The sequence below is a fragment of the Numida meleagris genome, chromosome 3, assembly GCF_002078875.1.
Source record: "Numida meleagris isolate 19003 breed g44 Domestic line chromosome 3, NumMel1.0, whole genome shotgun sequence".
Lineage (NCBI taxonomy): Eukaryota > Metazoa > Chordata > Aves > Galliformes > Numididae > Numida > Numida meleagris.
Window position 1 is genome coordinate 111,156,140 of NC_034411.1, and position 103,425 is coordinate 111,259,564.

The 103,425-nt window shown below is 45.9% G+C and overlaps 2 protein-coding genes across 5 annotated transcripts; both read left to right on the forward strand.

The window, feature by feature from the left end:
- Window positions 7,508–81,649, forward strand: CD2AP (CD2 associated protein). Of its 4 annotated transcripts, none has more exons than XM_021390287.1 (18): window positions 7,508–7,673; window positions 28,746–28,906; window positions 46,012–46,165; window positions 48,535–48,635; window positions 54,112–54,232; window positions 56,975–57,159; window positions 60,241–60,349; window positions 64,443–64,534; window positions 65,205–65,309; window positions 67,218–67,254; window positions 67,634–67,693; window positions 70,247–70,400; window positions 71,794–71,936; window positions 77,044–77,159; window positions 77,618–77,707; window positions 77,996–78,180; window positions 79,459–79,522; window positions 80,625–81,649. In XM_021390287.1, the coding sequence occupies exons 1-18, from the start codon at window positions 7,670–7,672 to the stop codon at window positions 80,664–80,666; spliced, it is 1,923 nt and encodes a 640-aa protein (XP_021245962.1). In that variant the 5' UTR covers window positions 7,508–7,669; the 3' UTR covers window positions 80,667–81,649. The 4 variants fall into 4 exon arrangements, with proteins under 4 accessions (XP_021245962.1, XP_021245965.1, XP_021245964.1 ...); XM_021390290.1 differs by lacking the exon at window positions 7,508–7,673 and adding an exon at window positions 7,811–7,915; XM_021390289.1 differs by lacking the exon at window positions 7,508–7,673 and adding an exon at window positions 7,958–8,046.
- On the forward strand, window positions 83,056–94,732 carry ADGRF4 (adhesion G protein-coupled receptor F4). Its single transcript, XM_021390291.1, has 8 exons — window positions 83,056–87,218; window positions 88,333–88,369; window positions 88,503–88,663; window positions 89,205–89,489; window positions 90,174–91,538; window positions 92,243–92,284; window positions 92,384–92,443; window positions 93,816–94,732. Exons 1-8 carry the CDS (start codon window positions 87,144–87,146, stop codon window positions 93,819–93,821), a joined length of 2,031 nt encoding a protein of 676 aa, XP_021245966.1. The 5' UTR covers window positions 83,056–87,143; the 3' UTR covers window positions 93,822–94,732.

Consider the following 103,425-nt stretch of genomic DNA (forward strand, 5'->3'; position numbering starts at 1 on the left):
ATTGTGCCTGACTCTGAGCAGTGCTGCTCTGTGAGCTTCGGTCCTTTCCTCTCCCTTAGATCTGCCAACAGATGCAGCTGCAGAGAGCAAATCCTTCTCTGTGACAGCCTCTCTTAGACAGCCCACACTCCAGCTTGGTTCAAAATGCTTCTGTTCCTATTCCAAGCTGAATATTACTTACTTGCATTCCTGTTTCAGCGTTAGGTCTCACCATCCAAATGGTGGCATTGTTATTTCCCTATGTAATGGAAACACGTCTTCTGATAAACTGAAGAAGCAGGTTTGTCACTCTTGGTGGCTCCATTCTATCAGTGGGTACCCCAATTATTCTCTCGGATTTTTCTGTCATGTCAGGTACTAGTGCATTCCCACCATTACTTACATGCAGGATTAGTGCAGGACCTTGCAATTTGAACTATTCTCTGTCACACTGTGAGGCTTAAAAATAGGAGGAGCATAATTGGGTTAGGCAAGTGCTGTATTACTTTCTTTTCACTTCAGGACTTCCTCTTTCAAGCAGCTGTGTCTAGGTCTTGTCTCACTTTTGGGTATATGAAGCAACCTCCAAAGCCACAAACCGAGTCTAAATCTAAATTACCCAAAATTCGGTATTGATTTTGTCTGCACAGAAAAAAAACCAACCACCACCGACTACTATTGGAACTTAAATAAAACAGAATCGATACAAGAGCAGTGTGTATCCAGCCACTCTAGCGTTCACTTTACCAAACTTTACCGGAGTCTGAGCAGGCTGTGTGGGCTCCCTGTGCAAACCCAGGGACGTGCTGGCACCTCCCTGGGCAATGCATCGCTCCTAACTCAGGCACTAACTGTAGGATCCAGCAGTGTTTCCTATCAGTGCCTGCTTCTTCCTTCACAGAGCACTGCACGGACCTGCCCAGTGTAGCTCAGCGTTCCAGCACAATGCGGCACGTCAGCGGGCAGGAACCAAAACCAGCGAGGCTTTGGCACTTGGATTTTTCACCCGGTGAGAAGAAAATGGGCCCCAGGTTGGTGATCTGGGGTGCTGTGAAACGGGTCAGGAAAGAGCCGCGCTCCCTAAGTCGGATCTTTGCTGGCGTGTCACGAGATACATCTAAGCACAGAAGGAGAAACACGGGATGTTTGAAATGTTTTTCCAGCAGCATGCATTTTCCAGAATGTTCAGTGCAATTTCCAATGGGAACAAGGGTAGGTTTGGGAGTTCTGATTTCCCATAAGAGGGAGATGTGATGAGCTGGTGTAGAAAATAACTCTCCGAGACAGGAAATGGGCTCTGACCGATCCCATGCTGCTGCCCGTCCTCGTGTCAGACCAGCCCCGTTTCGTAACACCTCGCTCAGAAAAGAGCACCGTCCTGTAGCAGAGCGCTGGGGCCAAAAAAGCTGACTGCTGGTGGTTTTCACACAAGGTCACGAAGAGTGACTAGGAGTTCCTGAGAACAGCAGGAGATCTGGAACGATCAGACATGGGGATTGCTGCAAAGGAAGGAATTTGCTGAGGACGGTCAAGTCATAAGGATGAATTAGGCTTCGGAAGGGACGCTGACTTTCAAGTAGCCTCGTCTGGAAATAAGACAGATGGAGAAGTGAGAAGGGACAGCAAGCACTGTGCCTGCAAACTGTTCTCTGAGTTGGTGGTGCTGGGAGGGTGCCAGCTAAAGGATTCAGCTCTTTGTAGGAAGGGCACGGATTATCCCCACGCCTACCTCGGGGTAATGAGCTCACAAATCAGCTCGTTAGTTAAATGGCTTTTTTTTTCCTTAGGGAATAAAAATCCAGGAGTGTAAGTGTATCTGGTGATAGACTTCTGGAGATGAGATACTACGCCTTGAGAACACTCCCTGTTTCTGCCACACATCCCCCCCTGCACCTTCCGATGAGCAAGTGCAGTCCCAAACCATTCAACAAACAGTTCCTTGTAATTCGGTTCTTTGTGATATTTTTCCATGATTGTATAAATAAAAGCTGCAGTTCTTTGCATTTTCATTGGGAAAAGGAGAAAAATCATTGGGTCATAGAATCACAGAATCACCAAGGTTGGAAAAGACCTCCAAGATCACCCAGTCCAACCATCCACCTACCACCAGTAGTCCTCGCTAGAACTAAAAAATCTCGGGCCACGGTCTCAACTAAAATGGAAACTGAAAAACCTTTTACTTGACGAGACAGAAAGCCAAACTTCTCCTTGCCTCTGTCACTTCACTGTCTCTGAGAGCCAAAGGGGAGCTGCTTTTCCTCCTTCTGGCCGAAATGCTGCTAACTGTTGGAGCAGAAATGAGTCAGAATCTTCCACTCGTAGCAAGCGAGTGAAGCAGCGAACCCATTTTCTGTTAAGGAGAACGCTCCCTTGTGCCTGTTGGGAGGGAAGATGCAGCACGACAGGATGCTACAGGAATGCTCAGCTGCCGTGGTGCTGGAACCAAAAATGCAGGAAGTTATTATATATAAGTATATATTTATTTTCTTTGTGTGTGTGTGTGAAATTTCATTCCATTCTGGAAACAGTCAGAGACTCTTACAAAAACATCTGCTGACTGTAACAGCACAACGGATAACTCAGGTGGTGTAACACAAGGCAAGGCTATGTAACTGTCAGGGGAAGGGGGGTTTTAGCATAGAATTTTCTAAACGCGGCGAATTTGGTCAATTTGGGTCATTCCGCAGCTGTCCCCCGGGAATGCTATTTATAAACTGCGGAGGCTGCACAGCACTCACAATAAGTCACTAATGTTAGTGATGATCTTATGTTGTTTGATGCTGAGAAGGGGCATGGCATTGAGCTTCAGTGCAAAGCAACAGACAAGTGTGCTGGCCCTGCTCTGCCTTGGCCTCTCTTAGCACAGATTGCATATTGATGAAAATGCGCTGCTCATTGCGTTGTCAGCTGAGAAAAATCAATAGGGAAAATGTAAGCATACAGAGAATTCCACACCCCTTCCTCCAAAAGTATCTCCAGAGTCCTCACTATGGAGAATGCTGTTTCCATGCCCCGGAACTCGCAGGGTGAGGCTTTTCCTCACTTGCACTAAAAAAGGGAAAAAGCAAACAAACAGCCCAGGACAATCATACTCAGATCATAATTTATTCCCTGAATGAAGTAATAAGTGCAGAGTTTCTGTAGCTGATCATAAAACATAGCTTACTGCAAGTCCAAACTGCTCTGAGGATGTAACAATTCACTGCCTGGAAGGTTTCCTGCTAGGTCTGCAAGCTGAACGGCACGAGGAAAACCAGAGAGCGCTGGAAGTAGCACGAAAGCAAGAGGCAGAAGTGCAGTGTCACAGAGTGGCCCTTCCCAGCAGCAGGAGCAGGGAGCTCAGCCCCTCTCAGCAGTGCAGTGACAGCACAACGGGGCTGCACAGCACCACTGCTGCCAGCTGGACACAAGAGCATCTTCAGTTGGCGCCGCTGCCTCACCTGTGGCAAAGACACGTGCTCTGATACACAGTGTATGTGCAACACAGCACTGTAAGAATCCCTTGTGATGTTTAACAAGCGTACTCCCCTTCTGAGTAAACTTTCTGTCTCCAGATGGCTGCAGCCAGGACTGCGGAGTGAAGGAAGAATCGTGTTTGCGAGACTGTGTGCTCTGTGTGAAGCCTCCTCTGCAGCAGGAGAGGCTCCTTTATCCCCATCCCAGTGCAGGCATGGGTTTTCAGCCACTCTCAGTTTGGTCAGACAACATGGCTGAAGCCACAGCTGTTGATGTACTCGGATGCCAAAGGAAGCCATTAGCCCGCTGGAGCCTGAAGATGAGATTTCTTTGTGCTAGATGTTAATATGAGGAAATGGTAAGCGGTGCCTGCCAAAGGAACTTAGTGTGAATGCAAAACACCAAGTGGACCCGAAAGGGAAGGGGGGAGGTGGCTGTTTGTTAGAGAAGAAGTATTCTTTTTTTTGGGCAGAGCTTCCCTCCACAATCCCTGCTGTTTGCAGCTTTGCGTTAAGTGGTTGCAAGAACCCACTATCAACAAATTAAACCCTCAAAAGAGATAAGGAACAGAAATGGAATGGAGTAACCAGTCTTTCAGTGCACTCTGATAACGGCCTTGGGGCAGAAGTATGATTAACTGTTGCTAATCCTTAGCCTGAATTTTGAATATCCCCCTTCCCCTGACCATTTTCCTTCAAATGTTCTGTGCAACAGAAATGGTATTTCTGATATTTCCTTCAGAACCGTCAAAGCGTTGAGTCCTGGACATAGTGCTTTAATCCATTCGAAGGCAGTACTTTTGTGCCAACAAAATGAGGCTACAGAAATGCAACCCGCTCGGGCTCCCCGGCTTGAGCTTCGTACACACACTCGCTGCTTCAGTGCGTGACCATGAGGGCGCAGGCAGCTCACAAAGCCAGCTCCCAGTATTTTGCAGACCAAACCTCTCCTAGATCACCAATGACCCCCAGCCCGTGCTTTGAAAAATATGGCACTGCCGAATGATTCTTTCAGGAGCTTGGAAACCTGAAATCCCTTCATATCACCAGCAATCCGCAGGAGCGCAGTATTTTTAATCTTTCTTTAGCAATGATCCACAAGGAAGACCGTGGCTAGTTGGTCTTTACCTGGATGGAGGGAGCTGCGCTGTGATTGTGAAGGTTTGAGCCTTCCTCAGTGCCCTGTGTGACCCTTAAGGTGCCATTGAAAGGAGTATCTGCTGGGGGGGAGGGAGAAGAAGAGAAAGATGAAGTCGGTTTTCTTCTTTAAATAACGAAAAAAAGAAAACAAACATACACACAAGAAAAACCCCTCTCAGCTAAGCATGAAATGAATAACAGTGAGTGCGTGCTGAATGAGTATTCCCCCCTACTTTGCAGTTTTGGAAATGAAACATATCTGCAGCTTCTTCAAACCAGCAGAGGGAGTTTTCTCATCTAAGTAATTTTTTTCACTTCTGGAACATAAACCTGGTTTTTTTCTTCTCTTTAAGTAATATTATGTTACCCCATAGGAACAATCTCTACAAAGAAAAGGTGAAATTCTGTAGTCAGGACTGTTCGGCTCCTTCATGCTACATGCTGCGTGCTTCCATGCCATTCTTACAAGACACGGCTGCACAAGAAGTAGCTGTCATGAAAAATGCAACACAGTGTTAAAAGCCTGAAAAACCGACCCACCTGTAATTTGAGGAGCAAACTATTTGGTTAAGGGGGAACATTCAATGATTCAATTATTGCTACCCACACGGGCGTGAAACCATAACTTGATAACAGCTGACACGTGACTTTTGTTCACAGAATTAATTCCTTTAATTCCTCGCCCTCTGGGGAGAAGCTTTGAAACCTCCATGCCCAGGTTTCTTAATCTGGAAGCAACAGGGTAATTTTAAGATTACCACAGAGGCAAATAAGTATTTTATTTAGAAGGTAATTATGGGTGAACAAACATTCAGCACATGACGTCAGGCACGGGGCGTATAGCAAAGAAGTAGTCATGCAGCTCGATGGTTGAGCCATAATAGTTACTAGTTCCTGGCCTGGCACAGGTGTCATTTCCTCATATGCACTGTCATTGCCCACTCATACAGGATCACTACATATAGGCCCCGATGATGCTCTCACTTGTACATGACTAGACTTGCATTTTTGCAAAAATTGGTGCGCAGACCGAGAATTGCTGCTTTGCCTTCCATTGAGCTCCAGACTGAAGAGAGGGGCAGGGCTGGCCTGGTGCCAGTGCGAGCACTCAGGGTGCGTCCAAAGCTGGAAATGATCCTTGCGTTAATTGGAAGGAGCTTCTGGAAAGAAGCCTGCACTGAGCCTCTCTGTAAATGTGTGCCATGAATATTTTATTTCCCACCTCTTGTAGTTCATCCTTAGCCTTAAGGCGGGTCTCAGAAACTTCAAGATTGCTACGCTGGGTCAGATTTACCCTTCATCTCGGCCGTTATCCTTCTTTTAGAGTGTGGTTCCTCAGAGGAAGTGGGAAAAGAAATACCTAAAGACAGGTGAGGAGAGTTCAGCCTCATCAAAGTTATTTGCTCAATTTTTGTTGGAAGTGACTTTAAACTCTAAAGACAGGGTTTCCCTTCAGTCCCAGACCTCTTACTATTGGCTGTTATAAATCCAACCGGGGGAAAGAGGGAGTTGTAATTAAAAGGCCTCTCCTTTAAAGGGAGTATCGTGGGACCACACATCAGATTTGAACCCTGTGTGCGCTTCAAGGGAATTCTCACAATGACTTGCACACTTCCAGTTAAAACACCGTGAAGGAGATAACATCATACTGCGATCCGGTGCAAGCTTGTTTACTCCCTTAGACTTCATGTCATGCCTCCAGTACTCATTATCTGACTCATTTTCTGTTTATATCTCATGAGAAAGACGCGAAGCAAAAGCTGGCTCCTGGAAATACTTGACATTCTTTTCAAGCTAATTTTGTCCTGGGCTGGGCTGAGATGGCTCATTTTGAGCCATTCACAACAGAGTGTCTGCAGCAGGAAGGCAGGATATTTCCATGGCAGAGAGCCCCGCTACACGCTATTCCCTGATGTGCACCAAAACCACACCGTGTTTATTTGCCCTTTTGGCCTCGAGGTCACTGCTTTTCTTTAAATCTGTTGAGTTCTAAGCAGTCGTTTTCACTCTTCCTGTGTTTCCCACAAAAACCTAAGCAGGGGCAGCCTGATATAGCTTCGAATGCTTCTTTTTTCCGTTCGAGAAATACATCTTGGCCACAAAAACCCAACCCACACAATGCTAGAAACTATCCCAAACCAACACACTAGCCCAGAAACAGCCTCATGAAGCATGGGAAGGGGAACTTTGCCCCAAAGCTGAGGAGCCTTGAATGGGGGCAATTGTTTAGGGGGGGAATGGTTTTAAACTAAGTCAGGGGAGATGTAGGTCAGATATTAGGAGGAAGTTTTTCACACAGAGGGTGGTGACGCACTGGAACAGGTTGCCCAAGGAGGTTGTGGATGTCCCATCCCTGGAGGCATTCAAGGCCAGGCTGGACGTGGCTCTGGGCAGCCTGGGCTGGTGGTTGGCGACCCTGCACTCAGCAGGGGGTTGAAACTCGATGATCTTGGAGGTCCTTTTCAACCCAGGCCATTCTGTGATTCTGTGAAAGCCCACGAGGGGAAGTGGGTCCATTTCAGCTGTGCCCAGCGCCAGCGCTAAGGATAACAGGCACAACCTGCCGCATGGAAGTTGCAAACACGAGGAAGAACTTCACTTCTGTGAGGGCTGCCCAGAGAGGCGGCATCCGGAGATACCAAGACCCCTCCCGTGCGATCTGCGTTGGCAGGGCTCAGGACGGGGCGGCCCTCAGCGCTCCCTCCCGTCTCCCTCAGCACCGCGACCCGGGAACGACGCTCCCAGCACGGCCCGCTCGGCGGGAGCGCCGCGGGGGCGGGCAATGGCGGTGACGTCATCCCGCCTGGCAACGGCGCGCGGCGTGGCGGCGGCGGCGCTCGACTCTCGCGGGATTTGGCGGCTGCGGCGGCCCCGTCGCGGGGGGGGGGGGCGGAGGTGCTGGCGGCGCGGGGCTCGGCGCGGCGGGGCGGGCAGCGAGCTGACGGGACGGCTGCGCGGCCGCCTCCGCCCCGGGCCGCCGGCGGCTCGGAGCACCTCTGACGCCCGGAGCGGCGCGGATGGAGCCGCCGTGCCCGGCTTGAGCGCCTCGGCGGGACCCGGAGCCGCTCCGCCGAGCCCGGGCGGGCGGGCGCAGCATGGGTGAGCGCGGCGGGCAGGGCTCCTCGCTGCGGGACGGCGGGGCCGCCTCCTCCTCCTCCTCCTCCTCCTCCTCCCCCACCTCTCCCCCCTCCCCGCGTCCCCTCCCCGGGGCCCTTTGTCTGGAAGCGGCCCCGAGCCCCGGGCGGGCGGTGAGTGGCGGTGCCTCCGCGCCCGTTGAGGGGCGGCCGGGGGCAGAACCACGCGCGGACGCGTCGCTGCGTGGGCCCGGCTCCGTGCGGCAGGTGTGCGGGGCGCCGCGGTACCTGCGGGCGGGGCGGCGCGGCCCGGGGGCGGCTGCGGGTGAGGGCTGCGCTGGGGACGCGCGGCCGCCGCCGGGAGCGCGCCCGGCCCCTCCGAGCCGATGGACTGCGGAGTGAGTGAGTCGGTTCGTTAGTTTCCCGCTTCGGGCGAAGGGAAGGGCCGTTTAAATGCCGCTCCTCGGAGCCCTGCCTCTGTTCGGATTGCCCCCGTTTCCATTGCCCGCTGTCTGTGTTTCGCTTATCGCCGCCTGCGCTGCGTTCCGGCTCGCTGTGCTGCCCTGCTAACGCCAGCTGCTGGGCTGCTGCCGGCGACAGTCCTGCCCCGTGCAGGCTGCGGTGCCGCGGGTGCATCCCAGGAGCACGATCGAAGCTTTCCACGTAGAAGCCAAGTTTGTTTTGGGGAGCTCTCCTCTTTCGTCTTTATGCATAGAAAGAAGGGGAGAAGCGCGTGGTGGGATGATGCGCGCTCCTCCCGACTTGCGGTCTTCGTGATTGTAGCGGCGTGATTTCATTGTTATTATTTTTATTAATGGAAGGCAGCCTTGTGCTCAAGGCACGCTTAGAACCAAGTCTGAAGGTATGAAGTGAAGTGGGCGTGCTGTGTTGCCGTGCTGCGACAGCCCTCGAGGGCCCGCTCCTTGGGCAGGCAGCTCAGAGCAGAGCGCTGCAGGTGCTTCCCTGCCTGCGGCTGAGCCGGGACACGGGCTGCGTGGCTGCTGGTGGCAGTGCCTGTCATGTAAAGCCTCGTGGTGCTCGTGGTTCAACGTCTTGACCTCTGTAGTACTGCGCTGTGAAGCAGCTGGGCGTTTCCGCGGAGTAAGTCTGAGTTCTTAAAGTATTACCGTGCTGTTTGGAATTCCGTGTGAGGCTTTTTGGTGTAGGACTCGTTCGGTTTTCAGGCTGTGATTGCTGTCTGGCACTGTTCCGTGTTGTTTCTTTCTCTTCACGTGAGCGTGGTTCCTTTCTCTGCGTTGTGATTCCAGCAGTGAAGGTGTTGTGCTGCTCTATAGGCGGCTGAGTGGAGCGGGCTGCGAAGCTGTGTTATTGTTATTGTGTGTGTTATTGTAACAGTAACCATCCCCGTGCCTCTGCAATTACACAGAAGAGTTTCTGCCAGAGCGCTGCTGGCTGCAAAGGATTGCAGAAGGATCTGAGAGCCTTTTAAATAGGTTTCCTAGAAGATCTCTCTCTCTGTCCCTGGAGGCATTCAAGGCCAGGCTGGACGTGGCTCTGGGCAGCCTGGTCTAATGGTTGGTGACCCTGCACTTGGCAGGGGGGTTGAGACTCGATGATCTTTGAGGTCCTTTTCAACCCAGGCCATATTATGATTCGATGATCTCATCCTTTTTTTTTCTTTATTCCCCAAATCTTCAGGCCTTACACTCTTACAACTGAAAAGCAAGGAGAAATATGCAATCAACCATCTCAAAAAATAAGGAGGAAAAAAGATCCAACTGTAGTTTGCGTTATGCTGGCTATATTTAGCGATGGCTTTGCTTTACCTTGAGAAGCCATTATTTAATTGCTTTATTACTGACGTCATGGTAGAGCTGGCTCTTGATAAGAGATTGTTTGTCTTTTACGTCTGCCTGTGAAAGAGGTGTTGTGTGTAAGAGAAGGCTTGGAGGAAACTGCTGAGGTACCTGATGATTTCAGCTTTCCAAGACTAACAGGGAAGTAACAAGGGGACAGCATGACTCTGGAGGAACTAGAAGTGGAAAGACAAAAGCAGAGTGCCTTGGAACAGGATCTTTTGTGTTCTTGCAATAGTTGGCGATTCATGTGGCAAGAGCACATGATTGATGGCAAGGAGGGTGCTGTCAGTGGGGCTGCGTAAAGCCATTGCCTTCTATACGACACGAATCATGGGGATTCAGTGCATGGTTCTACAAAGTGATGGAGAATTAGACTAACCAAAGGGGAAGCAGTGCATTGTGGTGCTCTGCGAAACATTTCTGTTTGGTTGAGTTATCCTTGTGCTGCCTTGGGTTGACAGCCGCGCAGAGGGAAGTGGAGTTCCCCGTGTCAGTGCAGTATGACAACTTTCCTGTCTGCTTCTGTGTGGGCAACGGATTGCTTCTCAGCTACAATGAGGAACATGATGTGAACGTTTAACTTCTGCGTTCTTGAGGAGGCCTAGCTAAATTTGTGGCGTACTTCTAAGAAGTTTTACATCGCTTTGTGACTGAGCATGAAATAATCCAGGGAACAGTTGATACCTGCTGTACTGATAGACTGAAACATCTGGATTCCTGTGGGCATCTTCTCAGGTACATGCAGTTTTCCCTCTTCTTCTTTTTAATCCTGCTTTATTTCCGAAAATCATACTTTGTAACTGTGAAATGCTTTAAGGAGTTGGACGTGCTTCTTTGTTGCTAACAGCATTTATGCAATATGAAAATATTTGGTCTGTAGAAGCTACATAGTAAGCTCATTGAGCGTTTGACTTTTGCCTTTTGCCTTCTTCACCTTCGTGTTGCAACAAAATAATCTAGAAGGCTTTTCTTCGGTGGACCAGCGCTTCTAACGTGCACTTTCACAGGGACAATTGAGTATTCAGCAAGAACTAATTAAACATTACCTCAAAGTTTGTTCTTGTAATTCATTCTTTTAAGCAAAGACAAAGGTACAGCCCTTCAGTGATCATTCCACCAGGGAATACGGAAGATGTGATGTACAGATGCACCATACACATCATTTGCATTGGACTACAGGAAAATGAGGTGACTTGATTGGAAGTACAAGATGCTGCTAACTGAAGCAGCTCTTCCATTTTAGGGTTCTCGCAGCAAGCAGTGGTGACAGGCTGACTGTATTTGTGTTGGTTGAGCAAAGGGCTTTCTTATGGTCCTTTTTGTTACTCTAGACAGGAGTGAAAGGGGAGATGATGGGAAGGTGATGAGCAGAGGGCTGGAGCACCTCCCCTATGAAGACAGGCTGAGGGAGCTGGGCTTGTTCAGAGAAGGCTGCGGGGTGACCTCATTGCAGCCTTCCAGTACCTAAAGGGAGCCTACAAACAGGAGGGGAGTCAACTCTTTACAAGGGTAGATAATGGCAGGACAAGGGGAAATGGCTTCAAGTTGAAGGAGGGAAGACTTAGGTTGGACATCAGGGGGAAGTTCTTTACTATGAGAGTGCTGAGGTGCTGGCACAGGCTGCCCAGAGGGGCTGTGGATGCCCCGTCCCTGGAGGTGTTCAAGGCCAGGTTGGATGGGGCCCTGTGCAGCCTGGTCTAGTATTAGATGTGGTGGTTGGCGGCCCTGCCTGTGGCAGGGTGCTTGGAGCTTGATGATCCTTGGGGTCCCTTCCAACCCAAGGCATTCTGTGATTCTATGAAGGTCACCTCTGGAAGAGAGGTGCCCAGAGCTACTGCAGTGTGCTCTCCTATGGCTGGGAGGAGAGAGTGGGTGCAGGGCTTGGGTCACATAGAGGAGAGATCTCACCACGGGGTGAACCAGCTTGGCTCCTGTTTGCTTCTCCCCCCAGATGAGAACAAAAGAGCTGATGCACTGAGCATAATGTAGGAAAACAATACGAAAACAAGATAGTCAGGCAACGTCTGTTTTCTATAATCACCCAATGCCAGGCAGTTAGTAACTTACGGACTTTTCCAAAGGTGTTTGCAGTTGGTCCGTGTCTTTGAATCAATGGTGAGGGCCCATCTGGGCCTTGTACAGACAGGGCTCGCCGCCCGACGCTTCCTGTGGCCCTGCGAGCCCTTCTCATGTGAGCGGGGCATGCGTGGGGAAGCGCTTCCTTTCTGTCTGGGGATTTTGCTTTCCTGTCCTCTCGAGCTGCTTTGCGCAGCCTGACGTCTTTGCATTTCTTAGAAGCCGTGTGCTGCTTGCCTGGCAGCCTCCTGGTAGCTGTTACCGTGCGGCTTCGTTTCTGCCCGCTGTCGTTGTTTGTCTTTCAGTCTTCATACGTGGCCTGTCCCCGTGCACGAGCTGTTTTGGGCAGAAACTTAATGGCCAGGAGGGGATGACTAATGCCCGTGTCCAATTGGTGTTTACAGCCTGGGTACTTAAAACATTGCTTGGACCGTTTCTTATTTTGTAATGTAGTTAAATTACATTCAGCTTTTCCTTTCCTGACTCTGTGCTTCTCTGTAACCATTGTTTTTTCCCTTCTACTCCAGATTCTCATACTGCTAGTGATCTAAAAAGTCCGTCCTGCCCCATGAAGGTGAAGTTTGTGCCTGTGCAGTCTCCCATCTGCTTCTGAGCAGCAGTTGCATGCAACTTTGCCACTGTGCTGCTGTGAGCATAAACCTGCTTGCTGCCCTCAGCTGGCTCGCTGCGATGACCTAGAGCAGGGCCCAGGTATTGAAATGAACCACTCAGCTGCGTGCTTTCCGGACTCGCTGCCGGTATGTGAAGTGACAGTGCAGCAAAGATTTCATTTGGTGGCTAGCTTGCTCTGAGCAGGATGTTCACCTGGGTGACCTCTCCAGCCTCAATTGTTCTGTGGTTCTTGGCACAAGCTAGATGAATAATGTTTCGATGCCAGCACAAACATTTGCTTTTTCTGACTAATAGCAACAACTATTTTTGGACTGGATGCTGTTCTATTGCTCCAGCCTATGCAGAATTGTTGCTTTTTCAGGGAAGTTAAATGAAAAAGCAAAGCATTCCTGCGGTGTTTTTGAAGGGTATCTCTGTATTTCCTGAAATATTTAGGGCTGCTACTGCCAGAATCTGAGCAAAGGGAAAGTGATGGGATGTGTCTGCCCAAGGAGCTCCACCGTTCCAATTGGGAATGATGTGCAGTGCAGAGAATATAACGCGAGGCCACACAGGACATTGTCTTTTCTTATAGGGATGTGTGTTACCTGTAACACGATCAGGGTGTGACAGCCAAGCTATTAGGCAGGATTGCTTTCTGTGGAATAACTTTGAATCTAATATTATGAATTATTAAAAAAAAATCCGAAAAATGATACATTTTAAAGTTTTCTGTTGGTTTTTGCTAAAAATACTTGAGTAGAGAATATTCCAAAACATGGAAGGAGGCATTTTCCTGTAACTCGAGTGACTTGGGCGTGCTGACCTGCTACAGGAGAAGCTGGCAGGGAACGAGGCAGGGATCTGTCCGTGTGCTCACGTGCCTCAGTGCTTCGAACTTCCAGGTTCCATTTGGCATTATTGCTTCAGACACTCACAGTTTTGATCACCTTTGCTGGTTCAACCGGATAGCGTATTATCAGAAGTTTCACTGGGATAGCTTAAGCTCGTGCTGCTTTTTGAACAGTCCCTCAATCACCATGACCTGATACTCATTGACGGTAGAGAAGTATGCAAATGGTTGGGAAATTAAGCAGCACTAAGCAATCTCTCTGCTCCTTTTGCTGTTCCTTCAGCAGCCGTACCTCAGTGGCTGTCACTAGGTTGTTGTGCATTGCAGTTGCTAATTATTTTGTTACTTTTTAAATTAAGAAACCAGTTTTTCCAGAGTTCCTGGAAATTTTCCTGACCGTTTGAAGACGACTCTAAGTCATCAGTTTTTACCTTTTGGATGATATTACTGAATGATCAGCTTTAGTCAAACGATTTTGGCTGTGTATGAAACTTGGTCTCAGCCTTAGCTCCGGCTCGTGATTACTGACCTCCTGGCTTGTTTGCACGAGCTGAATCATCTGGCACTTCCCTGCCTTCCTGAGCGGCTTTCAGCCGGGCTGGCCCTGCAGGAATGGAGAGGGAGCTCATGGCTGGGAGGAAGCGAGGTGAGGCTGCTCAGGGCAGGGCCGGCTGTGGCACGTCGGCAGCACTGCTTGGAAGGAAGGCTGATGGGAACGGTTCTTACAACTTGACTTCTGTGGGGTTGATTGGAAGTGTCCTGGCTTACCTGAATTTTGTGCAGGGCTTGCTTTCGAAGCTGCTTTTTAAAATTTTATTTATGTAGAAAAACGCAGAAGCAGAACAATAAGCTGACTTGTCAGAACGGTTTGAGTCATTCCCGTGCAATGTGTTTCTGGGACTGGGCAAGAAAAGTTCCCATGTTCGCTACGCTAAGAAATGAAACCACTTTAGTGTCATAATGTTCACCCTTTACTAAGGGAGAATCACGTCACTTAACTCAGAAGTGGTGTTTCCAGTTGTGAAAGGCTTTGTCTTGGGCTTGACTTCTGCATGGTCTGATTTGCTCTGAATTGCATCCTGCAAGCACGGTTTCATGCTGTGTTTTGTTAGAGATAACTCGAGGCTGCTGCTGCAAAGGGCCAGAGCTCTGTGGTTGCTTGCCCTGGCTGGTGCTGGCTGCCGTGGTTTTTTTGGTTGTGGTGCGGGCTGATAAGCTGCTTCATGTGGGGAAACTTCTCTGCCAGGTTTACCATCGTGTCAGCAAGCTGGCTAGCCTTACCATGACTGCATGACCATTGTCTCCTGTGCAGGAGTGGATGGGAATGCATCTTAGGGCCAGGGAATGAGCAGACTCTCACCTGTTTCATTTTAACCCGTAGTTGGTTTGCACTTGATTCAAGCTGACGCTTTAATTTCTTGTGTCTATCTTAATTGCTTTCAGTAGTGTCCATCATCCAGCAAACTGATTGTTTCACGCTCCTTTGTTCCTGATTTTAAAACGCTTCTTAAAAAAAACTTCTTGCCATCTTCCTCCATCCATTGCTGTGCAGTGCTTTTATTGACTTAACGATGACTCTAAAGGGAAAGCAGCTCGCGAGCAGCCGGCCCTCGTTATTCAGGTGCTTTCTGTATTTCTGTGGCTTTGTTTCTTCTTGTCCTCAGCAGCGTGTATGTTTTGTGTAGCAAAAATTCTTTAATCTTCCCTTCTGGCAGATGCAGTGGTCATGTGCCACTGGGTTGAAGACGCTGGCCAGAGTGGAATCCAACTGGAAGTGAACCAGCCCCGTGGCTGCGTAACTGGGAGCAGTGCAAGAGGCAGCACAGCGGGAATGTGGAGGGACAGAGAGCGGCAGGGCTGCTCCTCATCCTCCAGCTGCTGCTTGGAGTTGTAAGAAACTGTATTCTCTGTAAACGGCTGAACGATCTGTTCCTGAAAAGCAAACCTCATCTGGTTTTGTAAGTGGTTAAATAGTGTTATTTTTTGCAGAGATTCCGATGTGAATCTTCATGTATTTGGCCGTGTTTGTGAGCTGCATGGGAGTATCTGCAGAGCTTCAGATAATCATCCTGAGAGTGTGCCACGGGCTGTGTGCTGGGAACTTCAGTGTCCCGAGTTACTGCTCTTCTGAAGCCAGGGAAAATGAGATGCTGTTCTGAAATCAGGGCAGTGGAAGTGCTGAGGCTATTAAGTAGACATTAGGATGAAAATTAACGTGTTATTCCTATGCTGTTGCAGGTATGGATTGCAGATTAGGAGATGGTGGATCTTTTGGAAAAGCACTTGCAAAGAATAGCACCCGTCTTTTATTAAGCATAAATGATTATAAGCTGTTTTGCTCACGGAAAGCAAATGCAATACTTGGTATGCCTGACTCAAATTACACGTGGTTCTGAAAATACACTGTGTCCTTCAGCGCAGGGGAAGTGTGGATCTACAATGCGGAAGACAGAAGTTAATAAGAAAAATCATAGCTCTTGTGGAAAGCCGACAGGGTCTGCTTTTAAAGCATACCAGTATTTGTGTAAGATGTGATGGGGGGGAGCTGGGCCAGAAGAAGTCATCTTGGATGAAATCCTTCGTAGCTTGAGGAGGACTTGAAGGTGCATCTTGTGTATGCTGTAGGGCCGTGTGTCAGCTAACAGTGCTGTTGTTCTCAAGTGTGTTGAGAATAGCAGAGGCAATGGTTAGCTTTCAATGAGCTTGGGTTCAGTTGTTCTCTCTCCCGCCTGCGGTGACCACTGTCCTGTGCCCCAGATGTTTTTTCATAACCTTCTGTGATGTCTCTGCTCCCTTCCTGAATTCCTCAAATACCAAAGTTCTGTGTTACTCTCAATTAACCGTGCAAGGCGCAGTGCATGCTGTAGCTGTTTGCAGGCTGCGTATCTGATGATCAGCCAATCAGCAGGTTAAAGGCAGGAGTGTTATGGTAGGCGTGGATGGGGAAAAAAAAAGGACAGTACTTATTTTGAGACAGTATTCTGGCATGTTTTAACCACGTGGCTATGCAGGAGAAAATTACTGAGAGTGAGGAGACAGACTGACAGCGCACTTGTGTGCTGAACTTACTCATCTTTCCCTGAGCAGAGGTGAAGAGGAGGACCAGGGCGTACAGGTAGACAACATCGCCATACGCAGGCAAGACTTCTGATGTTGCTTGTGGTATTTTGGTTGCCAAGCTAAAGAGAGATGGGCTGGATGGGAAGACCGCAAGGTGGGAGGGAAGCTGGGATATGAGTAGTTCCTTGGGTCAATATAATGTCTGCTAACATCGTTAGCAGCCTTGGTGGTAGGGCAGAGCAGAACTCTGCCTGGAGGGGATTGCTGGTGTGCTGCGATAGCCCCGGGACAGCGAGCTGACAGGAATCTCCTGTAATGCCACAGAAGCACATGAGTAATCCAGCACTCGGATTACAATATAAAGAAAGTTCTTTATATTGCCTTTTATATCTGCCTTTCTTTATATTGGGTGACTTTAGCAGAGTAGCTAGCAGGTTGTGGGAGCGATTGTTCGCTGCGAATTGTGGCGGCACTAAAGGACATTGTTTAGTGATGGGGCTTGGTAGATCAAGTTGACAGTTGTACTTCATAATCTTTAAGGTCTTTTCCAGCCTGGATGATTCTGTGATTCTGTTATCTGCTGCTCACAAGGCTGTATCTGAAATACTGCATCCAGTTTTGCTCTCCTTTCCCCTCTAATGTCAACAAACTGGAGAGCCTTGAGCGCGGCAAGGAGGATAGCACGCGTCCTACATGAGAAGTTGGTCCAGCTTGGAGAAGAGAAGGCCAAGCTTGTCTTGGAAAGGCTGCCTGGGAGTGGTTGTGTTACCTCCATCCTTCGCAGACTGCCAGGATTGAGCTGGACAAAGCCTTGAGTGACTTGCTTTGACGCTGAGGTCATCCTTGCTTTGAATGGTTTGGAGTACATGACCTCCAGATCCAGAGGTCCTTTCAAACTACTTCTCCTCCCCACCACGAGTCAGTGTTGCAAACCTTGCTGGTTTAAATCATTGTCTTAGTAAGGTGTGGTTCAATCCCCTCTAAATTCACGTCATAAATGGATTTTTGTAAAGGACTTGATTTCTTACATTTTAGAACATAATTGAGCTAAAGAAGCAATTTAATCTCTTTTAAAAATATCTAATTGAAGCTTTAGGGTGCCCTTGAGCATTAGTGGTTTTGACTGGCTGTTGTAAAAATCCATTGCATAAGGATTTCTGTCAGTGCTTTTCAATCAACCGTTCAATTGTATTGACTAAAATGTCCATGCTATTAAGCGGATAAACTTCATTAATGCAAAAATTAGTATGGGCCATCTGACGGAATGAAGTCAGATAGGAACGCTTGCCACTATTTTAATGGTAAGCATATTTTGTGGTTCTTGAAAGATCCCAGTCTGGGAGCATTCAGACAATTGCATCAGTCCTGTTTTTGAACATGAAGGGAACACTTTGTGCATGATCCCAATGAAGCTTTTAAGTTTCCATAAATGTCTTTCAAAGCCAAATTCTTGCCATGTTGGCAGAAATGCTAATTGTCATTCTGAAGGGGGTACGTGCCAAGTTGTAGGCCATCTATCAAAGCATTTTGGCATTTTTTTTTTATACTGCGAGTGGAGTTTTTTGGTTTGAGACCAGTAGGCTTTCAGAGACCTTCTTATTTCTGTAATATATGAATTCAGAGCCTGGAGCTGTGATCACGCTGTCCTTTTTGGCTAGAGGAGAACAGTCTGTGTGAGTGACTGCAGCTCGCGTGATCATGTCCTGATGTTGAAGGAAGGAAACTTTGCTATGGTTTGAATACAGATACGTTTATTTTTTATAATTTGAATGCAGATTTTTTTTTCCTTCTGTAACTTAGTGAAAAGATTTCTAGCTAAGATAAGCAACAGACTCTTCACATGTAGTTTTGTGAGCAGGTTTGGGCGAGAACCGTGCTAATGAACCTGGAAGCACCATGTTGACCCTTCTGCTGCTTGTTTAGTGCTTTGGGGCTGAAGGATCTAAATGGGATGTGCTCATTTCCTTGGTCAGAGCTCCTTGGCATGGCAGCTGTTGTAAGCTGGTGTTTTCTGACTCACCTTGAATGTTTTGCCAAAATACATGTTATAAAATTAACTTAAGGGAAGAAACAGGAAGAGGCGTAAGCCTGTATATGGAACAGTACCTGAGTCATGGCTTGAGGAAACGCTGGGGTTTTTTTGGTTTTGGTTTTTGTTTTAAAGCAGGTTCCTCAGGGCCCTTTGTGGTCCGTGGTTTCTTCGCGTATTGGATTAGTGGCAATTCAGCTTTGCTTGAGAAGACACTTGCAGCTTTTCCTTCTGCTGTCACCTCTCTCATTTCCATACTGCTCTCTTGCACTGAGCTCTACTCGGACATAGTGAAAGAAACAGCAAGCAGCACAAAGCGTCACTTTCCGCTTAGTGGAATTTCCCAGACAAAACACTTTGACCTCTTCTGTTTTTACACAGTAGGCTTTAATACCTCCAGTTTGTACAGGTTTTCCTGTAATACTTCGCGTCTTCTCTTGCTACGTCCTTTCACTGAGGGGTGAGGGCAGCCTGGTGATTCTTGCTCGGAGAGCTTGGAGGATGCGGAGGAAACAAACGTGCAATTTCTGATTCTGTTGGATAAGGTACTCATAGAATATCCTGAGTTGGAAGGGGCCCATCACGTTTGGATCTTCTGGATCATTGATCGCTATGGCCAGCCCTGGTAAGTGGTGGCTTATCATCTAAAGGATAGTTTCTAGGATTATGAGGGCATTTGTGGAAACGATTTTCTTTAGGGAGATTAAAACTGACAAGGTTTTATTTCTTTAAACGTGTTCTATCCACTCATACAGAGTGGTAAACACTCCAGGAGGCACTCTAGAAAGCTAAGGGAGAGCAGAAAATGAGGCACGCATTGTTTGACATCCTGAGTGCTTCGGGGCAGGCTGCTAGGCAGGATTTCTGTTCTGTGCTTTTATCTAATTTCCTTCTCAGAGCTTATTGCTAATTGTCCTGGAGCCAGCTGGAGAAGCTGTCTTTCGAGATTTACTGTTAGGATGCAAGTGAATTTCTCACGACTTGAAATAGTTGATTTAGGAGTAAAAGCACACTTTTTTTCTTCCAATTTTCAGTTGTTCATTTTCCTAATTCAGCCATTCTGGTGTGTAAAATTTGATAGAGTCTATGCTTAGAAACATATGTTGCCTTTCTTGAAGAGTGCACCATTAATGCAAGGTGAATCCAGACTGGTATCCAGCTAGATTTATTCTGTAGTGGCAGAACCAAGGACCCCTGGTTTCAGCTGTCTCATGGATAGACTGCCATTTTCACTTTCCCTTTTTTTAAGGCAAGCTGTCCCAGCAGCAGGATTGCTGTTTGAAGCAGAAAATGTTTCTGGTAGAATGGGATGATGTGTCATAGAGCAATTTTCAGAGAGAGTAATGAAGAAGCACAGATGCTGGTGGAGCATGGAAAGAAGAAAACAGCAGAAATTGACACAAATTGTCCTACTGCAGTGCCTGAAGGTGTCTGGAAGTTGTGTTGCCTGCAGTTCTGGTTTGGGATGTCAGTCGCATAGCAATGGGAAGGTCCTTTGGTGAGAAACGCGCAGCGGCTGAAGCTGGTCTGCGTTCAGTTTGGCCAACTTTGGCAGAGTCACTCGTCAGTTGTAGAAGTGAGATCAGAAACATGAGATGCTTTATTAGGGGCTCTGGCAGAACTTGTGGATCACTCGTCAGTCACGGGACGTCTCTGAAATAGAACGTAATGAGGTCAGTGCTCATACGTATTTCTAAGTTACATCCTACATTTAGGTAAAATCGCATGACAAAATCTTAGTGTATTTAATAACCATTTCTGTGGTCTCTGCTTGGAAGGAGTTTGGTTTTTTTTTTGCTTCAATTCCTCTCTGAAAAGGGCTTATTTTAATCAGATGGAAGCGGGGTTGGATTTGGAAGCCCGAGCTGCCAAGGCACAGCGCTGCCTGAATGCGTCCCGGTGCTGAGCTCTTAACGCAAAGGACTGCGACAAAGAGGAAGATCTCGTGGGGCTCGTAGAGAATTTGGCTTGGCTCCGTGCTGCAGTGTCTGCGTGCCATTGCTCATCTAATGCTGCATCAGACCTAATTGGCCTTCCGAGCTGAGGGCTCTTGTGGAGCGAGTACAAAAGGCTCTTTCTCCAAAGGGAGCAAATCCCGTCAGGATCCAAAGTGAGTCCGTGTCGGATGGCAGCAGATGTTTGTGGTTTGTTTGGGCACAACTGAGTCAGTTTTCTGTAGAATCTACTTGGATCCAACAGCGTATTTCTTCCCATTGAAGGTACCTGTATTGCTGGAAAGCAGTAGTTGTTTGCCTAGCATTTGAGCCAATAAATCCTACAGGTTTAGGGCCTCTTTTAAGGAAATATTCCACAGCTGGAATAATCAGCTTACAGCTTATTAGGATTTAATTGCATATGCTTAAAATATATACAGAGGCACGAAAATCTTATAATTCCCTTGGTGTCGTGCTTTTTTAAAATTATAAATTAATGAAAGATTCCTCATTGCTGCGGTCATTTTGCTTGACACAAAACTTGAAGTCAGTATTTGGATTTGAGGCCAACGCCATTTTAAACTGCAAACTGCCTCCTCTGCCACATCCCCTCTTGATGGTGGAGGGTGGCTGGGTAGGCACACAGGTGCTGAAGGCTTCAGGAGCAGGAAGCAGCACGGTGCAGGACAGGCTGGCATGCCTGGTGCGGCTCCCTTGCGAGCAGGCATGGGTAGCAATGGCTCTGCTATGAGTCTCCGATGTTTCTGAGCCTGTGCACAAAGTGCCCGACTTCCTTTTGTGTTGTCATGAAGGCAGAACATCTCCTGATGCTTAATGCCTCACGTAATCCTTGCAAGGTAAGTTGCAGTGATGCAACTGTTTTGCAGATCCTCCATGCGAGGTGTTAGTGTGGTGGCTTTGGTGTGCTCATCTTGATGGGAACCTCTGCTATTCTGTACTCAGCCCTGGTGAGGCCCCACCTTGAGTACTGTGTCCAGTTTTGGGCTCCTCACTGCAAGAAAGACATTGAGGCCGTGGAGCGTGTTCAGAGGAGGGCGACGAAGCTGGTGAGGGGTCTGGAGCACAGGCCTTATGAGGAGCGGCTGAGGGAGCTGGGATTGTTCAGTCTGGAGAAGAGGAGGCTCAGGGGAGACCTCATCGCTCTCTATAACTACCTGAAGGGAGGTTGTAGTGAGCTGGGCGTCAGCCTCTTCTCTCTTGTAACTAGTGACAGGACGAGGGGGAATGGCCTCAAGTTGCGCCAGGGGAGATTTAGGCTGGACATTAGGAAATACTACTTTTCTGAAAGAGTGGTCAGGCGCTGGACTGGGCTGCCCAGGGAGGTGGTGGAGTCACCGTCCCTGGAGGTGTTCAAGAATCATAGAATCATAGAATTAGCTAGGTTGGAAAAGACCTACAAGATCACCTAGTCCAACCATCCACCTACCACCAATAACCCCACTAAACCATGTCTCCCAACGCTATATCTAAACATTTCTTGAACACCTCCAGGGACGGTGACTCAACCACCTTTCTGAAAGAAACATTTAGGTATAGCATTGAGAGACATGGTTTAGTGGGGTTATTGGTGGTAGGTGGATGGTTGGACTGGATGATCTTGTAGGTCTTTTCCAACCTAGCTAATTCTATGATTCTAGATGGCATGACCTGACCCTCACTGAAGGCTGTGATGAGCTGTATGTGTAGACTGCGTGATCCCGTAGTTAAATGCACTCTTTCCCCATTCAGTTTCTTTGTAGCTTGGTACTGCATCCCTAATTTAAGAGTTGACAGGAATCTGGTGGCTTTGCTTATTTCTGCATTGCGTTAGCTGAAAGCCACCATGAAACTGTGTCTTACGTGTGAAGCAGAGTGTGGGCAAGAAGAGTGGATCTGTAGGGTGCAACTACTGGTGTTAGGGATCTGGCATACGTATTGTGCACTTTGGGCACATTTGTATCATCCCAGTTCTAGTCTCAATCCATGGATGTACTGCGTGTTAGTGATCAGTGCACACTGGGGGTGCTCCTGAGACACCCGCCTTTGGTTTAGTGCCAGTGAAGAGACCCCCATCTTGCCGTGCCATTGATCCATACTGTGATCTGTAGTGTGATAAATGAGGATGGCTTGGGGTTTCACTGACAAACGTATTCCTGATCTGAATTGTAAGAATGATGTAGCTGTCGATCGAAGTTGGTTTTGATGCAGTCTTGATCCTCTGACCCTGCCACAAGTCATCTTATGGAGGTAAACGTGTGGGAAGGCGGCACTGAACAGGTTTTTCTGAGGCTGTTTTCTGTATCTGACTCCTCAGAAGTACTAACTTCAGCACAAAGCAGGATGAAGGGACCGTGAGCATGGACGAGAACGTGGGATCACAACATTAATGTCTTGGAAGTACAGCTTTGCAGGTTCCTTTCCCCTCTCTCTGGGCCTGATGCAGCTGTCTTGGGCCCTGTGAGAAGGAAAGAAGGCAATGCTGTGTTTCCATCTGTTCACTTCAGTCTGAGATTCTTCTCATGCTGCTGCTTATTGGAGGGTGAAAGGACCTGCTTCTTTGCACAAGGTTGGTGGTCAGAGTGGTGTCTCCAGTAGAAGGGAATGTGGGGTGCTTGCCTCCTCAGTGTGAGGAACACTGAACCCACAGCTGTACCCCAAGAGAACGCTTGTCCCTTTGGGGAGCTGGTTAGCGTGGTCAATCGTGTTCAGAGGAGGGCAACGAAGCTGGTGAGGGGTCTGGAGCACAGGCCTTATGAGGAGCGGCTGAGGGAGCTGGGATTGTTCAGTCTGGAGAAGAGGAGGCTCAGGGGAGACCTCATCGCTCTCTATAACTACCTGAAGGGAGGTTGTAGTGAGCTGGGGGTCAGCCTCTTCTCTCTTGTAACTAGTGACAGGACGAGGGGGAATGGCCTCAAGTTGTGCCAGGGGAGATTTAGGCTGGACATGAGGAAATACTGCTTTTCTGAAAGAGTGGTCAGACGCTGGAACAGGCTGCCCAGGGAGGTGGTTGAGTCGCCGTCCCTGGAGGTGTTCAAGAAACGTTTAGATATAGCGTTGAGAGACATGGTTTAGTGGGGTTATGTTGGTGGTAGGTGGATGGTTGGACTGGGTGATCTTGTAGGTCTTTTCCAACCTAGCTAATTCTATGATTCTATGATTCTATAAGAGGAGAGTGACTGAGGAGCAGGTGTGGAGCACAGAGGAGGGAGCCTGGCTGTGCAGCGGTGGGAGGGATTTGGCTGTCCAGAGCCAGATGCTCACCTCACTCTTGTCTTAACCAGGAGAGCTTCACTTGGCAGGGTTTTGAAAGCAGGGGCTAGAAAATCTACCAGCTTTCTGTATTTGAGCACATGAGTAATCATCAGCATCGCCGCTCAGTGAAACAGGATGCTGTGTACTGAAGTGGGGGAAGAACGCGCTCTTACAACCACTACTCATGGTTAGAGTTCATAGATGTGTGTTCATTGTTCCGCTTCTGAACTCCTTTTTAAAGCACCCACTTGTATCCTATCATATTGCTATTAAAACAGCTTGAACTCACTGTTGTCATCTTACAAATGGTAGGGATGTTTCTGGGGAAAAGCCCTTGTGAGGGAGCAGAGCTTTCTCCTTCAGTCTACTACCCAGTGTTGAGATAGCTGTGAAGAAATGCGTGATAGTAAAAGGATAGGGATTGCCTTCTGTTATCTTTTGTCTCTACTGTAAGTTTTGTCTGCTATAAAGCTGCATTCCTTTGAGCTCTGTGTGTACATTCATGCATACTGACCAAAGTGTCAGTTTTAGAAGAGACTAAACTTTGGTTTTTGTGATAGCGGTGTAAGTGAGGGGAAGGGTATTAACGAGGTTCATTTCAGGCATCTAGCAACTGTCTGTTTTGACTTAACTGCAGTTTTGCTGGCAAGATACTTCTGGAGGCCAGACAACTTTCCAGGGCTCGGCTTCCAATAAATGACTTTCCAGCTGGGCTGACCTGAAGCTTGCCTGAAGAGACCCCTCCAGAGCACGGCACGCAGCTCAGGCTCCTCCTGCAGCTTGATGCTGGTCTTGTCCCTCCAGCTCTGCCCCAGGCTTCCTGAGTAGCTTTGAGAGTGGATATGCAAGGTTTTCAGTGATCCCACCGACGACTTTGGTTTAGTTTTTTAATGTGTTTTGCAAGAGGTTTATTTTGTCTGGTTTCTGTCTTTTTATTTTTATTTTTTCTGGCTACTACAGAAGGGTCACCAAATTCTGACAGCGCTGTAATATCCTAAACGAAGTAGCAAGAATGTGAAAACGTGCTCTTTGCTGGGTCAGCATGTGACCCTTGGCTATTTCCACTCCAGATGCAGGCAGGCTAGAATTGCAGTGTATTTTCTGGTCTTTTCTGTTGCTTATTTATTTGTGTAGAGCTCCCAGAGGAACCTATGGCAAAGGCTTCTCTAATAGGTGACTTCAGGAAGGGTGTGTGTAGCTGAGGGCTTGCTTTGTTTAAAGCCGATGAAGATGGGTGCTGGGTGGCTGTGCTGATAAGGAGCCTTCCTGGAGCTGCTTGTGGAAGTTTTAGAGGAGTGGAGAGCTCACCTGTGCCAGCAGAAATGGAATGCCTTGTTTGGGTAACACGTTGGCTAACAGTGCTCTCTGTTTTATCAAAGAGGCAGTGTTGTTCAGTAGGACACTTTGTACTTCTGCCATGGGGATGCAATGACACAGCTGCCTGGTTTTGATATATTTGATCCATTTTATTAGCTTTACTATCTTACTGGAAACCAAGAGCGGAACGGACCACACCTGCTATGCCTCATATAACCCCACGTTTCCCTCAAAGATTTCCAATTGTGTGGTGGTGTTTTTTTTTTTTTTTTTTTTTGCTTAGCACTGTCAATTTAATCAGTGCCCCCCTGCCCCCAGCCTCACCGAAATGAGGTCAGAGCCCACCCTCTGGGAAGTTCTATGAGGACACCGAGTGCTCTGGCTGGAGGACAGAAAGCTGCCACCAGACATAGGACTTTGGCTTGAACCAGTCCTGGAATGGCTGCAGCTGGAAGGCACCTCTGCTCATCTAGGCCAGCTCGTCTGCTCGGACTGGGTCAGCTGCAGCAGGCCGTGTCCAGTTTGGATTTGAGCATTTGCCAGGAGGTTGCACAGCCCTCGCAGCGACTCCTGGGTGTACCACTGGTGAGCGGCCTGCACTTGGACTTTGTATCACTGAGGATAACCTTTTGATTCTGGCATTTGGGAAAGTTTTCAGGCCATTTCAGTGTGAGCTTCTCTAGCCTACACTCCTGTCAGTTTGTGTATGAGGATTTTACGGGAGGCTTTGTCCAAAGCCTTGTTAAAATTGGGTGAGAAATAGTGTCCCCTGCTTTCCCCTCACTCAGTGAACTAGTTTTGCACTGAAGACAGCTGTCGGTTTGGTCAGGCAAGATTTCTTCTTGATACATCTTTGCTGATTTCTGCTGCTCATCGCCCAGGGGCTCTTGAGCAGCCCAGGCTAAGCTAAGCTCCTCAAACAGAGCTTCCAGCCCTTTGCCTGCAGCCAGGACACTAAGCCTAGTCCTGCTTTACTCATTCTGTTCTCCCACTTTTTACATTCTCCATTATATATATAATTTTTTTTCCATAATACTCTAGTCAAGATGATTCTGATTTAGCTTGTCATTTTGTTTCCTTTCCTCTTTACTTAGTTTGAAGTGCGTGCCAGCTTACACATGTCTTTGAATCTTTTCCTAAACACGGCTGCTAATTAATCTGATAGAGACTTAGGATGAAGAATTTGTATTTGTGTGTGGAGTAGGAAGTGGTTTATGCCTGACCTGCAGTGCTTACTCCCTGACCTTAGCCAGGTCAGCAGAATGTCCTTGGTGAGCTTTGGTCCTGCTGGATGTGCAGGAAAGGCATGTTTAACCTCAGAGCATTCATTCTGAAGTTTTAAAAAACTATTTTTAATCTAACACTTGGTCACTATGAGCTTTTAAGCTATAGATCGTCAGCTGGAGTGGAGTTGGAAATTGAGAAAGCTGTGTTAAACAGCAAAAGGGAGGCAGGTGGGTATTCTTGGTGGTTTGTGTTGCTGACATATTGTGCTGCACCTTTTACTAGTTGGGACTTTGTTTTGCTTTTTTATTTTTCAAGTCCTGGCTAGCTTATATTCCTGCAGTCTAAGTTGTTGCGGATGTTTTTAGTAGCACGTCTGTTCTTCAGTAAAGGAGAACACGATGTTGGAAATATGTAGAAGCGTGATCCATGGATTAACATGGCTTCTAATTACTCTAAGGAGCTGTGATTACTTAAAAGCATTTGCTGTCACTGTTAAACAGTGTTTTGCTTGGGAAAAGATGGGTGGAAGAGCCTTCATTCAGCAGGTAACGTTATCTAGTGGCTGGACTTTTTGGGCAGTGGAAAGGTTCCTGCCCGTTGTGCTGCAGTCTGAATCACATGGACAGTTCACCTAGCACTGCTTGCTAATGAAAAGCAGAGCTGGCAGACATTTGTCATGAGGACTAAGCAGAAGGAAGATGTGCTGGTGTCATCACGTGAAAGCTTCCTGCAGTGTGCTTATCTCGGCTTTCCCCATGACTGCTCCCACTTCCCAGGCAAGCGAATGGAGTTTAGATCCTGTCTGTGTACGTATGAGAAGGAGGATGGTGTTAAGTGTCATTGACAAACACAAGAGGAAATTCAGCACCTAAATCTCAAAAATGAAAAGATGATGTGTGTTCCCTGCAATTTGTCTTCAGGACGTGGAGTCTCCTGGATGATGTCTGGGAGGTTCTTGAGATCCTCCTCCGACTGCCGGCATGACCGTATCTGTGTCTTACAGCTGGGTGACCAAAATGAGTGTGCTGTGTGTTTCAGGGGCAAATACAGAAATATTCCCCCAAGGAAATAAAGAGGCATTTAAAAGAATTAGTTCATGTTGACATAGCGTGGCTATGATTACTGCTTCAGGCTCTCCTGTAGGAAAAGGACCAGGTGTTGGGCAGCTCGGTGCCGTGTGCCATTACAGTGATGGACTTTGTGTTCTGATCTGCCTTCCACGTTTACCTTCACGGAGCTGGTCCTGTGTTGTGTGTATTGAAATGTACTTCCTGCTCATGTGCTTGAGAGCAGTACACAGAATGGCTTTATCTTTGGTTGTGTGTCTAGGTTTCCAAAATGGCGGGTTGGGTTGGGTTGCTTGGAAGATGACGTTTTTATTTCCAGACTGCAGGTGATGGATGGCTATTGTCTTTATGATGTGTGGCTGATGGTATGTCCTATCTATTCAGCATTATTTCGTGTCAACCACTCAGTGGGAGAAAAATGCCATTAACAGGGAAAATATTGAAGCAACCCTAGAGCAAATATTTGGCAAAAATAAGCGCATACCGTACCAGTAGCATAAATGAGGAGTTCCACGGTTTGTGTCACAAGCAGATAACTGTGGTAGTGACTTCTGATCACAGCCAAGACAACATTCTCTCTGAAAGAGGAGAAAAAGAAAAAAAAAAACCTGCTTTCCTGGTTATTTTCAGCTGGCTCCTTCATTAGTGGTTGTACTGAGAATGACCAGATAGGTCATTCTGGCTTCTGTTGCATTCGTGGTGCAATCCCATCGTCGTGATTTTTACTGTTGGCATTCTGAGTTCATCTGTAGGCAGCGAAGTGTTAAAGGCTGCGCTTCAAAACGCGTGCAGCGCATCTTGGATCCACGGATAAGAACTGCACCTTGGTTTCATGGAGCTGCAAGTTCAGTGCTGGGGGGAAAAGCCCCAGGAGCCTGCCTTTCCCCATTTGACTCCTTAATTGTGAAATAATTGTTGGGTGCTGTTATGCATCGATAAAATAACAAATGTGGGGGAAGCAAGCAAACAAAAAACACCTACAGCTCTTCAACGTGTCCATCGTTCAGCCCTCCCATGGTCTTATCTTTGTGTGTGCTGTGATCTGCAGAGCAGGGGGAGGTTTTGGGTAGCGTAGCATTGTCTCTTGTAGCAGCTGGGTGACGTGAGTGGGGCAGAATTTCTTGATGAACAGACGAGCCCTGATTTCCAAACAGGCTGTAAGTTGTTGGTAAGCAGCTCCAATGGGTCTTGTGCAACAAGCACACAAGTGTGCCAATGTGTTGCCACGCTCTTCTGAGTAAACTTAGTTATGTCCAAATTAAAGCTTGCTTTAATTGCTCACTTATTCCTCTTTGTACAAAACCAGGTGGGTCTGAAGGGAGGTGCCCTTTCCAATAGGGATGAAGTTGATACTGTCAATCATATCTTAGTGGTTTTATTAAATTTCTTGGGTGAAAATTGCTTAAGTATTGAGACTTGTTTTTGTAGGCGTGATAGCAGACGTGAGTGTGAGTGCTGACAAAGTGTGCCCGAACCGTACCTGTGCAGTTTGAAGCTCTCTGTTAGGCCCCAGGTTCTCATCCAACAGCAACTGCCTTCACCTGTGGGCAGTGGTTTGTGACTGGGAAGTCTGAGACTGGGCCTTGGGTTTGGGGCTGTGTTCTCCTTCAAGCTTTTACAGCACAGAAAAACCCACCCACCCCAAAACTGTTCCTGCTTTTACCTTACCTTAATAAGTGATTTTTTTTTTACCTGTCTGAAAAGCGTGGGGACACAGCAATTCACAGACAAGCATTGCTGGGAGGAAACACTTAGCACTTGTTGTTAAGTCTACCTTTTTGTTCCTGGCTTTAAACTCTCATTAACACACGCCTGAGTTGTTTCATTTTTTTTTTTTTTTTTCCTTCCAGTGGACTATATTGTGGAGTATGACTATGATGCAGTGCATGATGATGAGCTAACAATTCGAGTTGGGGAAATCATCAGGAATGTGAAGAAGCTGGAAGAGGAAGGATGGCTGGAAGGGGAGCTGAATGGCAGGCGGGGCATGTTCCCAGATAATTTTGTGAAGGTGAGTTTTCTGCCATGACTTCTACTGTGGTCGTGCTGCGGCTTGGTTATTACTGAAATGGTACAATTACACGCCAGTTCTATTTTTAAGGGGATTAATTTTTTATTTGAAGATCTTCTAGCTTATTCTGGTTCCTTAGGATGCTTTTGGAAGTTTTTTTTTTTGCCCTGTATAAGCTCTTCTCTCTGCTCTTGCTCACTTCAGCATTCCTCTTGTTCTGTTCCTTTGCACTGTATCGTGTCTCCTTGTGACTGCTTCAGCCCAGTGACCTGCATTAGTGAGCTGGATTGACTTCCAAAAAATAAAATGAAATAAAAACCTGCACCTACAGAAGATATCAGGTCAGGAGAGTGGGCAAAGCAGGGCCGTGGCTCAGTCAACTGAGCTGTGGTTGTGTATATGCTTCAGCTTGGATGGCAGCTATTTGTTTGAAGGAGCAGTCCTGCATTTGCTGAGCCCCCCCCCATGTGGCTCTGCCATCTCTGTGTCTGTGCAAAGGGCCAGGGCATGGAATGGGGCTAGCTTAAAAAGCAACTGAAATCAGTGAAACTGTGAAATCGTACAGCCTCTTGCATTTACTGTGTATTTGTGTCCTGGTTTTAGGTGAAACCTTTGCTTGCAGCTGTGTTTTTCTGTTTCCCCTGAAAGTTTTGTAAATCTAATATTGAATATGCAGCTATTTATTAGTTACTTGCGAGGAATCTAGGTGTGCTGTTCCATGTGGAGTAGCTGAAATCTGGAGTCTGAGCTGGCAGATGTCTTACTGTGTGAACTACACAAGTGTTACTGAGATTGTACCTTCCTTCTTTATACTTTGCACTCCTTTTGAATATCTTCCTTGGTGTAAATTCCATGGAGTATAATCAACAAGAATTTACATATTCTTGTCTTTCTGAAGTAAAATTATTATTAGCAAAACAGGAATTCTTTGAAAATATCATAGTAAGTTGTGTTATATTATTAAACTGTAGGAAGAAATTTGTCCAGTGTTGTGACCACGTCTTTATGCTTGTGTACAATAAAACTGATGATTTTTCTATGCGGTGTAACGGAAAAAATGAAATGATTCCTTTCTATACATTGCTGAAAGAATTAAGCATCCACCTTTAAAAATGGTTGGGAATCATCCAGTTGTTCCTCTTGTGGCTCTTACCAAGGAAAAGTGAGTAAGGATGCCTTTCACTTGCCTAACACTTTTAACTCGTTTTAGTTCATTGCAAAATCTCTTTCAGGTCTAGGGCTGTGTATAAATACTTACTTCCCATTACTCCTGTTGGAGCAGGGAAGTCATTCTCCCTCTGTACTCAGCCCTGGTGAGGCCCCACCTCGAGTACTGTGTCCAGTTTTGGGCCCTTCACTGCAAGAAAGACATTGAGGCCCTGGAGCGTGTTCAGAGGAGGGCGATGAAGCTGGTGAGGGGTCTGGAGCACAGGGCTTATGAGGAGCAGCTGAGGGAGCTGGGATTGTTCAGTCTGGAGAAGAGGAGGCTCAGGGGAGACCTCATGGCTCTCTATAACTACCTGAAGGGAGGTTGCAGTGAGCTGGGGGTCGGCCTCTTCTCTCTTGTAACAGTGACAGGACGAGGGGGAATGGCCTCAAGTTGCACCAGGGGAGATTTAGGCTGGATGTCAGAAAATACTGCTTTTCTGAAAGAGTGGTTGTGTGCTGGAATGGGCTGCCCAGGGAGGTGGTGGAGTCACCGTCCCTGGAGGTGTTCAAGAAACATTTAGATACAGTGTTGAGAGCCATGGTTTAGTGGGGTTATTGGTGGTAGGTGGATGGTTGGACTGGATGATCTTGTAGGTCTTTTCCAACCTAGCTAATTCTATGATTCTATGATTCTACTTTCGCCTGGCGTGCTTTTTGATGATCATTGTACTGATGACATCCTTGCCTGGCCCTTAGGTGCCATGTGGGAAGGTGTCAGGCAGCACGGCAGTTCCCACCAGGTCTTGGCTCACCAAGGTCATTTTACCCAACAACACAGGGGGTCAGAGTTGGCTTGCGTTATTGTTAAGAACTGAATGAATTGGATGTTGTCTTGCTTTTCTCCAAATTCAAGGAGAACTTCCACAAGCGTTGATGTAAATTGTTGCGTTGTTGACGTGTGAAGGGTTGGCGAGCTGCAGGAAGGAGGCAAGAAGCAACTGAAGCAGGGCTGTACTTTGGCCTTGTGAACAAGGAAGGTGCTTTGAGAAATGAAGTGGCTCGTTGATTACCTCACCTGTCAGCTGTTCAAACTCTAACTGAGGTGGTGGCTTGTGTGCCAGCTGGGCTTCCTATGGAATGGGCTGTGTTACTGCTCCGAGCAGGAGCACCCTGCAGCTCCTGAGAGCAATCCAGTTGGGAGTGGAGTATGCAGCAGGTTGGTGGGAAGGGGTGTGACAAGAAGGAGGGGGGCAACTGTGACTAGCCTGAATTTTTTGCCTTTCTGAAAGGATCCCTGCATTCCTGGCATGGATGTCATCTCGTGCATTGTGTGGGGACTTGGCCTGAATTCATTATAAGGCTAAATTGTTTGGTTGGTTTTATATATGTATGTAAAACATGGTGTGTGTTTGCGTGTATATATATCACAAGAATTGAATGGAGGTCAGTGTGTAACCTCTCCATTAAGAATTTGGATGGTAAGTGGTAATCTCTGCTGACTGAATAGGATTAGTGTTTGAAGCTGAAAGTGCACGTGTTACTCACTAGATTTGCCTGGCTTTTCCCTATATAAAGTATTTTAAAATATAAGGGATACACGATAGTTTAAGTTGGACAAAGCTGGACACACTGTCCTGTTTTCAAATATTAGATGTTTATGAAGGAGGAAAAACTGGAACACAGGAAAGTCCCTTACAAACACAAGGAAGAACTTCCTTCCTGGGAGAGGCTGGGGCCGCTGCCCAGGGCCGGTGCAGTCTCCTTCTCTGCAGACAGTCAGGGCCTGCACGCCTTCCCGTGCCACCTGCAGCAGGGAGCTGCTCTAGCAAGGGCTGGGCTCGACGATCTCCTGAGGTCCCTTGCAATTCTGTGTTTCTGTGAGTCCTTATATACCCTGTGAAGTCATCAGTTTTTGTCAGACAGCTGCAGGAGCGCTGAGGGGAGATGGCAGCAACTCCAGCTCGTTTGGTTCTCGTTCGTTTTGCTCTGCTCTTTCAGGAGAGATGCTTGCTGCCAGGTGGCAGCTGCAGTGTCCGTGGCTGCCAGGCGGCCTGCAACTTCTTGTCTGAAGGACAACTGAAAAATCAGTAGGAGGATTAAGGCTGCATGCCTTCTTGATGTGTTGGATGCCCCAGATTCAGACTGTATCATCACAGCTAAAGCAGATCCCGGCCCTGTTTTGTTCCCTGTGGCTGTGCAGGGGTTTACCAATGCAGGCCTTAGCAGTGCCACTCCTCATGCTTTGATTTTTGCATGGGACAGTACATCTTTTCTGTTCAGAACATAACTAAGCACTGTCAACTTCATTTTGAGCTGCTAACTCTCTTGCAGGAAATAGCTTTTTGTTGATGTCTTCAATTTCCCTCAGATTTTCTAAATATTTCCATGTAGTGGTTTTATGGAAGCTGCACAACGGGAGCAATTGGTTCTTTGCTGTTCAGAGTGCAGCAAAGGAAGCTGACAGAGTGCTTTCAGATGGGTATTAAGGTTAATTTGTTGCACAAACAGCTAGGTGAGCTGAGCCCTGAGTTAACTCATAGTATTTCTAAACATAGGGGAATCTGTGTCAGTTTCCTCTGGATACTGATGCACTGCTGATAATGCTTGATCCTTTGTAATGTATGCTGGTAACTCTTACTATTAGCAGACTTTCTGCATGCTGGCGTAGTGTCCTGAAGAAGGCTGGTGGTGGCTGATCCTTAGTGCCAGCTGGGACTGGGCATGTTCTGCGGGCCCAAACCTTGACAGGGTAAGCCAAAGTCTGAGGCTCTGTGCAGTTCATAGAGCTGACTTGCACCTGGGTGTTTTGCATTAAAAGAAAGAGAATAGATACCCCCAGTTAAGGAGAATCAGATGCCCTGTAAGGCTCCTGTGGTGTCCTTGGTTGGTAGTGTGTGCTTGACTGGGAAGTGAGAGGTACCGAGAGGTCAGGATGAAGTCGGGGTGGGGATGTCTGAAGCAGCCCTTACATGGGAGCTCGGAGGTGGTGGGGAAACTGACAGTGGCTGCATGGCTGCAAACAACTGGCTGAAGCATGGCAAGCAGTTAAATTGCCCACCTGGGAAGCTGTCTTCCTTGAATTTACTTTCCAGTAATAGGGCTCTAGAAGAGTGTTCTGCTTGCATTGCAGTGTTGGGCTTTAGAGTGCTTGATAGGAACTTAGTTTTTCCTCCTTGCCTCAGAACAGAATGTGCTTTCTATGTTCTGTTCCATCTCCTGGTTCATGCGTGCCTTGTTGGTACAAACTGCCTTTCTTCTTGAAGTTGTGTGGTTCCTCTGCAGGTGTGGAGGTTTGCAATTTCAGCGCCAAGTTCTTATTTAAAATTCCAGCTTGGATTGTGCTCCTGTACTCTTCTAGTTCTGTGGTAATACTGGAGTTGAATGTTTTATTCCTGACATCGTTGTTATTGCCGTTTCTCTTCCTGCTTCCCACATGGGCAGTATTGAAATAAACAACCTCATAAATTCCTGAAAGGAATTAGCAGTGGAAATCTAGCAGACTTCTATTGTTTTCTTTGACAGTAGCTTTTCCTTTCTAAAATTCATCGTCATGAAATGTACCCACGCCCATTCATATCCAGTGTGGGTTAGAGCAGCGTGTAATGCTGCTAAATGCAACATTCCCTCTCCAGCTCTTGCACTGATAAGTTGAAAGCGATGATTTGGCGTTCGTTCGTCTGCTTGTTTTAGAAAGCTTTTGCCCATACAGTCTGCAAAGGTTTTTAAGATCTTAATAATAATCCAAATGAAATGAGCAACTTTTATCTCAGCTTTGTAGGCAGGCAGACCGTGAGCCTGCTTTTCGTGACAGTAAAACTAGCTCGGTCGTAAGCCCGGGGCGGTGAGTCAAAGGAGGGAGGGGCAGCGGATAGATTAACTCGTGGTTTCCATCCCTTAAGGTAGAAAGGCTGCTGAGCTCTGGGGGCATGCTGGCGAGCAGCCGGGGACCCTTCCAAAAGCAAGTGCTGGGTATGCTGGGTGGGAATACCCTGCATGGCTGCTGGCTGAGCGGGGCCGTGCTGTGACTGCTGCTCAGAGCTGCTGGCCTGCTCAGGTGTGTGCAGCTGCTCCTGCCTAGCGCCAATCTGCTCAGGTCAGCCTCTGAACTTTGCTCGCGACGACATTTCTTTTCTTCCTCCTCTGAAATAATAAAAAAAATAAATAAATAAAAGCAGAACACAGGGTGTGTTCGAGCAAATATGTCCCTGGAAGTGGTAAGCCTGCTTTATTTTCTGTATGTTCTTAAAATCAAATACTGTGCGTTGATTTTGTGTTTCAGGGAGACGAAGGTGAACGGCAGCATGAATTAGAAAAACGAGGGTTGCCGTATGACTTCTTAGATTTCGTTGAATGTACTTTGTGTATGCTTGGTCTTAGAGCTGTTTGTGTCACAAAATGATTTGGTTTCGATTTAGGCGAACTTCTTTCGAGTGTAGACATTGTAGTCAGCTCCACTGCTTGCGTGAAGGATTCCTTTAAACGACGGCTGTTTGGTTTCAAGAGTTCCTTTCTCGTTCCACTTCCTTGTCTGTGTGCTTGTCAGTGTATAGAAAACAAAACCCAAGCCCCGTCTCCTCCATCTCAGAGCCCTCCTCAACCCAAACCTTTACCCTGGGAAGGGTTCCAGCTGTAGCAGAGCTGAGCTGCTGCCTCGAGCTGCATCCTTGCTGCCTCTCTGCTGTGTTGGTGCTCCGTCCCCAGCGAGCTGTGAGCCCACCAGAGAAACTTGGCCTGAAAGCTCGTTCAAATGTAGCAATGTCCTCTGTGATTCCTTTGCAAAAAGAGCACATGGACCTCACCTAGAACTGCAACCGGGAACTGTGGAGTCAAGAGGGATTGCAGGCAAGGTAAAGGCACTCGTCTCGGTTCTTCCTAATTCTCGTTTTCTTACTAGTACAGTAGCAATTGAAAAAACAGATGAGTAACTGTAGGCTTCTGTACTTAATGTCTATGTGATAAGCCATGCTGTTAGGAAGCAGATACGGGGGTCTCCTGGACAGAAGTCAGAAGGAGTGTCTTTCTTAAAGTAATGCAATGAAACACATACCTGTTTCCAGAACTTCCAGGCTTGCTCTTCTGCCGTGTGTCATGCCAGGCTGTGTGTTTTGACACCTGCTCAGTCTGAATTCTTTGCATTCAAGGAGCGCTTGGAGAAAATTAAATGTACACTCATAAATCAATCCTGCTGGACAAGGGATGTTTTAGTTTATGTAGCTTTTTCCTTTCTTTTCTGCAGTTTTGAGGAAATTGGCATGGATTTGGTTTGCTAGGGGATGAGAGGCTTAGCAGCGTGGAGGCTTCTTGGCCTTCCTGGTGAGAGGAGGGGAAAATTGGTCTGGTGGGAGAGCAGCTCTTGCTTTGAAGCTGGTGCTTCCTTTTATTTTTCCTTCAAAAATAAAGAAAATACGTAAAATCGAAAGTCACGATGTAATTTTGGGTTTAGTGCTGGGTGAGGAAGCTGGGGTTGTTCAGTCTGGAGAAGAGGAGGCTTAGGGAAGACCTCATCGCTCTCTTTAACTCCTGAAGGGAGGTTGTAGTGAGCTGGGGGTCGGCCTCTGCTCTCTTGTAACAGTGACAGGACGAGGGGGAATGGCCTCAAGTTGTGCCAGGGGAGATTTAGGCTGGACATTAGGAAATACTACTTTTCTGAAAGAGTGGTCAGGCGCTGGAATGGGCTGCCCAGGGAGGTGGGGGAGTCACTGTCCCTGGAGGTGTTCAAGAAACATTTAGATATAGCGTTGAGAGCCATGGTTTAGTGGGGTTATTGGTGGTTGGATGGTTGGACTGGATGATCTTGTAGGTCTTTTCCAGCCTAGCTAATTCTATGATTCTATGTATGAGAAATGATGGCAATAAGCAGGCTCTTTTTGCCCCGATAAGGAGTCAAGCAGGGATTGTAAGATGTGTTGCTGATGCCTGTGGGGCAGTCCACCATTCCCACTGGCGTCCTTCTTGATGTTGAGGAAACCAGTGCCACTGGAGAGGGCACCCCTCAAGGCGAGCCGGCTCAGCGGAGCTGGGCCATTTTTGGGAGCACCAAGGCAGGACTGCCCAGGCCGTTCCCAGTCCCATCAAGTGAGTGGGATGGTAATAGGGATGACTGTGAATGTGGGGTGAGAGAGAGTTCTCAACTATTCATCCTGCCTGAATGAAAAGCGAAACAGATTTCTTCCAGCTTGAAAATCAAGGTCATTGGCTTGTGTTCACCTAGGTTGTGATGGGATGGGACCTTTGTTTCAAAAAAGGAAATAAAACCAAGAAAAACATTGGCAGATATAGCCAGTGATATTCGAATGCAGTCGTGTGTAATATTCTTGTTAGGATTCAGAGCTCGTTGTGGCTTACTCTTGTTTATATGGCTCTTTCTGTCATTTTGTGGTTCAATCACTGGATTAAACGCTTGGGTTTACACTGGGTGGGACCTCGTGGATTCTCTCTGTAAGGTAACCTGTGTCACGTGGATGGAAAAGCAAAGCTGCGAGGTGGATTTGAGCTTACGCGTGGTCTGAACTGCCCCGCAGAGCTCCTGCTGCGGACGTGCTGTGCCAGCACAAGTGCTTGTGGGTGCCTTGGTGGGAGCTGGGTGTCTGGGGTCTTGTGTCGTGACCTGGAATGGAAGGAACTCAACAGATTTTGTCTGGTAATATCTGTGCTGTATTCACGCTGGGATCTTATTGGCGTCAGGTGAAGATGCGTGCATTATTTCCTTCCGCAACGCAGCGTAGCTATGCTGATTTTGAAGGTATGGCATGAGAAAGTTATGTGGCTATAATATGTTGCGATAAATAAAAGTAATTTTTAAATCTGAGACATCACAGATGCCGTCCTGGAACCTTTCCTTAAACATTGTGCATCAGTTCAGTGCAGAAAATTGGGTGGAATAATTTGACCAGTTTTGGATTCTAGGCAAGCACCTGTGCTTTACATTTTGAGAAGAGAACTGCAACCTCCCAGAAAGGTGATTTTGAGTTTACATTTGCGAGTTGTGTTTCCACTGTAAATCTGTAGCACCACAAAATCTTCCATGGCTGACTGCAAATATAGAATGAAGAGAGCACCGGTGCTTCTAACGTTTAGCATTTCCAAATGATGTGTTGGCAAGAGTATGCAAGGAATGGGAAGAACTCCTAAATAGTGCATCAGTGACAGTACTGACATGGAAAGGAACTTGAGGTACTGTTCCCAAGGATGGCAGGGGAAAACGTGATGTCTGGCATGTGTGAGCACTGCTGAATACGCTGATTATTCTCCTTTGAGTTATCCAAGTGTTTGATTGTACCCGCTCCTCTTGCTTTCCAAAAAGATGGATGTGCCCGTGGAGTCCTGCTGGAGCTGCGTGCTCTTGGACATGGGCAGCACTGCCACACTCAGGTGTGGTGGTCTGGAAAGGAAAACTACTGTACTGCTACTCCTCTAGCCACATGGAACAGCGTGCACTTCTGCCCTTCCTTAGTTAAACTTCATCGTGTGTAATTTTATAGCTTCCTTTCCAAGTGCTGGAAGTCTGCGGGGAGAGTACGTTGCGTCAGATGGAGTTTGCAACCATAATTAAGTAAACTGCAAAATACACGTAGTGTCTCGGTCAGAAATAACTGACAGGATGCATGCAAACCTTGGTTTAAGTTTAGGCCTTTTTCTGTACGCAGAAATCTAAAGTACTGCCGTAATTACGGACTGTGTAATTACCACCTGTAATGGTACTGAAGAGGTCAATTAGCCAGGTAGCATGTAATGCTTGCTGTGTCCTGGGAATGGCTGGGTGTGCATGCCAGCGCTGTCATTTCAGTACTTTCTCACGGGTCAGATACATCAAGATGTGTACACACCCAACGCTGCTAACGTTCAATCTGTTCTTTGGCTTTTTTTTTTTTTTTTAATGAGGTTGATTGATTGAAGTAATCACACTTGCAAACTTGCAGTGTGATGGCTTGTGAGAGCCTACCTCTCCTGGTTTGCCAGCCCGTAGCACCAAGGCCTAGTGTGAGCTTGGCCTGGGGGGGGCCTTTGTTCTGGAGGGGAGGCGAGCTCCTCTCCACAGCATATATCACAGCTTTGGGGTTTTATTTTCACTCCTGATCCAGCAAGTCCTTTGAACGTTCAGTTCTGTGCCTTAGGCAAAGGTCACAGGCCTTCAGATGTGCTGCTGTAGAGTGTCACGGCTCTTTTTAACCTTGGAGGAGGTGGCCCAGAGTGAAGTGCTGAAGGTTTTGCGGGGGCTGGGAGAAGCTGGAAGCCTTGGGATTTTCACAGCAGAGGACAACCACGTTGCCAGCAGATCCAGGAAGCCTGGGCGGTGCTGGGCAGGAGCAAAGGATGTTCCCAGTTAAACATCAAAGTGGGGCTGTGGTGGTTAATGGAGCACACGTTGCTCCGGGCCACTGATATAGGTGCTTACTCTGGTGATGGAAAAGAGGTGGCTTCCACTTTTCCCCCAGGGGCAGCTCAGTGGAATGCCGAGGTCTGTGGGTGTTGCAGCCAGGTCCTGCCATGTGCACTGCCTGCCTTGGTCTGGAGTCCTGTTCTGTGGCTGCTGGTTTACAGGACTAACATTAAATGTGAGTCTGTAAAAGTAATTACAAGAAATAGAACTCAGCTTTCGTACGTATAAACAAGTGGAGCAGAGAAGAAATGTGCTTAGCGTTTTAAGATGTTTTATTTGATAATATGGCAGCACCGTAAAATAGAATTTAGATATTAGTTCGGAATTATTTTAAGATAGGCTTTTCTTAATTAAATGCTTGGGAAACGCTGCGGTAAGCATCTCTGTGTCTTCATAGAATCACAGAATCACAGAATGGCCTGGGTTGAAAAGGACCTCTGAGATCATTGAGTTTCAACCCCCTGCTGAGTGCAGGGTCGCCAACCACCAGCCCAGGCTGCCCAGAGCCACGTCCAGCCTGGCCTTGAATGCCTGCAGGGACGGGGTATCCACAGCCTCCTTGGGCAACCTCTTCCAGTCTTCTAGATGCTCTGTTCAAGAACCCTACGTTGCTTGGCTGTTGGGGCTGCTGACCGGACTGCTGCGCTTTGCTGGGGCCAGGCCACAGCTGGGCTGAGGACCTGCAGCCACAGCTGCTCACGTTGCAATTTGTTTCTGCAACTCCGGTGAAAATTGCTGGAGATTAGTGTCAGCTGGTAGGTCTTCTTCTAGCTTCAGTCTTGAACCGAAATGCATTGAACTGGGGTGTATGGAAGTCAAAATGTAAAGCAATTTCAGTTTTGGAAGAGACAAAGGTAAGGAGCAGTGCTGCCTTACTGCCAGCTGCACTGTGGGTCAGTGTCTGAACTGCTGAGCAGTCCCTGCTTCAGCCATAAACTGACGGGGAAATCAGCCCTCGGACACATTAAACTGCCCATGGTAACTTGTCTTGGGAAGCAAAGGTTATCGAGATTGAGTGTTCCTCAGTGCTTCGGGGAGCCGTAACTGCTTTCGTCTTTAAAGGGATTGCTTTCTGTTTTCAGGAGTAACTTGTAATCCTCCGGGGAGCTGCAGCGCTGTTTGTGCCAGCTGAGCTCCTCTGCTGGCTGATGGAAATGGCTCCAGGGACGGAGTTCAGGCAGCAGCTCGGCTATTTTTGTTCACAAACCGTCTAGACCTGTCCTTAGTTCATGGCAGGCGTGACAGAAGAACGGGGCGGGTTATTCATTTTCCTTGCCTTGCCGTTGTTAAATACTTCGCATCTGGTGTTCTGCGGACACTTGCATGTAGGAGGAGAAAACAGACTTACATCTTCCTCCCAAGGAGGAGGTGGCAGCCAAGGGGGAAGGACCTGGGGCATTGTTGGTTGAAACGAGTGGCAGGTTCAGCTCTCATCTCCTTATTTTCTGTCCAGCACAATGTGAATCAGAAACTTAATTTTCAAGACCAGGAGTAGACGATACCATTATTGCTGTTCTGATGGGCAGGAAAAGAGCTGGAAAATGGTCTGCAGGCTCAGGCACTTAAGTGTGTGTGCTCTTCATCTCCCTCTCCTTAGATACTGTGCTGCTGCTTGAGATCTCTCACTTTAAAGTACACTCAGCCAGCAAGAGAAATGCATGCAGCTTTTATGCAAGGTGATGTTTCCTAGCTTACACTGGAAATAATGCAAGAGGTTGTTGTTCTCGGTATAATGGCACATACAGAAGGAATGGGGAACTAAAACGTTTTAATGTTTAAGCTTGGAGAATCTAGCTAAAGATTTAGGTTTGTCAGGTAATGAACTTCTCTGTGTGCCGTTGTTCAGGAGCAGGCTGAATTTATAACCATCCATCCCTCATGTTCCTTCGGGCTGTCTGGCCTGGTTTCTGCATCCTCGGTGCCCTGCTGCCTTTGGTGCTTGTTCCTTGTGGTCAGGGAGCAGGGCAGGATCCTGCAGCTGCTGCTGGGGCCACGTGGCTGGCTTCACGTGTGGGGCAGGGCCGCTGCTTATCTGCTCAGGTGAATGGGCTTCATGAGGCTGTCAGTGAATTGAGACACATTAGATTTTAGTCCTCCTGTAAAGCGGAATATTTTTTCATATATTGCTGTACTCAGATGATTTCCTTCACGTATAAATACGTCTTTTCCTGGGGAATTGTTCAGCTGCAATAAGTGCGGGTAAAAGAAAAACCTCTTAGGATTACGCTCATCTTTTTTTGCTGTTGCGTTGAACTTACACACAGTTTTACATTATCAGCCTGTGCTGGTGTCAGCAATCTCTAAGCGGTGTGACATACGCATTTAAGAGGGGTTATAAAACCAGAAAGCCCTTAGGGCTGGGGCCGTGGTTGGCACCAGGACGAGCGGGTGGCTGCTTCCAGGCTGAGCACTTTGTGCTGAGATCACCCGTGCTGACCTCGTACTGCCAAGTCACACGTGCATGAAGTCTGTGTTGCTCATGGAGACGCTGACGAGCCTCTCGCTGCCGTGGGTTGGCATCATACGAATATTAAAATTTCCAGCTGCAGCGAATGTCAGGCTCATTTTGTTTTTGCTGGCTGGCAGTGAGTGGCGGCCTCATCTCAGAACAAGCTGTAGCGCCCTGCAAAGCTTTCATTGCTATTGTCATCATGCGGGCTCTGTTGAGATACACAGGTCTGCCTTCAAGCAGAAAGAAAAACCAAGAAAAACCCCTTACTTGCTCTGAAGGCAACGATCAGCAGTCTTGGGGATGTTCAGATGAGGTATAACAGTAACCGGGATGTGTTATTTTGGTTTGAATGAAGAGCTCAGACCTGTGTGCACTGTTGTTTTGGCAGAGATGTAAGTACTGCAGCCGTTGGTAGGGACGTTAATGAATGTTTGAATCAATTCGTGTCAGTTTTCAGTGATCCAATTGATATCTGTCTCGTTTAGAAATTACTTCCTTGGCAAAACCTTAACCTGTCCAAAAGGTCAGAATCGTAACAGCCATGCTCAGGATGAAACTGCTGGGAGTGTTGAGTGCTATGTGTTCTGAGAGCATCCTGGTGTGTGCCTTAGGAAGTGGATTTAGAGCAGTTTCCTGCTGCTAGAGAAGTGATACGAAGCACAGGTTTGTGGTATGGTGGTATGCAGTTGTGGGAAACAGGGATTCCTGAATTTGCTTTACCTTGATGTGATTTTAATGCCCTGGGGAAGCATGATTAATGCTTCGGTTCCTCGCTGACGATAACAAAGTCCCTGCTTTACAAGGATATTCTAAAGGTTAGTGGGTTAAATATTGAGAAAGCAGCTGCTGACCTGTCTGTGCAGTACTTAGCAGCCCTGCTGTCATCCTGTCCAAGCTCCATTTCCCACTGGCTGCTGCAGTGACCAGCTCCCTGTGCCTGTTGTTCCTCCCCGCGTTGCAAAGCAGCTTTCGGTGACGCTGTGCTCACAGTGTGCTTTCTGATTCACCCACGTCACTCACTGTCTGCTCTTGGATTGGAGTGTTTCTGCCATCCAGTGCTTTGCTGTTCATGGCAGAGCTTCTCCGACAGTTTTGTAGCTGTCTGCCATGCTCTTACCCCGTAATGATCTCGGTCTTCTCCCTGTGTCCTCTTTCCTTGGTCATGTCCCACGTTTCACACCGTTTGCAGTTACAGCTTGTGAAATTCTGTGCAAAGTGCAGCGTTAGTGCAAGCAGGGAATGGACTCCCTAGTGTTCAGTGTTCTAAGAAACTATTCAAGTCGTGTGTGTCCGGCCTTGTGGCTTGCCTGGGCCGCACCGAGGGAACAGGGATCGTCTTGGGCCGCATCTACATAGGTTCCTCTGAAAGTAATGCCTCTAGTTTACTTCCATGGAAACTACAGCAGATACAAAGAGCACAATAACGCTGTTTGATAGAGCACACTGTCAGCTACAAAACGCTATTTTTCAGCAGTCACCATCATTAGCTGTGCGTCTTCACCAGCAATGAATAAGAGCCTGTATGCTGGGAAAAAAAAAGCATCAGTGAATGTCAGTGGGTGCCATCCTTTCCACATGGAGGAGTTCAGATCCACCCCTTTGCTCCATCCCCACTCCCATGTCAGACTCCATTCTGTCAGCCTGCCCTCTGCTGCCATCCCTCACACAGCAACAACACGGAGCAGGACACTGGGGGGAAGGATCAGCCCCTGCTGCCATCTCACCAACATCTGCCTCTGATGTCATGGGTCGACATCATAAAAATAGGAGGCATTACTTCTGGAGCAGCCCTCCTAAACTGTATAATTTACTTAACATGTCTAAGTAACACAACTTTTTTTAATCAAAATACTTTTTTATTAAAAAAATAGAAGGCAAACAAAACCGTAGAACTAGTGGGATATTTGACTAACGCATCGGGCTGGTTCGGTGGCAGCGCTGCTGTTCTTAGTGAGGTCTCAAGGTGTTTGCCAGAGATTTTTGGTGAGAGTTTACTCTGCCTGCACCTCATCCTTGAAAAGAATTGTTCACAAATGCGTGCACGGCCAGAAAGCGATGCTGTGGGTGAGGCGTGATTGTGAAGCAAGGGATATTTTTCTGTTACGTGAGGGCCTGGCAGAGATGGGATCAGATGAGCTGGTGCTGCCCTGCACCCTCCCCATGCCCCAGTCTCAGCCCAGACCTCCTTAGTAGTGCACTGCTGTTGGGTTGGTGCTGAGCGATGGGTGCACCCAGGGCAGGGGGTGGCCATGGGTCGGGCTGGGCTGGGTGCACGCGGGTGGGCTGTGCCTGGAGCAATCCTTCCTTGAGCTGCTGGAAGCTTTGGAGGCTGTGTAAGTGCAGAGGTAAAAGGCCTCCATTTAAAAAAAACCCAAGGACAGGCCCACTCCAGGCAAACTGTCAAATGCGTGTGTTTTTGAGTTGAGCAGAATGGCTTCGAAAGGGGTTTTTGGGGATGGCAAACTTAGCAGTAGTCAAGCTTAATTCTTTTTGTTTGTAAGGCTTGGCCAATGAGTGGCTGAAAACCAGCTGACAGACTGAAAATGGCAAAGTCTTTGTTTGGAATGCATGCTTTAATACAGAATCACAGGGGTTGGAAGGGACCTCAAGCAATCATTGAGCCCAATGCCTGCTAAAGCAGTTCCCTGCAGCAGGTTATGCAGGTGGGCATCCAGGAGGGTCTTTAATGGGAGGTGGTCACGATGCTCTCTTTTCTGGAGGCTTTTTTTTTTTCTTTTGCTTGGAAGATAGAATCTCTGCAAAACTTGAGATCTTAAGGGCAGATGTGTCTGAGCACGAGGGAGAGCAAGTGCAGGATGACTTGGCTGTTTGCTGAAAAGCCTCCTTATGTAATGGAAATGAGCGAGAGGAAAAACTGCGCTGTCGGTAAGCTTCTTCTGTTCTGTCCTTCTGGGAAGTAGGAAGCTGCCCAGAACTGTTTGTTGTGAAGCTCATGGCGTGCTTGAAAGCACCAGCAGCTTTCCAGACCGGGTCGGTTTTCCAGCTGGACAGCTGCACTAAGGAGCTTTCAGACTTTTCATGTTCCAAAAAGCAGCAGAGCTATATCCTGGCAGATAACGTTTCTTTTCCTTTCATCCATGCATGTCTTTTGCTGTCTTGACGCTCTTGTTTGAGTGTTCAGATGATATTAATAAGTATGTATGTATTGCTTCCATTGTTACGGAATATAATTAAGTGTTCCGTGGCAATTGCAGCTGAAATAACTAAAGGAGTACTTAACCAGTAGCTGCTAGGGATGAATGCAAGAACTTCCTAAAGTGGAAGGCAAGAAGTTGCCAAGTGCTTAGGGATGCTTGCTTCCCTCGGAAGAGGGGCAGCCGGTGGGAATGGCGCTGGAGTTGTGAGGGTCCTGTTGTGAGCACACGGGTGACTGGCATCCAGTGCTTGGCTTTCCAGGGAGCCTTTGATCGTGTTTTTCTTCAAGTTACTGGAAAAAATGAAATGAAGCTGCTCAGATACTGCAGGAAAAATTCTTTTATGGACTGAAAGTTGAAGCAAGAAGCGAAGGGCTTGCTGGTCATTTGTCAGGGTGATGAGCCAGGGGGATCTCTGAGGAGCTGGTCTTGGTACCGGCTTTGTTCTGTGACCCCAGCGATGTGGAGAGAGGATCTCGCAGTGGAAAACTCCCATTTTCTGAGTGTTGTTGAAGTCTTAGATAGTTAATGTTCTGCTAATGGTGGGGAGCTGAGTAGTGAAAGAGGTGGCAGATGAGCATCAAGTTGGTAAATGCCAAGCCGTGGATGGAAGAAAAAGTAACCAGCGCTGTGGCTATAGGAAAATGTTAGCTGGGATGAGCATCGGCTTGTGAACGTTTGGCGTTGTGACTTCCAGTTCTCCAAAATCCTCAGCTCTGGGTGAAGTGGCAGCCCAAACGTGGGCAGGATCTCGCGAGGAAGGCTGCTGAGCAGGCTGGGGAGTAGATGGGTGCTCATGGGATGGAGCAGCTGCCTTGTGCCGTCGGAGCTGCCGAGGGGGAGACTCCAGCTGCAAGGATAAAGCTGAGGGGACGTGATCAAGATTTTCATGACGTTGGAGGCAGTGGTAAGCTAAAGTAGGAGCACACACGGGGAGTGGGAAGGTGTCAGCTTAAAGCAGCTGGTAGAAGGGGGCTTCTTTACGTGAGCAGAAGGTATCTGGTATTTATCACCAAGGCAGGATCATGGGTTGAGAAAGGAATTAGATTTGTCTGCGGACATCAAAGGGACTGGGGGAATGCATCTTCCTAATGAAAGCCGTATGGGTGATCAGGAAATCTGGGAGATCAGGGAGCAGGAAGTGCCCGAGGTTGCATGCTGGCTCTCTCTAAATAGCATCTCAGAGTGCTGCTGTGGGGAGCTGTGTTCTGGAGCAGGCAGAGCATTGATCTGACTAATGGGTCTCTTCTTGTGCTAAGTGGTTTTTGTCTCGGAGCATTCATTCGTTTTTAGGTAGAGCCTTCTGAAATGAGCTGATGCAGTGGGATGACTGCTTAGTGGCTTTTCTGTCAAGAACTGATTCTTTCTTGTTTATAGGTGTCTGTTTCTATTGCTACATTCCTTCTAAATTAAAACGTTAACTGTTTCCTATTGATTCCAATGGTATCAGCAAAATGTCTGTTATTCTCTGCATGTTACTTTCTTTTTTTTCTTTAGCAGTATCCTTAGATCCTGTCAGTAACCAACTTTCGAGCTTTGAGGCAGAGATGATCACCTAATGCAGCTTCATATACTTGAATATTGTTTTAAATTAGCACACTACACTATGGTTCTGTCATTGAGTTCACATTTGTATTTTGTTTGGGTTTTCAATATGAGCTTAAAAACATGGCATGGGACTTCTTGGGGCTTGAAGTTGCTTTTCCTTGGGTTGGAGCAGATGTCTAAAATGCTGCCTTTGTTTCTGAATTTTTCTTGGCACATAACTTACCCAACTCCTAACGTGATCATATGCATGGGTTATGTTTATAAAGGACTTCAGTACTTCTAGGTGCAGAATGCCATGGTTTTTGAGTATAGTACACCATTAGACACCAAATGGTAAGTATGTGAAATCTCTTAGAACGCCTCACTAAAAATACTGACCTCTTGGGTAATTTCACTGGCCTCTTTAAATCTCTTGTTTCAGGAAGTTAAGAAGGATGTAGAGCCCAAGGATGATGCCCTACCACTCAGAAGGGAGAAATCTGGCAATGTAGCAAGCCTTGTGCAGCGTATCTGCACCTACGGGCTTCCAACAGGAGGAATCCAGCCTCATCCCCCGTCCAAAAGCTTCAAAAAGAGTACGTAGTGTTTACAGTTCTTTCAATTGCATAAGCTACTGATGAGCATTTTGTAATCAACATTATTTATTTAATGGCTGACTCAGTTTTAAGAATATGCTGGAGACTTAGGAGCCCAAACTTTTTATTCTAAACCAGACTGTGCTCCTAGATGATGTAGTTCTTAATGGTAGTAGGGATGAATTCTTATGGGAGCAGAATTTAGAGCCCTTCCAAATTCCAGAGACTATTGCCTTGCTATTTTGATAAGCATAGAAGGCAATGGAAAGTCACTACTGCTGTTGAATTTCATGTGAGCGTGGTTCATATTGTAACGTATCCAACCTGAAGGCCTGTTCGTGGTAATGAAAAATCTCCTGTGGAAAGGCTGTTTGATGAGGAAATACTTTCTAGTTCAGGTTCCTCTTACTGGGTAAGTTTACTGCTAGTATGAAATAACGAGTTAGTGGAGTCTAGAAAAAAGCAGTGATCTTCCTTTGGTTGTAACTGGAACCCCTGGGGTGATCAGGAGTGCAACGTGGTGCCTTCATGTTTGTATTGTAATGCTGGTAGTTAAATCAAAATGACTAAAAACCAGACGAGAAAACTTTATGAGGCAGCGGTTGCAGGTGTTTATAATTCTACAAGGGCTGCTCTGAAAGTAATGCCTCCTGTTTCAGTGCTGGCCCTCAACGTCAGAGGCAGATGTTGGTGGGATGGCAGTAGGGGCTGACCCCAGGCTAGCTCTGTGCAGGAAGCCCCGTGTGTTGGCCTCCTATGGCTCCCGCTGAACACAGGCACTGTCTATCAGCCTTTGGACAATGCTCCTTTCTGTTTGGTGCATTTATTCAGGGAAATGAAAATACTGAAGGCGTGCTTAACTATGCTAACCGAGTGCTGCGTTTGGTTTGAACTGTGCAGAACAAACGTGGCGTGAAACAGTTTGTTTAGGAAATGGGCAGAGCCATGTGGTGGCTGCCAGCCCGACGTGTGAGGCTGGGTTCTGCTTTCTGAGCTGCTCAGGGAGATTCCCAGGTCAGTCTGGCAACTGGCAAAGCTGGAAGGCAGTATTTTGAAAGCAGATTGGAGAGAGAGTTGTCGATGTGAAATACACCTGCTTTTTTCTTACTTTAAGTAGCATTACAACGTGAAAATGCAAGCTGAAATCAAATGTATGCCAAATGGCTGTGTAGCTTTTTAATTGACCATTTTTAGTATCAAGTAGTCTCATTCAAAGAAGGGACCCTGAAAGCGTAGCAGGCGGTAGTAGGGGCCTGTAAGTGTTTATTTCAATTACTACTAAGGTAGTAATGGGCTGATGAGTTGAAATGAAGGTATATAATGTGAACAATTACATTATTAGAAATTAACCCATAGAGCTTCATGTTCTCCCTTCCTGACTTGTAGCTCTCCAGAGCAGAGGCTGTACACCAGCACGTGGGAGATCCTCAGTTTGCTGATCCCTCTCAGAAATCTTAGATGCTGCAGTGTTACTCAGTGTCTGGTTTGCTCTGCACTGAGGATGCTGCATGTTGACAGTCTTCTGAGGTCAGACTTCCAACTCTCCTGTATTAAAGCAGCTTGGGAGGCAGTATCAGCTCATGCAAGGGAGAATAGAAATGAAACGAGCACAGCAGCACTGCAGGGTACGTGCAGCATGGCGGGTGCTGGTGGGCTCCTGCACCTCTGGCTGGAGGGGTTGTTGGAAGCCACTTCAGCACCTTCCCCTGTTAGGATGCCGTTTTGTTATTCGAATGCATGAAATGTTTTAATAATCTGTGGTAAGCATCTATACGCTGCTATTTATTTGAATTTTGACTTTGTGGAACACTGCTAGTTAACGCTTGAGCTTAATTTCCAAGCAAATCCTCGGATGTGGAGTTAGCGAGGTCTCTGCTACAGGGCAGAAAGCAAAAGCTGCCATTGGCACTTCAGCACGGAGAAGAGCACAGCTTCTGTCGCTTCCTTCAGGATTGCTGAAGGGCTGGAGGCTCAAACCTGCAGACTTTGTTCCAAAGCAAGTGCTAACGCTGCAACCGGCAGCTGTTGTTATTCTGGTGGATTTCGGTCAGGAAATGGTTTGAAAATCGTATCGCTGAGGACTTGTCTGACCTGTTTGTGTCAACATGCTTTCTTATTGCATGTTAGCAATTGTCCATGTAGCGTTTACTCGTCTGTAACTAGCAGTGTGAGGTGCTTGATTGTTTTCAAGCTACATCTAAGGTATAGCGTGTTAGCCTGCAATGACACAAACTGGAAAACCAGAAGCAAATGCCATGGCTGTTGGGGATGGCTTGCAAGTGTTCTGCTCACATCTGATCCTCAGGAGCTGAGGCAAAGGTCGCTTTCATTTTTAAGTGCTCTTACTTTTTCCATTTCCCTCACATCAGAGTCCAAGAAGCGGCAGTGTAAAGTGCTCTTCGAGTACGTCCCACAGAACGAAGATGAGCTGGAGCTCAAGGTGGGGGACGTGATCGACATCAGTGAGGAGGTAAGCTGCTTACAGAGCTGCTATTTTTTTTCTTGTGTGGCCAAAAACAGTTTTTAAATTTTTTTTTATCTAATTGTTGAATTACAAGAATGTTGGAAATACGACATTCAAAGTAGTGTATTAGAAAGTAAAGCAAATAGCTGAGGAGCTCCTTCTCCCAGGTTCTCCTCCTGAATCAATAAATACTAGAAGTGTAGGGGCAGTATTCGGTGTTCTCAGCAATAAATTGTGATCTGTTACACTGATTTCTTTTTCAAAAAGACTTGGACCCTTCCTAGGCCTTCTCATTGGGATCCTTGCTTTTAGCACCCTTGTGCTAAAACTATTTGACCATCTGCCTTTAACTTGCCGTATCCCAACTTGGCTCAGGAGAAAAATGCTATTTTACCTGATTTTCCAGTTTTGCGCTTTCTTACAAAGCTTTTCTCCATGAAGCTTTGAACTAGTAGTAACAGCATTCAGTGCAACAAACTGTGCCTCTAGTACAATAGATTTCAACACACATGCACAAAAATGTGGGAGGTAGAAATGCAGTCGGCGATGCGTTATTTCCACCGCCTTGTCCTCCTCCAAGGAACACGATGGATATCTGCCTTGATGTTCAGAACGTGATGGCGATGGCCCTATGTCTCTGAACTGTTGGGAGGGTGTTGTTTTCTTTTTCCTCACTATATACCTTCTTGATACCTGTTCCGTTCAGTAGCAGTTTGTGCTGTAGAAGGCTTGAATATGTGAGAAGAACATCTCTTGTGAGAGCTAGATCTGCCAGGGAACCTGTGGAAGAGAGCAGCGCGGTTATAGAAGGGGCTTTTCAGAAGTGGCTGGCACAGTCTGCTGGTGCAGCCTCTCCTTGTTGTCTCACTGAAAATCTGAGGAAGGCAGAAGATTGAATGTTTCTTCCTAGCCATGTGTCTGTTGGTGCTCTTACAGAAACTTGGAGATCACATTTTTTTTTGCACGTTGGCTTCTTCCAAAGAGAGTGCTAACTGTCCGAGATCCTGCTGCTTGCCAGGGATGATGTTTGCATTCCCTTGGTAGGGAGATGGCTGTGCTCCTAGATGCATTTGCACTATGGAGCTCTACCATTTGTTCTGTTAGCTGTGAGTGAAGGTAGCAGCCACTGTTAGCTTGAGCAAGCATCTTGGTAAACCTGCTCACTAAAATCAGTTTCACAAATACCGTGTGTGGGCCTTTTGTAAAGGAGTGCTCCTGGCTAACCTCATCAGCTTAATTTATGGAAGCTGCTAATTACAGCAGTCATAACTTTGTAACTGATTAGGAACCATCAGTGGAAAGCATGTGTAAGAAACCACTGCGGGAACTGCTGCTTGGTGCTGTGTGTTGACATTCAGAGTTATTTGGAGAGGGATGTCCAGAATGGTGTGTCGTGAGAACGATGAGAACAAACAGATCAAGGAAACGCTTCATCTGGTTTCCCAGGGATGGATGGATGGATTTTTGTTGCTGTTCTCCTTTTTCTGCTGCTTGTTTCCTGTGCCCTTGGCAATTCCTTTCCCACGGCCTACCTGGCTTTCAGCAAAGAGCACATTCCTCCAAGGCAGTGTGCTTCCACAGAGCTCCATGAAGACAGCTGGCCTAGGAAAGTGCTTGTCTAGTAACCCCTCAGTAGAGGTGCTCAGAACACACCTGTAAATTTGAACACAATAACAAAAAAAAAAAAGGGAAATCCACTTAAGATAGCGATTCAAAAATATGTATGTGAAGCCTCTCGAGATCCATTTATACGGGCAATGCTTTTTGTTATAACCTTTCTGCGTGTATACTTCACGTGTGAACTCAGTGCAGTTTCCATATTGCAGCAGGCTTCTCAGTGAGAACTCTTCTGAGTTGTATTGAATCACTCTGATGAGCTGATGTATAACTTTGGCAACTGTTCCAAGGAAAAAAAGTTAAACTTTTACTCAGTTCCGGGTAGGCAGAAAAATATTGCAGCTGCCTGTTCGCAGAGAGCTGTTTGCATGCTGGTATTAGGATGGCGTAGGATACTTCTGTGTGATGTAGGATAGATGGGCTTCAGAGGTGTGTACTGTCAGGCCAGGAATGTGAAGAATCGCAGAAAGTGCGATGGTTGTGGAACCTACAGGAATAACTTGACTTGAGTAACTTGTCTTCGTGACTGTGAAACGATTCTTGCTTTCCTTGATTTCAACTATATATAAAAAGTACTATTTCTATAGATGGAAATAGCTTATAGTTATTACCTTAGGAGAGCATTTGGTTACTTTTCTCGTGAAAACAAAGTAAAATCACCTGCTCTTAGGGATCAGTACTACCACCTACCCAAGAACAGCGCAGTGTTCAACACTTGCAATTGATTTCATGAATTGAATAGTTAGTAATTTACACTGTTATCATAGAATCACAGAATGGCTCAGGTTGGAGGGCACCTCACAACCCCTCAGCCCCACCCCTGCCGTGGGCTGGGTGCCCCCAGCTCAGGCTGCCCAGGGCCCATCCATGGCCTCAGGCACCTCCAGGGATGGGGCACCACAGCTCTGGGCAGTGCCAGGGCCTCACCGCCCTCTGAGTAAATATCCTAACATCTAGCCTAAATTTCCCCTCTGTTGATTTAAAACCATCCTCCTTTGTCCTGTCACTATCAGGCTGGGTACAAAGTTGCTCCCACTCCCCCTCTTGCTTTTGAGCTCCCTCAAGCGCTGGAAGGCCGCAGTGAGGTCTCCCCACACGCAGCCTTCCCTTCTCCAAGCTGAACACCCCCAGCTCCCTCAGCCTTTCTCCATAGAGAGGTGCTCCAGCCCTCTGAGCATCCTCCTGGCCTCCTCTGGCTCCTCTCCCACAGCTCTGCATCCCATCCTATTGACTGTGAGCTCAAAACCGGAGGTAGATGGCTTCAGAAATGACATGACTAGCATCGAGGAGAGCTTGGATAGATGGCTCAGGAACAGGGAACAGGAGCTGTGTGCAGTATGGTTGAATAAGCAGGGTTTCTGTTATCAGAACTCGTGGGTTATGCATGCAAGGCGTATGCACAAATGAGAGTTGTGTAATTTCTCCAAACCTCTTCTTTCTCCTTCATGTCTTTTCCCCTATTGCTGTTGGATACAAAACCAAATAGTGTGCTTATTTGTGGTATGTGCACAAAGCTCACTGTTGGATTTCTTAAAAAAAATTCAGACTGGCAAAGCTGTTTGTCATTTTTTCCCTTTTGCTCAGAAGTCTGGGTGTTGTCTCTTTGTGGAAATAGCTTGATGGAATTAAAAGAAGGTACCAATGTGTGTCCCAGAGCTGTGCCTCCCTCTTGTGGCAGTGGTGCCCTGTAGGAGGATTTGGAGATGCAAGACGTCCTGAAATGGTCATCCACATTGTTAGCATCCAGAAATATACAGTTGCTCTCCAGCAAGTCACATAGAACTTTTTTTTCCTCCCACCTGTTCTTTAATGTTGATTAAGGATGGCTTCTTTTCTAGTACAGTTTACAGATAGTCAGATTTTTTTTTCAAGTCATTGTGAAGAGGCTGGCGCACATTTGGGCAACTCTTCATCTACTCCTGACAATGTCTGAGCTGGCATTGCTTTGCCTGCAGGTCTGCAAAGTGCTTTCCTGACCTTTTCTCACAACAGAAAGGGAGCGGATGCTTGAGTTGCTTTCTGCATTGTAGGCATGCGAAGACCCTCTCGCGTGGCTCAGAGTATTTGAATTTCAGTTTCCTGTTTTGTGTTATGTTAAACACGAGGTGCTGAGCCTGACCAGTATCCATATTTGAGCAGCCCATAGCAAAGCTATACTAGATAGCCAGGATGTCTTTAAGAAGGATGTTTTCCCACTGCCATTGTGCCTTGGTACCTGCCAGGCACTGCATGTGGTCCCCCCCTCTCTGAGGGCAGCTGGCCTTTACAAGTGGTGTCTGTGTCAGGCCTTTGATCGACAGCACGAGGCTAAAAGGGGATTACCTGAACAACTGTTGCTGTCTTCTGTTGCTTTTCTTTCTCCTCTAAAACCAGCTTTCCAGCCCGAAAAGTTAAATATTTGGAAAATTTATTTTAATCCTCAATTTTAAATGGTGCAAATTAGAGGGGTACCGTCTCTTTAAGATGTCTTCAAAACTATTAACGAGTAATTTGAAGAACGCGGTTATTATTCAGTCTTCTGGCATTGTATTTTACACCACCACCTACGCATGCCCAGCTTCTCATTGTGTTTGGCATGGTGCAGTATTTGTGCTGAACCTTCCATTAAAGGTAAATGACACCAGGAATCCAAGCACAGTAATGGAGCATCGCAGAGTCCATATGGCCTTTGGTAAACCTGAACAGGTTGAGTTCCAGTGCAGAAATGCTTTGTTTTATGAATAGCAAAGCCAGCAAGATCTTGCATCCAGCAGCCTTGTACCTTCTTGCATACTACCACAAATCCTCTTGCATCTTGGCAGCATTTGCTGACCAACCAGCTCAGGTGGGAAAGCACCTGTATTTTCTAATTCATCTAGGTGAAGGCATGTCCACTTCAGCCAGCTGCCTCCTTCCAGAAGGAATGGACAGCAGCTTAATTTCCACTGCTCTGTAATATCCTTAAGGACTTTTTTCTGCTCCATATCATCTGTAGGAATAATCTTTGCTCAAAAGATGCAGGTTTCAACGGATAAGAAGCCAGTGGAAATCAGAGTGGTGGGAACTGGAAGGTACAGGCTGGCAACAAAACTACATAAAAATCTCTTTAGAAAGTCAGACTAACAGTTGTCTTTATTTCGCAAGTAGTTTAGTGTTTTCTTCTCCTATTAAATAACTAATTCCTGATATTCTCTATTGCTCTCTGTAACTACCTGAAGGGAGGTTGTAGTGAGCTGGGGGTCTGCCTCTTCTCTCTTGTAACTAGTGACAGGACGAGGGGGAATGGCCTCAAGTTGTGCCAGGGGAGATTTAGGCTGGACATGAGGAAATACTACTTTTCTGAAAGAGTGGTCAGGCGCTGGAATGGGCTGCCCAGGGAGGTGGTGGAGTCACCGTCCCTGGAGGTGTTCAAGAAACATTTAGATATAGTGTTGAGAGCCATGGTTTAGTGGGGTTATTGGTGGTAGGTGGATGGTTGGACTAGGTGATCTTGTAGGTCTTTTCCAACCTAGCTAATTCTATGATTCTGTCTGCTCTTGAGAAACTTGGTGAACGTTTTGATTCTCTTCTGGATTATGTGGCATTGGACTAACGTCATGTTAGGATCATTGCTATAGAGGTGGAAGTGACAGTAAATGATTTGCTTGCTCTTATTTCTGGTCACCAGTTCTACGTATTTGGTTTTCTATTTTATTATTTTTAAGGTAAATTATGGTCATTTGACCTTTCCCAACGTTGTCTGTAGGGTTCTAGAAGTGAAGCGCGAATGCAATTAATAAGAATTTCTTAAGTTGCTTGGATTGCCGTAATTAAGTGGTGCAGTAATTGTTACATTCTAATCTCCTTTTTTTTCCTTAATAGTAATATGCAACATATTTCCGTGCAGGTAGAAGAAGGCTGGTGGAGCGGAACGCTGAACGGCAAGTCGGGGTTGTTTCCTTCTAACTTTGTGAAAGAATTGGAACCGGCGGACGACGGAGAAACGCAGGATGCTCTGGATGATGCAGGTGGTGTTCTGTTTTGTCATAAGCCCTTTGCAAAGTCATTTTAAACCTCAGGTATAATTGGGAGCATTGTGGCTGTACAACCTCATATTTGATTCTAAGAATAAAATGTTTTTGATGTACTGTCTGAGACACACAAAAATGGACACCGGTTGAAACACACTACCTGATTTGTTTGTAAGGCAGCTCACAATTGAGCTGTTCCACTGTGGCTGTATAGCTGAGGCAGAAGCAGTCTGTCTGTAGCTGTTACTTAGTCTGTTGCCATCAGACTGTACTTCAGAGGCATTGTGTTTTTGAAGACCTCTCTGAGGACTGAGGGCATTTCATATGACATATTTGAAGTGGAATCACCTCTGGGAGCAGTGTCCTAAAGGATGTTAATCATCACTTAAACAAGGTTGTGCCCAAGCGCAAAAAAAGTTTTAGATTGGATTTTAGTTGTTTTTATCAAGGATTTGCTCAGGAATGGGAAAGAAAAATCTTGATTGTTTTTCTTTTTAATTCTGGAAATGATTAGAAAAATAAGAGTTATTTGATTTGAGCTGTTCAGACCTCAAGGTCAATGAGATTAGTGATGTCTCATGAGGTGAATTTACAGATGGGTATGTGCCTGTCTTAATTCACCAATGCTGAGAACCACAGGGACTGAACAGCAGTTTGAAGCTGTATCATAGAATTGTAGAATTAGCTAGGTTGGAAAAGACCTACAAGATCATCCAGCCCAACCATCCACCTACCACCTATAATAACCCCACTAAACCATGTCTCTCAACGCTATATCTAAATGTTTCTTGAACACCTCCAGGGACGGTGACTCCACCACCTCCCTGGGCAGCCCATTCCAGCACACAACCACTCTTTCAGAAAAGCAGTATTTTCTGACATCCAGCCTAAATCTCCCCTGGCGCAACTTGAGGCCATTCCCCCTCGTCCTGTCACTAGTTACAAGAGAGAAGAGGCCGACCCCCAGCTCACTACAACCTCCCTTCAGGTAGTTGTAGAGGGTGATGAGGTCTCCCCTGAGCCTCCTCTTCTCCAGACTGAACAATCCCAGCTCCCTCAGCCGCTCCTCATCAGCCCTGTGCTCCTGACCCCTCACCAGCTTTGTTGCCCTCCTCTGAACACGCTCCAGGGCCTCAATGTCTTTCTTGCAGTGAGGGGCCCAAAACTGGACACAGTACTCGAGGTGGGGCCTCACCATGGCTGAGTACAGAGGGACAATGACTTCCCTACTCCTACTGGCAACACTGTTCCTGATCCAAGCCAGGATGCCATTGGCCTTCTTGGCCACCTGGGCACACTGCTGGCTCATGCTCAGCCCAGCATCGACCAATACCCCCAGGTCCATTTCCTCCATACAACTTTCGAGCCATTCTGCCCCAAGCCTGTAGCATTGCCTGGGGTTGTTGTGGCCGAAGTGCAGGACCCGGCACTTGGTCTTGTTGAACCTCATCCCATTGGCTTCAGCCCAGAGATCCAGCCTGTCCAGATCTCTCTGTAGGGCCTCTCTACCCCCAGGCAGATCAACACTTCCTGCCAGCTTGGTGTCGTCTGCAAACTTACTGAGGGTGCTATTCTTCTGTCGTCATCTAACAAGTTATAACTGTCAGTGCTGCCACCAGCCACCCTGCAGCCCTGGGGTTTTATTTCATGCTCAGGACTTTCACAGACAGGACCTCAGATATCTGCTGCATCTCCTTTCTCCCAAGAGGAAACACATTCTCTGTTCACTGAGCTCTGATCCTTTGGAATTTCTCATCAACGAAATCTTCAGCTACCTGTTCTGAAAATTAAAAGGGAAACAACCAAGTGAGAGATTCTAGCTGAGAAACTGAAGTGATGGGGCAGTGAAACTTTGCAGTATTACTAAAACCTCTTACATCTCTGGCTGAAGGAAGAGGCTTTCACCATGATCACAATTCTCAGGCACGCGCTCCACGGAAAACTTAACTGAAAGGTGAAGACACGTGGAGGTCGTTTGGAATTTGATCTCTAAGAGCTCTCTTTTCAGATGAGACTGTCTTCTGGAGTTCTGCAAACGGAAATGGCATGCCTTGTAAATATTAGTTTCTAGCAGTGTGGGTAAATGTTGTCCCTTACATCCCAAAGATGGAAGAAAATTGTAAACGCTTTTGTTATCTACCAGCGAATCATCTCAAACAGCTTGATCTGGCTTAAACATTGAACACGTCAAAATGGTACTTGAATAACATTAAACTCTTTAAATAAATCCATAAGAAAATTGTTTGGGGTAATTTTTAGTACTAGTTTTGAGCCATGGAAAAGCTGCTCTTGGTTCCTGGGGGGACATCAATCTCTAGCAGTGCATCAGGCTGCTTTGCTGCAGTGCTGAAGCACAGCGGGGTCTTCTTGAGGTCATTAATACTCTTTTTTGATTCTAGCTTTCAGCAGCTATAGCTGTGCTGCACGTTTCACGAAAATTAATAGAAAACATAATATTGATGACGGCAGACAGTGGAACCTTGATCGTATTTGAAATGGCAAGGAATATTAATGACCTAACAGCTTAATTGTCGGAGTACTCAATATAATGCTGGCGTCATTTCAAATGGGCTCGTGTTCAGTGTACAGCTGGAACAAAACGTGAGGGATTACAGCTGCAGTAAGCTGTTTGCAAGAGCAATTCACACAGCTGTTTGTCTTCTGTTTTTCCCTCTGAAGAGCAAAGAAATACTTTCAGCTATTAAAACAACTGTTTTTTCCTTCTTTTTTTACTTTCAGAGTCTGTTTTCAGTGGTCCTACCTCACCTGTGGCCTCTCCCGGGAATGAAAGTGAACCTGGATCTGGACCAGCGCAGCCGAAGAAAATTCGAGGTGTTGGGTTTGGAGATATCTTTAAAGAAGGCTCCGTTAAGCTTAAGACAAGATTATCCAGCAATGAATCAGAAGATAAAAGGCAAGATAAGGTTTGTAGTGCTTCATAGACTTTTTTAGGGGGGGTTTCCTGTATTTACAAAAGGAGAAAAAAAAATAACGTGGCAGCTGAGGACGTAATGTCGTATAGATGTTGGCTGTTTTAAAATTTGTCAGTATTGGTCAATAATCATCTGAGGGGATAGCACAGAAAAGGCAGGAGTAGAGTCTTACTATACAGCAAAGCAAAGCAAAAGCCCCCAGACTTCTTTCACAGTAAGTTATATCCTCCATGGGGGCAAAAAGGTCTATTCAAATGTTCTGACATTAAAAAAGAAAAAGAAGTAGAGAGGGGAAATCAAGCTAATACAAAAATTGTTCTTTCAAAGCCTGGCGGGTTAGGACATAATGGGTGTTCTAACACATCCACAGCGCTCTCTGGTTGCTCGTTTCTCTTTAACAGACTTTGTATGTAATCTAGGGCTGGGCTGCTGAATCTCTTCCTCTACAAGTGAGGGCAGCCTTTAAATCAAGGCATATTGTTTTGCTCTTGGTCTTCAGTGTTGTGGTGGATGTTGAGATGGTACTGGGTATCATGTGTGGTTTCTAACACAAGTGCCCTGCAGTGAATGCTGCCAGGTTTTTGACTTCAGTGATGCTGCCATAAGCTGCAGACTGCACAAGTCTGAAAAGCTCTTGTTAACAATGTGGCATCCTCTTTCACTTGCTTCCCCTCCCCTTTTTTTTTTTTGAGTATGTGGTGAAAGGGGTAGTTCTCTTCTCCACATCTAACTTAATGCTTAGGAGATACTGAGGAAATAATGTGATGTGTGCAATTTCAGTTCTGTTGTGATATGAACCCAAGGGAGCGCTTACCCCTCAGAAGCGCAGCGTAGTGTATGCAAAGAACTCTTGTATGGGTTTTGGCTTTTGACATTTGAGGTCGTGCAGTATTTCAGTTTTCATTCAAGTGATCAATTCAAGACAGCTTCTAAAATCTTTGTAAAAATTCATGTACGTGTATTTTATGTGTGTTATGACCATTAACGCTGCTTTTGGAGAAGGCAGTCATGGCTGATTTGCTTTCCTCTGCCTGCCCAGAAATAACTGCGATGGCACGGAGTGAAAGGAGGGCAGGAGGAGTGGAGGGACAGACACTTCTTTTAATATGTTGGATTTTCTGCCCCACACCTTCTTGGTGGCAATGCTGCGAGAGATGCTCATCCAGCTGTAACATTGTGTGCATCCTCCCTTTTTTTTTTTTCTGGGTTTAGTGAAAACTTCAGGTGATTCAGAAAACTGAAGTTACCCGTGTGTTGCCATTTGTGCTCTGGGGCTCGTAAGGTCCCAGGGAAGGCACATTAATCTTCCTCCGTTCTCTTCAGGCCTTGTCCCCTCAGATAGGAATCGATGGGAGATGCTCCACCTTTGTGCCAATGCTGTCAGAGAAATTTCAGGACCTGACTCCCAGTTTGCCTTAATTGTTCATGATTGCTTGTTCAAAGAAATCTTTCCCTAATTTCTAGGTTATAACTTGGGAGTGATATCCTATCTAAAATACGTTCGGTTGATAAGAGATCTGCTAAGCCGTTTTGAACTGTGCTATTTGACTGCGTGAACACTGAGATACGTCGGTGCTTTATTTTGCTCTTTGGCTTGTTTGTGTTGTCATGGGCTGTTTCTCAGAAGACAGGAAGCGAAGTGAGAAAGCAGTTTCTCATGGCTTAAAGGCAGTAAAATAAACAGTTGAGGTTTGTATTTAATATTCCACTTGCTCTTGTTGCCAAAGGCAGGCAGGCCTGGGGAAGAACGTGGAGAGCCCCGCAGAGATAATCCTCACAAAGCTCTTTGCAAAAATGCCTGGTTTCTTCAGATTTCTGCTCAACTCACTTGGGATTTAAGTAAGTGGAGGGGGAATGGATGGATGTTCTCCATCTTTAGGCCGGCAAGGGAAAAAAGGCTGTCAGGAGCCTGTAGAGCAGCACAGGAAGACTGAGTACTCTGAGCACTTCAGATGTTTGTGCTGTTCAGTTAGCTCCAGCATCCTGCACGGGGTCAGGTTATTTATACCCTGCCCGCCTAAACTTCCTCTCACACTTCTAATTGCATCTCGTTTTGGAAGGAGGGAACTTAAGAAAGATTCCATACTGGTCTTGTTTAATCTCATAGGTGGGTTATTTTAGTGTTTCCTTTATGGAGTGAAGTAAATTGCATGCCTGCTCTCAGAATGTCCCAAATGGCCATAGATAGCTTATTGTATGGCATGTCAGAGGGATCCAGCACCAGCCCACAGCCGTCAGCTGTGTTTAAGGAGAGGAACTCTGGTCTCTCTGGCTGTGGTAAGTCCATGAAGCTTAATTGTAAATAGCAATCAATAGAGCAAGTAAAGGCAATGGGATTTTTCTCACTGGTAACATAGCTTGGGTTGCTCAGGTAAGCACTGACTGTAAGATATTCTGTTTGTGGCTCTTATGAATATGAAAAAAAATGAATGCAGTTGAAGCAGTCTGAGTCTTTCCAACAGCTCAGGAAATGTCGTGAAGACTGGAACAATTACTTTGGCTCGATCTTCGTTCTGAAACTTCATACCCAAGGATCTTGTGGTGCAGGAGAAAATGTCTATTGAATGGCTATCTCTTTGGGTTGTGTTCTGTTCGTCACTGAGAGCGAAGGGAAGTTAGGGCAGGCTTTCATGTGCTCTTATGCCTGTGGAGGTAGTTTAAAGACAAATTAACTCTTCAGCTGAGATGGTGTATGGCTGCTGAAGATTCCTGCTGTATCTAGTATCAAGTAAATACGGTCAGTGAGTTACTCTCAGCAGAGCTGTTAAATGACCACTTCTGTTCTGCGACAGAAGAGGCAGTTTCAGTAATGGAGCAGTAACATTTGGGAAGATGGAAATACGACCCCAGAAGTCTATATGACAGTATAGTTTCCAGTTTGAAAGCCCTGCTTTCAAACTACCCCTACCCCTTTACTCAGTACAAAACCCCTACTGCAGTTACTCTGTTACGGCTGCTGCGATAAGGCAAGCGCTTCATGGAAAAACTCGGTGAATCTCTCGGAGGTGATAATTCACATCAGCTCAGCTTCTCGTGAGGTTCTGCTAACAAAGTTCTCTTTCGTTCCTGCAGCCGTCACCTGGCCATCCTCCTGGAGCAAAGCTCGCTCATTTCCCTCGCGTAACAAAGATGGAAAACTCGTCCGAAGTGGCGAAGTCAGAAGCTGAAGGTAAACCAAAAGGTGAGGATGGAATGGAACACCCTGCTGTTACGTGGTGGCTCTCTGGGGGGAAGTATTTGCTTGTCAGAACGGATGATCATTTTTTTTTCTGCTGTTTAAAATCTCGTACTTCTGTGCATATGTTTTTTTTTTGCGTGTTATGTTCTTCGCCTTGGGAGCAGTTACACAAACGTGAAAGCATCTGTAAGGAAGAAAACAAGGCTAGGGTTTTCAGTTTGCCTTCGTTTGCTGTGTTGCCGCACTTGAGCTGGCTTTTGTTTTTGCTTCGCTCTCAGCAGCCAGCTGGGATGCTGGGAAACTATTGCTGTGGAGCAGGCCCCGAACTCGGTTTCTGGCCTAGGTTGCAGGAACGGCGGAAGGGTTGGCACTGACAGTGCAGTTGCTGGTGTGTGTGCTGTCGTAGTTGTATGCTGAGTGTCTTGCATCAGATAACACAGTGTTTATGTTCTGTTGAAGTCTGTTCCCCAGATAGTCCAGTTCCTTTGGATTTCTGTTTGTAATAATAAAAGCTGTCTCGAAGAATTTATGCCTTCATTGAACAACGAAATTGCATAGTTGCTATCTGGAGGGATGCTTGGTTTTTTTCAGCCAACTCAAAGACTCTCCTGGGAGTGCCAGCCCCATGTACAAAATTAACTTCAGTTGTGCGATGTGCGGACAGCTCATTTTGCCTGGTTCCGGATCAAGATGTTTTTTCAGCTTCTCTGTTGGAATTTCAAATGTATTTTTATGAGGAAATGAGTTACTTTGGCAGAAGTGGGTTATTTTATGTGGAATACATAATCAGCAGAATTAAGCAAACAACAGGCCACGGGCTTTTTGCCTGCGTTTGGGGGTTGTGAAATCAGGCAGAACAGAGCACTTGGATTGGCAGAGGGGTTGGTCAGAGCCCTGCCTTATCTGCAGCTCTAACAGCTCTGGCTTTCTGTGCTGGGTGCCGTGCAGGATTGCTGCCCGGGCTGTTCGATGGAGTCTGGTCAGAGCACTTAACTTAAGTTTTGCAGCTGTAAAACGTGTGTCGGAATAAGTTTGTGTAGGATGCATTGGGTGGGAGTTGATTCTTACTCGAACTTGATCCGGGTTTTTGAAGTTTACTAAAAATTTGAGGCTCGGATCCTGAACTGATCTGGAGCTCTTGCTGGATGTCCTTTTCCTGCGGAGGCAGCGGTGCAATGTCCAGCCCTCGGCGTTGTGAAATTTTGTCTTAAACTTTGCACAGGAATTTGCCTGAGTCTGGCTGAAAAAGCTGAGTGTTCAGTGCTGAACATGAAGTATTTAGTTCCTGTCATAACTCCAAGTGCACTGCGTGCTAAAAGCACTGAAATTGGACTACTCCAGTAGCCATGCTAAGATTCTACTCCCCAGAGAAGTACAGCTGAAAGGAACGTAAGTGTGGTAGTTATAAATGTTACAGGAGAACATTAATAGATAATATAGAGACACTACTTAATGATACCTTGCAACCTTTGAAAGAAAGCTTGATATTCTTTCCTAGTGTTGTTATCTTAATACAGACCACGTTATAGTTGAGCGATGTGATCCTCAGTTTTGAGAGAGTCCGAAATAACCTGTGCTCAGTATGTTAACAACTAAACAGAGATCTCTTAACATGTTTAGACTGCCGTGCCTTATTTCAGTGTGCCTCTGCTGTTTCTGGGAAGCCTGTTTTGGCCTCTGGTGCGTATATGTAAAAACATTTTGTTTCAAAAATAAGATAGAAATCACTATTTGTCCCAACTCTTTCCCCCACTGTGTTTGAGTACAACGTCTGGGATTCCTGCTACTGTACACTTAGTCCTCAGACTTTGGGAAGGATAAATTTTAGTCAGTGTTTATAATTAAGGGGTAGTCCAAAGTTCAGATTTATTATTTTGCAAGCGCTGTGTTAGATTTAAGCGTTAGAAAGGGAAACGTTCTCTTCATCCTAACTACTTGCAGAATATCAGGCTCGCCAAATAAGAGGATGAAGCAGCAAAAGTTGTGGGTACTCTTAACGTAGGTGGATGGATTTCCTGCGTTGAGCTGGCTGCTGGGATGTGCACACTGCTACAGTCGGCAGAGTTCAGCACGTACTGTCTGCAGCCTCTGAGCAGCTGCTGCGGAGCGGAAAGTTCTTTCTCTTGGTGCGATTGGCCCGGTAGAAGGAAGGGATGCTATCCAGAGGGACTGTGAGAGGTGCAAAAAGTGGCCCCATGAGAACGTCATGAGGTTCAGCAGGGGCAAGTGTGGTGTGTTGCACTCGTGTTGGGCCAGGCTTAGGTATGTGTACAGACTGGGAGAAGAACTCACTGAGAGCAGCCCTGTGGAGAAGGACTTAGGGGTCCTGGAGGGCGAGAAGCCTCACATGAGCCAGCAGTGTGTGCTGCAGCCTGGAAGGACAACTGCACCCTGGGCTGCATCAACAGAGGGGGAGGAAGCGGGCGGGTGGGACTGTCCCCTGTGCTCTGCCCCTTTCAGGCTGCCAGTGCTGTGCCCAGGCCTGGGGCCCCCAGCACAGGAGGGATGTGGGGCTGTGGGAGTGGGGCCAGAGGAGGCCAGGAGGATGCTCAGAGGGCTGGAGCACCTCTCTATGGAGAAAGGCTGAGGGAGCTGGGGGTGTTCAGCTTGGAGAAGGGAAGGCTGCGTGTGGGGAGACCTCACTGCGGCCTTCCAGCACTTGAGGGAGCTCATAAGCAGGAGAGGGAGTGACTTTTTACATGGTCTGAGAACGATAGGACAAGGTGGTTGGTTTTAAATTAAAAGAGAGGAAATTCAGCTTGTTAGGCAGAAATCCTTCACTGAGAGGACGGATGAGGCCCTGGCACTGCCCGGAGCTGTGGTGCCCCATCCCTGGAGGTGCCCGAGGCCATGGATGGGCCCTGGGCAGCCTGAGCTGGGGGCACCCAGCCCACGGCAGGGGGGGGCTGGGGGCTGTGAGGTCTCCTCTAACCTGAGCCTGTGAGTTTATGACGTGGCTTTCTCAATGCGATACCCAGGGCAGGGAGAGAAGTGCATGGAGAAGGAAACAGGATGTTATAGTTCAGCTGCATCGACCTCATCTCCCAGCAGGGAGGAGATGTGTATATTCTTACGGAATAGGGGCGTATACAAAAGATGAGCCAGTGCTGTGCTGCTCTCTGAGCAGGGGGCTTTGCAGCCGCTCACCTCTGTGTGTTGTCAGCATCCCGACCTGCTGTGGCAGCACAGTGGAATCCTTGTCATTTGCTCCATCTTCCATACTGTTGGATAGGGAAACCCAGCCTTTTTATCTGCTATGTAAACGTTGATGTGCTGGATTAAAAAAATGAAAAATGAAAAAAGTGCTTTCCAGTTAAGGCTTCTATGTTAATAAATTTGGGCCTTCCTTATGTTATTTTTATTCTAGCATGGGAAAGGAAAACAAATCTTCGGTCTCTTTGAACTGGAATGGTTTTCTCTGTTTTAGGTGGGTTAGTTATAGCACTGTATCAAATGGGAAGAAAGGAGTCATTCTTCCTTCCAGTACTGGAGAGGCTGTAACTGTCAGAGCTGGTCATTCAGACGAGCTCTGGTTTCAGGTGGTTAGTGCCAAGCAATTCCTTTGCTTCAGTGACTTGTTTTGACTGCAGAACTTCAGCAAATGCACTGCCTTGGGTATTTGGAATATCTGCAATAGGGAGTCACTGTGAACCAACTGGATGTTAGGCTTGTAGATTTCAAATTTGTGGTAATTTTGAGGTGATAAGGGGTTACTAACAACATATATACTACTCATAGGAACTACAGCAAAACAATTATTTTTTGTCTGAAGCAGCAGAACTGAATATATAAACCAGTGGAGGCTGGATATGTTGCATAGTCTTCGATGTTACAATTTTAAGTGAATATTCTGCTGTGGATAAAAAGGTTTGAGGGCTTTACCCGGTGTCTCAGTGAAGACTTACCTCCCGTACATTTCACTGTGATCTTGTTTTTCTCCTGACATGAATGATGTAGTGAGTAAAGTGGTGCTGGGTGGCTGCTGTAGAAGGGAAGGGTGATTACAGTATGAATTTTCTGAGCTCTCCTTTCAAACAGCTGTTATGACTTTGGTACCCATGGTGTGCAAGTGTCATGATGTGCTGCTTTCTTTCAGCCAAGGAATATTGCAGGACAATATTTCCCTACGACGGCTCAAATGATGAACTGAGCTTTAAAGAAGGAGAGATTATTCACCTTATCAGTAAGGTAAGATGTTCGGTTTCCTTTAACCATTTACGGCTTTGGTAAGTTTTGCATCGTTAAGTAAAGTATGAAATATGTAACAGAAGAGTTTATTGGACTGGATAAAATATTTGGTAAAATATTTGAGTAACTTTATATATTAGTGCACATTCTTCAGTTAGGGACCAACCAAAGCCTCCATCCAATAAGATCACACAATGAATTTCCATGCCACAGCTCTTTTTTTAAAAATATTATTCTTTTCTATCCTAACTTGCTTATTTTTTCCTCAGAAGGGTAATTTCGCTTACTTCCTGCCTTTCAGACCAATAAACCTGATCGATCACATTGGAATTACTTTCATTTAGTAGAATTGTGCGTAATTCCAACTACACAGAGTATTACTGAACTAGTTTCTGGTCAAGGAAGATGAGAATATTGACTGCTGTGCGTCAGTTCGCGGCTGGTTTTGTTCTCTTCTTCCATTTGCTGATCTTGTCTTCCCTTAAATGAAGTTACAGCATCATTTCCTGCTTTTTAGAAAACAGAGTGGCCAAACCTGGCTAAGGTAGCCACAGCATTCTTCTTCTGAATGGAGTATTTTGGAAAAGGAGCTACAGGAGCAGAGCTTTCACCCTGTCTGTTCTGGGAAAAAAAGAAAACATCAATTGAAGTAACCTGTTGTTTCTTTTAGGATACTGGAGAGCCAGGCTGGTGGAGAGGAGAACTCAATGGTAAAGAAGGAGTCTTCCCTGATAATTTTGCTGTTCAAATACATGAGTTTGATAAAGACTTCCCTGTAAGTTCCTTTGTCTTTCATTTAGTAAAACAAAAATGTATCAGCAGGGATTATAAGACTCCACGGCGCATTCTGCTCTTGAAAATATTAATGCTAACATCTTAGGTTTTAACTTACCAAAGAAGAAAGATCTAAAGCTTTAACTTTTCTTAAATATTTAATAGAAAGATGCTTTTTCAGTGTAACTGTAATTAACGAGGATGATTAGGTCATATAGAGTTCTGATACCGTGGTGATTCGTGTAACCATTGGCTGAATTAAACCCGAGCAGTTCTGAAGGGAGATGAGCAGCCTGTTCTCTTTCTTCTGTACTCATCTAACTGTGCTTGCAAAGTGCTGAACGAGCCCTGTGGGACTGGCTGGGATTCTTCCATGTTAAGACTTGCCAGTAGGCTGCTGTGTGTATAGGATAATCTTTGACTGGGATTTAGAAGTAGTGGTGGCTTTGTTTTTTTTCCCCCACTGTCTCTTGTGCTGACTTACAGGAATCTTGTTTTGGTCTCACGCTCCTTGGTCTTGTAATTCTAGTTTTTAGTCCATTTTCTGTTGAGATTAGGGCGATGCCTTGTTTCTGACAAGTTTGTGTAGCAAAGATGGCCAAATTAACTCAGGTACATCCATGCGAGATAGGGTGAACTCAGCTCCAGATGAGGCTGTCTAAATGTTGATGACTGTATGTCAGCTGAAAGGGGCTTTCAAACACCAAAATTTAGCCCTGTTTGGTCTGGGACTTGAGACTTCCACAGCACATGGGTAGATTTGGCTCAACAGGTCAGGTTAGGAAATACTGCTTCTCTGGTCGGGCACTGGAATGGGCTGCCCAGGGAGGTGGTGGAATCACGGTCCCCAGAGGTGTTCAAGGAATGTTCAGGTGTGGTACTGAGGTGATTAGTGATAGGTGCATGGTTGGACGGGATGATCTCGGAGGTCTTTTCCAACTTGGTGATTCTACGATTCTCTATAACTGCAAGTTAATGCTGAACTCTGTGCAATTGTGTTTGATCCAGGCAGCAGTGCTGCACAGCTGGATCACATATTTCCTTTTTTTCTGCTAAGAATCACAATGTCAGGGATTGGAAGGGACTGGAAAAGATCATCTAGCCCAATCGCCCTGCTGGAGCAGGAACACCTAGATCAGGTCACACAGGAAGAAAGCTAATGAAGTTCACTAGCTCCTGTGTTGTCTGGGACTAGAGAAAGAAATTTAATATGGGTCTCCATGCTTGCTTAATTACACTTCATTTGTCAGAATAGAATCTTCTTGCATTACAGAGAGCTTATTCAATAGTTGTAGGGGCAGAGAAGCGAAAGCCATAGCAGCTCTTTCAGAAATAGCCACTAGTAGGAATTTTTATAGGGGAGCGCACTGGACTGAGCCCATACAACTTCAGCAGGGTTTATATAAGCAACAGCATTTTAGTAGATTTCTCTGATGATTTTATCCGTGAGTCTTGTTGTTGGTAGATCCATTGGGTTCTGAGGATGAGGTGGTTTGAGATGTCTGCCTTGAGATAAGCCAGTACTCCTTGAACAGGAGGGAGGTTCACGCTCATTTTCGTCAGTTGAAGGAAAGTGATGAGTGGCTGCCTCGTAAAATTGGGAAATATTCAGTGTACAAACTGTGGCACCTTAACATGATTTAAATCTATGCTGCAGCTGAAGTGCTGCTCTAAGATCTGAAGAAACCTTGCGTTTTGTTCCTGTTCCTTGTACCGTGTTGACTGGGAGATATCAGATGAATTACTCCGCTCCTCTCTTTGTTACCTGTCTGTACATTGACTGCCTCCTTTGAGAAGTGCTTTGAGATGAGCTAACAAATCAGCTAGACGTTATATCATGCAAAACGAAGAGCAAATGTGTCTGTCTTTGGTAGAGAATACATGTTTGGTTTATTTACTTCTTTTACAGAAGCCAAAGAAACCTCCACCTCCAGTGAAAACCCCAGGTACGTACCATATGCATGCTGGGAGGTGCCTGCAGAAGTATTATACAATACATGACTTCAAAGGAAAATTCGGAAGTAGCTTTGTATTTCCCAGTGCTGGAGCTGCCCTTAGTCACACTTTGAGGTTACTTTATGCCTTACATATTTTGCTGCTGCTATATATTGCTGCTATATATTTTTCCAAATTACGATGGAGCCTACTTTGGAAACATTTTAATAGGAGCCTACAGTTGACTAGGACTAAGTGAGTGTTATAAATAGTATTACACTCCCTGCAAAGGAAAAAGAATATAAACACAAATTTGTGTGTATGGTATTTTTAGTTGGTGACTGAGACAATTAATGCTCTTTGAGAAATGCCTGTGCTTTGGTTTTTCAGCTCCCAAACCTGAATTGCCAACTGGAGAGAAGAAGTTCCCTTTGAGGCCTGAAGAAAAAGGTGAGAGCAGTTTTCTGTACAGTGAATTTCAAACTGTGCTCTTAGAAAGGTGTCTTGAGCTTTTTTAACTTATTTAGCTTAGCTGTGCAACGCAGCAGGTGTTGTCTGGAAGACACGATGCAGATTCTAGCTAACGATGCAATCTAATTTGATCTTAATACTATCTCATGGTGTAGCCATGTTTGTGATGCTACGGAATTGCCTTTGGAGTGATTAGAGGAAGAACCCCACTTCGACGATCTCTAGAGGTCCCTTCCAGCCCGTACAATTCTGTGGCCAGGAGCTTACACAAATGTGCTGGTCTGGTCTGCAAAGAAGAAATTCTGGTGGTGACAGAGCTTAGTCACGTTACAAAAAGAAACTGCATTCTGCAAATTGTGGAAGGCGGCGGCCCAGCGCGGTCGGTGCGTTGGATGAGAAGCTTTGCTTCCTTGGGCAGGATTTATAACCCACGTTTTAAGCTGAGCACGTTCTCACGTGTTTCATATGAGGAAAACTTGTTAAAATTAGCTGTACTTCCTCTGCGTGTGAGCAGGCAAATTACTGTGTCTGTTGGAGTGGTATCTTCGGGTGGGAGCTGAATTTAACAATATTAGAAATTTTGGTGACTTGGCTGTTCATTTAAACTGAGGTGAGTTTAGTTTCTCTGGTTGTGTTTGTAATGTGGTTTTAACATTTACATGGTTGAGTTCAACCTCCATGGAGGATTTAAGAAAAAAATACAGAGTGGCCCCATCCAAAATGCTCAGGAATGGGAAAGCTTCTAAAAACTAAGTGTGGTACAGAACAGCCCTTTCTGTGGTAGAAGAAATGCTGCAGGAAAACCGAGTTCTGCGCAAGGTCAGGCTGAGTAATTAATGGTGTGATCACTGAAGCAGATGGCATTGGCATTTGTAGAGCAGAACTGTCTGATTACCGGAGTCATGAGGAGCCTCGACCTTTGGCATTGATTTCCTCCACATCACTGTGGGCAGTTCTTCTGTTCAGGTTTTCTGTGGGAGTCTTTGAAGGGGAAGATGACCAATGAGAATGGTCATGCTGGACTTGAGGCAGCAGTGTGTGCTGGCAGCCCAGAAGGCCAACTGTGTTCTGGGCTACATTGAAAGAGGAGTGGGCAGCAGGGAGAGGGAGGGGATTGTCCCCTGCTACTGGGCTCTTGTGAGGCCCCATCTGCAGCACTGCATCCAGGCCTGGGGCCCCAGCACAAGAAAAACATGGAGCTCTTGGAACGAGTTCAGAGGAGGCCACCAAGATGATCAGGGGCTGGAGCACCTCTCCTATGAGGAAAGGTTGAGGGAACTGGGCTTGTTTAGTTTGGAGAAGAGAAGGCTCCGGAGAGACCTCATTGTGGCCTTCCAATACTTGAAGGGAGCGTATAAACAGGAGGGGGAACAATTGTTTACATGGATAGCGATAGGACAAGGGGGAATGGTTTTAAACTGAGACAGGGGAGATGTAGGTTAGGTATTAGGAGGAAGCTTTTCACTCAGAGGGTGGTGAGGCGCTGGAACAGGTTGCCCAAGGAGGCTGTGGATGCCCCGTCCCTGGAGGCATTCAAGGCCAGGCTGGACGTGGCTCTGGGCAGCCTGGTCTGGTGGTTGGTGACCCTGCACTCAGCAGGGGGTTGAAACTCGATGATCTCTGAGGTCCTTTTCAACCCAGGCCATTTTATGATCTGAATTCAGGAATACTATTTGGTGATGGCATTTTTCTGCTCTGTTCATGAACTCGCATATTCTTATGCACAAAATGCATCATTCTTAAATTCTTTTCTGCTAAAGTGTAGATGAAATAGAGATGGTTGATGGTCAGTAATACTGACTGCCACTGAGCGTTTAAGAACTTCGATCTTGTAGGAATTGGGGTGGGCAGGAGTTAGCCCACGAGTAGGGTGTTTTACACAGGACAGTCAGCACCACCAAGTGGCAAAGTCATGCATTGCCCTTCGACTTCAGAGCTTTTTTTGGATTTAATTCATTTACTGATTTACTGTCCCACCTTAAAATACCGTAATCTTTCACTGTAACCCAGTGGGAATCTTTCAGATTGCAATGCCAGGTGCATTGCCTGGCTGAACTGTAGCATCATTGTGCAAGGAGAGCAGAAGGATTTCCCACAGGCTGCGTGTAGGGAACAAGTCAGTTGAATAGTCTTCATTTTTTGCTTTGTGTATGAAAGAAGTCTAGCTAAAGCAAAAGCTCTCACCTTTTTAAGAAGAGATGCGATAAATTTCATCGTGTAGTGAAAGCAGTAGCAGCACAGAGATTTCTTTTTTAGCTGTTATTTGCAGTGCAATAATGGGAATCCAGAATTTCTTACTATTGCTTCATGTCAGTAGAAAGAGCTTCAGTTTAATGTGATGTTCTTTAAGTTTGGGTAAGTGGCTTGTTGTTTTGGTAAGGTATCACTTCAGACACTTGCATATCTGTTTTTTTTCACCATTACCTGAACTTCAGAGAGAGTATTTCTGACAGCAGTTGCTTTGTGAGTGATTAGCAGTGAAGGAATCCTAGGCAAAACGGTTTTTAATGTTTTGGTGGCTTATTTTGTCAGATGAAAAAGGAGCTTTGGATCAGAAGCCTTTGAAGCCTCCTCAAGTACCACCCAAGAAGCCTATTCCTCCAAGCAAGACGAACAGCTTACTGAGGGCAGGGATCCTGCAGCTAAAACGTCCAGAAAAACCTGTTTTGTCATCATCCGTGTCCAAGTCAGTATGACTTCATTTGTATTTAGTCAATATATTTTAGATGGTGAATGAAGAAGTTGTGATTATAGAAGTAATGTGGTATAAAAGAATCTCTGGATGTTGAGAAAAATGTTATTCTGTTGGGGAAAAAAATGATTAGAGTCAGAAGGTCAATGTTTCAGCACTTCAGAATAAACCAGAAGAAAAAGGATTGTTCAGCACAGTGCTGTGTGGAAGGTACTGAGAGCAGCTCATCTTCTCTTTGGGGGATAAAGTTGTCAGTATGGAGACTGGAGGTTGCTTCAGGATTGCCTTGAGCATCCTCAGTTGAGCCCCTGGACAAGTAGGGGATGTAACAGCAAGAAATTGCTCGCTCTTTAAATTCCTTGAAGTTTCTCTCTCATGAGTTTGAAACAATAATTCATAGAGTTCCAAGAACTTTGCATCAATACAGTCCTTCTCCCTCCCCACCCCTTGCTGCAGTTCCCTCCCTTTCTGCCTCCAGCCAAGTTTCTGCCAGCTTCTCACCTACTAGTGCAGGTACGTTGTCACTTGACGTCTTGGGATGTTTCCCAAGTAGAGATTTTCTAATCTGTAACCATATTGAGTCATAGTTAAGGACGCAGAAAGGTGTATGTATGCATTTAAAGCAGAAGTCGTAGTAAACTATAGTCCTCTAATAATTGCAAAGATCACATTTTAGGGATTTTTAAATACGTTAAATGGAAGTTTAACACTGCTCGAGGGAGATTAGGCTGGTATTGCTTCCTCTGCTGCAATGTAATTTCCAAATAAAAGAAATCTGGGAGAAGAGTTAATGAAAGGGAGATGCTGGAGTTGACACCTGGTCCATTTCTGTCCTTTGCTTTTATACCGTGGCATAAATGGTGGCAAGAACTGTAAAGGAAAAAATCACGTCGTCTTTTTTTTAATCCCATGGTCTTCAAAGGATGCGTGGTAGGATAAGAGCCATGCATGTGAGACATGGCCCTGTATGCAGGAAGAAGTAACTTGTTCTTGGCAGCTTTTTTCTTTGCAGGAGAGTTTTGATACGAGCGAATCTGAGTGTTTGTTTCTCAATATTTCAAGAGAGATTATTGAAGGTGCTATCCAGCTTGCTTGTTTGTAGCATTCAGGTGTGATATTGTAGGTGTAAGTGCAAAAATATGCCCTGTAGTAAACACACTAAAAGTTTTGGATAATTTTCAAGGGGATTGTCCGTGTCTGACAACTCTACAAGAGCTGGAACAGATGAGCTGGCTTTTATTGTACTAGAATTGCTTTCTGTAAGGCTTTGTTTTAAGCAAGGATTTAAAAAGCAGTGAAATCCAATATATATTTTTTAATTCTAATTCTTGGCACATTATAAACTATTCAGTGTCACAACTAGCTACTGTCACTTTTCTGCTTGCAGATCTAATGGAGAAGTTGTTCCTCCTCGACCGAAGTCTGAAATTGAGCCAGTAGCAAAACCAAAGCCAGACTCTGAGCAGTTACCAGTTAGACCAAAATCAGTAGAGGTAGATTCACTTGTGGTAAAGAGCTCTCGAGAATCAGGTAAGAAAAGAATAAGAAGTTCTTCTGGGTCTTCCTGCTTGCATTGCGGTGTTTTACAGCGTTAGAATAAGGTCTTTAATTGATTCAAAATGCTGCAGAGTGCAGTTATGCCTATTGCATTGAAAATGTGTATTTTTAGAGTAGCTGCAGGCAGCTCACGTTGAGAGATAGCAAGCAGGGTACGGGTTTCATAGGGTTTTTGGAGGCAGCTAAGCTCTGTTACAGCAGGTGATAGGAAGGGAGGAATATAGGTAAGGGCTTGTCCTTCCGATTGGAAAGCATGGTTTTCTTTGCTATCACTTTTATCTTGCGTTTTGTTTGTTCTTCTGCTCTTGCACTTCAGGTAACTTTTGCATTTCTAGCTAACTTGCCTATTTCCAGCAGTGCCATTAACCTTTGCATTTTGTGGTTAAGTTGGTGGCTGCTGTGGGTTATGATTTTCTTCTTTTCCTCGGGGGTAACAATCCTGGTATCTTTAATAACCGTAATGGCAATGCAGCAGCTGTCAGACTGGGTGTTTGCATATAGAAAGCTAATTTCATACTGGTTTGAAAACACAACAGAACACACAACTGTTTGTTCCGATTTGCTGACATAAGATTTTACAGAGAAATTTTAGATTTTAATGCCCAGATAAAAGGGGGAAAAATAAAAATGCACCATCCAGGGGCTGCCAGAACATGATCTGTGATTTGCAGCTTGGCTCTCTGCTTCTGATAATCTGAGATGCTTCGATCAGAGCAGGTTAGTCGTCGTCTGGAATACTGGAGTGAATATTAAAGTGAAATGTATTTAATTTTAAGATATTAGATTTACTGTGAGGGCATCAGACCGATCTGCAGCAGTTAGGAAGGGTGCAGGCCGGAGGCATTCAAACCCAGAGGTGCTGCAGCGCTGGCAAAGCAAGGAGCTGCGATTTGAGGAGAGTTTCCCAAGTCCTCTGTTGTGTCAAAGTGCCCCTGTGTGGAATGAGCTGCACCTATTGGCTTTGGTTTTCCTATTCATTTGATGGGAGACAAGTCCAAGCTTCTGCTAGCAGAATGTGAAGCACCTCGTGCTCTGTGTGCATGCTCAGTGCAGCAGCTGCTGCTGTGTAATGCTCTGAGGACACCAGCCCCTTTCATACTGTTTAATCTTACAAGAACTAAAAATCTTATTGATTAAAGCACTGAGCGAGCTGTGTGGCTGGGGCGGGCGCTTCTGGATGTTCCTGCAGACACTGAAGTTACCAGCAGTCTTTTTTTTTTGGAAGTGATGAATTCCCAGTAAACCAACTTTTAGAATTATGGGGTTCTGCAACTTGGTTTGACCCTGGAATGCGGAAGGCTCAGTCACTTCCAATTTATGTTTAATTTAGCCGAAGGTGTAACTGTAAATGCTCTGTATATAAAGGAGGTGGGGGAAAAACCCAAACAACTAACAGCAAAAAGCGAGGCCCCAGCCATCGGGAAGGGAAGGACAGACAGAAATATTCAGAAATGTCAATCATTTGGAATCCCTCCTCTGGAAGCTTGATTTGAAAAGCTGTGGGAGCATTTCTCTGCTGGGTTAGAATTCAAGAGCTGTGATGCCGTGTGCTGAGCGTTTAAAGCGGTTCTGTTTCTTCTACAAATGTTTCTTTTTTCCTGCTTTGTAAAATAATTTTTTTTGTTCGGAATCTTTTTCTAGACATTCCTCTCCTTGACTTTTCTTTCCAGATTTTGTTTCCTATCCTGTTTGCCATGTTTCCCTTCTTACGTGTCAGGAACTTCCCCTACCCTTCTCCATTTTGGTAAGATAACAATCTATAAGGAAATCCAAATGCTTGATGCCATGCACGTAGCCTCTTCTTAACTTCATAAGCATGATTTTCAGTTGCAGTTATTTGGGTTTCGATTTAAAATGCTTTTTTTTTTTGTTTATTTGAATGCTTCTTTTCCTCAGCTGTCCAATGAGAAATCGAGCGTGCTTTTTGGTGAGGGGGTTGTACAGGAAAAATAAAGACAAATTAGCTCTCCTTAGTGCAGCTGCTGGTAAGCTGGGGGTAGGATTTACCATGAAATGTGTGCAGTATTTATAGCACTTGGGGCTGTTTGGATTGGATGAGGTTTCCCTCCCGTACACACGAATGACTGCGAAGTGTTTGGGCAACGAATTCTCCAGTGTTGGCTGTTTATTGTCGTGAGTTTTGTTAGACAACTTTCATTAAAGTTACACACCGGGCAGATCATAGAATCATAGAATCAGCTAGGTTGGAAAAGACTTACAAGATCATCCGGTCCAACCATCCACCTACCACCAGATGCTGCATTAGAGCAAATACCTCCTTGTTGCTCAGCTTCCCATGTAAGTATTTTAGAACTTACACCTGGTCCCCTAAGTTCTGGGGCTGCACTCTCTGCAATGGAGTGGTAGGAGTCAGTGCTGCCACCTTTTCCCACTCTGCAGGTTGACATGAGCTCTTGTCTTCTGCAGGACCGGGTACATCTCACTTGTACCGTGGGTTTTGCTTCCCGGCATGAAGGGATGCATGAGCCCCTTTGGATTTGCTTCTTTTGGAGAGGCTGTTTAAGGCAAGCCGATGGGAATGCATTAAAGCATTCATGAGTTGTACCAAAGCCTGTCACCTGATTGCATCTCTTCCAGCTCCTAGCAGTTCTACAGTGTAGGGATCCAGGTTAGGCTTGCAGAAGAGATGCTTCTAACAGCCTGCCCTATGTAGCTGTTTGAGGTTTGCTTACCTTTCTAGTGAGAAAGGTGTTTTCCCTCAGCCTTAAAACCATTCCTGGATTCCAGTTATTTCCAGAGTGTCAATCGTTTGGCACCGCTGGAATTCCCTGCGTGGATTACATACAGGCTGTATGAAAATATTAATTGATAAGTCACTTCATTCACTGAAGTGAGCGTCAATAGTGAAATTAGGGCGTTTCACCGGTATCCCTACAGGTTTCAGCAGGGCCAAGATATCTCCTAAGACACCTAGAAAAGTTGTTGAGTAAGTAATAATAAAAGAGAATTTAGAAGAGATCACAGCCACACACTCACCCATCCCCAGCTCCTCTGGCCGTGACGTGCTGGGGGTGTTTTAGTGATGAGGAGCTGGGCCCAATGCACCAGTTTCTATTGGTAGGAGCTGCTGATGGTGGAGGAGACACCTGGGTTCTGTGTCATCCCTCCAGCTGTTTTAAATCATAGGCTGCTGCAGTCTATGAATTGCATCTTTGTGAATTACTGTGGTGTTTTTTTCTTATGGAAGTACAACATTCTGCATGTGTTCATTACCGGTGTTTACTTTGCCCGTGGAGACAGGGCTGCTATTGCAATCATCATAGTAATCCAATTTTCGATTCTTACTGAAATTTACTGCCGAATGAATCGTTATTCCTACAGAAGAAGGTCATTTACAAATGATTGGAATGGGAGGAAAACGAATGTGTGTGTATATACATATATTTTTTCCTCTCTTCCTGTTACCTTTTTATAAACTGCCTAACCCAAACGAGTCCTGCTTCACGTTAAGCTTACTGATGTTTGAGTAAAGCCAGTAAGATACGCTCCTAGGTAATTTTCACTTGATTTCAAACCAGCAAAGTGCTTTATTGGCACAGACTGTAAGGGAAATACCTTAAGAGTCAGTTCTCCCTCACGATCCGTTCCGTCAGCCCCTTGCCATTCATCACTCCTCTGTTTCTTCCCACTTTGTTGTTCTTCCCCGCTGTTCTAAAAGTTGCAGACATGGTTACATCTTTACCCAAGGCCATCTTTACGTTCTCTTCAATGGAGTTAAAGAGGCAGCAGAACGGGCTGGTGGCTAGGTAGTGCCACAAACGCTTCTATTTCGGAAGGCAACAGGGATGAAGTGGAAAGTCCAGATATATCTGGAAGATGTAAATATTTTAAGGACTTTAAAAGGCAGCGAGACACAGTAGGAGGTGTTAAATCAGTGAAAACGTTCAGTGGAAGGCTTAGATTCCTACAGCTGTAAATTAGCTTTGACAATGCAAGCAGAACTATGATTTTAAGTCAGCTGAACGCCCAAGTGGCACGAGTGGTCTGGCCAAGTAGTCTTCTGTTTTTTTTCTTGTTTGACCTCTTGCTAAAGCTTGAGAATGGGTGAGAAAATAGGGGCATCATAGCTCATAGGTTGGAAACCATGTGAAGCATGGTAGAACATGCCACGTGAAAGCAAGAGGCTGCAAAACAGGAAACCCACCATAGTAACCACTGTGTGGCATTTTAGTTAAGCATTTAGAGTTCCGAGAACAAGCTTGCTGAATTTGTGTTGCAAAGTCATGTGTCTTACATCAACGCTTAAATAAAAAGCCTGTCTCGTTGGATACCTGTTGGCAGGTAAGGATTGATTGACTTCTGTGGAGAATCAGTAAGAAGCCCAGTTGTTAACTAGGTGAATTATGCATGTGCTGCATTTAAATAGATTCCTCTTAGAGTCTTATCTCCCTGTGAGATGTAAAGAATTTCTATTGATAAGGGTTATAAGGAGGCTGTGGAAAAAAGCAAGATTTCATGTAGGGGAGGTTACTGAGAAACTCTACTGTACAGAAATGTTTGCAGAACACGACCTCACGGAGAGGTTAATGTCTTGCTAACACCTTCCTGTGCAGCTCTGGACGTGCTCTGCCACATTCATTGCTTTTCTTTTTGACTCAGTTGCTAAGTGTGAGTTCTCATGTTTTCCTGCTTGGAAGCGGGCTGTTCTCGAGGAGTTGAGAGCACGTGTCTCAAAATCGTTTGGTTTTTTCTTTTTTTTTCTCAGAGAACAGTAAGGGCTGCATTTTCCTCCAAACTCACCAGGTCTGTTTTATGATGCCGTGTTGCTGCAGCACGACTTCAGTCAGAACTGGAATGTAAATGCTAGTTGAATCAATTCTTAGTTTTTTCAAGGGGGAAAATGTGAACTTCCCTGATATGCCAAGGTCGGGTCGTTGTGTTACGCAGCTCGTGCGTTGTATGTGCTAAAAATCTATGAAACAACGAGAAATCTGATTATGTGTTTATTTAATCCTTGTCTCATGGCGGGGGGGGGGGGGGGGGGAAAAAAAAATGTTAGAAAGGAGCCCAGCAAAACCTTCTGCTCTTGACGGCCGTCCGCTCTGTGGTCTTTCTGTAGATCTGTTAAGCTTTGACGATGTAGTAGCTACCTCAGACAACCTGTCGCACCCCACCGCCACTCGGCCCAAGATGCCCGGCCGGAGGCTGCCCGCGCGCTTCAGCAGCGGGAATGCTGTGAGTATGGCGGCACGCGGTGTCCGAGAGAAATGGAAGATGCTACAGGGGTTGCCTGTGAGGTGTCCGTTTGTGAATGGAAGAGAGTGTACCTGAGGAAAACAGCACAAGGTGCGGTGCCTGCCGGGCCCTTCCTGCTCCGGAGGGTATTGCCCAGATCTTCCAGTTGACGATCTTCTGTTGATGTCTTTGTATTATGGAAGCGCCTGCAGATTCCTAAAAGCACCAAGGGCTTGTTCTGCTAAGTGCTGCGGAGGAGCTTGCAAATCCTACCCCAAATATGTTTGATTTAAATCCAGATGGATGAGTATTGAGGGGAAGGAAAGTTCTGAGTAGCAAGGAAAAAAACCCAGAGTAGCCTAGCAATACAAATCTTATATCGATGGCATTCTTAGAAACGTGGGTTTTTTCTTTTTTCCTCCTTATTCTGAAAATCTTACGAATTGTTTGTTTACCAGGCAAGTCAAAATGACAGTCCAGAAAAAAATTTGAAGGTGCAGAAGGAAGAAGAAGAAAGTGCCAAACCAAAGCCAGTTGAAATGAGAAAGGTATGACACCGTGGAGCCAGAGTCGTGCTGGGCAGCTGCTTGCTCTATTCCTCTTGCTTGCATTGCCAGGTCAGGTTGGTGCAATGCACCGCAGCACAGTGTCGAGAGCTGGATGATCTTTAATGTCTCTTCCCACCCACTCCATTCTATAGTTCTAAATACCAATGGTAGATTGTGTCTATGTAGCTAAATGCTAATAGCTCCTATACCAGTACAGCCTGTATGCAGTAAGTAGGTATTTTATCAAGTCTGCCTTTCTTAGCTTTCTACTGATTTGTTTTTTTTCAGCCATCTGTGTTGAGTCCACCAGTTCCATCTTCATCTCAGAGACCAAGTTCTGTCATACTCAACTTTTTTCCTGGAGAAATCCAACCTAAAGTTGAAACGGATAATTCACAAGCTTCTGTGGAAGAGCTCAGGACTCAGATTCGTGATTTGATGAATTTAGTAGATGCACTGAGAAAAGAACACGGGTAAGTATTTTCCTTCTCAACCCACAAATGGATATAGAATCATGGAACATAGAATCAGCTAGGTTGGAAAAGACCTACAAGATCATCCAGTCCAACCATCAGTGTGTTAACATGTTCTAAGTGTCTCTAATGCCAAGCATCTGAAGGATAAAGCTATTGTGTATTAACATGTTAACATTCAGGTCTTCTTCCTTCAGAAGCTGATCCAGCTAGATGTCCTACATACGTACTGATTTGATATCAAAGTGCTTTTGGAATTTATAAACACTTTCTCCATCCTACCTTGTGCTGCTTCTTTCATTACTGCCTTCTGAAAATATTTCTGAAGCAGGTATTACTTTCACTGTAAGGAGAAGTAGATGATTTTGGTGTTATTTGGTGTAAGTGCAGATGCTGGCATTGTGCAATAACTGCACGTGTTGACATGACTGACAGCAGGACAAAGATTGCTGAACATTTCGGTCAGGTCCTGGTGGCTCCATGTTGTGCACGTGTGGGGAGGGCTGTGTTGGGAGGGAGATCTTAGAATCATAGAATTAGCTAGGTTGGAAAAGACCTACAAGATCATCCAGTCCAACCATCCACCTACCACCAATAACCTCACTAAACCATGTCTCTCAACACTGTATCTAAATGTTTCTTGAACACATGCAGAGATGCAGGGTAAAACACCAGGAAAGACCAACCTGCCGGAGTTGTATTTCTGTCTTTAGTTTTAGAGCACAGGTGTTAGTTCTGGTGCTATTTAAATGAGTAGTGCTAACTAAACCGCTTGTAGAGTGAATTTTGGAGAGGCTCTAATGCATCTGGCCTCCAAAACAGACTAGTCCATGATGAGTGCAGGAGCTTAATGAATTAATTTGTTCAGGGATGTAGTGATTGTTCTTATCTGAATCCGGTTATGAAGCAAAACATTCTATGAATTTTCTATTCTAAGGGATTTCTCTTCTACACATGGAAGTTGCCAGGTTAGTTTGAGTTCATCTCTCCGGATAGAGTGATTGTAAGGATGTTTCCTAGATAGCCTACTTAAAATCCTGATTCAAACAGGGACAGTTGCATGGTGATTGGTGTGTTCAGAGTTGCTGGAAGCTCTTGGTCCAGCGAGTTTGAATACCTGAGCAGGAGTGGGTCTGTAATCGTATGTGTTTGGTTTGTAAGATGTAGCATCAGACTTCTGTGAATCCTCCTTGTACAACGGAAACAAGGCTTCCTGTTCTTACGAATAACATTTTCCCTCCTCTAACTTTGATTTCTGTTACTTTTATCGATTATTAGGAGAGAACTGGAAAAACTAAGGAAGGATTTGGAAGAAGAGAAGCTGATGCGAAGTAATCTGGAGGTAAGATTAGCAATTTAAAGGAAGAAAAAAAGGGTTTAGAAACATACAGACATCGTTCAGGAATGTGATTGCAAAGGAAAGTCTTAAAGGAGCTGCTCAGCCTTTCCTGTATCATTGTGCAGGGTGTGATTGCAGGAATGCCTCGTGGGGCAGGAGGCTGCGTGCAGAAGATTCACAGCTCCACTTAATTCAGCTTCCTTTGTTTGGGAAATAATGGCTTTTAACTGTACGTGTGTTGGGGTATCAGGTGAGAGCTGCTAGGGATATGTCACAACTGGATGTGCTCCGAGAGAGACAATACAGATTTTGGTTTTGTATGATTTGAAGGACAAATTCAATGTGCGTGTCATTAAAAGAGAAACAGGAGAACGTCAGCTCTCCCAAATTCTTGACCATCTGTCTAGGTAAAGCCAAAAAGAACAGAAGGCATCTGGAAAATTTCCCTCTGAGCATCACCCACCTCGGTTTCTTGATGAAAGCAAGCCGCATTATGGTATCAGGTTAATAAGTTAATAGGGTGAGCTTGTTATAGAAAAATATTTGATACAAATGGGTGTTATCTTTGAGAAATAGCACTTTGTATCGACTTCAAAGCTGCTTTCAAATCCAGAGAAGAAATGCTGGACAGTTCTCTTTTAATGCATCTGAAGCAATGGCTGAAGTTGCCTGGAGTATGCACTGGGAGTGAAGAGCAAGCAAGCTTCTTGTTTCTCCTCAATCCCTTTGAAGAAATGAAGGTTAAAATTGGCATGATGTCTTGCCTGAAGGCTGTGTTAGGAAGTCAGTCCGATCAATGCATGGTTACACAGAGACACACCAAGAGATTCCTCCAGTCCGCACTGTTAATGCTTCATTCAGAGTTTTATCTCTCACTGTGTACCAGAATTACAGGCAAATTCCTAACGACTGTCAGTTCCTGCTTATTAAGCAACCTGGTAGCATAACAGCAATGAATATTGAGCTGTCAGTGCTCCTGTGTTACGATTTTATTCACTTAAAGGTCTTTGAGATTTCCAAGTGGTGTTTGTGGTGAAAGCTCTGACAGCTTCGCGTTGCTGTGACTCTAATGCCGCCTTTTCTTCCCCAAATGTCTGTTTTCCAGCTGGAAATAGACAAACTGAAGAAAGCAGTGATGTCTACGTGATACACCCATGGACTCGACGTCTTTCACTTGCCAGGAATGCAGAGCTGAACACAAGTAGAACCGACTCCTTATTTTGCAATAATGGATGCTGGTGTTCTACAGTCTTAAAGAAATATCGTGCAACAAAGGAATATAGTCTTTTATTCAGAGATAAAAAAAAAAAAAAAAACAAAGCAGAAAAATGGTGTAATTTTCTTGCCAATATAAAAGAGGCCTTATTTCTTACTGTGCTGGAATTGCAGACCTTTATTTTTTTGGTTTGCTCGGAAATACTACTGAATCTGTATAAAGAGGAGAGGGAATTCTTAATAGATTTTTATTGAATATCTGTAGCTTAATTTTTAAAGAGATCTATACTATAAATAGGGTGATCTATCTTTGCAAGTAATCTGTACAATAGTCCCTTGGGAGGGACGGGATGGCTGTGGGGTAATTGGAGTCACTACGTTCCCCCCCTGCGTGCAAAAGGGAAGATATGATGGTTGTATATTTTCGATTTTGGCAGTCTCGCCCAGGGTCCTGCTGGTTTGCCTGCCTGCAGCGCGGGCATTAACAGCACGCTGCTTGTCAGCTGAGCCACGAGCTGGGAATTTGGGTGGCACAGAATCAGGTGGCACAGCTGTGCATCGTGGGCAGCAAGGCTGGCCTCGTCAGGGTAGATGAGCAGGACGTTTTGTCGCTTGCACTATTGGATTAAAAAGGGATTTGGGACTGAGTCGTGAAGCCGCAACAACATTGAACTTTTAATCTCACAAAAGGAAGAAATACAGAGGGGAGGCTGGAATCTGAAGCGAGCCCGTTGTGCCTAAAATCTTACAGCAGGCGATGTGGGAAGTAAACCTTAACTCACAGGGTCTGTGCTTGTGTGTATCTCAACTGATGTCACCAGTCTTTCCAGTGGCTAAATGTGCATTTTGATCTGTTTTTATGATAGTCCGTTTTTTTTGTTTATAATATGGCTCAAAATAAATCACTTGAACTTTGATACTCTCAAAAGGTCTTGATATTTATGTACTTATGCCACGAACCTTCTCAGCGTATCGTGTCCCTCTACACTGAATGACCTCTGTCTTTAGTGAGTGACCAGAACAGTTGCGGTGTCAGCTTGGTGCAGGAAGCATCTCTCACTTCTTTTAAGGACAAAAGTTGAAATCTTCTCGATTGCCATTATCTTTAACCCCAGGGCTTAACACAGTGCACCAGAATGGCAGACTGATGGCGTGCAAGGCTGTGGGAGACAATTAGGCTAATTGTTCCGTTCACTTGATAAAGGATTGAAAAAACTCTATAGTTTAAAAATGGTCAAATGTGCTCCCCCTGTTGGTAACAGGTAGCAGCCTTCCTCTCCGTTCACCTGGTAGAACTTACATGGCAGAGACACGCCACGTTAGTCTGACAGCTTTAACAATAAGAGAAATAAGGTTCTCCTCGTGTGAGCAGTCATAAATGCGGAGATGATTTCTGATGTCACTGATGATGTGGAAGTGCTAATCCTTGAGAATGTGCTTTTTCCACACTTGGTGCATCGTTTCTACAAGTGGAGGACGTTTGGCAGTGGCTGGTTGAAACTTTTCATTAAATCAGGTGCATACTGTGCAGGCGTAAGGTAACGAGTGCTGGGCACGTTGCTGGTTAGCTGGTTCAGTACTCGTGCTTGTAACTTTTAATTGCTTTGCTGCATCCCAAACGAATCGAGGCAGAGCTTCACACTGATGCATCACGTGCAGCAGCAGTGCTTTTTGTCAGACACGAAACTCTTTCTTAGAGCTCTTTCTTAGAGGCAGATGATGGAAAGCAGGAATTGAGCCAATGGAACAGCAGGTTTTGTTATGTGAGCTCCTCACTGTGACTGGAGCATGGAGCAGACTGTAGATTGCTCCACAAAAACTGTGTGTGCGTGGCTTGTAGGAAAGAAATGGGACGAGACAATCAGTTGCAATCACAAAGGAGAGGTGTTCATTATTTAATGGCCTTTGTTCGCTATAGCAATAAACGACCCAAGTGCAATGACTTGATTTAATAGAGCCCTCTTGTAAAAGTCGCTGCTATGAGTGTTCTTAGCCATAAGGAGCTGCCCTGATATGTGTCTGTCTTGTCTTCAGCTGATGTTATGTGCTGGGGAGGAGGGCTGTGGTTTTGAAGACGTTCCACAGAGCCATTCCCTGGAAGCAGCGCGCTTCTCTGGCCTGTTCACGGTGCTGTAAAACGATGCATGCTCCCAAACCCAGCAAATAAAATGAGTTCAACCTGTTGACGTGTCTGCTCAGCTTATGTTCAGAAGTGTTTCTTGTGCGGCTAAAAATGCTTTGCAGGAGGAGGCTGGGTGGAAAAGTGCCTTGCTATTCATACAGCTCACCCAGGAGCCATTCTTACTGCAATTCCCTTGCTCGGTTATTCTGGCTCCTGATGTACGGGAGAGCTGTCCCAGCAGCTGGGGAGCTGCTGCTGCTGATTTCTTTGCTTTTAATCTTACAAGCGGGACCGAGTCTTAAGTTCTCAGCTTCTCCTCTTCCTTTCTGTTAATTGTTGGTGCTACAAATTGATCTGACCTTTCTGTGCATCTTCTGAGCTTGTTTTAAGATCCCTCTTGCCACTCAGTGACATGTATAAGTGCACGCTGGAATCGCCTCTTAAATACAGGGTGAAGAAGCGCAGACTCAGAACGAGATGTGTTTGAGAAGGGTAAAAGTGAGGGATGTTCATCTCCAAATGAACGGAACAACAGAAAAGCAGTTTAAAAATGCAGGGTGTTCATGTATCTCCTGTTTGCATACAGTTTTGGAAAAATAAAATGTACAGCTCTGTGCATGTTTTTTATTTGAGCGGGCGCTGTGCAGATGACGTTTCTCTTTCATGTTGCTTCAGGAGAACGACGTTTCTGGTGAGAAGGCTTAACGCATGGCGAGGTTTGACTTTGGGTTACTTAGCAAAGTATGTGTTAAACCTCAATGAATACAAAGCACTTATTTAAAAGTCATAGTTTAGCAGAAGTCTCGTACGTCTTTCCGAAGGAAATGGTAAGAATGGCTCTTGTCGCTCCTTACTTTTGGCTGACGCCAGAGTTCTCAGAGCTGTGTCAAAACAGCTGCTCACATGTCTTGGGAAACTGGATTTTGCAAGAGCTGAAGAGACAAACCACTCCCTTTTGGGTGCCCGGGCACATACCTCCATCCTGAAAAATGCAAACAGCCCCGACCGGCTTGCAGAGCGTGAGGCCCGTGTGTTCGGAGCGCTCTCCTCGCCTGTGGGAGTCCCAGTTGGAGTGTGTTTCTATGCCCCGTGGAGCACAGACCTGCACCTCTTCATTTCTGGGAGAAGCGTGCTGAGATACATCAGCCCTCAGAGGGCGACTGCTCGGGCTGAGGAGGCGTTTGCAAAGCCAGGGGCTGCTCAGCCACGGCAGCAGAGCTCCGGGGTGCACGGGGACACACAGCTGCAGGCACCTGGAGAGCTGCCCGTGCTTTGGGTTACCTGGCATTCGGTCCTTTGCTTCTGAATTAAGGGGGTGTGAAGGTGCCACCTCTTTAATGCTCTGCCTGCTACTGTGTGGAGCACAAGTCACCGAACCCACCCAGGTTGGTTACGTGGGCACTTAGTTGTGCTGGGCTCGATTCCTGCTGGGTCCCAGGTGAGATGCTGTATTGGGGCGGCACAGCGAGCGCCGCGTACCTGTGCCTGCAGGCAGAAACGGGATCCCGCTTATCAAAACTGTGTCAGGTTTGTGGGAAAACGCAGTGACCAAAGCTCTTTTGAAGCAGTGCTGTGGGCAGAGCAGTGGAATGTCCTCTGCTTGGGGCGGCTGCGTGGAGCACACGCTGCTGGTGCAGGAGTGGTGATGAGCCAGCATGAAGGGAACGGACACTGCATGCGGCACAGCGTTCAGCGCTCGCCTTTAGCTCCTTTCTCATGCAGCCTAGAGGGAAATGGACGTAACTTGTTTGAGCAGATCTCTTCAGTAGAGCAGAGCAGAAGGTGCTCCCTCGGGTAGGAGGGGAGGTGCGGCCGCTCAGGTGTGACTCACCTGTGGCAAAGCGGCAGCCTGGCGGTTTGTGGGCACGGCTGTGACTTGTCCTGGCATTCTGCAGTGAAGTGCCCTTACTGTCATCTGCTGGTCCCGTGGCACTAATCCAGTGGGCCAAGTGAAGGAGCAGGCTGATGCCCCGGGTGATCACCCCGTGGCAAAGGGTCTCGGAGCGGGGCACGCACGCAGCACTGCACAGTGCTGGAGGATGGCGGCGGACGCGCGGTTGGGCGCTCACCGGTGATGCCTCGAGGATCCCTGGTGCCGTGAGTTCTCCGTGCAGCAGAACCCGGAGTTCTGAATACGGTGAGTGCCACTGCAATGTGTTCTTCCAGCTCTGTTTGAATATCATCAGGGAGGGAGCTGTGATCTGTGGAATTGGTTCTTTTGCAACCCAAGCGGTGTCTGGCTGCTTTGGGCTGCGTTCGCTTTGCGCTTCTTCCCTTGGTTTTGTACGTGCTCCTTGTTTCTGTGGAAGTGATTAGGCTTCTCTGCTTCTTGCTTGTAGCTTTGCCATTGGTCCCTAATCACAATGTTGTCACTTATGAGAAAATGTCAGATTATTTTATCACTGAAATTACTGTAGAGCTCACTCTCCGCTTAGAATCTGTTTTACTTAAATTCACTTTTTCCAAGTGTGATTCCATTAAAAATGTAACTAGCCCCATGCCAGTCTCTGTATTTGGAAGCCTTAATTTTTATCCTTAATTGACGATGTGTGCTGCAGACTTTTCAACGTGTCACGTGACTGTGAGCAATCCGAGCGATGACGCTGTGTGCTTTGTGAGCTGTTTGGGTTTCAAGAGAACCATGTCCCCGTAAGAGCCCTAAACAAAGAATTCGGTTCAGTACCTAAGCATTTAATAACTTCTTTTTGTTGTTAAATACTCATAATGCAAATCTGCAGTGAATGTTTGGGGAAATAAAATTACGTAGATGAAGACAACCCCTGTGTGAACTTTGATTTTGCACAGTATGTACTTAAGCCTTGCTCTGCTTCTGGGGTGGTGGAGGTGAGAAAGCTGTGACCCGAGGCGGCGGAGAACCCTTGGATGGAGATCTGGGGCCCACCAGGCTGGGGTTCTTTCCTCTCCTTTAACCCCTTCCAGCCACTATTTGTCACTTATTTTCCCTCCTGTTGGGACCTTTGTCCATCCCCACGTTGCTGAGATCAAATGCAATTAGTTGGAGGAGGAGGATTGGTGGCGGCTGACGATTTCCTGACTGGGAGATGCCTGGGGCAATGCAAGTGTATGTGCTCTAATATGAGTTTCTGTGAGAGTATCCGTGTTCTTTCCCTGGAGTGACTGGCTGTCTTGCTGTGTGTTGTGCGTCTAATGATGCACGGTGGTGATCTTGGCGTGTTCTCGTGGCGGTGAGGCTGGGTAGTTTCCATGATGAGTCAAGCAATGCAACTGAACGAGCTCAACGCTTCGCTGCCGATGTGTCGTTATCTCGGGGAGGCTCAGCTGCCCGGAGCTGCCCCAGATTTACAGCTGCTTACAGACTGCAGCCCTGGGTGGAGTTACGTAGGTGATGAAATGCAAAGTGGATATGGATTAATCAGTGATGAAGCATCGTGACGTCAAGAATTCCCAAACGTGCAATGGAATTGGGGCTAAGAGCACACAACAGATATTTAACGATTGCAGAAACTGGAAAAGAAGCCCATGTGATACATTACCTCCCAGCGGTAGGTGTTCCCTGGCCTCCCCTGCTTTGCAGAAGCGTTGATCCCGGTCTGCTGGTTTTCTTGCCTGTATCAGATTCTGTTCCTTAGAAGAGCTGACGCTCACCAGCTTTAAAGCTGGACAGTGCTTTCACCAAAATCGATTGGGTTCAAGAGGCTCACGTGGGGTTCTTTTTTAAAATGAACTTAAAATTCAGTGCATCCATGCAGCTCTTTATTTCATGGTATCTTCTCAACGAATAAACACTTGGGTCTCAAAATACATTATAAAACACGAACAGAATGCCCCAAAGGAAGGGGGCAGCTGGCTGTGCGCCTGACCCATCCGTGCCTTCAGGTGGGGAGAACCTGGAGTTTCCTGGATAGAGAATTATCCGCTGGAGCTGCTGCTGCTGCTGGAGGCTGGGTGTCCGCCACGGCCGGTGCCACCCGTGGGCAGGTTGCTGTCTGCTGGACGAAGCTGGTGAGCGCAGGTGGAGGGGTCTTTGGTGCAGCTCTGTCAGTGAGGCTCAGTCAGGCAGTAACGTCTCATATTGGACAGTTTATTTTTTAAGGGAAAATGCACAGCTTTCAGTAAAAGTGAATAAATGTAATGGTAAATGATAGCAAGCGATAAATGAAAATCATCTTGCATGTCCACGGAAGACAGTCGTTAGAATGGGTTTAGCTGCTTGCGTACTAGCAGCTGAACTATGTTCATAAGTGAAAAGAGACGTGGTCATCTTAAACACCTTTCTTCCAGGAGGAAAGCAGTGAACACAAGGCCATGGATGTGAGGGTGGCCCTCTGCCTGCTCCTCTGGGCCGTGCTCTTCCCAGCTGCACCGCACACTGCTCCTGGGGTGAGTGCATGAGCGGAGCCGAGCGCTGCTGCTGTGGGCTACAGAGCTCTCTGTGCCTGCAACGCTTCATTTTAATCTGGGGAGGGATGGGAGTCACCAGCTCACTTGAGTTAACCCCAAATTGAGTTTCAGCTACCAATGGAAGGAAAGTGTCTCTTCTTTCGTATAAGGATTGATGCATTTTTTCAGACTGGATATATGCGGGTCAACGTTGCTCTCGTGTAATATCATGTTTCTTATATCAAAATGAAATATATATTTATTTTGGTATCAGTTCTTTCTTCCAGCTCTCTGTGCTTAGATTTACCAACAGAATATTCATGGACTAATTAATTTCCTTGAATAATGTATGTAGAGTTGCTCTCATCTGGTTGTACCGTGCTTGTGCAAAGCAGACCTGATCCAGGGAATGCAGATTTCTTCTGAGGGTTTATGAGGATTGGTGGAAACACAACATATATTCCTCTCCAAATTTTTAAAAGGTTGTTCTTCCAATGCAAACACTTGTAGGCAAGGAGCACTGGAGGCACGTATGACCCTGCTAACTATCTCAGTATTGTCACTTCAACAGAAGGGTGCAACTGAAGGATTTCCATAGGGACAGATATTAGCAGAGTTCTGAATGGCTCTGTGTGCATGATGGGCTATGAGCACTCTGTCCTGTACCATGAGAAGCCTGCACATCAGAGATACTATTTTGCATATTGTTGGGAGTTGGGAGTCAACTCTTTACAAGGGTAGATAAAGGCAGGACAAGGGAAAATGGTTTTAAGTTGAAGGAGGGAAGATTTAGGTTGGACATCAGGGGGGAGTTCTTTACTATGAGAGTAGTGAGGTGCTGGAACAGGCTGCCCAGAGAGGCTGTGGATGCCCCGTCCCTGGAGGTGTTCAAGGCCAGGTTGGATGGGGCCCAGGGCAGCCTGGTCTAGTATTAGATGTGGAGGTTGGTGGCCCTGCCTGTGGCAGGGTGCTTGGAGCTTGATGATCCTTGAGGTCCCTTCCAACCCAAGCCATTCTATGATTCATATGAAGTCACGTTCCTAGTTCATTCCAAGTACTCAACTTTTACTTATTTTCACATTCGACCAACACTCTGCTTTCCATTGTTTTTCAGGTCCTCAGTAAGGGATCAAAGGCTGGTGACCTGCAAGGTACAGTGAGTAACTGTGTCTGCTCCATTTTTTTGGAACTGTCACTAATTATCAGTATTCACATCCCTGGTACCTCATGGAACGTGCTATGCTGCCTTGCATGGTAGAAATATCTGCTGGATTTGTTTTCCAGATGGGTGTACGGATCTGATTCCCTGTGAGGACAGTGGAACCATCTGCATCCAGCCTTGTTCCCCCTCCTTCCACGGGGAAACAAGCTTTGTCTGCCAAGACAGAACGTGGCGAATGTTCACAGATGCCTGTGCAAATCTGGATGTGCAATCACTTTTTCAGGTAATGTAACTGCTACGCATCCGCTTTGGCCTCTGGTCATAATGTGTTCCACTTTCACCCAACCTTTGTATCTTGAGCAAAGGGAAGAAGGTGGGATTCCAGAACAGAGATTGCTTTGGTAAAAAGCCGTGTCTTTGTCTAAAATTAAGTAATGGGAAAAGAATTTGGGAAATCCCTGTGCTGAAACACAATTCAAAAATGAAGTTGCCTCCTTCACTTGGCGAATGCCTTGGTTTAGATCTGTGTGGAGAACAAAGATACGCTAGGATGAAGCTGAGAAAAGCGCAGAGCAAAAGTCTCTAATAGATGATTCATGGTAAATTCTTCCCCCACTACAAGAAGAATATTTTTTTCTAAGTCACTTGAAGAATAAAACATTACTTTTAGTTCTTTCCCCTTCCTTCACATGTATTCTGCACACAAGACACATCTCTCAGTGGAGCACTGGTGCTGGGGTTCAGGCCTTCCAGCACACTCACTGCACACCCCTGGGTTTATAAATTGTTTATAAATTGTCTCCAATTTATTTTCCTCCCTCCAGAGGATTTCTAAACGGGAACCCCTTCCAAGCTCTGAAGGACATGTTGCAGGAGGACACTTCCCCTTTGTAGGGCCAGGAAAACCAATGCATGGCAAGCCTGGAGATGGAGCAAAATATTTTGGCGCTGATGACCGTGGGAGTAGTAACTGTCAAGCTGATTTTTCATGCATCATCCCAGATATCCTGTCTTCACCAGCCATTCCAGGAAATATTGCTGATATAGTGGAATTGCTAGAGAAGATTTCCCTGATGTTATCAGAGAACGTCAATAGAGGAAAAATGCAGGTATTTGCTCCGATGGGCTTGAAGAAATGGATCTGGGCTTGTCAGGGAGGATGTACAATGCTTCTCCCTTTGTAAGCACTATCTAGTGAAGTGAGAGCTGCAAGGTGCACAGAGAGGCCCTGCAAAGATGTTCCAAAGGGGGCTGGGCTGAGTTTTGCTGTCAGACAAACTGACCTACTCACGTAAGGTGGAGATCTGCCATTTCGCCAACTGGTGGAATCCTTTCTCTTGAAAAGCAAGTGTTTGCAGGGCTTGCTGTTACACACATGGGAGAGGGTATGGGGAAGACTTCATCTGTGTGACACCACAGAGAAGGCCGTGTGGGAGGTGCTGGCTGCAACTCAGTTTTCATTGTTCCATGATGAAAACTGAAATCTTTCTGTGATGAACTCAGAAACCCGAGAGGTGGGGGAGGAGTGGGGGAGGGAGATGGAAGCGGAGCTGTGCAGCAGTTCAGCTGGAGCTGGAACAATGAAGTGAAAAGGACAAGGTGACTCATACCAGGGAGGTGTTTGGGCTTGGCTGATAAGGGTTACATGAACCTGTTTATTGTCAAAGTAGAATAATTGCATTATAGAAATTAGTGTTCAATTTAAATGAGCCTTTTTAGAGGCTATGCCAGTGGTGTAGTAGAATCTGTTTATTTTAGCATCAGCAATAACTTGTTTTTCTTCTTTGTTTCAGAGTTACAGCAAGATAGCAAATCACATTCTGAACAGCTCCATAATTTCCAATTGGGCTTTTGTGAAGGACAGAAATGCCAGTTCGACATTACTGGACTCAGTGAACCTATTTGCTGGCAAACTTCTTCTAAGGAATGGATCAGAAAATATACAGGAACACTTCATCTCTACAAAAGGCTTCAGCATACATAAAAATACTTCAGGGAAGAGCTTCGACTTTTCTATGGAGTTGAATGAGACAAGCAATGTCACTGGGCGTGTGGTCATTCCAGAAGAAGAACTTCAGAAGTTACCTAAGACTTCCAAAGCGATCAGCATTGCGTTCCCCACGCTTGGAGCCATTATAGAAGCCAGCCGTCCGGACCCTGTTTTTGTCAATGGGATGGTTTTATCCGTGTCTCTTCCAGAAGAGCTTCAGCATATTTTACTTACCTTTGAGAAGGCGAATAAACTGGAGAACGTCGGGGCGCAGTGTGTTGGATGGCACTCTACTGAAAGGAGGTGGGATAACAAGGCGTGCAAAATGAAGTCCGACAGCATCAGCAGTGTTGTTTGCATGTGCCAGCACCACCGCCGCACCTTCAAATCCTTCTCCATTTTGATGTCCCCCACCTTGCTGCGAAACGCGGTGTTGGATTACATTACATGTGTGGGGTTAGGCCTTTCTATTTTCAGCTTGATTCTGTGCCTTACCATTGAGACTGCTGTCTGGCATCACGTTACAAAAACTGAAATCACCTACATGCGCCATTTTTGTTTGGTGAACATCGCTACGTCGCTTCTCATTGCTGATATTTTGTTCATCGTGGCAGCTGTTGTGCATAACACAGCCCTGAACTACCGGCTGTGTGTAGCCACTACATTTTTCCTTCACTTGTTCTATCTTGCCTTGTTCTTTTGGATGTTTACCCTGGGTCTCTTAATTCTCTATGGATTATTATTAGTTTTTTTTAAGTTAACAAGATCAGTATTCATAGTTACAGCATTCCTTATTGGATATGGATGTCCGTTAGTCATATCTATCCTCACTGTTGCTATTACTGAACCAAAGAATGGGTACTTAAGGAGTGGAGCCTGCTGGCTCAATTGGTATGAGACAAAAGCCCTTCTGGCCTTTGCGGTACCTGCTCTGAGCATCGTTGTTGTGAATTTGGCTGTGGTAGTGGTGGTTGTGGTGAAGACTCCAAGACCGTCTATTGGGGAAAGCTGCAAGTCACGGGATTTGAGCAACGTGATCCGAATTAGCAAAAACGTTGCCCTTCTGACACCTCTGCTGGGCCTCACCTGGGGGTTTGGATTAGCAACGGTTGTTGACAGTCGCTCTCTGGCATTCCATGTTACCTTCGCGCTCCTTAATGCCTTCCAGGTAAGCCCAGCGAGCTTGGGCATTGTGCCTGCTCTGACTTGGACTTTGCAAAAAGACAGCAGATGGAAGAGGGGCTGGCAGCATGTGCTGGGCAAGAGAAACAGGCATTCCTTTCAGTTTAACCATTTCACACAGTAAGGTAGCACTAGGTATTCTACAATGACATACATAAATGCATATGGGTAAAAGAACAAACGAGTTGATATAAAACCTGCTGAAGAATGAAGTGAAAGAACTTACATTAGACATCAACCAGATGTATTTTATGTTTAATAACTGCAAAGATAATCTTTATCAATTTACAAATACAGAGAATTCTCACTTAGACAGTAAGGGTGGTTGCATGTTACTTACCAGTGTCACAGTCCAGTATTACCCGACATACTGCTGCGTACCCAGACTGCCTTGGCTGCTCTTGGCTAATGCTGCTATTAAGTACATAGGAAAGGTTCTGGTATGTAACCCATCAGTCCAGTTTGTAATGAGAATTAGCATGGATTATATGTCCATTCTTGGCATTCCTGGATAGTCCATGTCATCTGTGTAGATAAACTTATTTTGGGGCGATTCTGCTACCAGTGTCATAGGTGATGAGATCTTTTGCACAGTCAATGGCATTATTTTATCTGTGCTAGAGGAAATAGAAGCTCTTGAGAAGCATCGTGTGGTTATGCTGACTTTGACTGTTTTTTGCCATGTTTTAGGGATTCTTCATTCTGCTGTTTGGAACACTTCTGGACAGAAAGGTACTTGGGTCATTTCAATTCTTATCATGGATTACATTAATATTTTCTATACCTATAAACAGCTACCTCTGATTTGTTTCTGTTGTTTTTAACATACAGACCAGAGAAGCCTTGAGGAAGAACTGTCTTTCATCAAAGCGGGAGTGCAGTCTAGCAAAGGTATTGCATTGTTTTTGTTGTTGTAGTTTTGTTTTTTTTTCCTCTATTTTGGCTTAATTTAAAATGTTTACCAACCTGCTCACTCATACATGGAAGGTATTTTACAAATATTGAGGTACTAAATGATAGATGTGGCAATCTGGGCCCTCTACATAAACTACTGTTATTGTTACAAAGCTACAAATATTATTTTATTCTTATTTCCTCCCCCATAGATATCAAAGCCATTTAGAAAGAGAATGCGTGACTTTTCCCTTCAGTACAGGGAACCTACTTTGAGGTTACTGACTGAAAGATATACAGAACTAGGATTCCGAAATTCCCATATAATGACCCGACTGCTTTCTTCACAGAAGTACTGCTCTGGGTGACAGCAGGGCTGTCCTAGCACGTCGGGAGGGCTGGTCTGCTTCCACCTGAACATCAGCTCAGGATGGAAACCCCTCAGAGCTCAGCCAGTACATCTGGTGCTAATCACTGCTGTTAATATGAGGGCAGTTTGCTTGAAGGAAACGTTTAAACCTGGAGGAAACAACTGCTTCAGCAGCTTCCAAAGAAAACATTGGCAGGATAGAAATACCGACAACATTCATTTAGTGTTTCCTACTTCTGCTGGAAAACATTTCTTAAATTGATTTCTTCTGTCACCAGGCTGTGTGGTTTTATGTTGTACTTCTAGAAGGGAATCCCCTTTAGCTCTCTCTGAAACATTGTCTGTGGTGCTCCTGCTACCCACCAAAACTGTGACTCTTCAGTCTGAACCCGGCGCTCCCTGAGCTCCAGCAGCTCAGGGCCGTGCCCACCGCCCTGGGGAGCTGTGCCATGCCCACCACCCTCTGGGGCACAGCCTTGCCCTCACCCCCGGCCCTCCCCTGCTGCAGCTCTGTGCCGTCCCCTCAGGCCCGTCGCTGTCACAGAGCAGAGCTCAGCGCTGCCCTCCGCTCCCTGTGAGGAGCTGCAGCCGCCATGAGGCCTCCCCTCAGCCTGCTCTGCTCTGGGCCCACCAGCCCGAGGGGCCTCAGCTGCCCCTCACACCCCATGCCCTGCAGGCCTTTCCCCATCTCCGCAGCCCTCCTTTGGACGCTCTCTGATCGTTATGTCCTTTCAGCACTGCGGCACCCAGCGCTGCTTGTGGTGCTGGAGGTGAGCACACAGTGGAGCAGTGGCCCTCCCCTCACCCGCTGGCAGCGCTGGGCCTGTCGCCCCCAGGTGTGCTCGAGGCCTCCTGCCTTCTCCTTTCTTTTGGGTCAGATTTTAAGAAGACTGCCTACTGCAGTATTTCAAGCAGGAGCAACCTCAGGACCCTGCCAGAAGCGGGCCTTCTCCCCATGGTGTGTCACCTTATGTGACCTGACGCTGTCCTTTCTCCTAGGCCTAGCAGCGGACTGTCTTCAGTGCACCTGACCGCTGAGAGGAAAACAGCTCTCGTGGTTCGAGGTCAGCCAGGAGTGCGCACAGCAGTGTCCCGGTGCATACCTGCAGGACACATCACAAAAATCAGAAGAGAAAGGGCCCCAGAGCGGCAACTGGGAGCAAGAAGCCATCGGTGCTGCTGCAGCCCTTGGGAAAGCATGCCAGAACGTGCAGGTTGCTTTCTGCCTTTGTGAAAACTGCTGTGAGAGGGGAGTTTGTCCCTGTTTGCCATTTCAGTGCTTCAAGATTTTTTCTTTTTTTTTTTTTTTACTTCACATCCGTGCAATAAGGAACTGCACAGCATGAGGGGCTGTTCTACAACTGTTTCATTTTCAGTGTAAAGCACAAATATTGAGCATTATCTGTATTTTTTTGCCTGTCTTTGAATGCAAGCCGTTCTATCAGGTGGCACTGTATTTGTCAGACAGCAGTCTGTACTCCTGGCGACGGGCAGTGTGACCCTGCTCCTGCACTGCACTGTTCTCCATCCCATACCCGTGTGCCAGAGGAGCTGCGCAAAATTGTTCAGTGCAGAATCACAGACTTCTCATTCTTTTTCCAGTCCTACAACAGGCTGACAGATGGAGAGGGAGGAGTGCTTGGCACGTGGTTACCTGCCCTCTTCAGATGTAGGAAAGCATGCTCCAATATACTTCAGAGCTGAACTGTGGAGATGGAGGTCTCCCTTATTACCTGCGCTGTGCTGACTGAGCAGCGGTTTGTCTGTGGATTATGGTGTATCTTTTTTTGCTAGGTCAGTCCTTCATCTGAGAAACCCTTTCTAATGAAAATTTGGATAGAAACGTCGGTTCTTGTCAGGACAAATCGATGCTCTCAAATGGAAATAAATTAGAGATTTTGTCATTGTTTTTAGTACGTGGTTCTTAACCTCCTTTACCAAAGCATGTAGACAAATGCCCTTTATAATTAGCTCATATTATTCAAATCATGAATCTCTCTTCCCCCTCTAGCTTCTACAGCAGTAATTCTTCATCAACGTTTGGAATTTAGATGATCTAATTGACGTAATACTGGCTTACGTCGTCATCACCCCTGTTCTGAAGAGTGAGAAAAATATCCTGGCAGACAATCTGTGCGTGGAGGGCACATGGTATATACATGGAACACCCACAGCCAGTGTCACAGGAAGCCACAGCAGTGGAGATGGTGATCTGGGGAGCAGAGCTCTGAGCTGGGCCATGAGACAGCTGTTCTTTTCCCCAGGACTTGCTTGCTGCTTTGTGTTTTCAACTCCCATTTTGTCTCTACCTGGACCCTAGGCTCATAGTAAGAGCCCATCCCTGCTCCTTATGTGCTGCACATTGCATGCTGGAGAGCATTGATTAAATGGATACAAAATTGGACTCCTGTGCTAGTGTAACATAAACTTAAAAGGAATCTTGCCCTGAAGTCCACTTGTAGTGTCAAGCAGCATCTTCTGTTCTTGGCACTTCTCGAAGTTGTTAACAGAGCTTTCTTTTTTTTCCCTTTTCCCACTCCTTCAAGCTGCATGTACAGAGAGCTGTGAGATACATTTCAGAATGCCTCTGTTTCCTGCGACACTTCTTTTCAGGACAACGTCTAACTTGGAAGGCATTTTTCTGTTTGTATGTTTTACTGTTAGGAATGAAATATTATTACTGACAAGCAGGGATTTTTTGGTAGCACCGAAAATATCACAGCTTGCCTCAGCCAAACACATCGCCCTTCCCTCACGTGCATGACAGGCCCCACATGGCTGCGTGTTTGCAGACCATCTCAGGGGAGGCTTCTGCTGTTATTCCAAACACCCAGGGTTTGGGAATCACAGTGGCAATGCTGCTGCCATGGGCATCTGTGTGACCCGCAGTCTGCTGAGAAAAGTGCTGTTGCTCAAGGGGTGCCCGGAGTACAGTGTGTATGTTCAGAAGCTGGCAGAAAACTTGATGTTTTACCCGGTGTTTTATGACCATTAAGCAATTTAAGGGTAACTGGGGTTTTACAGAGAACCACTTAATGGTACAGAATGAGGATAAGCACTGAGGATTTATTTTTTAATACCCCAAAATTCAACCGACCAAGGCTGTTCCATGGATAAATGTTTTTGAGAGGTGAAAGCTGTAGCTATTCCCTAGGGATTGTGAACTGATAGCTCTCTTATATGTCACGAGCTGATGGCTAAGTTCTAATCGCGGCTAAAGGGGGAAGGAAATCACCAGAGGTGGAATTCTGCTGTAACAGATGACTGTCAGTGCCAAATATGTCAGACTGGTTTGTTGATGTGCCTGTTTGCCTTGGAGCTGTTCCAGCTTTCCTGCCAATGTGCTCAGACTTGAAAACCTGAAGTGCTGTTCACCAGGTGCTGCAATTAATGGGACAACCCATTTTTTTTCCCATAGTCCTGCAGTGTTTGTTGCACGGCCAAGTGTAGGCAGATGTCAGAGCTCCTCGGCCAGGTCGGTGACACTGAATGCTCCTGCACCTTGCTTGAAGCCAAAGCAGGTTATTGAGTGGAACCTTTACGTACCTTTTCTTCCTCAAATACCACAAGTTTTACATTCGCTTTCCAGAACAGGGCAATTTATTTCTTTTTGACTGAAAGAGAGGTAGGTGCCTCGGGGCTGCCTTGTGGTCACTCTCCTTGGCTTTAGGCATTAACAGGATGAACAAGTTGGGTTTGTAGGCTATTATCCCTCCTTCCGTTAAATCATATTTCAGTGTATGGGGGAAAGCACTTTTCTGTATGTGCAGCACGTCCTCAACTTTCTTACTTACTTTCCCATTAATTAGAGTTTTCTCTCCCAGCTTGACATCCACTGCAAAATGCTTACCTTTCTGTTTCTCTGAGCTTTCCTTCTTCCCACTTTCTCACTGTCCATCTTTTGTTTCTGCCCATTTTTCATTTTTGAAGGCTGAGACGCAGACCTCTCATGTCCTTCTGCCTCCCACTGCAGGCCGTGCTGCATTGGCAGCGATGGCATGGGGTGGATGACAGGAAAATACTGGAGCAAGATGTGTGCTCTTTTGTCTGAGGCAGGAGCCACAAATGCATTCTGGAGTTGTCACTGTTTGGGTCAGAGGGAGGGTCATGCTGAAGACGAACTACCCCATCCTCTGTCCTCTGTTTTTTCAAGTTCAAAAGGAAAGCTGATAACACTGGTCTGTGCTTAAGCCTTCCTCTTTGGCTTTTCTTGTTTTTACCTAGGCCAATATTGAACTGTGAATGTATTCTGACCAGATCGCAATCATGATGAAAATCATACAAAGAACAGTAATTCTCTTCCTTGACTCCCAAATCAGATGTCCCATTTGTGTCCTGTAGGCAGTGGTGACTTAGTTTACCATTCCTTATATACTCTGCACTGTAAGACAGATTTTTGTATGTTCCTGCTCCCGAAGTGGATATAGGCAGTACTGATTTGCCCCTGGAGTTGAGAGCAGTTCTATCTTATGAGGTAACCAGTTCTTTCCACTGTTTTGCTGTGGATACTGTAGTTAGGGGTGTTTTTCTTGAATTGCTTCCATCTGAATATAACAGAAAAATCATTCTAATGGTGTAAGATTTTAAAGCTTATGTGCTTACCTGCAGCTGGAAAAGGGGATCGCACTTCTGCACTTTTATTTCTCAGCAGTGTTAAACTTGAAAAGCCCTGTGCTCTCCTGTTTATGTAAGCATCAGTGTTCGGTTACAGCCCTTCAACCTACATGAAAGGTGTACATATGCCCTTTGGATGCTTTTGTTTCAGGTTGAGACCCATAATAAATCACCTGTTTGAGTTGTCTGAATGTTGTGTTGAACAAATAAATTAGAATCATAGAACCATAGAAAGGTTTGGGTTGGAAGGGACCTTTAAAATCACCTAGTTCCAACCCCCTTCTATAGACAGGGACACCTCCCTCTAGCCCAGGTTGCTCACAGCCCCATCCAGCCTGGCCTTGACTGCTTCTAGGGAGGAGGCATCCACAGCATCACTGGGCAACCTGTTCCAGTGTCTCAGATCTGGATGCAGTACTCCAGGTGGAGTCTCACGAGAGCAGAGCAGAGGGGCAGAGTCACCTCCCTTGATCTGCTGGTCACGCTTCTCTCGATGCAACCCAGGATAGAGTTAGCCTTCTGGGCTGCAAGAGCACACTGCTGGCTCATGTTGAGTCTGTCATCAAACTGATTAGAAAGAACTTTCTGACCCTTGGGAATGGAGGCTGAGGTTTGTGATTTGCTACTTATTTATACTGCAGTGTCTGTGGTCAGAACAGGCAGACTGCTACAAGTAGTGGGCTATTGGAACACTGAGCTATATTTAGCTTGAGTTTGTCCAGCTTCAAATACCCTTCTGTAAGAAGAGAAGTTAGTGGTGGAAGAAAGTATTTTGAGAAGCAGTGGATTTTCCTTTCTCTGGTGTTGGTAAATCAGGCTTCTAGTAAATGGGATCTGCACAGTGGTCTGAAACATAGCCTGGAAAGCAGTCTCTTCTAACATCTTTAATCATCCCAAAGCCTTTCTTTCCATTGCCAGATTGTTATCAGTAGCCGAATGTAAATACCTAGTGTTGTAGGTGGCTATCCCCAGGCAGAGCTCTCTGCTGACTGACACTTGGATGGCAGTTGTAAGCAAAAATAAAGTGGGATAATTACATCAATGTACTCATACCAGTGCCTGCCTTCTTAATAAACCCTGTTATTCATTAGCGGTATCTTTGGCCTGCATCCCTGCTCTGAGAGTGTAGTTCTTCCAGAAATGCTCCACTGACATCAGTAATTGATCCTGACTTCTGGTGGCACAAGAGAGCAGAAGGGGACCTGGAGTACCACTCACCTGTCTGAATCACATCAGATCCATGGCACTGGTGTGTGTCTGAGCGATCATTATTTCCACTATAGAATATTCACTTCCCCTAGTTAATGACGTTCATGAAATCTTTGTTTCTGCCATGGAGTGGCTGAAAATCTCTCCTGTTGCTGGGATTGGGAGCTCTGGGGCAGCCTGGGTTTCCTGCTTAGCATTCTGCAGTATTACAAAAAGTCATCTTAATCTCTGGCAGCTGGAGAGGTACAACAGAAAATCTCTATTTATCTCCTGTACTGCCAGATAAGTGCTGCTGTTCGTAACAGGAATAGGTCTGTAGAACAGAGGATTTTGACCTTTTTATCAATGAGATGTCAAGCTACTTGAGTATAATGTGTGTCAGGATCTGCCCAAAGATCTACTGAAGACAAGATTGGAAGGCTGACCTCGTGGCATGCTCATTATTAGTAAAATTCTGACTGACTTTAAAATGGATTGTTAAGCAATAAGGATCTTGGAAATGTCTGGTTTGGGGAAAAGATTCACTGATGCATTTTTTAAGCTTTTATTTTTTAGACCAGAAGAAACTGCTGAGATTAATTAGAAACTTTTCCTCTCGTGTGCAATCAAATAATCTTTCAGCCTCCTTTTGGACAAACTAGATACATTGACCTTTTTTTTTTCTTTCGGAAGAGAAGTCGAATTTGTATTGATTTCCTTTTTGCTAGCAGACAGAAGAATTAATTCAGTACGTACTTGCATCCTTTAGGTTACAAGCTGTATTGAACTACCTCACTGGAGACTTTGTGCTTCAACAGCCAGCCCTTGCAGCCTCATCCGTGACCTGCTGATGGCCTGATTGAAGCTGGACTCAGGGTTTTGGTCATCAGGCAGCTTCTTTTGAATATGGAATCCTAGAATCATTAAGGTTGGAAAAGACCACTAAGATCATCTAGTCCAGCCATCAACCCATCACCACCATGCCCACTAAACCATATGCCTTTGTGACCATAGTTCCTCACTGGGTTGTTCAACCCAATGATGTGTTGGATTGTGTGGTTCCTCTTGGATTGCTACAGTTATTGCTGCACCAGACCCATTTTAGGGTTAAACCCACAGAGGCTGAGGTGGTGTGAAGAAATAGGAGTGTGGTGTGGGGCAGATGTAGGAAGCCCATTGGCAGCTACTGCCATGGAGCCTCTCACATGGTGGGGCTTTACTCAAGGTATTTGGGTCGTCTGGGATTTGGCATATGGCAATGAGAGATAACATCTGCCTGAAACTTAAAGCAAAGGCTGATACAGAAGATGAGATATCCAAAGGTTGCTCTGCTGGTAACCTGGAGCTTTGTGGTTGTTTAGCAGCAGCAGAAGGCAGCCTGTGTGCAAGACACTTTACTGCAGAGTGTTTATGAGGAATGTGTTTCCTTGCAATTTTTGCAATTAGGTATTGTTTGTGCACATAAGATAGGGTACTCGGGATGAATATGTGATTCCTTCCTCCAAGAGGAATGTTACCCTTTTTTTCTGATAACAGTCCTGAATTATGAAGCTGTATAAACAGCTTTTGCGTGTTCCCTTCACTGGAGCTACTACAAGATTCTTAAAAATAATATATTTTATGGGCATGGAATTTAAGGGCCAGCGTGGGAAGTGAGGAGATGGACTGGGTGAGAAACACTGTTGTTGCTCCTAGCTGTTCTGAGCACTAGTTTGTGGGGAAGTGAAAAATACAAAGTAAAGCTGCAGAAGCAGTTGGAGTCCTGCGCCATGGCTCAAGGTCCTACGTGATGCCACAAAATAAATGAATAGTAATAGTAACACTGGTGACACTGAAGGCTTTCTCTTGAATATTTTTACTATGCATTTGTTTATGAAATATGCTGGCAACAAGTAATATGAGCATTCACATATTAGCAAATGTGTACCTGCTACTAAGGAGTCATTGCCCTGAGCAGGAAAGCAGGTGATGAACCATCACTGACCAACATTCTTCCTTCTCTGAAGGGTGTTAATTTTGCTAACGCGAGGGGGAAAGGGCATCCTGCAAGTGATTGTTATGGAAGAAACTTTGGTAAGGTTGTATTATTTGCAGCTGGTGAACTCTAGGCTTGAACTCAGCTTGAGAAGATTGGACATAACTAAGTCATCATTTCCAGGTTATAGCAACAAGTGGCTCAGAGTCAGATCCTTCCAGTCGTGTAAATAAAAATAAGCTGAAATGAACTCTTGGATGAACTCTGAAGCATTAACCCATGATTTCCACAATACTTTCCTATCATTAGTAGATGCATTATAAAGCAATATCCTTACCATACAACATTTCACAGCAGAAATATTTTTCCAGGGTTCTCCACTCCTGTACATTTCCATGTGTCGAGGAGAAAAAAAATGTAGTAGACACATTTGCAGCAGAAGAGGAGCACAAAGGGAGGTATTTGAAATACAGCTAGCACCTGCACGTCGCTTTATTGGTAATTATTGTCTGGAGATCTGACTCCAGAAAGCAGAACTGATCAGGCTTTCTGGAAGGGCTCAGCAGGAGGTGTGTGTGGGTGAACATCCTGGAAGAAGCACACTTTCATCAGTGTGTCTGTGGATCTCGGACCAAGTGAGCTCAATTACCCTCAGCTGTGGTTTTCAGGTCAGGATAGTTTTATTGGTCCAGTGAAGGCAAACCACGTAAACATCAAAAATGGAAAACAAACGTAATGGGCTTTGCTCGTTTCTCTTATCTGTACACCAGTGCAATCACCCTCATGGGGAAATACAAACTACATTTGAGTGAACAGCGTGGGCAATTGGAGAAAGTCTTTGCCCCGATGTAGTGCAGTCTGAAATTCTCGTGGTTTTGCTTTTATATTGAGATCATCTTGGCATGCATTCAACCCAGCTTCTGTGCAAGTTAAAAATGAAGTGCGACAAAATATTGACTTGAAAAATAATATCCACGTCGCTCCAAAAGTAGTGCCTCCTATTTATTTCCGTGGAAACTACAACAGCTACGAAAAGCAGAATAACACTGTTTGATAGTGTTTTGTAGCTGAGAACTTGCTATGCTTTAAAATGTAATCACTGCTATTAGCTGTGCCTTTTTACCGTTGATGACCAAGAGCCTGCATGCCATGTTTGTAAAAACCTGCACCAGCAGAGGTGACCCCCTGTTTCACAGCTGCTGTGACAGCATTGTTGCTAGGGAAATGTTGCCCAGGGAGTCCAACTTTCGCTGTGCTCGCACCCACTGCTTGGTCTCCATAAACATTTACAAGTGTCAATGAACGTCTGTGGGTGCCATTCTTTCCTCATGGAGGAATTCAGTGACACCCCATTGCTCCATCCCCACTCCCATGTCAGACTCCATTCTGTCAGCCTGCCCTCTGCTGCCATCTGTCACGCAGTAACAATGTGGAATGGAATATTTGTGGGTAGGTTCAGCCCCTTCTGCCGTCCCACCAGCATCTGCCTCTGATGTCATGGGCTGACATGATGAAATAGGATGCATTACATCTGGAGCAGCCCCCAGACTTGAGGCAAGTTCTGTCTGAATTTCAGCATTCTTCTGGTCTATTCCTGAGTTGCTCTGTGAACCTAATGCCTTTCCTGTAGAACTATGGTCCATGCAGGGATTTTGTATTTTTCCTGTGGTGTTGCCTGCCCATTGAAGGGTAACGGGAAGGCACCGACTCCACTCATTTTGAGGAAGTGGTGGGAAGCGTCGGTCTGCAAAGTATCTCAAGTGAGTTTGATCAATCTAACTGCATGCTGACGTGCACTCTGAGCCCATGGTGTGGGACTGATTGCTTAGGTACTCAGAGGCTCTCTGGGTACGGTTTGAGTTACTTTCCCCCATAGAGCAACCTGAACTACAAAGCTCTTGGCGCTGCCCCAGGCTTCATACCTCTGCAGCACCTTTCAGGTAAAATACATGATTTTATGGGCATTACCTTTACATTACTTTTTTATTAAGATCCTGTAAATATAGGAAGTGGAAGGTTTATGTAGGAATGAAATATATTTGGTTGCTTTATCACCCGACTTCAGGGTGAGCGTATGTATGCATCTATGTGCACCAAAATACATTCTGCAGCCTTTCTATGCGTGTAACAAAGTGTATCTGTCCATGCAATGCCAGCAGGAGCTGTGCATGGAATAAGCTCTTTTGCTTAGCAGCTTTATGGGGCTTTAGGTGTATAGATTTATTGAAAATAAGCAACCAAACTGATGAAGCAAAATATCTCCAATGGGGTTAAAATTTACCAATTTGTGGCTGGTGGCAAATCCATGACATCTGTTGAACTGTACGTGGCTGGGGCTGTGCAGTGATGGGGATGTTTGTTTCCTATGCTCATCCAAGGGAAAGAAGAGGAAATACACACACAAATTACCCTGTTCTAATTTTTATCATCAGAGATAGGGGCAGTAGCTTCTCAGAGAGGCCGAGCTGAATGCAAGAACAACTTCTCTGAAGGCTGACTGAAGGGTTTTTAAAATGAAAGCTATGGGGGAAATGAATATGTGGGAATAATACAGAATTCAAAACACAGAATACAGAAAACAAATATCAAAACCATTTTGCTTTAAAAAAAAAACCTTACCTTTTGTTGGCAGAGCACACTGAATGTCTTATTAGTTTGTTTTATTAACAAAACATCAATTATCCTGGGGAAGCAGAAGGATCCCCACTTCTCTGAAGGAGTTCAGCAAAAGAATTGAAAGTAACTTTGCAACCAGAAAATGTGAAAGCAGTTCTCCCACGTGGTTTGACAGATTTGAACTTGAGATGCAAATCTGAATCCTTGCTCAATAGC

Bases quoted from the DNA above. Each gene is read 5' to 3' on its own strand.
- ADGRF4 (XM_021390291.1), top strand. From the start codon at position 87,144: ATGGATGTGAGGGTGGCCCTCTGCCTGCTCCTCTGGGCCGTGCTCTTC. The intron at 87,219-88,332 runs GTGAGTGCATGA...ATTGTTTTTCAG, and splicing joins CACCGCACACTGCTCCTGGG to GTCCTCAGTAAGGGATCAAA. The intron at 92,285-92,383 runs GTACTTGGGTCA...TTTAACATACAG, and splicing joins GAACACTTCTGGACAGAAAG to ACCAGAGAAGCCTTGAGGAA.
- CD2AP (XM_021390287.1), top strand. The intron at 28,907-46,011 runs GTGAGTTTTCTG...CTCTTGTTTCAG, and splicing joins TCCCAGATAATTTTGTGAAG to GAAGTTAAGAAGGATGTAGA. The intron at 54,233-56,974 runs GTGGTGTTCTGT...TTTTACTTTCAG, and splicing joins GGATGCTCTGGATGATGCAG to AGTCTGTTTTCAGTGGTCCT.